A 115,669-nucleotide genomic window follows, 5' to 3' on the forward strand; every position below is an offset into this window, starting at 1 on the left:
GGGAGACCCGGAAGAAGCTCCTGGCTCCTGGCTTCAGATTGGCACAGCTCTGGCCATTGCGGCCATCTGGGGAGTGAACCAGTGGATGGAAGACCTCTCTCTCTTCTCTCTTCCTCTCCTCTCTCTGTATAACTGTGACTTTCAAGTAAAATAAGTAAATCTTTAACAAAAAAAATTTGACAATATTGCCTAAAAGGAAAAATTTTAATTTTCTGAAAGGTCATATCTAGTGTTGAGTGTATACTTTGGTTTGTGGTGTGCTGGTACTTTAAAAAAATATTTAATTTCTCTTATTAAAGACAAGGTGATGCTTGTGAGTTTTCTCTGGCCTGTGAGGGCCGAGCAACTGCAGATACATCTTCAGCAAAGGAGAGTGTCAGCAAAGAGCACAGCCCTGTACAGGTGCCTACAGCCACAAGGACCACACAGCTTGACAGAAAGGGTCAGAAACAGTTAATGACTGGAGTGCCTGGGTTCGAGTCTTGGCTCTGCTTCCAATGCCAGCTTCCTGATCACTCACCTGGGGCAGCAGCAGGGGATGGCTGAAGTGCTTGGGTCCCTGCCATCCCCATGGGATGAAAACCAGAGAGACAGACAGATAGACAGAAAGAAGTCTTCCATCTTCCCCAATGCCCACATCAGTTAAGCCTGAACCAAGCAGAAGCCAAGGGCCTGGGGCTCAATTTGGGTCTCCCATGGGGATGGCAGGGACCCAAGCACTTCAGCCATCCCCTGCTGCTGCCCCAGGTGAGTGATCAGGAAGCTGGCATTGTTCCTGTCCTTACTTAATGCATACTAAACTGATCCTCTGTAAAAAAAAAAAAAAAGAAAAGAAAAAAAAAAAAAAAAGAAATTATCAATTCCCAACTTGACTCTCACTGGGATTAAACATGACAATAGGTCTGCTCTGATTTCATCATCATTTAAAAAAATCATCTATTATTTTTCACTTTATGTTTCTGTGTGGGAGCAAACTGTTGAAAACCATACTTAATGTATACTAAGCTGATCTTCTGTATATTAAGATAATCGAAAATGAATCATGATGTGAATGGAAGGGGAGAGGGAGTGGGAAAGGGGAGGGTTGTGGGTGGGAGGGACGGTATGGGGGGGAAGCCATTTTAATCCATAAGTCGTACTTTGGAAAATTATATGCATTAAATAAAAGTTAAAAAAAAAACAAAAAAAAAATATTTAATTTCTCATGTTTTTGAAGACTGAATGCATACATGTGGCACTAGATTCAAAAGCTACAAAAGGATTTACAGGAAGAAGTCCCTATCCCTTTTCCAGTCTCCAGGGTAAACCACTGTTATCAGTTTCTTTGGTCATATTCCAGAAAAGTTTCAATGCCCATATTAGCAAATACATACTGCCCTGAAGCGTGTTTGCTTTTCTTTTCACTTATCCTTTTATCTCGACATGGTTCCATATCTGTACACAACAAAGGGACTTCAGTGTCTTTAACATAACATTCTGTTGAATAATATCCTACAGATGTGAATCGGTTTGATTTTTATCTGAAGGAAATCGAGGTTCTTTTTTCCTTTTAAACTTTACTGAGATGCCATTTAGAAACAGTAAAATTCACTCATTTTACCTCCACAATTAAATTCTTGTGGAAGACCCAGAGTGAGTTCCAGGCCCCTGGCTTCAGCCTGACCCAGACCTGGCTATTGTAGATGTTTGGGGAGTGAACCAGTAGATGGAAGATATTCTCTCTCTCTCTCTCTCTCTCTCTCTCTCTCTCTCTCACAAGTAAAATAAAGAACTTTTAAATACCTAGTAAATTTTCTGACTTGTGCAGTCAGCACCACAATGCAATCGATTCCCACTCCTACTCCCAGTCCCAAGCAACCACTAATCTACTTTCTGTCTGTGTAGGTTTGCCTCTCTTGGATATTTCATATGGTTCCTTTCATGTGAAATATCCAAGAGAGGCAAACCTATACAGACAGAATGTGGTCTTGGTAACCAGCTTCTTCCACTTGCGTAATGTGTTTGACATCCATCCACTTTGTAGCATGTATCAGTAGTTTGTTCTTTTTATGGCTGAATACTATTCTACTGTATAGATATGACACATACATATCATTTGTCCATTCACAGGTAGTAAACATTCAAGTCATTTCCATCTGGGGCTGTAATGAGTAATGCTGCCCTGAATGTGTGTGTGTGTGTGTGTGTGTGTGTGTGTGAGAGAGAGAGAGAGAGAGAGAGAGAGAGAGAGAGAGAGAGAATGAATCTTGCATGGACAAATGTTTTTGATTCTCCTGAGAAGATAGCTAGTAGTGGAGTGCCTGGGTCATATGGTAGGTTAATGCTCATCTTTTTAAGGAATTGCCAAAATGTATTCCAGAGTAACTGCACCATTTTATATTTTCCCCAGCAACAAATTGACCTCAAGTTGACTATTCAAAATAGACTTTGCCTTAAACTATGATTTGGTATTGGACCTTGTTATGGATTGAATTGTGTTCCCCTAAAAGATTTCAAGGGGCAGACATTGTAGTACCGCAGGGGTTTGAATCACCACTTGGGATGTGTGCATCTCATATCAGAGTGCCTGGGATCGAATCCTGCCTCTACTTCCCATTCAGCTTCCTGCTAATGTGTACCCCCGGAGGCAGCAGGTGGTAGCTCACATATTTGGGGTACCTACCACCCATGTAGGAGAACCAGATTGGATTTCAGGCTCTTGACTTTAACCTGATCTAGCCCTGGCTTTTGTGGTCATTTGGGGAGTGAACCAGCAGATGAGAGATCAGTCTCACTCTCTCTTCCTTTCAAATAAAAAGAAATAAGTAAATATTTTTAAAATGTTTCATTCCTACTGGAAATACCTATGGATATGACCTTATTTGGAAATAGAGTCTTGCAGGTGATGATTTAGCTTATGTTCTTAGAGTGGGCTCTTATCCAATGTGATGTGTCCTCGTAGAAAAACCCATTCTGCCAATGCCTTGATCTTGGATTTCCAGCTTCAAGAACTGTGATACAGTACATTTATGTTGTCTCAGCCACCCCGTTGATGGGACTCTGTTATGCAGCCTTGACAAACTAATACGGATCAACTGTATAGCTGTAAAATAAGATGCAGCACATTGAAACATATCCATTCTTGTCAGAGCATTGAATAAATTGTATCTCTTAAGAAATCACTAGGAAAAAATGACAGTAGGACTATTCTCTAGAGACCATCTCATTTGCCCAGTAACTAAAGCTGTGTGCTTTGTGATCAGCCCTATTACATGAAATGCCTCTTTCTAGACCTCAAAAAATGACGGGGCCCAAAATGTAATTATAGTACGGGCCTCTGGAGTAAAGCCAGTTGTGTAGAGATATGCTTTGATTAGCCTACTTATCAAAGGAAAAAGTCAAGATTTAAGTTAGCTTAGTTTGTAGGATAGCTTTACTTGCTAGTTCCACCAGGGAAACGAAAGCCTCAGCTATTCCTTGTTGTCCCTTTTGTCATCTGTTTCCATGGAGAACAATGTGAAGGACAGCTTTCTCTTGCAGCTTGCTGACAGGGAATATGACAGTGCTAGAGGCAGATTCCTCTTGCCCCTCTACAAAATCTGTCCTCCTTCTGCACTCTGCTATATGCCCCAAGAAGCTGACCCACAAGACTGTATCAGCTGCCCCTCCCCTCTGCCTTCAGCAGGGTTCACTAACTGCAATATTGCCCAGGGGGCCATGGGGCCAGAGGACAGGGCAGGCATGAGGTCAGAGCCCTCCCACCCCCATCCCCGTGGCCACCACAGGTTACTGCTCCCTCCTCTTCCTCTAGGCCACAGCTCTGGTCAGGCTGCCTTCCCTTGGGGCTTGGGAACTGCTACTTTCCTTTGCTTCCCCAGGATGTGGGGCCTAGGGGTATGTGATGGCTGCCCACTGCTGTGTGACACATTACCACAAACTCTGTGGCTTGCAGCAACACACACTGCTTATCTCACAGTGTCTGTGGGTCAGGAGCCTGGCCTGGCTTTGCCAGGAACTCTGCTTGGGTCTCCCACGGCTGTAACTGAGTGTTGGCTATGCCTGGGTTCAGGAGCCTGGGCTTCTCTACTAAGCTCACGTGGCTGTCGACAGAATTCGATTTCTCGTGGTGATGGAACTGAGCTCCCTGCTTTCTGTCAGCCAAGGGCTACTCTCAGCTCTCAAAAGTTGCTCCTGCGGGGCTGGCTCACTTGGTTAATCCTCTGCCTGCGGTGCTGGCATCCCATATGGGTGCTGGGTTCTAGTCCCAGTTGCTCCTCTTCCAGTCCAGCTCTCTGCTGTGGCCCGGGAGGGCAGTGGAGGATGGCCCAAGTGAATGGGCACCTGCACTTGCATGGGAGACCAGGAAGAAGGTCCTGGCTCCTGGCTTCGGATCAGTGCAGCGCCGGCCATAGCGGCCATTTGGGGAGTGAACCAGCAGAAGGAAGACCTTTCTCTCTGTCTCTTTCTCACTGTCTATAAACTTGTCAAAAAAAGAAGCAGCAGCAGCAGCAGCAGCAGCTCTCCAGGTGGTTCTTGCCTACTCTATAAAAGTGAGGACCGTGGTCTAAACACAGAGATTAAGGACTCTGTGACTTTGCCCTGTGTGTTTGAAGATACTGCTCTGTAAGAGCTAGAAAGAGGTAATGAGAGAGGCAGTATAGGAAGAGAGGAAGAACTGTTCCTCCACTGACTGAGAAACAGAAGTGAGCTGGTAATTTTTTTTCTTTAAAGATTTATCTATTTAAGGGGGCTGGAGCTGCGGCACAGTGGGTTAACACCCTGGCCTGAAGCGCTGGCATCCCATATGGGCGCTGGTTCTAGTCCCAGCTCCTCCTCTTCCAGTCTAGCTCTCTGCTGTAGCTTGGGAAATCAGTAGAAGATGGCCCAAGTCCTTGGGCCCCTGCACCCACATGGGAGACTCGGAAGAAGCTCCTGGCTCCTGGCTTTGGATCAGCTCAGCTCTGGCAATTGCAGCCACCTGAGGAGTGAACCAGCATATAGAAGACCTCTCTCTCTGTCTCTACCTCTCTCTAACTCTTTTTTTCAAATAAATTAAAAAAGATTTATCTATTTATTTGAAAGGCAGAGTTACAGAGAGAAAAGGAGAGAAAGAGGTATCTTCCATCTGCTGGTTCACTCCCCAAATGGCTGCAATAGCCAGTGGCGGGCCAGGTCAAAGACAGGAGCCTGAAACTCCATCCAGGTCCATCCATGGGTGGCAGGGGCCCAAGCACTTGGGCCATCTTCTGCTGCTTCCCAATGTGCATCACCAGGGAGATGGAACAAAAGTGGAGCAGCCAGGACTCAAACCCACACTCATATGATACGCTAACATTGCAGGCCATAGATTAACTCAGTGACCACAATGCCAGCCCGTATGAGTTGATAAATGTTTAGAGCTAGGACGTAGAGTCTCTAGGATGTAGAGTTTAGGGTAGCAAAGCTCTGATTTTTGGTACAAATATTTTCCATTTCAAAGCTGTCAATATCACCACCACCGCCTAATTCAAGTTAGAAATGTGAGACAACCGTCAGAATGGGAAAAAATATTTGCAAACTATGCAACAGATAAAGGGTTAATAACCAGAATCTACAAAGAGATCAAGAAACTCCACAAAAACAAAACCAACAACCCAATTAAGAGATGGGCCAAGGACCTCAATAGACATTTTTCAAAAGAGGAAATCCAAATGGCCAACAGGCACATGAAAAAATGTTCAAGGTCATTAGCAATCAGAGAAATGCAAATCAAAACCACAATGAGGTTCCACCTCACCCCGGTTAGAATGGCTCACATTCAGAAATCTACCAACAACAGATGCTGGCGAGGATGTGGGGAAAAAGGGACACTAACCCACTGTTGGTGGGAATGCAAACTGGTCAAGCCACTATGGAAATCAGTCTGGAGATTCCTCAGAAACCTGAAGATAACCCTACCGTTCGACCCAGCCATCCCACTCCTTGGAATTTACCCAAAGGAATTTAAATTGGCAAACAAAAAAGCGGTCTGCAGCCTAATGTTTATTGCAGCACAATTCACAATAGCTAAGACCTGGAACCAACCTAAATGCCCATCAACGGTAGACTGGATAAAGAAATTATGGGATATGTACTCTTTAGAATACTATACTGCAGTAAGAAACAACGAAATCCAGTCATTTGCAACAAAATGGAGGAATCTGGAACACATCATGCTGAGTGAAATAAGCCAGTCCCAAAGGGACAAATACAATATGTTCTCCCTGATCGGTGACAACTGACTGAACACCAAAAAGGAAACTTGTTGAAGTGAAAGGGACACTATGGGAAACGGTGACTTGATCAGCATAGCCCTGACTGTTAATGAACAACTTAATACATTATCCCTCTTAGTAGTTTTTTTGTCTGTTCTACTTAATATGACTGGTTTAATTCTGTAATTAATACACAGTTATTCTTAAGTGTTGAAATTTAACTGAAATGTGATCCCTGTTAAACATAAGAGTAGGAATAAGAGAGGGAAGAGATATATAATTTGGGACATGCTCAAGCTGACTTGCCCCAAATGGTAGAGTTAGAAACATACCAGGGGACTCCAATTTAATCCCATCAAGGTGGCATGTACCAATGCCATCTCACTAGTCCAAGTGATCAATTTCAGTTCGCAATTGATCATAATGAAAGGACTAAGAGTCAAAGGGAGCACATAAGCAAGTCTAGTACCTGCTAACACTAACCGATAGAATAAATAAAGGGGAGAGTGATCCAACATGGGAAGTGAGATACTCAGCAGACTCATAGAATGGCAGATGCCCTAAATAGCACTCTGGCCTCAGAATCAGCCCTAAAGGCATTCAGATCTGGCTGAAAAGCCCATGAGAGTATTTCAGGCATGGAAAGCCAAGACACTCTGGCAAAAGATCTCTGTGAGTGAGATCTCAATGGAAAGAACAGGTCTTCAAAGAAGGAGGTACCTTTCTCTGAAGGGAGGAGAGAACCTCCACTTTGACTATGACCTTGTCTAAACAAGATAAGAGTCGGAGAACTCAAGGGGCTTCCATAGCCTTGGAAACTCATGACTGGAGCATAGGGAGATTACTGATGCCATAGACAGGAGTGTCAATTGGTAAAGTCAACAACAGGAGTCACTGTGCACTTACTCCTCATGTAGGATCTCTGTCCTTAATGTGCTGTGCATTGAGATTTAATGCTATAACGAGTACTCAAATAATATATTTCACTTTGTGTTTCTATGGGGGTGCAAACTGTTGAAATCTTTACTTAATGCATACTAAACTGATCCTCTGTAAAATAAAAATAAAAAAAAAAAGAAAAGAAAAGAAACTACCAACTCCCAACTTGACTCTCACTGGGATTAAACATGACAATAGGTCTGATCTGATTTCATCATCATTAAAAAACATCATCTATTATTTTTCACTTTATGTTTCTGTGTGGGAGCAAACTGTTGAAATCCTTACTTACTGTATACTAAGCTGATCTTCTGTATATTAAGATAATCGAAAATGAATCTTGATGTGAATGGAAGGGGAGAGGGAGTGGGAAAGGGGAGGGTTGTGGGTGGGAGGGACGGTATGGGGGGGAAGCCATAGTAATCCATTATTCGTACTTTGGAAACGTATATTCATTAAATAAAAGTTAAAAAAAAAAAAAAAGAAATGTGAGGATGTTCAAGGTGGGCTTGGGAACTGTGAAGCTGCCACAAGCAGGCTCCAGCACAACCCTGCTTTTTCAGATTAAAGAGAGGAAATACGTCCTGGCAAATCCAGCCAGAACTCCCAAGATTTGTTATCAGGTTGACCAATTCCTTTAGATCAGGATCTCTCATCCTAGTATTATTGGCATGTGGACCACAACATCCTTGGCCCTGTGCTTTGGGTTGTGTTCCACAGCAGCCCTGGCCTCTACTCACTGGAGGCTAGTGACACTTCCCTCCTTGCCAGCTGTGACAACCAGAAATGTCTGTGGACATTGCCAAATGTTGCCTGGGGGCATGATCCCGCCTGGTTAAGAAACAGTGCTCGAGATGGACCTTTCAACCCCTGGCAGTTCTTCAGCTTGTCTATTCACATGGGATATTTCTGTCCTATCCTACAATTCCAACTCCGCAGAAGCTTCTTTGTCCTCTCTCCTTACTCTACCTGAACATGAAGATGACCTTCAGCCAGTGTGTGCCAGACTTCACTTGTAAATCATCATGATTAATGCTGTATTTTTCAGCTCAGTGGCCCAGATTCTGGTTTCAACACTGTACCTTCCAGATGATGCTATCTGCACATCTTTATATTTCATTCCCAGCTGCCATCAAATCATCTTTTCTTGCTACCTGTCTGTTTCCTTGTTCTTTCTTAGTCATCCCTGGAGGAGCAAATGCCACTCTCCCTTCACCTTTTTCCAGACTGATTTATTGGTCTCTAATCTCTCTCCTTCACCTTCCGCTTTAGCAAATCAATAAATGAGCTTTGCTTTCTTATATGGTGAAAACCCTTCCAATTAGTTAGACATTTAATTGTACTTGATAAGTATATCTGCCCTATGGAAGTGAATCTAAATTAACAAACTCAAGATGATTCTCTCAACCTCCACCACTGAAAAAATCATTACTAACCAATCTGTTAAACAACATGGGTGAAAAAGGCAAGTCAATTTGATGACAGAGGAATCAGTGCCTTGGAAAGTAAAGTTCCTTACTCCAGGCAACCTGGGACGTCAGGCAGAAGGAGCAAGCCTATTGCAGGTACTGCCTGTGGATTACCAGGCAATACCTCCCCCTCTCCACACCAAACATTTCATCTCCTTTCATTTGAGCTTATTTTAGTATTTGGGTTTAGCAGTTTTAGTTCAGCAGGTCCAGCTACTAGAAGGCTCATTGTCCAGGGATGGTTTAATATATATGAAACTATTTTTAAAAGTCCTCTTTAAAAATAGTCACTTAGTGTTTTTCCTTAATGTTCTTTAGAACTCTGAGTTTGAAACAGATGACTTTTTTCCTCGCAGTTTGGAATTCCATAAAGTTCAAATGCTACTCTTAAAAATGGAAGTACCATGACTTTAAAAAAAATCAGATTAACCAGCAGTGTAATGTCTTCTACTTGAAACATTTCTCATAGTCCTTTCTTTTGCCAGTCCTTTCCATTAGGAAGGAGGGAAATTTGCATATCATTTATTTACGTATTCATGCATTATCATGTTACCTTTGAGGATTAACAATGTGGCAAGAAAGGAAACAGGCAATGGATATACAAGGAACTTCCAACCCCATAAAAGAGAAAAGACATGGAGACAGATCACTACAGAATACTACAAATATATAACTACAAGAATAATCCCAGTGTGTCCCAGGTACACAGACTAGTGACCTTGAGGATTAAGCCAGGGAAGGCTATAAGGATGATGTGAGTAGGAGTTATGGAGTAGGAGAGGAAGGGAAGGCACAGAAGTAAGAAAAGGCATAGTGAATTTCAGAGGGGAATGACTGCAGTCTAAAACTGCTGTAACACAGTTAGAGGCAGGAGATGTCAACAGATGAGGTATATAGGGGCATGATCAATGAAGAAGTATAGGAAATGGGCAGTCACTGAAGAACCAAAATCAGGAAATAAATGATTACATTTGCATTTAAAGATGATCTTTTTGGCAGCTGAGGAAGGAACTAGGGGATATCACAGAGAAAGAGCCTGGTGATGATGTTGCCATATGGGTACCAGTTAATGTCCTGGCTACTCCTCTTATGATGCAGCTCTCTGCTTATGGCCTGGGAAAGCGGTGGAGGATGGCCCAAGTGTGTGAGTCCCTGCACCTGTGTGGGAGACCTGGAAGAAGCTCCTGGCTCCTGGCTTCGGATAGGCTCACCTCCCACCATTACGGCCACTTGGGGAGTGAACCAGTGGATGGAAGACCTTTCTCTCTGTCTCTCCCTCTCTCTGTCCGTAATGCTACCTCTCAAATAAATAAATAAAATATTTAAAAAAAAAACAGAATGAAACCAAGATGTCCAGTTTTCAACAAAAAATTCTAGGCATACAAAGAAACAGGAAAGTAAGAGGCATTCACAGAGGAAGTTCAGATGTGGGAATTACTAGAGAAAAGGGTTTAGATCAACCATCTAAAATTTTCTCAGAGACCTAAAGGAAACAAATGACTAAGAAGTAAAAGAAAAAAACAGTGTGCGAACACGAAAGGATATCAATAAAAAGAAATTATTAAAAACAAAGATGCACTGGAGCTGAAAGGTACCATAGCTGAAATGAAAAATTTACTAGAGGGGTTTAACAGCAAATCTGAACAGGCAGAAGAAAGAACCAAAGAACCTGAAGATAGGACAATTGAAATTGTCCAGTTTGATGAGAATAAAGAAAAAATGAAGGAAGAAGAATGAACAGAACCTGAGGAGTATGGCATACTGTCTAACATACTAATATATCAGAAAGAGGCCAGAAGATACTTGAATGACCAAAAATATAAAAACAAAATACTGTTTTGAGGAAAGACACAAATCTACAAATGAAGAAGCTCAATGAACTCCAAGTAAGTTACTTGCAAAGCAATCCATACCTTGATAATCGGAAACATTTATAATCAATCAAATTGTCAAAATCCAAAGACAGAGAATCATGGAAGCAGCAAGAGAAAAGAGACTGATCACATACATGGGGCCTTAATAAAGAAAAAATGGAGAACTGATCGCAATGCAATGACATATTCAAAGGGCTGAAAAATAATTAACCGGCAAGAGTTCTATTCGGGCAATACTGTTCTGTAAAAATAAGGAGGACCTGCATCCCATGTCAGAATGTCTGGGTTCAGGTCTTGCTCTGTTCCCAATTCCAACTTACTGTTAATGCATATCGTGGGAGACAGTAGGTGATAGTTCCATGGGTGGGTCACTGTCACCCATATGGGAGATCCTTTTGGCTCCTGACTTTGGCCTGGCCCAGCTCTGGCTGTTGCAGGTGTTTGGAGATTTAAGCAGTTGATGGGAGATTTCTGTCTACTTGTCTGTTTCTCTTTCTGTATCTCTGCCTTTCAAATAAATGAATAAATTTTAAAAAGGAAAAAAAATGAGGGACAAATGAAAACATTCCCAGATAAACAACATGCTGAGGTTGTTTGTTACCACCAGACCTTCTGTGTAAGAAATCCTAAAGGGAGCACTTCAGGCAAAGAAAAAATGGCACTAGATAGTAATTTGAAGTCATTTAAGGAATTAAAGAACTCTGACAGAGGTAACTACATAGTTACTACAGTTCCTGGAATTGAGTCCTGGCTCTGCTATCTACTCCAGTTTCCTACTAATGTGCATTCTGGGAGACAGCAGGTGATGACTTGAATACTTGGGTTCCTGCCACACACACATGGGAGACTTGGATCGAGTTCCCAGGTCCCAGCTTCAAACTGGCTCAGCCCTGGCTGTTGCAGGTATTTGAGGGGAATAAACAAGTGGATGGATCTCACTCTATCTCTTTCAAGTAAATAAAAATAAACAAATAATAGTATGTTGATCTTAAAAATTCAACTATATTTTGTCTGTAAGAGATTTACTTTAGATCTAAAGGCACAAATAGGCTGAAAGTGAAAGAATGTAAAAAGATATTCCACAAAAATGGTAACCAAAGAAAAGTTGGGGGTGGCTATAGTAACATGAAGCAAAAGAGACTTTATTTCAAAAACTATTATAAAAGACAAAAAAGATTATTATAATCATAAACTGATAAAAGGATCAATTCATTAAGAAGATATAACAACTATAAACATACACCCACCTAAAAATAGAGCTCTAACGCATGAAGCAAAAATATTGACAGAATTGGAGAGAGTGGATGGCTTTGCAGTAATAGTTGAATACTTCAGTCTTCAATGCCCCATCTTCAATAATGGATAGAGGATGGTGGAATAGGGAGGGTGCTTACTGCTCTAGTCTAGGGGAAGATAGTTTAAAAAAAAGTGGGGAGAGTGCAGTCTCAGGGAAGAATTAGGGAGAAAACAGCAGAGGAAACTCCACACAAACTAGAGGGACACTGTGGACCTATGTGGAGGGTGTAGATGTGCACAATTCAAGACTCCAGCAGCAGAGAGCCTCAGCACCAGCTTTGGAGTGAGATGAAATCAGACTGCAGCAGCCTAAGCCACTGGTAGTAAAGCTGCAGGAAGAACCTGGTGCCTTTTGGGGGACAGTGTACTTACCAACCTAGAGGAGAAAAAGAGAGGGCACATTTCTCTCTTCCCTACCACCTTGCACCGGTGTCCTGTAACAAACCGAGAGAGGGTGAGTACTATTTTGGACATATACAACAGCTTCGCCAGTTGGCTGCATGCCCAGCAACCAGCTGAGTGGAGACACTTGAATCTGGTGGGGAGAATTGACAGGGGACTAGGCGCTCATGACTGTGGGAAGCTTGTGTGCAGGGACTATGAAACTATTACTGTGTCTGCGTGGGAGGGTGCAGGGTGTGGCTGGGACTATGAGCAGTCACTGTGGGTAGTTCCACATGCTGAGGGCTCCCTGATTCCCTGGTGAGGGGCATTGCTGCAGGATCCATGCTTATACTGAGGACTTCACAAGTCCTTTGTGTGGTTCTTGTGGCAGCACGGACAAATATTGTACCCATTGGGGCTAGTGCCCTGGCATTGGTTTCATTGAAGGAAAGGAGATAAGTATGAGACTCTGCCAACAGAGCAAAACAAACCTCCCCTCTGATTAAAAAAAAAAGTAAATTTACCATGCCCAACCTGGATATCATCTTGGATACTTTCTTTACGTTGGAGCACTGAACAGAGCTCCCTGGCTACACCCAGCACACGCCTCTGGGTATTCACTGAAAAAGCAGACACTCCTCTAAGCCACAGAGGAATAAACTAAAGATAAAAGCCATCACAGGTAAAAAACAAAACACAAAAGAAACTAACAAGTATCTCCACAAATGCTTAATAATAAACGTGGTAATTCAAGAAGCAAGAATAAGAAAGATAACATAACATACCCAAAAGAACACAACACTTCAATACTAGAATGTGAAGATGAAGAGATTGATGAAATGCTGAAATTGGAATAAAAAAAGTTAATTATAGGATTACTTAAGACTAATCAGAAGCAGATCTGTGAACTAATGAAATATGTACATGACATGAAATAAAATTTCTCCAATGAAATTGAGTTCAAAAGAGAAATCAACATGAAATATTGGAAATTAAGAATTCAATAACAAATAATAAACTTGGTGGAAAGACTCGGTGAGGCAGAAGAAAGAATATCTGAGTTAGAAAACAAATCTCTGGACATTTTGGAGATAGACTGAAAAAAAAGGAAGAAATTAGAAAACTAACATACAATGTCAGAGAGCCATGGAATACTATCAAATGACCAAACATGATGGATCTTAGGAGTTCCTGAAGGTATTGGAAGAGAGAATGGATTATAAGGCTGTTTTAGTGAAATAATTAAAGAAAACTTCCCTAATTTGGAGAAATAAAGCTATGTCCAAGTACTGGAAGCACATAGAACTCCTAATAGACATGACCAGAAATGACCTTCACCACGACACATTGTAGTCAAGTTCTCCACAGTAAAACATAAAGGAAAGATTCTAAAATGTTCATGAGAGAAATTCCAGGTTACTTTTAGAGGATCTCCAATTAGACTCATAGCAGACTTCTCATCAGAAACCCTACAGGCTAGGTGAGATATGTTCTAAGTCTTGAGAGAAAAAATTGTCAACTCAGAATACTGTACCCTGCAAAGTTCTCACTTATGAATGCAGGTGAAATAAAGACCTTCCATAACAAGCAGAAATTGAAAGAATTTGTCACCACCATCCATCCAGCCTTACAAAAGATGGTTAAGGATGTACTACACGTAGAAATGCAGAAACATGGTTATAGCTACAAAAGAAGGTGAAGGCAGAAAATCTCACAGTAAAAGTACAAAGGAAATCCAAAGTAAAAAATAGGAATATTTCTGGGAAAATGTCATGGCAAAGTCATTACTTATCAATAGTCACCTTGAGTGTAATGGCCTCAACTCCCCAGTTAAAAGATACAGACTGGCAGAATGGACTAAAAAACAAAACCCATATATTTCCTGCCTACAAGAAACACATTTCACCAGCAAAGATACATGCAGACTGAAAGTGAAAAGATGGAAAATTATATTCCATACTAACAGAAACCAAAAAGGAGCTCATGTAGCCATCCTAATATCAAACAAAACAGACTTTAACACAACAACTGTTAAAAGAATCAAAGAAGGGTACAATGTAATGGTTAAGGGATCAATTCAACAGGAAGATGTGACTATTATAAATGTATATGCACCTAATTACAGGGCACCTGGCTATTTAAAAGAAATGTTAAGAAATCTAAAGGGAGACAGACTCCAATACATTAGTAGTGGGGGACTTCAATACCCCATTTTCAGCAATGGACAGATCAACCAGACAGAAAAACAGCAAGGAAACAACAGAGTTAAACGACACTATAGACCAAATGGACTAACAGATATCTACAGAACTTTCCATCTTACAGTTGCAGAATACACATTCTTCTCACCAGTGCATAGAACTTTCTCTAGGACTGACCACATGCTAGGCCATAAAGCAAGTCTTGGCAAATTAAAAAAAAAAAATAGAAATCACACCATGAATCTTAACTGACCACAATGGAATGAAGCTGGAAATCAACAACTCAGGAATCTCTAGAACATATGCAAACACATGAAGACTGAACAACATGCTCCTGAATGAACAGTGGGTCATGAAAAAAATCAAAATAGAAATGAAAACATTTCTGGAAACAAATGAAGATGACAATACAACATATCAAAACTTATGGGATACAGCAAAAGTAGTGTTAAGAGGAAAGTTTATAGCAATGTGCCTATAGCTCATTGATTTGGTGCCTACATCAGGAAATTGGAAAGGCACCAAATCAATGAGCTATCAATGCATCTTGAAACAACAGTAAACCAAACCCAAAACTAGTAGGAAAAAAGAAATAATTAAAATTGGAGAAGAAATAAACAAAATTGAAACCAAAAAATAATACAAAATATCATCAAAACAAAGAGCTGGTTTTTTTGAAAAAATAAACAAAATTGACACACCATTGGCCCAACTAATCAAAAAAGTAGAGAGAAAACCCAAATCAATAAAATTAGAGATCATCAGAAATCACTACAAAGAGCTGTGTGCCAACAAACTGAGAATCCTACAAGAAATGGATAGGTTCCTGGACACATTCAACCCACTTAAATTGAGCCATGAAAACATAGAATATGTAAACAGACCAATAACCAAGATGGAAAACTGAATCATAATAAAGACCCTGCCAACAAAGAAAAGCCCAGGATCAGATGGCTTCACTACTGAATTCTACCAGACATTTAAAGAAGAACTAACTACAATTCTCAAGCTATTTAAAATAACTGAAAGGCAGGGATCCTCCCAAACTCCTTTTATGAAGTAGCATCACCTTAGTTCCTAAACCTGGAAAAAGATACAACAGAGAAGAACTACAGACCAATTTCCCTGATGAACATAGATGTCAACAAAATACTAGCCAATCAAATCCAACAATACATCAGAATGATCATTCACCTGGACCAAGTGGGATTTATCCCTGGTGTGAAGACATGGTTCAACATTCCCAAATCAATCAATGTGATACATCATGTTAACAAACTGAAGCACAAAAGCCATATTATTATCTTAGTAGATGCAGAGAAAGCATTTGATAAAATGCAGTATCCTTTCGTGATGAAAACTCTGAGCAAATTGAATATAGAAGGAACATTTTTTCAGTATAATCAAGGCAATTTATGACAAACCCATATCCAGTGTACTATTGAATAGGGAAAAGTTGGAGGCATTCCCACTGAGATTCAGAACCAGACAAGGATGACCACTCTCACCATTGTTATTCAGTATAGTCCTGGAAGTTTTAGCCAGAGCTATTAAGCAAGAAAAATAAATCAAAGGAATACAAATTGGGAAGGACAAAGTCAAAAAATCCCTATTTGCAGATGACATTATTCTGTATATTAGGGATCTAAAAGACTCTCCTAAGAGATTATTGGAACTCATAGAGGAGTTTGGTAGAGTGGCAGGATATAAAGTCAACACACAAAAATCAATAATATTTGTATACACAAACAATGCCATGGCTGAGAAAGAACTTCTAAGATCAATGCCATTCACAATACCTACAAAAAAATCAAATACCTTGGAATAAATTTAACCAAGGATGTCAAAGTTCCCCAATGAGAACTAAAACATTGAAGAAAGAAATAGAAGAAGATACCAAAAAATGAAAAAATCTTCCATGTTCATGGATTGAAAGAATTAATATCATCAAAATGTCCATACTGGGGTTTTCGCTGTGGTGTAGCAGGTAAAGCTGCTGCTTGCAGTGCCATTATCCCAAATGGGTACCAGATTGAGACCCTGACTGCTACACATCTGATCCAGCTCTCTGCTGTATCCTGGAAAAGCAGTAGAAGGCCCACGTGCTTGGGCTCCTGCACCCGCATGGGAGACTCAGAAGAAGCTCCTGGTGCAACTCTGGCAGTTGCAGCAATTTGGAGAGTGAACCAGTGGATGGAAGACCTCTCTCTCTGCCTCTGCCTCCCTGTAACTCGGCCTTTCAAATAAATAAATACATATTTTAAAAAGTCCGTACTACCAAAAGCAATTTACAGATCCTATGTAATACTAATCAAAATACCCAGGACATTCTCAGCTATAGAAAAAATGATGGTGAAATTCACATAGAAACATAGGAGATCTCAAATAGCTAAAGCAATCTTATACAACAAAAACAAAGCTGGAGGCATCACAATACCAGATTTCAAGACATACTACAGGGCAGTTATAATAAAAACAGCCTGATACTGGTACAAAAACAGATAGATAGACCAATAAAACAGAATAGAAACTCCAGAAATCAATTCGTATAGCTACAATGAACTTATCTCTGAAAATAGCTAAAATCCATCCCTAGAACAAGGACAGTCTCTTCAATAAATAGTGCTTGGAAAACTGGATCTCCACATGCAGAAGTCTAAAACAAGACCCCTACCTGACACCTTACACAAAAATCCACTAAAAAATGGATTAAAGACCTAAATCTATGACCAAATACCATCAGATTATTAAAGAACATTGAGAAAACCCTGAAAGGCATTGGCATAGGGAAAGAATTCTTGGAAAAGACTCCAGAGGCACAGGCAATCAAAGCCAAAACTGACAAGTGGTATTACATCAAATTGAGAAGCTTCTGTACTGCAAACGAAACTCTTAGCACAGTGAAGAGGCAACTGACAGAATGGGAGAAATTATTTGCAAACTATGCAACCAATAAAGGATTAATAGCAATAATAGATAAAGAAATCAAGAAACTGAATAACTCAATAAGAACAAAACAAATAACCCAGTCAAGAAATGGACAGAGGACTTAAACAGGCATTTTTTTTTGACAGGCAGAGTGGACAGTGAGAGAGAGACAGAGAGAAAGGTCTTCCTTTGCTGTTGGTTCACTCTCCAATGGCTGCCGCAGCTGGCGCGCTGCAGCCGGCGCACCACGCTGATCCGAAGGCAGGAGCCAGGTGCTTCTCCTGGTCTCCCATGGGGTGCATGGCCCAAGCACTTGGACCATCCTCCACTGCCCTCCCGGGCCACAGCAGAGAGCTGGCCTGGAAGAGGAGCAACCGGGACGGAATCTGGTACCCCAACTGGGACTAGAACTGGATGTGCTGGCGCTGCAGGCAGAGGATTAGCCTATTGAGCTGTGGTGCCGGCCATAAGCAGGCAATTTTCAAAAGAGGAAATACAAAGGGCCAACAGACACATGAAAAAATGCTCAGGATCACTAGCTGTCAGGGAAATGCAAATTGGAATATAAACTGGTACAGCCACTGTGGAAGACAATATGGAAATACCTCAGAAATCTTAATATAGACCTGCCATGTGACCCAACCATTCCAACTCTTGGGAATTTACCCAAGGGAAATGAAATCAGCATATGAAAGAGTTATCTGCACCTTCATGTTTATTGCAGCTCAATTCACAATAGCTAAGATATGGAATCAGCCCAAATGCCTGGCAACTGAAGACTAGATAAAGAAATTATGGGAGGGACTGTTGCTGTGGAGTAGTGGGTGCAGCCACTGCCTACATTGCTGGCATCCCATATGGTTGCCGGTTTGAGTCCCTGCTGCCCCACTACTGATTCAGCTCTCTGCTATGGGCTGGGAAAGCAGTAGAAGATGACTGAAGTCTTTGGTCCCCTGCACCCATGGGGGAGATCTGGAGGAAGCTCCTGGCTCCTGGCAGAGTGAACTAGCAGATGGAAGATCTCTCTCTCTCTCGGCCTCGGCCTCTCTGTAACTCTACCTTTAAAATAAATAAATAAATATTTTAAAAAGAAGTTTCTGAGGGAAAAAGTAATGCATAAAACACCAATATAGAAGATCCATTAGGAAACAAAGGATTTATACTATAAACCAATTATAGCTAAGAGCATATGAAAGATCTTCATATTCGTGGAAAGTGCACTTGATGAAAAAACTATGCAAAGATTTCAACACTTTTGAAAATAAACTTAGCTTTTAATTCTATTTTTACATGAACTTTTTGAAGTTTTCTTCTTCATAGAAAACTCCACCAAATATAGAATGCACATTCTTTGCAAGGGCATATAGAAAATTATCTAAGATAGACCATATGTTAGTCCACAAAGACAATCTCAATACATTTTAAAATATTGAAATAATAAAAAGTAGGTTTTAAAAAAGAGGTATTTACTTTTTAAAGGCAGAATTACAAACAGAGTGGGAGATGTAGATATCAAAATCTTCTATCTGTTTTACTCACCAAATGATTGCAACACCTGGGCTTGGTCAACCCAAAGCCAGGAGCCAGGAGCTTTTCTGGATCTCCCACATGAGTGGCTGGGGCCCAAGTACTTGGGCCATCTTTTGCTGCTTTCCCAAATACACTAACAGGGAGCTTGATCAGAAGTGGAACAGCTGGTAAATCAATTGACGGCCATATTGGATGGTGGCATCACAGGTGGTGGCTTAACCCGCTAAGCCACAACACTAGCCCCTCAAAGTAGCTTCTTAAACCACAATGACATGTTGTTAGAAATCAAAGATACACAAGGAAAACTGCAAAACTCATAAATACATGAAAATTAAACAAGGTACTCAAACAACAAGGGATTAAAGAAGAAATCAGAAGGGAAATTAGAATGCCTTAAAATGAGTAGGAAAAAAAACACAGCATACCAAAATTCACAAGATACAACAAAATTAGTACACATAGGGAAATTGATAGCTATAAATGCCTTCATTAAAGAACAAGCTTGGGCTGATGTTGTAATGCAGTGGGTTGAGCTGCTGCTTGTGATACCTGCATTCCACATTAGCATGCTGGTTGGAGTTCTAGCTGCTCTGATTTGGAATCAGCTTTCTGCTAATGTGCCTGAGAAGGCAGCAGATCATGGCCCAAGTACTTAGGCCCCTGACAACCATGTGGGAGACCAGGATGGAGTTCCTGGCTCCTGGCTTCAGCCTGCCCTAGACCTGGCTATTGCGGATATTTGGGGTCATGCACCAGCTGATGGAAGAACTCTTTTCAACCCTCTCTCTTATCCCCTTCTTCCTCTCTTTCTCTTCCTCTCTCTTTCTCTCTCTCTCTTTCTCTCTCTCTTTCTTTCTCTCTCTCTCTTTCTCTCTCTGTCTCTCTGTTACTCTACCTTTTGAATAAATAAATCTTTAAAAAGGAAGAAAGATTTGAAATCAATAACCTAACTCTATATCCTAAGGATCTAGAAAAAAGAAGAACAAACTAAATCCAAAGGCAACAGAGGGAAGAAAATAAAGAGTACAGCAGGGACAGGTGTTTGGCCTAGTGGTTAAGACACTGATTACTATGCCTGAATTCTACATTGGAGTGCCTGGGTTCAATCTCCCATGTCTGGCTTCTGGTTCCAACTTGCTGCTAATATGGACCCTGAGAGGCAGTGGTGATGGCTCGAGTAATTGGTTTCTTTCCCCAATATGGGAGACCTGGATTAATTTCCCAGTTCTGGCTTTAGCCCAACCAGGCCGTTGTGCATACTTGGAAAGTGAATTATTATACGGGTGTGTGTGTGCTCACTCGCTTTCTCTTGCTCTCTCCCTGCCTCTCAAATAATTTTTTTTAAAAAAAGGTTAGAGCAGAGATCACTGAAACAGACAATAGGAAAATAATAGAGAGGATCAATGAAATAAAAAGTTGGTTCCCTAAAAAGATCAAGACTCACAAACTTTTAGTTAGGCTGATTAAAACAAAATAGAAGGTACAAATGACCAAAATCATATATACCAGTGTAGGGGATGGTTTGGAGAAACTGGAACTCTTATACATAGCTGGTGGGAATGTAAAGTGGTTCAGTTGCTATACAAAATATTTTGGTAGTTCCTCAATAAGGTGAATATACACTTACCATTTTACCCAAGTATGCTACTCATCAGAAAGGCTGACTGACTAGTTCAAGATAATCAAAGTCAGTGTTTAAACTTCTGCAGCCTGATTCCAGATCTGGCTCTCTAAATTTTGTTGCTTAACACCTTCATTCTTAACCCAAGTATTAAACTGAGGGCTTTAGCAAACCAAGATAGATTAGAAGTGGTAGAAAAGAATCAGAGAGGAAGCCACCATGGTCAAGTAAGAGGTGTGATGATGAAAACCGAGGACTCAGTTGATGTCTCAGAGTATCCATCAACAAAGGATTTTGTATGCCTACAAAGGTATGCATGAACTTACTTGGTTGTGCAATTTTTCTCCAGCAGAGAAAAGTCACTTCCTAAGAGAGGAGAAATCCATTGGAATCACTGACATGTGGCTTCAGAGAGTGCGGTAGAAGGTCAGAGAATGAAGAACTTGCCAGGAGGGAATCAATGAGATAGACTGTGGTTGATGGCCATGGTTGGAAGAAACAAAGGTAGAAGAAACATGGAAAGGAAGAGAATGTCCAGATAGCTGGACACTTGGGTTTATGACTGTGTAGGAAGACCAGGGCATGGCCTTGGGAATAGGTGACTGAAGGAGAAGAGATGTGGGAAGATTAAGACTGCTGAGGCTAGCACATTGGATTGGGCAGCCCTTTACCAACAAAGGTATTCAGTAAAAACACAGGGCTTGGGTGAAACCAGCTGCCACAGTCTTGATGACAGGAGGGGCCGGGTGATCAGTACAGGGCAGAGATGAGGAGGGTAAAAAGTAGGATAGCTAGAGGACATAATGGAACAGACTTTTCTAAGATGGTGGCAGTATATTTGCATTGGAAATTAAAAATAATGCCAGCCAGCCTACTTTCAACTTCCGGCAAAAGTAAGTAAAAACTGATTGACTTGCTGCAATAACAGTAATGATAGTAATATTAGAAACAATGAAACAGTTTTTATTTTGTATCTGATACTCCACTAGAACTTTATCTGCATTATCTCATTTAACTACTTTAATTATCTGATGAGGTAATAACTCTATTATCAGCTCTAATTTACAGATAAAGAAAATGAGACTTGGTGAAATTAAGAAACTTATATCAAGTTACAAAGTGACGGAGCCCAGATGCCAACCTATTTGGCTCTAATATCCATACTTGTAATGATTCTCTATTAAACATCAGGAAAGATTCTGGGTTTGTTTTCTCAAACTTAGAAAGTGCCCAAGTTGAGTAATCCTTAACTAATCCCATAGCAGACAGCTATTCCATTATGGTTTACAATTTCAGTCCCCTAGACAAGCTAAATCCAGGTTCTTCTATAGCATCTGCATTAGCTTGGCCTACCTTGCTTTACTGGAATCTTCTTAAAGTACAAATTTAATAAACATCTTTCCAATTTATTGTCAACAGAGCAGTAAGCCATGGTGTGGTTTGTCATGCTTAGTTTCTTTCTCTAGACAAGACATCCTTCTAATCCAGGCAGTGGAGTAGTTCCAAAATTCAGAAAAAGTGCCACAGAATGAGTTTTGTAAGAAACTGATTTTTAAGAAATTGAGTTCTCTCATCCAGGTAAATGAAAGCTGAAGAGCACTATCAGGATTTTTTTTAAAGATTTATCTTATTTATTTGAAAGACAGAGTTACAGAGAGAGAGGTAGAGCCGGAGAGAGAGGTCTTCAATCCACTGGTTCACTCCACAAATGGCTGCAACGGCCAGAGCTGAGCCAATCAGAAGCCAGGAGCCAAGAGCTTCTTTTGGGTCTCCCACATGGGTGCAGGGGCTCAGTACTTGGGCCATCTTCTACTGCTTTCCCAGGCCATAACAGAGAGCTGGAGCAGAAGTGGAGCAGCTGGGACTCAAACCGTTGCCCACATGGGATGCTGGCACAGCAAGCCAGGGCTTTAACCTGCTGTGTCGCAGTGCCGGTCCCATTGCTACCAGGATTGTAAAACATGAAGGACAGGGAACCCTGCAGTGGTTTGAATGTTGGCCCTAACAAAGCTGTGTCCAAATCCCAACTCATAGCGCCTGTGAATGTGACCTTACAGTGAGCCCTCTCTGTCCAGGGTTCTACAGCTACAGATTCAATCAACTAGGGATTAAAAATATTCAGAAAAAACTGTGTGCTGAACATGTACTGACTTTTTTTCTTGTTATTCCCTAAACAATGTAGCATAGCAACTACGTCCATAGCATTTACATTGTGTTAGTTATTGCAGGTAATAACCTACAGATGGTTGCAAGCACATGGGAGAATGTGCATAGGTTAGATGCAAAGCTTGCAACATTTTACTTGAGGGACATCAGCATCTGGGGACTTTAGCATCCACAGGGCTTCTAATGCCAATCTACCACTGATACTGAGGGAGGACCGTATTTGGAATTAAGATTCTTGTAGACACAATTAAGTTAAGGATCTGGAGATGAGATCATCCTAGATTTCAAATAATGGGCCCTAGATCCAATGACAGTGTCCTTACAACAGAAAGGAGAGGGGGATTTGAGACAGACACAGGGGAGAAGGCCGCATGAAGACAGAGGCAATGATTGGAGTGGTTGTCTGCAAGCCAGGGAACGTTAAGGGTTGGAGGAAGGCATGGAAGGGAGCTAACACTGCCTACACCTTGATTTCACACTTCTGCCCTTCAAAACAGGAAGAAAAATAAATTTCTGTTGTGTGAAGCCATCCGGTTTGTGGTACAGTAGTCTCTTCTCCCCCACATAAGCATGGTTTTCTTCCTGCAGTTTGTTTTGTCAACTGTGGTCCAAATATATTAAATGAAAAATTCCAGAAATGAACAGTTCCTAAGTTTTAAATTGCGTGAAAAGATTGTGTACCATAACACTCCATCCTGCCCTGGATGTGAATCATCCCTTTGTCCAGTATACACCGTATGCTCTCCCTGCCCACTAGTCACTTTGTCACTATCTTGGTTATCAGATTGACTGTCAGGTTAGCTCAGTGCTGTACATAGGGTTTGGTACTACCTGTGGTTTCAGGCATCTACTGAGGATCTTGGAACTCATCCCCTTAGGATGGGGGGCGGTGGCACTATAATTTGTTACAACAAACCAAGACACACACATTCCATAAACTCAGAATCCTAGAACTACTTTAAGCATACGTTGCTACCTAATGCTGAGGATGAAACATATACAGGATTTGTTTTAACCAGAGCTGGTTGCTACAAACAGAACAGCTGCAAGCAATCCTTAAATTAATTCATGAGTTATTAGAGGGAGAGGGAACGGTTATGACTGTGCTTAACTTAGATTTTTGTCTTGCAAAAAATTCTATAGTTGTTGCCCAGCAGAATGTCCCTTAATGTCACTGTGTTGTCTTTGGATTTTTTAATTTGGTCAGTTCTATACAGAAATGCAAGAAGACCTTTCTTTCACGAGGCTTCTTTTGTTGGTTGGTTGGTTGGTTGGTTGGTTGGTTTTGTACTTTATTTATTTATTTGAAAGGCAAATAAATGAAATGATATATAGAGAGACTGAGAGTGACAGAAAGACAAACAGAAATCCCATCTGCTGAATCACTCCCCAAATACTCCTAACAGCCAGGGCTGGGCCAGGTTGAAGCCAGGAGCCAGGAACTAAACTGAGGTCTTCCATGTGGGTGACAGGGACTAAGTACTTGAGCTGTTATCTACTGCTTTGCATTAGTAGGAAGCTGAAACTGGAAGCAGAGCCAGGACTCAAACCAAAGCCCCCTGATTTGGGATGTAGGTATAAAAAGTAGCATGCTAACTGCAAAATCAAAGGTCCACCTCCAATTTTTAAAAAAGATTTATTTATTTATTTGAGAGTGAGAGGTAGAGTTACAGAGAGAGATCTTCCATCTGCTGGTTTACTCCCCAAATGGCTGCAACAGCTGGAGCTGGGCCAACCCCAAGCCAGGAGCTTTTTCTAGGTCTCCCATTGTGAGTGTAGGGGCCTAAGGACTTGGGCCATCTTCTACTGCTTTCTCAAGCCATAGCAAAGAGTTGGATGGGAAGTGGAGCAGCCGGGACTTAAACCAGCGCCCATATGGGATACCAAAATGGCAGGTGGTGGCTTTATCCACTACGCCACAGTGCTGCCCCCCCCCCCAATTTGTTTTTAATCAATGAAAAGGAACTTCCAGTTTCTAAAATCTAGTACATGGCCTTGTTTCACATATTAGAACAGAATCTGTTCATTAACTGTATACACTTTAATATTTCTATATCCATTTCAATTACGTATCTTCTGGAACATCTGAGTTATGTGGGGCTTAAGACTAACTTCTCAAGGTCAGGTGTTTTATATATATATATATATATAAAATATGTAATATATATATATACACAAAAAACTAAATAATCTCCTGAGTTGCAGAGACCTCACTGGGTTGATGTTAGGCAACCTGATGAAAAATAATTGCTGTTGATAGGAAACTTAAGGGAGTGTAGAAAAAATTCCCAACTCAATGTCCTGATTTACTGCATTTCAAGAGTAGAGCGGTGCCGTGGCTCAATAGGCTAATCCTCCGCCTGCGGCACAAGTACACCCGGTTCTAGTCCTGGTCGGGGCGCCAGATTCCGTCCCCGTTGACCCTCTTCCAGGCCAGCTCTCTGCTGTGGCCCAGGAGTGCAGTGGAGGATGGCCCAAGTGCTTGGGCCCTGCACCCACATGGGAGACCAAGAGAAGCACCTGGCTTCTGGCTTCGGATCAGCGCGATGCACCGGCTGCAGCGCGCCAGCTGCGGCGGCCATTGGAGGGTGAGCCAACAGCAAAGGAAGACCTTTCTCTCTTTCTCTCTCTCTCACTGTCCACTCTGCCTGTCCAAAAAAAAAAAGAGTAGAACAATAGTAAAATAAACATTTAGATACAAAAATACTATGTTGGCCAATCTTGATAACGTAGACAAGTATTAGGGAAAAGAAACTGGAGTTGTGTAACATAAGAGGCCCAACCATATCCATGACTCAGTCCCTAGATTCTGTGACTAGTTTACCTAACATGGAAGCAGAGACTCTGCAGGTGCTTGTCAGGAGTTTGAGATGGCAAGAGTATCCTGGATTACCATGTGTGCCCTGCATATAATCACAAGGATTCTCACCAGAGAAGGAGGGAGCAGGAAAGCCAGAGAAGGAAACAGAACTGTAAATAGAGGTTGGAGTGACAAGAATGCTGGCTTGGAAGAGAGAGGGGCCGTAAGTGGAGGAATGCAGGTGGCTCCCAGAAGCCAGGAAAGGCAGGGAAGATTCCTCTCTAGCGCCTCCGGGAGGAGCACAACTCAGCCAACACCTTGATTTTAGGTTCATAACAGCCAGTTTGGACTTGTGACCACCAGATCTTTAGATAATAAATTTCTGTTGTTTTTGAATCACAAAGTTCATAGTAAATTGTTCCATCAGCAATAGGAACTAACCTGCTCTAATGAGCAGTGGAAAGAGAGAAGGGCCGTCATTGCCAGAAGGACACAGCCTTCAGTCTGACACAGCATGGCTGTCTTCTGGATGGCCAGTGGTCTGCGCCAGTTCACTCTCTGGGCAGTAAACAGCAAGCTTTCCTGTCCTTGAAAACACCCTGCGTCCCTCAACCTCCCACGCCTTGAGGGATTCCTGAGCAGTGCATGAGATCCCAGGAATCTGTATCCACCTGAGCAGCCACAAGCCTGTCACTGACAGTGTTGTGAGGATTAATGAATGTTCTGGACCGCTACATGACTCATTATTGAGTAACCTTATCCTGGGTCCTGTGGCAGCTCCATGGAGCCCTCAGTCTAACTGGCAAGAAGCAAGGAGCAAACATCTCAAATTGCAACTGTTGTTCTATGGTTTATTTTAAGCTCAAAATAAGAAAAATCCCTTGAGTGAGTTTTGCCTATTCAAGGACTTTCGAAGATACTGTTGTCTCCAATCGTTGCAGCTGCAGAGCCCCAAGCCCTGACCCAGCTTCCGGTCAGATCATCAAGAAGCTTCCAGAATTTAAGATGCCAGCTCTCTTATCAGATCCTCTCTGAGAGTGAACAAGAGGGATGCTCTGTGGCCAGGAGGCAGGTTGAGTTGTAAGATCTACTTAATTTCTCTCAGAAAAAAATTACAAAATAAAATCAAACAAGTTCTGAGCTCTAGCAACAAGAAAAAACAGCCCTCAGCATAGAAATTTTTACTCTTCTACAATTGGAGGATATTCAGGAAATTTATGAACTCAAATAAACCAACACATTTGGTCCCCTCACATCATTTTTACAATGAGTGAAAGATTAGTAAATGAATGAGTGATTAATATGGCTATGACTATTATCATTAATCAATTAAAATGTGATTATGCTCTTATCTTGGATCAAGATGGCAAGTGCTTTATCCCCAAAAGATCTCTATTTTGGAAGCATATAAAACTCAGACATCATCATTAAAAATGACTGTGCACTTTAGCTAAGAATAGGAGATTCCTCTAATGTCATCCCAGGACAAAAAAAATTAAGTATATACAAAGGGGTCTCCAAAAGTTCATGAAAAAGTAGAATTAAGAGATAATGAGCATTCCCATGAGCCTTTGAAGCCTCTCATAAAAGGTATATAAGTTAACAACAAAATGAGGGGCCTGGTAATTAGAGGGAAAGAAACAGGGTTCTTCTGGGAAGTCAGCCTTATTTGGACCCACTGTTCCCTCTGCAAATGGCTCTCAACTGGGCTCCAGCCTGTCATTCAATTCTCTCCACCTTTGGTAAGCAAAGGAGCTGAGGGTTCCATGTCCTATAGATGTGGAGTGTGTTGTTCTAGGAAATCTCTTGATTAAAAAGGCAAATCTTATTCCCTTGTATTTAAGTGGTATGCATTTTGTACAGAGAAAGCCATGTGTATTAACTGTGGCCAGCCAGCCCCACTTTACAAAGACTTGGCTTCTCACAGATTTCCCACTACTCCTATGCCTCCTGCCTCCAATGGAAGGTGACACTGCTGCCACCAGGCCCTCTGTCCTTGCCTGAACTCCTGCCCACCCAGGCCTTGGAGGGCTGTGGTTACTGTGGTAACAGTAAGTAACATTCATCTCTTGATTGCATGCCTGACCTATACCATCTAGGTTTGTGTCAGTGCACTTGGTGATATTTCTATAATGATGAAATCACCTAATAATGCACTTCTCAGAATGTATCCCTACTGTTAGTGACACATGACTACCCTGCAACCCTTAAAAACAATGGCTGTGTTACCACTAGATAAAATGTAAGGTAAACCACAGGTCCAGGCTAAGTCAAATGGGCTTCAGGTTTTTTTAATGGTAAAATGGGTGTGTGAGGATAAGATTGTGTGAAAATGTTTTTGAGGCTGTAGGGAGGTATAGAAATTCAAGTTTATAGATAGATAGATAGATATAGTGAATTCATAAGAGAAATAGTCTAAAGTGGGACTTCTTGGTTTACATCCTTGCTTTGAAGGTGGGCATTTAACCTTGTAGTTAAGATGTCTGTGTCCAATATAGTGACTAGGTTTGGTTCCTGGTTCCAGCTTCTGATTCTACTTTCATGTTAATGCACACAGTGGAAGGCAGGGGTGATGGGTTCCTGACACCCACATGGGACACTGGGATTGAGTTCCTGGCTATTGGCTTTGACCTGGCTTAGCCCTGGCTGTCATGAGCACTGGGGAGTAAACTAGTAAATAGGAGTTCGTTCTTTCTGTCTCTCAAGTGGATAAAATGTAAATAAATATTTTTTTAAAAGTCCTAGCTTTGAACCATTCTATTACATGGGAGCTATTAGCCATTCATTCTGGTTGAACTATTCTAACTGTGTGAACTTGTGCAAGTTATTTAACTGCTCTGTGGCATACTAGCCTCTGCAGGACAATAATGATATATGTAGGAAATGATGGTTGTGGGCATTAAAATGTTAAAATATGTAAAGTGCGTGGACACACTGAGTGCTATATAAGCATCACCCAACAGTGGCAGTTGGCAGCAGCAGCTGTGGACAGCTAGGGAACTCAAGGAAAAGCTGAAGGCCTGCAAAGACACTGGACTGGGAGTCTGAAAGTTCTAAGTGGCAAGGATGTTTCTCCTTGTTGTATTATGTGCAGCTGCTTTTTTGATCACTCAAGAGGAAACTTGATAGCTATTTTAGACATTTATTTCAACTTAGGTATCTCTGGATAAAACTGTGAAGTAGTTTAATGGTTTCTTGATAAGCTCCTGTTCTTTTTTAAGTCCACATGTCTCTGTGGCTCCCTACCTAAGCAGTCTCAGATAGATGCTGATAAGGACTCACCTAGGCTTGCCTTCTCACTGCAGTTAACTCTGCAGATTGAATACCTGTGTATGTCTCTCCTCCCTCTCCAAAGATAGCTCTAAAGGAATCAAAGAGGAAGAAATGAATGGCAGAAGAGCTATAAAAAATACCAACAAAATTTTGGAAGGTGTAAAGTGTTTGGACAAAGGGCATGTAGTCTAGTTTTCAACTTTTTCTATTCTGCCAAGTGTCTACACTTGCAGAGGCCAATGAAAACTAGACTGAATCAGTCACAAGTTCTCAAAATTCCTGGGAATTGGAAGCACCAGATGTCCCCTTTGAAAACAAGGGGATTCATTCAAATTCTGTATAAGGAGCTGGACCCCAGATCTTTCTCCCCATAACCAGGATCAACTGCTCTCTACCAGCAGATGACAGCAGATTTGCCATGCAGGAGATGGAAGCAGAAATGTTCTGATTCGGGAGACGCGAGGCATAGCAGAGGACAGGAGCATAAGACCTCACTGCCATGAGACAGACTGCCAGTCACATGTGACACTGTCTCCACCCCAGCCCTGAGATAGTATGCTAGCCCACTGCTTTTTCTGTGGAGGGTGACTGGGCCACAGAATCCTAAGGAACTATCTTCCCATAGACTACAGTGTGAATGGTGCTCCCGGGAGCACCTGGGGGAACTAGCTATCTCAAGAGAAAAAGGAAAATACCCCCCCCCCCATCTTACTGAACCAAAGAGAAAAGGAGTTCAAAGGAAACGGGGCAGGAAGATGACTTCAGACAAACAATGATTAACATCTTCAGAAAGGGAAGAGAATATATCAGTGACACAAGTACAGCAACCTATGGGAAGGTCCAAAAGTCAGAACATGAGAGAATTCTTAGAAAATAAGAACAGAATGTTTCTGTAGCAAGTTTTCATATTCTTTTCAAACAATAGTTTTTTCTGTGTTAATTGTTGAAGGGGAAAAAAAAGATGGGGTAAGAAAACAACTATCCTTACATGACGTAGAGAGCTGTTGAATTGTTTTGTTTTTTATAAAGGAAAAATTCTTTGTAAGATGTTTCACTAAAATGTTTTATATGCACTTCAGAGACCTGTAGTCAATTATGTTGAAAATACAGCTGTTTACATTTTAAAAAAAGAATAGGATGTAGTGTTACCCATACCATGGGATATTATTTAGCCATAAGAAGAATAAGGTACCATTTATGCTGCAACACAGACGACCCTTGGAAACAGACACAAAGGAAGACATATTGTGTGAATGTGCAGAATGGGCAAATCCATAGAGATAGAATGGAGGCTAGTGTTAATCAGGGCTGTAGGGGATAGGCAGATTGGAAGGTGAGAGATAAAGGATATGGAATTTCTTTTAGGGTGACAAAAATGTTTTAAAAAATTGAGTTTCATAACTCTAAAGATATTCAAAATCATTCATTGAATAATTTAAATGGGTGAATTATAGAGGTTGATCTTTGGCAAAGCGGTTAGCATGCTGGTTGGGATACTTGCATTCCATATAAGAGTGCCTGGGTTCAAGTCCTGCCTCTGCTTCCAATTACAGCTTCCTGTTAATGCACATCATGAGAGGCAGTGGGTGGTAGCTCAAGTCCTTGAATCACTGCCACCCATATGGGAGACCCAGATTGAGTTCTGGGTTTCTGGCTTTGGCCTGGCCCAATCTTGGCTATTGCAGGAATTTTGGGAGTGAACCAGCTGATTTGAAATCTCTCTCTGTATCTCTTTCTGTTTCTCTGACTTTCAAATAAATAAAAGTAAATTAGAAAGTAAAACAAATGGGTGAATTATATGGTAATTCAAAAAAATAATAAGGTCATAGAAATGAAAAATTTCAACAGTGGGTTAAAAGATAAAAAGGAGAAAGCTAGAATAAAAAGACAAAAGATGAAAACCAAAAGAAAAGTAGAAGGTCAATTCAGAATGTTTAACCTCTGATTAATGGGAGGCCCCTGAATGAGAAAACAAAGACAATTAAGGGGAAATATTATCAAATAAGTTGTGTTAGCTGGAACTTGAGTTTGATTGTATAGAACCCCAAACCCAAATAATAGTGGCTTAAACAAATTGTTGATTTCATTTTTTTTAATTTTATTTATTTATTTATTTATTTTAATTTTTTTTGACAGGCAGAGTGGACAGTGAGAGAGAGACAGAGAGAAAGGTCTTCCTTTGCCGTTGGTTCACCCTCCAATGGCTGCCGCAGCTGGCGCGCTGCGGCCAGTGCACCGTGCCGATCCGATGGCAGGAGCCAGGTACTTCTCCTGGTCTCCCATGGGGTGCAGAGCCCAAGCACTTGGGCCATCCTCCACTGCACTCCCTGGCCACAGCAGAGAGCTGGCCTGAAAGAGGGCAACCAGGACAGAATCCGGCGCCCCGACAGGGACTAAAACCTGGTGTGCCGGCGACAAAGGCAGAGGATTAGCCTAGTGAGCCACAGCGCTGGCCTGTTGATTTCATTTTTAATGGATATGGGTAGTTAGCAGATAGAGGGCTTCTATGTTGTCAACAGGGACTCAAGTTCCTTCATTTGAATCTTTGACTTAGACATTATTAGTATTGTTCTCAACCTCACACAAAATGACCTCTACCAGAATTCAGCTTACATCTCATTGGACAGAACCACATCACATGACTCTATCTACCAACAAACATGGTTAGGAAACTTTAGCTGGGCATGTTGTCATCCTGTGTAGATATTCTGCTAGCAGGAAGGAGGAAAGGTGTACTTGGTAGGCAACAAGCAGTCTTACCTACAGAAATAAACAGTTTCCCTAGAAGAGTACCCAGATTTAAAGGGCCTACTGAGCACCTAGAACAACAAATGGAAAAAGATACATAACACGTCTTAACGTGTCAAGCACTTTTAAGACTTTTTAAAAACTCATAAGAGCTTTTAGAGAGAACACGCAGATCACTTACAAGGAATCACAATCAATAGGCATCAATTCAAAAGCAACACTAGAAGCTTTGAACAATGGAGCAATTCCTTCAAAACCTGAAGAAACTTCATCTCATCCAAAAATCCTACAGCCAGCCAAGCAATGGAAAAGGAAGATTAAAAACATTCCTGGGTGCCCCTCTTATAGTGTAGCAGATAAAGCTGCCACCTGTGACACTGGCATCCCGTATGAGCACAGGTTCAAGTGCTGCTCCATTTCCAATCGAGCTCCCTGCTAATGGCCTGGGAAAAGCAGCAGAAGATGGCCCAAGAACCTGGGCCTATGCCACCTACATGAGAGACCTGGATAAAGCTCCTGGCTTCAGCCCGACTGACACCTGGCCATCGCGGCCATCTGGGGAGTGAACCAGCAGATGGAAGACCTCTCTCTCTCTCTCTCTCTCTCTCTCCTCTCTGTAACTCTCTCCCTCTCTGTAACTCTGACATTCAGATAAATAAAGCTTTAAAAATGAAAACATTTCCAGATACTCAAGATGGTTTCATAAATTTTACATCCCATTTACCCTTTGTGAGGGCCTTAAGGTACTGGAAGTAGTGCTCCACTAAAATGAGGATGTAAATGAAAAAAAAAAAGAGAGGCATGCATACAAAACCAGGATCCAACACTAATGAGAGACAGAGATTTTCAGAAAGTTCTAGGACAAAGCAATGTAGCTGACCTAGAGATACAGTGAGCACAATCTGGTTTGCCAAGGGAGGTCTGTTTCATGACTGGTGTCCTACTGCCCTTTTTCAGTTTAGTGTTTGTCCTGCACCTCTCATTTTCGAAGAATATTTTTTTTTTGACAGGCAGAGTGGACAGTGAGAGAGAGAGACAGAGAGAAAAGTCTTCCTTTTGCCGTTGGTTCACCCTCCAATGGCCGCCGTGGCTGGCGCGCTGCGGCCGGCGCACTGCGCTGATCCGATGGCAGGAGCCAGGAGCCAGGTGCTTTTCCTGGTCTCCCATGGGGTGCAGGGCCCAAGCACCTGGGCCATCCTCCACTGCACTCCCTGGCCACAGCAGAGGGCTGGCCTGGAAGAGGGGCAACCGGGACAGAATCCGGCGCCCCGACCGGGACTAGAACCCGGTGTGCCGGCGCCGCTAGGCGGAGGATTACCCTAGTGAGCCGCGGCGCCGGCCCTCAAAGAATATTATTAATAATCGCTGTAAAACAAGCTTGAATGGACTGACAAGACTCCTAGTTTACTTCCAGCTTCTGGGGCCAGCATTGTGTCACAGTGGGGTAAACTGCCAGCTGCAATGCCGGCATCTCATATGGTTACTGGTTCAGATTCTGGCTGCTCCGTTTCCCACCCAGCTCCCTGCTAATGCACCAGAGAAAGCAGCAGAGAATCACACAAGTGCTTGGGCCCCTAACACCTATGTGGGAGACCAGGATGGAGTTCCTGGCTACTGCCTTCAGCCTGGTCCAATCTCTCTCTCTCCCTTTCAACTAAATAAATAAATCTTAAAAAAAGACTGCTTCCAGCTTTTGCCGTCATCAAGGCAGGCAGTACATGAGAGGTGCAGTGACCACAGTTCTTGCCTTCACATGTGCCTGAATCTGAAAGTTGGTTGGTGATAATCATTTATTTTCCCCCCGATCATTCCCAGATCTGTGTTCCATGCAAAATGATAATAAAATGAGGTGCACTTACACATGAGTAATTTGAGACAGCAACTCTCTCTGGGTTCAGGGGATAGCAGGAGAAAAACTGTCCTGGCTGCTGGTGCATACATCAGTCCTTCATGCTATGGTCCTTGCTAAGGCTGAGGAAGAAACAGACCACGAGTCCAGGAGGCCAGTGGGAAATGTATGAAGTTTAAGGTTGGTTTACCTGAGCATAAACTAGAGGAAATGCCTTTTTATTTTGCAATAACATTTTACCAACAATGAGCTAAAAAAACTAAGTAAATGCATGTTGCATAAAAAACCTGAGAACTAGATTTCTCAATATTATGAAAGTTCCTGATGAATGTGTAGCTTGGTCAAATGTTCATTGACCTCTGGCACCCACCATGGGAGCTGTGGTTCTATCACTGGCCACAGGAAAGCCAGGGGACACAGGAAAAACAGCATCTCTTTCAAAAGTTGGTGTTTAGTTTAGGAAGTTATTTTAAGTAGTTATTCCCAAAAATAACAATTTGACACATGCAGCTGTCATTTACATCTCATTCTGTGAGTTTTGACTTTCTGTTTATATTGAGTAACTGGCATCCTACTTAATTTTGCTTTTATCATTTCAACTCTTCTTCAAGACGTGAGAAATGAGGCAGTAACTATTTTTAGGATTTTATTTGAAAGGCAGAGTTATAGAGAGAGGGAGAGATATCCCATTTGCTGGTTCACTCCCCCAAATAGCCACAACAGCCAAGGCAAGGCCAGACCAAAGCCAGGAGCCAGGAACTTCCTCCCTATCTCCCATGTGGGTGCAGGGGCCCAAGCACTTGGGCCATTTTCTGCTGTTTTCCCACGTGAATTAGCAGGAAGTGAGATTGGAAGTAGAGCAGCTAGGACTCAAACCAGTTCCCATATGGGATGATGGCATTGCAGACTGTGGCCCCAGGTAATAACTGTTTATGTTGGCTCCATTAGCAGCAGCAGAACTTTTCAAATGGTTAGTGATGATGGTTAGATAATGTCATCCTATGTTTTAAAAAGAAAGGCAGTTTAGTCCAACAGTGACTCTATTTTTTTTCTTCATTTAATTCATGGAATCAATGTAAAGAACTTTTTCTTGTTACAGGTAAAATGTCTGACATTATTCCTTATTATAAATTTAGTTTAAGAAGTCATCATTGGGGGCCGGTGCTGTGGCTCACTTGGTTAATCCTCCCCATGCGGCGCCGGCATCCCATATGGGCACCAGATTCTAGTCCCAGTTGCTCCTCTTCCAGTCCAGCTCTCTGCTGTGGCCCGGGAAGGCAGTGGAAGATGGCCCAAGTGCTTGGGCCCTGCACCCGCATAGGAGACCAGGAGGAAGCATCTGGCTCTTGGCTTTGGATCGGCGTAGTGCCGGCCATAGTGGCCATTTGTGGGGTGAACCAACGGAAGGAAGACCTTTCTTTCTGTCTCTCTCTCTCACTGTCTAACTCTGCCTGTCAAAATAAAAATAAAAAGTCATCATTGAAAATAAAATTGTTTTTTTGCAAGAATAATATAATTTTTGGAGGAGCACTGCACCATAGGAAAAATAACATTTACTCTTAATACTGCTAAGAAACCAAATGATCTTGGCAATGATTTCTTGGATATAACATCAAAAGCTCAGGCAACAAAGTAAAAATAGACATGTAGGACTACATCAAATAAAAAAAGCTTCAGCACAGTAAATGAAATCAACAACAAAGTAGAAAGACAATCTAAAGGATTGGAGAAAATATTTTAAAACCATGTATCTGATAGATGGTTAATATTTAAAATATATATAGTCAAAGGGATCACATAAATAAGACAAAGTGTCTGCTAATAATAATAGAATTAAAAAGGAGAGAACGATCTAACATGGGAAGCAGGCCACACAGCAGACTCATAGAACAGCAAATGCCCTAAATAGCACTCTGGCCTCAGAATCAGCCCTTAAGGCCTTCAGATCTGGCTAAAAAGCCCATGAGAACATTTCAGGCATGGAAAGCCATGACACTGGCAAAAAATGACCTACATGAAAGATCTCTGTGAGATCCTGGTGGAAAGAAGGGGACATCAAAGAAGGAGGTACCTTTTTCTGAAGGGAGGAGAGAACTTCCACTTTGACTATGCCTTGTCTAAATAAGATCGGAGTTTATGAACTCAAGCGGCTTCCATAGCCTTGGCAGCTCATGAAAAGAGCCTCAGGTGATTACTGACATCATAAATAAGAGTGTCAATTGTTAAATCAACAACAAGAGTCACTGTGCACTTGCTCTCCATGTAGGACCTCTGTCCTTAATGTGTTAAACTATGAGAATTAACAGTAAAACTAGTCTTCAAGCAGTACTTTATACTTTGTGTGTCTGTGTGGGTGCAAACTGTTGAAATCTTAGTATAGGTTTGATCTTCTGTATATAAAGATAATTGAAATGAATCTTAATGAAGAATGGGATAGAAGAGGGAGTAGGAGGTGGAACGGTTTGGGGATGGGAGGGTATGGTGGGAAGAACTGCTACAATCCAAAAGTTGTACCTATGAAATTTATATTTATTAAATAAAAGCATTCTATTAAAAAAAGAAAAAGATTGCAACTACTGATCAAATAAAGCTCCATTGTTTAGTTAAAAAATAAAATAAATATATATATATATATGGAATTCAAACAACTCAGTAGCAAAAAAATCAAATAACCCAATTAAAAAATGGGCAAAGGACTTGAATAGAGATTTTTCCAAAAAAGACATAAATGTCCAACAGGTATATGAAAAGGTGCTCACCATCACTAATAACCAGGAAAATGCCAATCAAAACCACAAAACATCACTTTATATCTCTTAGGAAGGCCATTATGAAAAAATATAAAATAGTAAGTATTGGTAAGGATGTGGAGAAATTGGATGTCTTGTGAACTATTGGTGGGAACATAAAATGATGTAGCCAGTGTGAAAACAAAATGGAGTTTCCTTTAAAAATGAATAATAGAACTACCATATGAGCCAGTAAGTTATGGACATTTATCCAAAATGATTGAAAGTAGGATACCAAAGAGATATTTGTACTCCCATGTTCATTTCTGCATTATTCATACTAGCCAAGAGGTCAAAACAACTAAATGCTCAATGATATGTAAATGAATACAAAAAATGTGATGTATACATACAATGGAATATTATTCAGCCTTTAAAAAGAAGGAAATCCCTGGGGGGGGGGGGGGAGCCATTGTAATCCATAAGCTATACTTTGGAAATGTATATTCATTAAATAAAAGTTAAAAAAAAGAGATAAACCATCAGATGTTCAACCAGCATTTACACTAAGGCTGGGAACAATATTCAATAAGGAAAAATATTGTCCATTGCTTTGGGACAGCCCATGGAGGTTCGTGATGACTTCTGCTCTTTCTCTAAACACTGATGGGCTAGCTCTTCAAGAGAAAATTGAGGGATTTTCCCTTGGATTTGGCATTTTGAGCTGTATATGGCTCACTGCTGGTTATCAGGAAAGGTCCAGATTTTTTTTTTTAACAGGCAGAGTTAGACAGTGAGAGAGAGAGAGGTCTTCCTTTTCTGTTGGTTCACCCCTGAAATGGTCGCTACGGCTGGCACGCTGCACCGATCCAAAGCCAGGAGCCAGGTGCCCCAATCGGGACTAGAACCCCAGGTGCCGGTGCCGCAGGCAGAGGATTAGCCAAGTGAGCTGTAGTGCTGGCCTGGGGTTCTTTTTTCTGTCTTTCTTCATGAACATCATTATGTTACGTCTTCCTCATGACCCATTTTTTTCTTTGTTCAAAGATTTCATTTACTTATTTAAAAGTCAGAGTTACACATAGAGAGGAGAGGAAGAGAGAGAGAGAGAGAGAGAGGTCTTTCATCCAATGGTTCACTCTCCAATTGGCTGCAATGGCTGGAGCTATGCCGATCCAAAGTCAGGAGCCAGGAGCTTCTTCTGGGTCTCCCATGCGGGTGCAGGGGCCCAAGGACTTGGGCCATTTTCTGCTGCTTTCTCGGGCCATAGCAGAGAGCTGAATTGGAAGTGGTGCAGCCGGGTCTCGAACCAGCGCCCCATATAGGATGCCAGTGCTTCAGGCCAGGGCATTGACCTGCTGCACCACAGTGCCAGCCCCCATCACCCATATCTGTTCCCTCTGGAATTTTCTTTTGTATTTCTTGCATATATTATGAATTTGCATTTTGTTTTATTTCTTCAGTTTTTGTCTGTAATTTGAATTTTTTGAGTTTATGATGGTCACTTTAAATTATTTTATCATACTTACCCAAGCTAATTTACTAGTTTGGTGAAGCATTTTCTTTCTTACTTGTGAATCTTATCAATCAACTTTGTCTTTCCAATTATAGTGGAACAAGAATTTCCTTGACATCCTATTTTGTTCCTGATATTTAACTAGAATGTTACTTCAATATTATGGAATTGATGTAAAGTAGTAGAACAGCAAATGAATAAAAGAAATATGTATGATGCAAAGATTTCATCCAGAAAATAATAAAAATAATTATCTACTTAAAAAATAAATAAAAAGAAGGAAATCCCATAATATGCAACAACATCGAAGAACCTTGAGGATATTAAGGTAAGAGAAATAAGGTAAACACAGAAGCACAAATACTACATGATCCCATTTATACTCATATTGATCTAGAGTAGATAAACTCATAAAAGTAGTAGAATGGTGTTTTCCACCAATTTGATCATCATACTCTGAATACATGTTTTTAATTGCCACACTGTAACCCATAAAAGAGTACAGTTAAAATAATAATTTAAAAACTTTTGAATAAATACTAAAAAAAGTGGTTGGCAGGGGCTAGGGGTTTGGGGCTGGGGGGAAATGGGAATCTGGTATTTAATTAGCATAGAGTTTCAGTCATTAAAGTTGAAAATTTCCCACCACCTGTTCCCTCTCCCATCCCACTCTTCATTAAGATTCATTTTTAATTATCTTTATATACAGAAGATCAACTCTATACTAAGTAAAGATTTCAACAGTTTGCACCCACACAGACACACAAAGTATAAGTAACTCCGTCAGTATATAGACAGGGCCATAAGTAAAGTAGTTCTCTCCTCCCTTCAGAGGAAGGTACCTCCTTCTTTGATAGTCCCTTCTTTCCACCAGGATCTCACTCACAGAGATCCTTCATGTAGATCATTTTTAGTCACAGTGTCTTGGCTTTCCAGGCCTGAAATGTTCTCATGAGCTTTTTAGCCAGATCCGAAGGCCTTAAAGGCTGATTCTGAGGTCAGAGTGCTGTTTAGGGTGTTATTCTATGAGTCTGCTGTGTGGCCTGTAGCACAATTTTTTTAAAAACATCAATGGAGAGGCCGGCGTTGTGGCACAGTGGGTTAATGCCCTGGCCTGAAGCTCCAGCATCCCATATGGGCACTGCTCCTCTTCCAATCCAGCTCTCTGCTATGGCTTGGGAAAGCAGTAGAAGATGGCTCAATGGGACCGGTGCTGTGGTGCAGCAGGTTAACTCCCTGGCCTGAAGCACTGGCATCCCATATGGGCACTGGTTCTAGTCCCAGCTGCTCCTCTTCCAATCTCTGCTGTGGCCTGGGAAAGCAGTAGAAAATGACCCAATTCCTTGGGCCCCTGCACTCATGTTAGGGACTTGGAAGAAGCTCCTGGCTCCTGGCTTCAGATCAGCGCAGCTTTGGCTGTTGCAGCCAACTGGAGAGTGAACCATCAGATGGAAGACCTCTCTCTCTCTCTCTCTCTCTCTGCCTCTCCTCTCTCTGTGTAACTGTGACTTTCAAATAAAATAAATAAATCTTAAAAAAAAAAAAAAAAAGAAGATGGCTCAAGTTCTTGGGCCCCTGCACCTACATGGGAGACCTGGAAGGAGCTCTTGGCTCCTGGCTTCAGATCAACTTAGCTCTGGCTATTGCAGTCATTTGGGGAGTGAACCAGTGGATGAAAGGCCTCTCTCTCTGTCTCTACCTCTCTGGAACTCTGTCTTTCAAATAAATAAAATAAATCTTTAAAAAAAATCAATGGAGGGCCGGCACTGCAGCTCACTAGGCTAATCCTCCGCCTTGCGGCGCCGGCACACCGGGTTCTAGTCCCAGTCGGGGCGCCGGATTCTGTCCCGGTTGCCCCTCTTCCAGGCCAGCTCTCTGCTGTGGCCAGGGAGTGCAGTGGAGGATGGCCCAGGTGCTTGGGCCCTGCACCCCATGGGAGACCAGGAGAAGTACCTGGCTCCTGCCATTGGATCAGCGCGGTGCACTGGCTGCAATGCACCGGCCGCGGTGGCCATTGGAGGGTGAACCAATGGCAAAGGAAGACCTTTCTCTCTGTCTCTCTCTCTCTCACTGTAAAAAACTCTGCCTGTAAAAAATAAAAAAATTAAAAAATCAATGGAGCAGAAACATATTTGGAATTGTTCATGGCATATACATAATTTTTAATTGCATCCAATCAAGCTATAGTGGTCTTCAATTTAAATATTATTGGTAGTTGACATACTTTACAAACACATATACACAGAACTACACTACTATACGCACATAAAAAACATTGTGATCAAGGTGATGTTGAATAAAAAAACACTTCTTCTTGGAACTTTCCCACTGTGTCCTTGCCAACCTTTCCTGTATTTTTATCCATGCCTTCTTATTATAATGAATAAGCTGTCTTTATTCCCATCAAAGGGATTTCATATCCCCCTGATGCTGGTACTCTTATCCTCTCTTGTTCTTTTTGTAGGAAAATTCACTCCTACGCCTTCCTTCTTCTTTTTTAAAATTCTATTTTTTGAAAGGCAGAATGATAGAGAGAGCAAAATACAGAGAGAAAAAGAGATCGTTCATCTACTGATTCACTCTTCAAGCGGCCAGGATGGAAGCAGGAGCCTGAACTCCCTCCTAGCCTCCCGAGTGGGTGGCAGGGGTTCAAGCACTTGGGCCATCTTTTAATGCCTTCCCAGATACATTAGCAGGGAGGTAGATTGGAAACAGTCAGCCGGGACTTATCAAGTGTATGCTCTGGTAGTCAAACTCCTCCCCAAAGTCTATCCAAAATTGGCCCATTTCTTCCCATATCCTAGCCTACTGCAGACATTCATTATCATTTCCTGCCTGGACCTTAATCACCCTTTCTAACTTGCCTCTTCTCACTCTTCCTTCTCCTACCAATCATTCTGCTCACAGGAGCTGAGACATCACCCTCCTGACACACTCCCCTCTGCCTCTCCTCCCTCTGAATCTGTCACTCTCCGTGTTCACCCATGATGTCTTTCGGTCAGTCATGGCACTAATGCGCCTTTTCTCTGGGAAGTTCTTCCCTCAGCAATCTACTTAGCCAGCTCTTAACTCCTCAGGAAGACATTCCCTAGCTAACCTATTTGATGCCACATTCTTCTGTGTTACTCCTTTGCTTTCTTATTGCAAATATAACCACTGGACAACATTGCTACTTTATATTAGTGTGCATTCTTATTGTCTGTGTTCCCCACTACAATCTAAGTGCCACCAAAGTAGGATTGCCAGACTTAGCAAATAAAAATATACAACACCCAGGTAATTTTAAATTGTGGATAAACAGAGAATGCTTTTTAATATAAGTATATCGCATGCAATACTTGGGATATACTTATATGAAAAATTATTTTCATTACTTATCTGAGACTCATAACTGGGTGCTTTGTATTTTACACAGGAACCTGTGCAAGAGCAGAAGGCTCTGTGCTTCACTCATCACCCCAGTCTGAGGGTGAATGGGGGTGAATGTGGTCTCGCACACGTCTCAGGTCTCTGACTTACCTTTGGCCTTTACCTAAAGAAGAAAATATTGAAGTGGGTATTCTAGCCCACCACAAAACAAAAATTGGATTGATTCTCACCCTGTAAAACAGGTTCACCTCTGCCCCATAGCTTGCCTTTAACTTTGAACAGCTGGACAAGTGTTTCAAAAAGTACACCCCCTTGACCAGGATCTCTCTAGACACGAGAGAAAGTGTATGTCAGACATGGATACACAGCTTTAGAGGAAATTCATACAACAATCAGAGTAGCTCATCAAGGCACAAAGCAAGGAATCACATGACCGTCACAAAAGCTCAGCCAAACAGAAAGAAATCCCATAAGACTCCATTGATGTTTTCCAAATTAATTAAATTTAATTTTTTGTTTCAGAGCTAGTTTTCCCTTCAGGATTGGTAGCCCGTGACAACAGACAGATGGGACAAAATAGCATCTCTACTAGGAGACAGCATGAATTGTGTCTCCATACACTTGGTGGATATTTAAGAACCCCCTCATTTTTATAAAATATGATTCCTCACCCCTATTCCTGAGCAATTCTGGTACTTTATTTTTGAGATACTTTTTCCTGTCTTCTCATTTTCTCTTGGTCCCACATGGCCAATATAGGGTCTTGTAATACATTTTTGTATGTTTACACTTTTCACTTCATTTTATTTAAGAGATTGAATTGAGAGGTTGACTATGCTTCAGTGATGGGAGAACCATGGATGACTGCTTCTTGGGTGATTTCAGCCACAGTTGGATTTTCCCAAGCTTTCAGTCCCAAAACCATGTTGCCACTCTCATGTCCATTCTGTCAATTCTACTACTGCATACCTTTGGCTTTCCTTTCTTCTTTCATTTCTACCCCTGGTCCTTGCCACTCTTCCCCGGGTTCTTCCACTCTCTTACCAGTCATCCTGTGTGTATTTCTGCAATTATTTCTTCACTCTGTAGATTATTGAGTGCTTATTTGGTGTCAGACTGTATTCAGCACAATGGGGAACAAAACAACATTTTCCCCTTCTTTTCATAGCAGCAATCTGATTGTCTCCTCCCTATGACCCAGTCATGCCTGGGATGTGCCTGGGGTTCCTCTATGGAGCACAGATCTTGCCTGAGTTTTCTCCTCCTCCTGGAATGTTTTCTGCATCTCTGTTTGCTGAAATTCCTCAGTTATCATTCCTCACACTCTGGCCTTTTCCTCTTTTCTACTGCATGGCATTGTCCCTTTCATGTAAAACACATCCTAGCAGTCCATACATTGTATCATCTGCATGATCTGCTTCCTGGCCAGATCTGAGTCCTGAGTTTAGCATGGAATTTCTCGTGATTATTCCTCCAGGATCCATTTATAGTTTCAGGTATTTAAAAAGGGTACAATAGTACTATGATTATTTCAAGGCAGCATAAAGGTGAACAGCATGTAATTTGTGCTTATGAGAGAAAAATCTGATGGCATATTTCTTATTGAGACACTGGATGCTGATATGTGCTCCCTTGCCCCGACATCACTAAACAATTAGCTATGTCCTCTGTCTCCTCTAGCTTCCCACCTTGGAGAACCAGACAAATGGTACTTAAACAGCCCTACAGTCAATCATGTCACAAAATCAACTCGAGTCAAAAAATGCTGAGACAATCTGTCTTGTTATTTTGACTCTCCCCATGGCAGTTCCAATTTATCTTTGTATTTTCACTTAATATAAAACCTCTATTAAATAACATGAAAGGGAATTTTGAAACAAAACCCTCTGCCTCAGCTCCAGCATCTGATTACATGTTTTGATGTTCTGTTTCCTTCCAGGCTCTATTCCCTTCCAGACTCCATTCAACTTTTGCATTTGCATTCTGTACATATTCTTGACCATAGGATAGATACAATTTTGTGTTCTGCTGTTTCTATTTAATATTATATCATGAACATTCTCCTATGTTGTTACATAATAACAACTTCTGATTGCAGCATACAATTTTACTGGGTAATACACTATCTCTGTTGTACTAGTAATGGATCATTTATGTATCCCTTTTTGTAAACCCATCCTTCCTTGCAGACTTCACTGCAATAAACATCTTTAAGTATACTGGTTAACAAAAAATTTTTCTTAGTATCAGTTTCCAGGAGTGAGTGAGATTATTGTGTAAAGGGGATAAACACTTTGATTGTTCTTTTTTTTTTAAAGATCTATTTATTTTATTTGAAAGGTAGAGTTGCAGAGAGAGAGAGAGAGAAAGAGGGGTGTCTTCCATCTGCTGGTTCACTCCCCAAATGGCCACAATGGCCAGAGCTGGGCCAATCCAAAGCCAGGAGCTTCTTCCGAGTCTTCCATGTGGGTGCAGGGGCTCAAGGACTTGGGCCATCTTCTACTGCTTTCCCAGACCATATCAGAGAGCTGGATCAGAAGTGGAGCAGCTGAGACTTGACGCCTACATGGGATGCCGGCACTGCAGGCGGTGGCGTTACCTGTTACGCCATAGTGCTGGCCCCTTGATTGTTCTTGATACAACAGCTATACTGAGGTCCTCAGAGAAATCACCGCTTTGAGTGGGACATTTGTACAATCCATTGTCAGGATGCCACACCACAACAGAGCAAATGGTCTGTGAAGCTGGTGTGCTCTAGGACTTTCTGAGGGCTACATCTCATGCACGAATGGAGGAGTGTCACATATCTGTTTCTGATCTGCCAAAAATACAGGCACAATGCATGCAAGCCTATGACAAGTGAGCTCTGTTCCTAGGCAATTTTCAAAACTGACTATATGGTGATTTTTTTCTTATAGGCTGACTTTTCTGGATTTGTATAGCCATTGAAATTGGCCTAGTCCTGAGACGTCGGAAGGGAGGCACACGGAAGAAGGGGAGGAATGCATGCGCTAAGTCCGCAGAAACTCGGAAGCAGGGAACTTTCCAAGATTTGCTGAGAAATCATGGGGGCTCAGGAGATGGCAAAGCATTCACCTTTGTGTTGAGGTTGTTCCATCTCTTCAGCACTTTCTTTACAACTCACAGTTGGCTCAGAAAGCAAATGGATATGTGATGGGGAACAACATGGTACCCACCCAGTTCTCACTCCAGCTGTACATTTCTCAACCCATTCTCCATGCTCCACCCCAAATTAGATCTCTTGGAAGAACTGCTTGTGACCTTTGCTATCTTCTTTGTGACAAAAAGCTCTTTATCTCTCTTGGTTTTACATGAATATGTGTAAAGATGAAATCAATAAAATACGTGAAGAATTTTTAAAACTAAACACATTAGAGGGGGCCAGCACTGTGGTGCAGTGGGTTAAAGCCCTGGCCTGCTGCACCAGCATCCCATATGGGCACTGGTTCAAGTCCTGGCTACTCTACTTCCGATCCAGCTCTCTGCTGTGGCCTGAGTAAGCAGTAGAAGATGGCCCAAGTCCTTGGGTCCCTGTACCTGCGTGGGAGACCCAGAAGAAGCTCCTGGCTCCTGGCTTTGGATCACCTCAGCTCTGGCCGTTGCGGCCATCTGGGGAGTGAACCAGCGGATGGAAGGCTGACCTCTCTCTCTGGCTCCACCTCTCTCTGTAACTCTGTCTTTCAAATAAATAAAATAAATATTTAAAAAAATACATTAGAGTTGAAACTGTAAATATTTATTCGTGCTTTTGTTTCTTTATTTGAAAGGCATAGAGACACAGAGGAGATGTTCCACCACTGACACTGATGAGTCCCTGCATCAGCCGGGGGTTGCCCGAGCTGAAGCCAGGAGACAGGAACTCCAGCTGCATCTCCCATGTGGGTGACAGGGACCCAGGTGCTTGAGCCATCACCTGCTGCCTCCCAGGGTGCACATTAGCAGGAAGCTGAAGTAGGAAGTAGACCCAGCTTGAAGCCGGGCACTTTGGTGTGGGCGTTACAGACAGCGGCTTAACTGGTGCACCAAGTGCTGGCTCCTACAAGTGTTATCACTGCCAGCATTTTCAAAACAACAGAAAAAGAGAGATAATATTGCTAAAAATAAAGAACTGGAAAAAATTGCTGGTATAGGGGTTAATTTATGAACATGGTTTTGGAAGACTGGTTATAAATACATCAAGTAGGAGTCACAAATGTTGAATGTTAGGTCATTCATATAAATAGCATTATTTTGATTTCTTAAGAAAATACTCAAAATTTTAGAAAAAAGTGACAAATATTTTCTGTGTGAAACATTCCTTTCTCTCTTAAGTATGCAGATAAAACTGCATGAATTTCCACTGATTTATGTTACACCCTGTTGAGGCAGGCATCAGGGCTAGAACCGGGAATCCATGAGTAAGTAACATTCTGATATTTATCCAATAAAGTTGTCAAGTGCTTATAGCATTCAGCTCTCTGATAGATATTTCAGAGGACTGAATAAGAAAAAACTATCGTCTCCATTTATAAACAAAACTTTTTCTCATAAGGAAGAATTCAGTGTTTGAGAAATGTACTGTTTAAATTGCTGGTTGTTTTATCAAGGGTTGGGGAAGTACTAACTATGTTTAGAATTATAGGTTCTGGAATTGAATCAGCTAAGGGATCAATGGTCATTATCGTTTTAAATCCCTCTTGCTAATCCTGAGATATTAAAATAGGGATGCAGGGAATATTACAAACTGTCACACGATTATTTAACATGATTTATAGGGAACCAAGAAAGCTTCTTTGAGCATCAAACTCTTTCCTGTGTACTGTTCCTGAAAAGCTCCAGTTCAGGTGCATTGTTTTTTCAATTTCAGACCCTGACCCCTTTCAAAGTGGTAGAGGCAACCATGTGAATTGAGAACGGCCTACCATCATTTATACTTGACGTGACTTGGCTTCACGTTTTGTCTTGAGAGGGGTTTTATTTGGGAAAGAGCTGAGAGCCCAGTGAGAGAATGGGAAACCTTGGAGAGAGCCTTGGCTTCGCTGCACTTTGGTGTTGGATCAGCACTATAGAAAGCACAACACATCTTGAGAAGTAAATCTGAAGTTTTTCTATTAAAACATGGAACAACATGACATTCTACGAGATGACTACACAGATAAGGAAAAAGTTGAACAACTTTGTGAGAGAAACAGCTGGACCAGTCTTTAGAAAACACTGCACTGGCCTGAGCCACAGCTCAATAGGCTAATCCTCCGCCTGCGGCGCCAGCACACCGGGTTCTAGTCCCGGTCACCCCTCTTCCAGTCCAGTGCTCTGCTGTGGCCCAGGAGCGCATGGGAAACCAGGAGGAAGCATCCGGCTCCTGGCTTTGGATCAGCGCAATGCGCCAGCCGCAGCAGCCATTGGAGGGTGAACCAACAGTAAAGGAAGACCTTTCTCTTTCTCTCTCTCACTGTCCCCTCTGCCTGTAAAAAAAAGAAAAGAAAAGAAAAGACAAGACAAGACAAGACAAGACAAGACTGCACTAAGATGGAGCTTGAATCACCTAGAATAAATCAGGCCTGGGAGACACAGCAGGGTTGCAGAGGAGAGCGCCCCTTGACAAAAGCATGTAGTGGCCTCCCACACACCACAGGCAACACTGAGTGAGGCTGCCTGGGGGGAAGCCGCTCCCCGCAGCAGGTAAGTACTTGGGTGATACTAGACTTGGCTACGTCTGTGTTGACAGAGCTGAGTAAACCTACCTTGCCCGGGGACTTTCATTCTCCAAATCTGCTTTTCTGTAAAACGCGTGGGACTGAATAATCAGCTTCATGGCCCTGTTCCCGGCAGTGTGGGGACTCAGGTGGAATCACCCCATCAGGTGGTGCTAGGTAGTCGTAGGTGGTAGGCTGGCCTACGCCAGGTCAGGAGCAGCAGCACCTGCAGTGTCCCTGAGAGAGGATCCACCCGTCCCCTCAGCTTGCCCAGCTCTCGTTACAGCAGACTAGGGAAGAGTTCTTAAAATTCAGTCTTGTAAAACACTCAAAACCCCCCTAATTTCTTTCCTGAAAGTGGCCCTACTGTGCGGGGGAGTCCAGCTCCACCCCCTGGCCTGTTTCCTGCTTGGCAATTTAAAGAGCAGAGCACCGAGCTTTCCCAGCCCATGACTCACCCCTGAGAGGTCATTGGAGGGAATGGCTCGCCTTCTGCTACCCTACCGCTGGGTTTCACTGAGGTGGCCTCCAAAGCAGAGGCGGTCAAGAGAGGCCAAGAACCTAAGGTAAACACGCACTTCCAAGTAGCGTTTGTTGCGGCTGTCTCATTCCTGTGACCAGCATGGCCACATAGCTGAAGGCAGTAGCCTTCACAAGGGAGCCCTCCCAGGACTCAGTGCACTTGCATAGCTGAGCATCTTCCCACTCTGGGGACAGGACACAGGCTGCTCCATTTCATATAGAGGGAATAACCTTGTGTGCCCTCCTCAGCATCTAGCTTCTCTGCTCATGTTTGTGGAAATTCATCCTGTGGTGGTGTGAAGTTATAGTTGTCCACTTAAGTGCTATGTAGCTTGCCATTACCACTGTCTGTCCATCCATTCTGCACACAATGGATATTTGGGCAGTTTCAGCATGTTTTTATTTCTCATTGGTGCTGTAACAAATTAGCACAAATTTAGTGGCTTGAAATAACACACATACATTATCTTACAGTCCTGGAAGTCAGAAGATTAAAACAGGTCTGCAGGGCTGTTTTACTTTCAGAGGCTTTAGACAAGAATCCATTTCCAAGTCCATGTAACTTTCCAGGGGCCACATGTATTCTTTGCTTGTGGTTTCTTTCTTTTTTTTCCCCCCCTCTTTTTGACAGGCAGAGTGGACAGTGAGAGAGACAGAGAGAAAGGTCTTCCTTTACCGTTGGTTCACCCTCCAATGGCTGCCGCGGCCAGCGCGCTGCGACCGGCGCACCGCGCTGATCCGATGGCAGGAGCCAGGAGCCAGGTGCTTTTCCTGGTCTCCCATGGGGTGCAGGGCCCAAGCACCTGGGCCATCCTCCACTGCACTCCCGGGCCACAGCAGAGGGCTGGCCTGGAAGAGGGGCAACCGGGACAGAATCCGGCGCCCCGACCGGGACTAGAACCCGGTGTGCCGGCGCCACAAGGCGAGGATTAGCCTAGTGAGCCGCGGCTCCGGCCTGTTTGCTCGTGGTTTCTTTGTCTGCCTTCAAAGCGAAGAGCACAGCATCTCTTCTCTCTGGACTCTGCTTCTGAGCTGCTGCTTCTAACTTTGGCCCTAAGGAGGGATACTCGTGATTACACTGGGCACACCTGGATGACCCAGAACACTCTCCTCCTCTCAAAGCCTTTCTTGGTCACATCTGTAAAGCCCCTTTTGCTAGGTAAGGCAACAAATCCACAGTTTCAGGCATTAGGCCACAGATATCTCTGTGGGGAATTATTCAGCCCACCACAGAGCATTATGAATCATGTCTTTTAAAAGAGATCTATTTATTTGAAAGGCAAAGTGACAGAAAGAGATGATTTGTCATTTCATTCTTTTAATGGAATCCTTTCATGCATAAAGTCCTGATTTTAAATTAGTCCAATGTGTGCAAAGCAATCTCAAGAAAAATGTAGAAGTATTTTTTTTTTATTTGACAGGTAGAGTTAGACAGCGAGAGAGACAGCGAGAAAGGTCTTCCTTCCGTTGGTTCACCCCCCAAAATGGCCGCCACGGCTGGCGCTGATCCGAAGACAGGAGCCAGGTGCCTCCTCCTGGTCTCCACGGGTGCAGGCACCCAAGCACTTGGACCATCCACCACTGTCTTCCTGGGCCACAGCAGAGAGCTGGACTGGAAGAGGAGCAACTGAGACTAGAACCCAGCACCCATATGGGATGCTGGCACTGCAAGCCGAGGATTAACCAAGTAAGCCACAGCACCGGTCCCAAGAAAAATGTAGAAGTATTTTAAAACTGAGTGGAAATGAAAACAACATATCAAAATTTATAGCAAGGCCAATGCAGTGCATAAAGGAAATTTTATAGCTTTGAATACTTATATTAGAAAAGAAGGGGTAGACATTTGGCATACTGGTTAAGATGTTGCTCTGACACCTGCATCTCCTGTTGGAGTGCCTGGGTTGGAGTCCCAACTATGCTCCTGGTTCCAGATTCTTACTAATGCATATACTGGGAGGCAGCAGGCAATGGTGAAGTAGTAGGGTCCCTGCCACTCACGTGGGATGTTCAGGTTCAGTTGCAGGCTCCTGGTTTCTGCCTGGCCCAGCCCCAGCTGTTACAAGCATTTGAGGAGTGAACCAGCAGATGGGAGACCACTTCTCTGTCTCTCTCTTTGCCTTTCAAATAAATAAAAATTTTAAAAAGAAAAAAGATCTGAAATTATTAACCCAGGTTTCCATCTTGAAGCTAAAATAAGAGGAATGAAATTAAAAGTATAAAAAAGCATAAAAATGGGGGCCCACATTGTGGGGTAGCCAATAAATCTGCTGCCTGCAGTGCCACATCCCATACAGGCACCGGCTGGAGTCCTGGCTGTTCCACTTCTGATCCAGCTCTCTGCTGTGGCCTGGGAAAGCAGTGGAGACGGCCCAAGTCCTTGGGCCCCTGCATCTGCATGGGAGACCCAGAAGAAGCTCCTGGCTTTCGGCTTCACATTGGTGCAGCTCCAGCCATTGTGGCCAAATGGGGAGTGAACCAGCAAATGAAAGACCCCTCTCTCTCTCTCTCCCCTTCTCTTCTCTCCTCTCCTTCTCTCCTTCTCTCTCTGTGTAACTCTGACTTTCAAATAAATAAATAATCTTTTTTAAAAAATGCCTTTTCCCCCATTGTGGGGAGCAACTGGGAGCAACTTGGACTAGACTAAGTTACTGGAATTAAGACTTATTCTATGCATCTGCTCTCCCACAATATGGCGCTGAGAAGGGAGCAAACAGCTTCTACCCAGCTGCCTCTCACCAACTTGACAAGCTGCAGGAGCTGCTCCTGATTGGAGGAGAGCAGCGTACTCGGCGTGTGGGTAGCAGAGTTGGGATTGGTGGAAGAGGACTATAAAGGAGGAGAGAGACAACATGCACCAGGAACATCTATCTGAAGGAACACCTGTGCAGCCCCCGAGAGAGCCGGCCGGCGGTGTGCCGCTCCCCCGCGGAAGTGGGGAAAGTGGCAGGGGGAACCGCCCTTCCACGGAGGTGGAAGGGATGGTAGCCAACCCGGGAAGAACCAGCAGCAAACCCGGGGAGGGCCGAGCAGACAAAAGAACAGCGCAGGGTCCTGTGTCGTTCCTCCACGAAGAGGGGGAACAACATAATGGTGCCATGACTCGGATAGGAAGCCTAGGCAGGGTTTAGTGTCGTTCCTCCACGAAGAGGGGGAGCGACACCCCATTCTTTGGAAGAGCTTTTTAACATATTGGTAGAATTTACTGTGAAGTAATCTAAAGCATCTGTGTTTAGTCACAGTATTTTTTTAATTTATGGACTTAAATTCTTCATTAGGTACAGCTTTGTTTGAGCTATTTAAGAAAAAAGTTTATTTTTTTGTTTGAAAGGCAGAGAAAGAGAGGAAGCGGGGAGAGCGAGACCGAGAGCGAGAGAGCAGGCATGCTCTTCCACTTACTGGTTTACTCCTCAAATGGCCCGCAACAGCTAGGTCTGGGCCGCGCCAAAGCCAGGAGCCAGGAACTCCATTCTGGTTTCTCCCATGAGTGGCAGAGTCTGCTGCCTTCCCAGACACATTAGCAGGAAGCTGAATCAGAAGCAGAATAGCCAGTCACTGTAATATGGGATGTTGGCTTAACTCATTACACTGCAATGCCGGCCCCTGGGTTATTTCATTCTTTTGCCAATCAAGAAATTTATGGGCATGAAAATTTCTACTATACCCTCATGTTTGCAGTGTAGGTTCAATAGTGATCTTATTTTTAGTTTCTTATATTATTTGTGTCCTCTCTGTTAATTTGTCTTTTGGGCAGTGTTGATTTTATCAGCTGTATCTTTATTTTCTATCTTTGCTAATTGCTGTTTTTTCATTATTCTGCTATTTTTAGAGTTAGATTTGATGTTCTGATTGTTTTGTAATTCCTTAGATAGATTCTTAGACCACTGGTTTTTCTCAGCCTTTCCTTCCTTTCCTAATATGAGCATTTTGAAGTTATAAATTTCCTTCTAAGCCTGGCTTCTGCAGCACCCCACATGGAGATGTAGAGATTTAATTAGGGCTTAATTCAAAAACATTTTCCAATTTCCATTGTGATTTCTTCTTTGACCTATGGGCATCATAAGTGTGTTGCTTAATTTCCAAACATATGGGGATTTTTCTCCTGAACTTTTCGTTGTTTATTTTTAGCTTGATTTCACTGTGCTCAGAGAAAATAATCTTGGTATTGCAAATTCTCAGTGCTTTGGTAGCACTCCAGTGTGTTAAAAAAAAGATGTTTTTATATTTAGTCCAACTTTCTAGTTGTTTTCAGAAACAAGTTTGATACAAAGTAACCTATTCAGCTATTGCCCAAATGCATAACCACCACCAGTTGGTAATTTAGTTTTGATGCCACTGCAACCTATGGATCACCAGTACCCCATTTTCCAGTGGTGGTGGTGGTGGGGAAGCCATCATTGCATTCATGGCCAGAGAGTTAAGCAACTTCATGTCAGAATTCCATCTTATTGTCTCCAATGCCCATGTTAATTCTATTACTAATGTGCCATTAATTACATGTATTACTGCTTTTTAAAAAAATATATATATGTATATTTATGTGAGAAGCTGAGAGAGCAAGCGAGCAAGCAAGCACACTTCTGTCTGCTGTTTCATTCCCTCAAATGCCCACAACAGCAGGGGCTGGCCTGGGTGGCAGTGAAGTGGGGGAAGTGGGGTTTAATTATCCCAGACCCTTGTCGTCTACCTGGAGAAGCATTCTTAGTACAGGCACATGTACAGTGCACAAAGTGATAACGGTTACTTGAAAGCTTAGGAAACACACACAGACATATGGGCATAGCTGAGGGGTGGAGTGGGCTAGAAGGAAAACAGGTGGGGGAGGGGAAGTAGAGAAAGGGCACCTTCAGCTCCTCCTCTTGCCCAGGTCTCAGAGGAGAGAAGGGCCCCTCCCAACTGCCAGCCTCTTTTATGAGGTTGGAAGGGGAGTGGTGCAGATTGGTGCATTTCCTGCCCAGTTATAGGAGACTTACTGGGCTTGGGGGCAGTTCTGATGAATAAGTAGGAGGAGATTATTACACATGGGGCGGGGGCTTGTGGCCTACAGACACCTCCATCTCTATAATCCTAACCTAGTTACCTGTTCATCCCATATCAGCAGGAACCCATGATGAGCCATGACCTGCTTGCCTCCCAGGGTCAGCACCGGTAGGAAGCTGGAATCAGGAGCCGGAGCCACGAATTGAGCCCAGACACTTCCATGTGGGCCTGGGTGTCTTAATTGTTAGGCTCAATGTCTGCCCCACAGGCCCTCCCTGCCACACTCACATTTTCTGTGTAAATATATTTCTCCTGGATTGTAACTCGGTCCCCATCATACTCTGCTGTGTTCCTCTGCTCACGTTATTCTCAGCCTCTCCTCCGTTCTCTCTGAAATATCCACCCTTTGAGTATTTTTGTCCAATGTGTAAGAAAAGAAATACGTACGTATTAAAGAAAAAAGAGATCATCTGTGTGTCATGAAAATTGTCGCTAACAGCAACAGTGGCACATGTCGCATTTTTGGAAACTCTGAGCTGGTGTGAGAAGCGGGGGCTCTGCTCAGCGTGGGGAGGGTGGAGTGGGTGATGTTAAAAGGACTCACTTGTCTGGGTAGGGAATATGTCACACGACCTTTTGAGATTCCCATTCCGGTTTCAAAATCTCAAAGCATATAATCCTAGAAAAATGTTTTATTTTGTATACTTTAAAAAATAAACATATGCTTTTCAGCCCTCCCCCTGGGCTGGCAGCTGTGGGTCTCTTGCTGGGCACATGAAGATCCAGTGGTCACCCGGCAAGTATTTGAGGGGATCCCAGGGAGGGGACAGTGTATGGCAATCAGTGGGTTCCCCACAGCAAAACAAAAGCAAACAGAAGAGCTTTCGGTGTGAGTAGAGTTGGTAAAAACGCTTTAGTGACAGATGTATTGCTTCTTTCTGAGCCGTATTTTAAGAGTAACGCCAACCATTGTGGGCAGACCGAAATGTATTCTGCTTGTCAAGCTCTTTAAGAAGAGTCACTCCCACCAAGTCCCCGTATCACCCAGTCCGAGATGCAACCCCTCGGCCGCAGCCAGCGGTGCTCCCGGCAGCCCCCCTCAGTAGGCGTGGCCTGAGGGCCCCTGCCTCTGTGAAACACCACTGAGCTCCTGCATGCCCCAGCCATCAACCTCAGCCTCTTCTCCCCAGAACTGCCCTTGTCCCCTCAGCCTGTCCTCACTGGCCCTGCGTGTGAGTCCAGCCTGAACCCTCCTCTCCGACCCCAGAGAAGGCAGCGCTCAGTGCCACCGTGGGACGGAGCAAGAGGCCGTTCTGCACCAGCCTGGTGTGCACGGCTGAGAACCACGTATCTGCAGTGTCCTATTACGATGAATGAAATGCGGCTCCTGCCGAGGGGATGCCAGCCGAAGTGTGGCCAACACCGTGATGTCACACCCAGGGGAGGAAAACCAATCTCCCTGCTTTGAAACCTGCTCCCCAGCCAGATGGAGTCGCAGAGTGTGAGCGCCTTGCCAGCAAAACCGGCTGTAAACAAACAGTCAGTGTGAATGCAGCCTTTTGTTCAACGAGGCTCCAAGTACTGGGAAAGCTGAGAAGTGTCCTAGATGTCTTTGAGGCCTGCACATCAAGAGTAGGGAGTAAACAGTCGGACAGAGTTTCCTCAGCCTCTAAGGCTCCTGGGTAGGCAGAGAAGAGGCACTTTACCCAAGTCCAGCTCCTGCTAGGATCTTTGCGAGGTCCTAAAGCACAGCACTCCCTATCCCTGAGCCCACTGAGCAAGAAAGACCACAGATGGAGGCTATGCTACCATCGGTAGCACAGTGGAGCAAATAAACTTCCCAGTACCCAGCTCCCATCACCTCAGCCCTGCCCTGCCCACCCCCCCAGCCTGTGCCGCCTGAGGGTTGTTAGCTCCCAGAGGAAAACAGAGCCTGAGCCATCACACCACTTGGGTCTCTGTACATTTCCTATCAGCCAATTCTTTCCATACCCGAGCAATGACTGACAGGCCAGGATGTTACCAATATAGAGCTCCTTCCTCCTGAAAGAACCATTGGATGTGCAGAGTAAGTGTATCCCCAGATTCAGTCATGATGACTCACCTCCCTCAGGGACCACAGCCTCTAGTTCTTCACCGTTCTTCACCGTGCCCTTAGCAAAAATCATCTTTCTAAAAAATGATAAGGCATGTATATATGTGTGAACCTGTGGATAAGCGCGCATATATATGAAGATGCAGTATATACATCTGAGGTTCCTCCAAAAGCTTGTGGAAGTGTCCTCAATTCCATTTTTCCACAAGCTTTTTCAAGTACCCTTGTATGTGTGTGTGTGTGTGTATACATGTGTGTGGGGAGCAATCCGGACTGGACTGAGTTACTGGAATTAAGACTTATTCTATGCATCTGCTCTCCCACAATATGGCGCTGGGAGAGAAGTAAACAGCTTCCGCACAGCTGCCTCCAGTTCAACTAATAAACTGTAGGACTTGCTCCTGATTGGAGGAGAGCAGCGTACTCGGCGTGTGGGCAGCCGAGTTGGGATTGGCGGAGGAGGACTATAAAGGAGGAGAGAGACGGCATGCACCAGGAACATCTATGGGGAACATCTAAGGGAACCCGTGCAGCCCCCGAGAAAGCCGGCCGGCGGTGTGCCACTCCCCTGCGGAAGTGGGGAATGTGGCCAGGGGGAACTGCCCTTCCACGGAGGTGGAAGGGATAGTAGCCAACCCGGGAAGAACCAGCAGCAAACCCGGGGAGGGCCGAGCAGACGAAAGAACAGCGCAGGGTCCTGTGTCGTTCCTCCATGAAGAGGGGGAGCGACATAATGGTGCCGTGACTCGGATAGGAAACCTGACTCGGATAGGAAACCTAGCTCGGATAGGAAACCTAGGACGGATAAAAAACTTAGGAGGGAAGAAACGGGAAGAACTAGGGAAAATATCGGAGAGAGAAACTAGCAAACAGCCTAGGGAAAATATCGGAGAGAGAGACTAGCAAACAGCCTAGGGAAAAGCCGGACGAAAAAGGAGCCGGAAGAAGCTATTGAAAGCCTAGGCATAGACTCGGATGCGGACTACGGGGGGAAGCTGGGAGAAATCTCTAAGGTCGAAAGCGAAAGTGAAAGCTAGAACAAACAGACTCGGACGCGGACTGTGGGGAGAGGCCAGGAGAAATGAGGGAGGAATATTGTTGGAAGAAAACTTAGGGAAACATACCGGGTAGAGAAAAGTGTTAGGGAAATTGAAGCCGCGGGGGGCAGGCCGAGGTGGATACAAAAGCCACTTTGGGATTCTCAAGTTAGCCCGGGAATAGGGGGCGAAAAGTTGAAACCAGAAGCTGAAACGTGAGCCAGATTGGGGTCCGTCTGATTAGCCCGGGGAGCAAAGGACGGGAAGCCAAACCGTGGGGCGGAGACGTATGCTGGGTTGAATTCGCCAGGCTAGCCCGGGGAACTTAGATTGAATGCTAGTGGCGGACACGTAAGCTACGCTGTGTTACTCCCGGAAGCCGCCGTGTGCAGAGAGCACGGGGCGTGAATAGATAGGGAACGGGGCTGGCGTAGGCCGTGGTGCAGACGCGAAGGGCGTGGAGACCGCGGAGCGCGCGAAGCCAAGCCGCGCAAAGCCGGGAAGCTGCGCAGATGAGAGAGGCGCGGGCTGAAGCGGCTCAGCCGGGAAGCCGCCGAGAAGTAGCCTCGGGGCGGGCAGCGGGAAGCTGCGGGGATAAGAGAAACAGAAGTTTAGAAGTAAGATGAGAAAAATAGGAATGCTGGAAGATAGAAGTAAAATGGGAGAAATAGGAATGCCCGGAGATAGAGAAATAGAGAAAAATAAGGCCTCCCCTCAACATGGCAATGAGAAAGCTTGGATTCGGTCTGCCTGATTAAGTGAGGCGATGAGCACCTGGGCGGCTAGCAGCTTATGCGCCGCAGGTCACCGAAGACAGGCACGAATTAACATCAGTAAGGCTTCCCCACAATGCAACAATTAGGAGGCTTGGATTCGGTCTGCCTGATTTAAGGCGGTAAGCACCAGCAAGCAGCTCGACCAAAGCATGAGCTGCAGGTCACCGAAGATAGGCACAAACCAACACTAATAAGTCTCCCCCACAATACGGCAATGAGAAGGCTTGGATTCGGTTTGCCTGATAGGTTTTGTAAGCACCTGCAGGCAGTTCTAGCAGAGCAGAGCATGCGCTGCAGGGCACCGAACACAGGCACGCATCAGCGCCTAAAAACCTCCTCACATGGCGAAGAGAGGACCCGGATTCGGTTTGCCTGATAGGACTTGTAAGAGCCTGTGGCAACTCTAGCAAGTAGAGCAGAGTGTGTGCCGCGGGACACCGAAGACAGGCGCGTATCAACGCTAAAAAATAAAAAGAAAGGGGGATCTGTGGGGAGCAATCCGGACTGGACTGAGTTACTGGAATTAAGACTTATTCTATGCATCTGCTCTCCCACAATATGGCGCTGGGAGAGAAGTAAACAGCTTCCGCACAGCTGCCTCCAGTTCAACTAATAAACTGTAGGACTTGCTCCTGATTGGAGGAGAGCAGCGTACTCGGCATGTGGGCAGCCAAGTTGGGATTGGCGGAGGAGGACTATAAAGGAGGAGAGAGACGGCATGCACCAGGAACATCTATGGGGAACATCTAAGGGAACCCGTGCAGCCCCCGAGAAAGCCGGCCGGCGGTGTGCCACTCCCCTGCGGAAGTGGGGAATGTGGCCAGGGGGAACTGCCCTTCCACGGAGGTGGAAGGGATAGTAGCCAACCCGGGAAGAACCAGCAGCAAACCCGGGGAGGGCCGAGCAGACGAAAGAACAGCGCAGGGTCCTGTGTCATTCCTCCACGAAGAGGGGGAGCAACACATGTGTGTGAACATGTATGCAGGCTTGCCTATGACTCAAGTGTGTTTGCCTGTGCATACACGTGTGTATTATGAGTCTGGATGTGGCCTCTGTGTGAGCATGCAATCATGCGTGAACATCTGTGCAAGTGTGTGCCTGAACATCTGTTCTTAGGTGTGCCTGTAACACAAATACATACACCAAGCTTTAGAACCAGGCTTTCAGGTACAGATTTGGACAGATTCATTTCAACAAACATTCCTTGAGCATCTATGGTGACCCATGACTGTGGTAACCATAAGGAGAACACACAGAGCTTGTCATCAAGCAGGAAAGAGGTGCATATGCAACCATGAGCAGCACAAGGTCAAAGTTGCTAAATGCCGTAGTAGCCCAAAGCCAAGGAGAACTGTACTAATTTATAAAGATTTTTTATAAAGGCGGAGCAATCTGTGAGGCCTGCCTGAGAAGAGAGGAGAGGTGATAGGAGGACCATCCAGCCAGGAGTAAGATGAGGTCAGGCCAGAGGTCAAAAGGTAGGGCATGTTTAAGCAGTGGCCATTTGTTGTGTCAGACACAGAGATGAGTCTGCGATCACAACATCGGATCGGATCAGGATAACACCTGCCTTTCTTCACCAGATTTCAGAAGGAACATAGGAATGAGTGATGGGCAATGGCTAATTTGTGGAAACTCTGGGTCCCATACTAAGAAATGGAACCTCCCTTCTCCAGCTATTTCCTTATAGTAGAGAAGGGATGGCAAACATGGGGGTGAACACTTCGGGGGTGAACATTTCAGGGCTAAGACATTATGCATTGGTCTAGATGCGAGGCAACAAGTGTGAACAAGGTGGCAGAAGAGAGGGGCGAGAAGGTGACATACATTACAGATACACCTGACAGTTTCCATCAGGGTGAGGAGCGGATTTTCCAGGCTGTATAATAATGCCACCAACAGAGATAAGGACGAAAGGATGATGGGGTAAGGAAGATGAACTTAACCTTGAACTACTGCATCTGCCTTGACAATCTGTCAGACTGTGGTTTGTAACCCCAGTGCCCACAGAGATGTGGACTTTTAAGGACCGTGTCCTCCTCTCGCTGGCAAGGTGTCCAAGGGGGAGTGTTCTCTTCACTGTGCCTCCTCTTCCAGAGAAAATGGCTCATTCTGGAGGAAGCCAATTATTCTTCCATCTAGAAGAATAATTTTTTAACTTATTTTTACTTATTTCGTTCTTAAATGCAGAGACAGACAGAAATCTGCCATCCACTGATTCACTCACCAAATAACCTCAACAACCAGGGCTGTACCAGGCCAAAGCCAGGAACTGAGGGCTCCATTCGGTGGCAGGGACTTAAGTCCTCGAGCCATCACCTGCTGCCTAGCACTCTGCAAAGGGATGTGGCTGTCCCAGAAGTGTAATAACTACTGAACCAGACACCTGCCCCATGGAATCTTTTACCTCTAGGGACTGTATAGCGCTAACTCAAGAAAAGTGGCAGTTGGAATCTTCTGGGGGAACCCTGAAGAGAGCAGCATTCCTAGGACAAAGGAGAGGTTGCGTTTACTCTTATTGCCTCTGTTCAGACCATAGCAAGCCCCATTCTGGACCTGCCAGTAATGAGGTCCAGTGGTGGATGAGCAGACAGAGCGAGGAAGGGACTCGGCACCACGTTTGTCTTGTCAGGGCCCAATCTATGGGTCCAAAGGTCACATTTGGGAGAGGACAGGCTGAAGGGTAGCTTCCAGGCAACAGAGAGGCTCTGCTGGGGCAACTACTGCCTTAACGTAAGTGGAGTCCCCAGTGTGCCACACCAGCCTGGAAGGCCTTGGGTTACAGAATCCAGCAGAGGCAGGAGCTAAATACAGGCTGGAGTTGGAAAGGCTAACACAATAGCAGCTGAAGCGGATTCCAAGATTGAAGAATGGCTTAGCCAGAGTGTGCCAGGACCCAGGCAGCTAAAAGCCAAGGGTGGGTAGATTCCTAAGAAGAGAACCTGTGAACTAGAAGAGATTAAAAAAATCCAACATCAAAGGATGTAAGACACGCAGACTAGGGTTCCTAAGGGGTGTGGTGCAATCTCAGAAGGAGTTGCCGATACTCGGCTTCCTTATTCTGGAGAAGAGAGGGTAGTTGTTAACTAAGTCATAGGTTCTGGAAGGTGGAGATATTGATCAGTAATCAATCAGCACTATTGGTTGATTGATTGCTTACTTAAGACTTTAGAGACGGGAGACCAGTCTCTTACTTGCCACCTACACCTTGGGAATGACTTCGGTTTTCTGGTTTCTCTGCCTGTTTTTGCCCCCCGGCAGCGGGGACTGTCTCAGCGAACTGAAGCCGTTGCTATGTCAGCATCGCTAAGATGGGCATGGAGCATCTCTCTGGCGGGCTGAGCTCACTCATCCAGATTCATTTCTTAGATGTTCAGCATAATTTCTGGTAAAGTCACCTTTTGGTCTGAGCAAAAAAAGCAGATCCCTCACTTATCTGTGAGCCTTTTATTATGTTGCAAACCAATTCCATTCATGCCAATTTTCATGGCAACCCGAGAAATCGCTGGAGAGGAAACGTGGACGCACATTAAGTCTGCCCTCTGCCCCTCACTAACACGAGAGTGCCTCAGCATGCAGGCAATTTCTGATTCAGTTTCTTGGGGATCACAGACGGCTTCTGATTACTCACCCAGCTTCTCACTGGTGTTAAGGAGGTGGGCAGTTTCCACTTCCATTTACAGAAGCTTCAAGAAGGATCTTCTGAAGTTGGAGAGGTCTTTTGGGATCATCTAAACCTCACCCGTGGCAGAGTAACTGAGGCTCAGAGAAGAGTGGCCTGCTTGAAGTCCATCAATCAAGTGAAACGTTGGTGCTGTCAACAGAGCAACCCAAGTTCCACTACATTACACCTGCTCATTGGCAGAAATGCTTGCAGGGGGCCGGCGCCGCGGCTCACTAGGCTAATCCTCCGCCTTGCGGCGCCGGCACCCCGGGTTCTAGTCCCGGTCGGGGCGCCGGATTCTGTCCCGGTTGCCCCTCTTCCAGGCCAGCTCTCTGCTGTGGCCAGGGAGTGCAGTGGAGGATGGCCCAAGTGCTTGGGCCCTGCACCCCATGGGAGACCAGGAGAAGTACCTGGCTCCTGCCATCGGATCAGCGCAGTGCACCAGCCGCCGCGGCCAGCGCGCTGCGGTGGCCATTGGAGGGTGAACCAACGGCAAAGGAAGACCTTCCTGGAGAGAGAGCAGGAAAGGGGAGGGTTGCGGGTGGGAGGGAAATCATTGGGGGGGGGGGAGCCAATGTAATCCATAAGCTGTACTTTGGAAATCTATATTCATTAAATAAAAGTTAAAAAAAAAAAAAAAGGAAAGAAATGCTTGTAGGGGATTGAGATGTTGAAAATGAATGCAAAACAGGGAGCAAATAAAGTTACAATAAAAGCAATCAAAAATGCAAAAAGAAGGGGGAAGTCTTAGACAAAAAATAATGTGGGGGTTGGCGCTGTGGTATAGTGGGATAAGCCTCCACCTGTAGTGCCAACATCCCATACGGGTGCTGGTTCTAGTCCTGGCTGCTCCTCTTCTGATCCAGCTCTCCACTATGGCCTGGGAAAGCAGAAGAGGATGGCCTAAGTGCTTGAGGCCTTGCGCCTGCATGGGAGACCCGAAAGAAGCTCCTGGCTCCTGGCTTCAGATCGGCTCAGCTCTGGACATTGTGGCCATTTGGGGAGTGAACCAGCAGAGGGAAGATTTTTCCTCTGTCTCTCTCTCTGTAACTCTACCTCTCAAGTAAACAAATAAAATCTTAAGGAAAAAAAATAGTGCTTCTGTGAACACTGTAGTTTTAAAAATAATAAAGCATGTGGTATTTTCTCCTTAAACCAGGTTCTGCTGAACACAGCCAGGCATCCATGAGACAAAGCACTTTCAAAGTGTCTAAACGTGTTTCCTGAAAGGCTTGTGCCATTCTTTTTTTCTGTTGAAAAATGACAAGCAGTTATAATGTTTTTCAGAACAACCTCTAGCACCCAGTATCATGAACACTCAGGTATATCAGTTTAGCCCTGCATCTCGCTCTGTTTGTATCTTCCAGAACAAAGGGAAATGAGAGGCATTGTGCTGACAATGGAAGTGGACGCTTTTTTCTTCCCTCTGGGTTTTCGTTGCTAGGGTATAATACCACGTGTGTCACAAAACTCTCTCCCATCTGGCTGCTTTTTGAAACTTCTCTGGTACCCAGTTTTTACAGTTGAGCAATTAATTCTCTCTAACACTTGGGAGCTGTTGAAATAAAGGAGATTTCAGAGAGAATAGGTCATGACCTTTTATGCCTTTGTGTGTTTTGCTGAGAACTGACCTGCTGCATTACTGGGAGAGAAAAATCTATTAAAATCTCCTGGGTGAATACTTCAACAGGCTGATTTCATTTTGAAGCTAATCATTTGGCGCACTTTAGAAGGCATGATAAATGATTTCATCTCAAATACGAATATTGCTATAACCCTGGTAGCATGCCGCTGACCCAGAGTCAAAGTTTTATTTACAACTGCTCAACAGTTCCATTAGGCTTCATCTACAACGCTTGAAGTATGGTAAAATCAAGGGGGAGAAAGCAATGTTGTTGGAAAGTTGAACAAATATCACCGAAACTGGGGCCCTGCTGCTCCGCTTCTGATCCAGGTCCCTGCAAATGGCCTGGGAAGAGCAGTGGAAAATGGCCCAAGTACTTGAGACCCAATCACCCATGCAAGGGACCCAGAAAAAGCTCCTGGCTCCTGGTTTTGGCCTGGTCCAGTCTTGGCTGTTGCAGCTATCTGGGGAGTGAACTAGCTCCCTCTCTCTGACTTTAAAATTGATTAATCTTTAAAAAATATATCACTGAAACTATAAAGTATCTATGCTTAACCTGGTCCCCCCCAAAATCACGTGGTATTATAGAAAAGAAAAACTCTAATAAATGACAAAAGACCAAGTAAACAGAGATATCTATACCATGTTTATTAATGGCCAAATTCAGCATAGAATACACTAAATTCTGAATCAGTATAATTGTAATCAAAATCTCAAGTGATTTTTGACATTAGAAAATTAAATTATAAAATTAGAAAAAAGATCCCACAAATCACCAAGCAATTCTGAGAAAGCAAGCAGGGAAGGACTAGCTGTGTCAGTCTGCAACCCCTGTCACAAAGCACAGACAGAAGGAGACCCAGACCGATGGACAGAGTAGGGTGTGAAGGAACAGAACCACGCATCTGGGGCAGGCACTGTGCCACAGCAGGGTAAGCTGCAGTTTGGGATGACTGCATCCCATATTGCAGGACCTGGGATTGCGTTCTGCCTCTACTTCCGATTTAGCTTCCTGCTAATGCACCTGGCAGGCAAAGGATGATGGCCCAAGTACTTGGGTTCCTGTCTACTCGTGTGGGAGATTCAGATGGAGTTCCCGGTTCCTGGCTTGAGCATGGCCCAATCCCAGGTGTTGTAGGCTTTTGGAGGAGTGAACCAGCAAATAGAAGTTGTCTATATGTCTATCTCTCTTTTTGCCTTTCAAATCAATAAGTAATAAATTTTTTGTGTTTTTGTTTTGTTTTGTTTTGTTTTTAAAAAGAAGCACATATCTATAGGAAATTGGTATATGGTAGAGTTGACATAATGGATCAAAGGGAAAAGATTATTTAAAGAACAAACCTTGGAAGCTGTGGCCCACTGTATGGAAAAAGTGGATTTAAATATTTTAATTTATTTTCATAGTGATATAACAAAATATAATTATATTAGATGATACAGTCACATATTATTAAAAAAAAAACCTACAAAACTACTACAAGGAAATACAGGAAAAATATCTTTATGCATTTGGAGTGTCACTGTAGACCAGAGAGCTACCTGGAGGCCCAGGGACTACGTGGAGGAACAGGTCCAGCCATCCCAGCCGAGGTCCCTGCAGGGAGTGAGGTCACCTGAGATTGTCCAGCCCCTACCCAAAAGAAGCACCCTGCCAATCCATGGCAACAAATCATGGCTGGTCGAAGCCACACGTTTAGGAGTGGTTTGTTGTACAGCAAACCCTATGTGATTCACATAGGGCACAAAAAGTACAAGTCTCAAAGGAGAGATGGATGGATAGAATGTATCAAAGGGAAAGCTTTCTCTTGAAAACAAACAGGATGAGATGAGATGTGCAGCAGCATGTCAGCCATGTAAAGCAGAGTCCACTTCATGTTTGTGATGGAATGGAGGGGAGTTCTACACAGGGCCTCCTCCCGCACAGCACTCGTGAGCATCTAGCGTACATCCAAAAGTGAAAACAAACAACATACTATATTCTTACCTGAAAAAGCCATTCACGCAAGAATCAAGGTGGTATTTATTTTTTGAGTAATTTTCCTGGCTCCAGTCTGATTACTTGGTTACAGCTGGTGAAGGTTTTCATAGCCACTGGGTCTGTGAACATGGACCACAGGCCTGATGAGGTGACAGGTGTGGAGGTGGTCATCCAGGGAGAGCACAGTGTCAGGCTGTGGGGCTATGCGAAGCACTGGGCCGACAGCATCCAGGGAGCCCTGTAGAGGGCGGATTGGAAGCAGTCAGCCAGAGGGCACGTAGGCCACCAGCCTCAGAACTTGGGGTTGGAAGCCTGGGCCAGCGATGAATACAGCAACTTCTTCAGAAGTAGCGTGGCGGGAGAGATGCTCGGATTTCGTGCAGATGTGCTCAATTTCCAATAAATATTGGAAACTGTTTACACGAAGGAGGAACTTCCCAAAACAGTAAGAACCCACCATCAGCCCCAAAGCCTAACAATTTTAACCACAACCGATGACTCAGCTTTATTTCCCAGAATGTGAGGCAATCCCATCAAGGAAAAGCTGATTTTTAAAATGAGAAATAACTCATTTTTCCCCCCAGTTTGACTTTTTTTATTGTGTATATTTTTATTTCTTCAAATTATTTATCAGGAGTGACTGAAATAAAAAATGTAATTGAGTCCCATCATCATCATCATCATGGAAATGGCTTTAAGAGAAAACTGGTCAGAATAATATTATTGCTTCCCATTTTCAACCAGCACATAGCTGCTTTTGATAAGACAGACAAGAGCCTGTCAAGAATGCTCAAGATTATAATACAACATGCCTGTTTACAGGGGAACAAACCTAGGGAATAACTTATGTGAACTTCTTGATTTCATCATACAAGACAAGCACAAAAGCACCACCCATGCCTCTGAGGACGTTGGACCATGCACCCTTGAAAAACGCTTTGCCTCCTTCATCACGAGCAATCTTCCTCCAGCAGTCAAGTGTGCCTGTGTACATGATATCAGTTCCTTTACGCCCCGACTGCATCATCATGCACCGACGAACAGTGTCAAATGGATAGGAAGTCAACCCAGCAACAGCAGTGACAGACTGCGCGATCACCCAGCTGGTGAAGATGTGCGTGTTCCGGGACCTGGAAGCATTCCTTCTGCGGTGTCATAGATACCGAGGTAGGCAGCCCGGTAGATGATAATGCCCTGTACAGACACATTAAAGCCTTGGTACAGGCCCCTAATCCCATCAGATTTGTAGATCTTAACCAGGCAGTCACCAAGGCCTCTGAATTCCCTTTCAGCTCCAGCTTTGCCCACGTCAGCTGCTAGACAGGTACGGGCAAAATCAAGAGGGTACACAAAACACAAGGATGTGGCTCCAGCAGCACCACCTGATGCCAGATTTCCTGCAAAGTAGCGCCAACACTGGGTCCTCTTGTCCATGCCACCCAGAAGGATCTGCTTGTATTTATCTTTGAAGGCAAAGTTGAGAGCCTGGGTGGGGAAGTATCTGATGACATTGGCCAGGTTACCACGCCAGAAGGACAGGACTCCCTGCTCCTTGGGGATACGAACCACGCAGTCTATAATGCCCTTTATTGCTTATCGGCAGTGATTTGCTTGCTGGCGTGCTGCACCTGCAGCAGCAGCTTGACCCTCTCGATGGGTGCTACCGCGGTCTTGGAGATGGCCGCAGCCACTCCACCTGCCAGAAAGTCCTTGGCGAAGGACACAGCGGCATCTATCATGTTGGAAGGAAAGAGGAGCCAGGCGACTGCGGGACAGGACTGGGCTGGGAACCGGCTTTGACTCCGGGACTCTGGGGCCCCCCAATTTGACTTTAAACACTCAATAAGACCCAAGTGCCATAACGTAAGACTCTGCTCCGGGTAATGTCAGAGGCTGGGTTCGATGTTAATGAAGTCCCGGGGAACTCTCAGGGCAGTGAGCGGAGCCAGTCGGGCCGCTCCGCTTCTTGGAGCAGCAGGATCATAGGGAACCTTTTCCCGTTTTAAAATTCTAGTATTACTGTCAGGACGTTGAGAACAAATACGCTTTTCTATAATAAAGCCCTGTTGAGGGAAAACAAGCCAACACGCTAATCCTCCCTCTCCACCCTGCTGGGGAGAAGCTCGGCCACTTCCCTGGGCTGTTCCCCATTCATCCTCAGGTTTCTCTGCATGCCAGCGAGGGCCAGAAAAATCACCAGGCCCATAATACATGGGTAGATAGAAACAGAATCGCGGGACTGGACGGAGTCCTGGAACTGTGTTTTGTGTGTCTCTCCAGTTCTTGGGCCACACCTAAACCCCCAGAACTGAAGACCTCCCAGGACAATGCCTAATCTGTCTCCACAACTCATTCTGGTGTCTAAGAATACTTACTGTCAGGAAACTCGGCTTTGTGAGTAAACTCGGGCTCCTCTCACACCCATTTCCTCTGGCTCTGATCTCAGGCGGAGGTGGACCACAGCCGGGCGCACATTCCAGCACACCCGGCCAACACACGTGAAGATTGTTACCAAAATAGCCTCCTCCCAGCCCTGCCCCCAGCCCTGGCTGCTCTGGGTTAAAGCAGACCAGCTCTTTCATCTCTCCTCACGGGTTTCATTCTCTGAACTTAGACCTAGTGGTGCCGAATCTGTGACCCACAGTCCAGTGAAAGGGTGATCACGGCTGGCTCCTAGGGCAACCAACAAAGCAGGTTTTCCAGAGGCTTCCCAGGAAGTGGGAGTTTCAATGCTAGAACCAGAAAAGTCCCTAGCAAATAGGAAGGAATTGGCCTCACCGGCTCTCTCTGGGGAAGGAAGGCTCCCACTGGAGGAAGAATGCTCCGTGCTGGGAGGAAACGTATCTGTGACGTCACAAACATGAAGACAGGCAGGTCAGTTCTTCTGTTCTCAGCACAGACCTCCATCGGGAGGAGACACAGTGGGCCCCCGGCCCACCTCCTGTAGCACCTGTGTGTCCTCCGTTGTCCGCACCTGGTGAGCAGGCACACCTGGAGACACAGACCTGTGGCTAAATAAAAGAATCAGAGCAGAACAAAGAGCGGATATGCAGTGTGGGAGGAGGAGGAGGAGAAACGGGACACAGAGAGGGGAGAATGCTACAAGGAAGAGAGAAAATAGCCCATTGAGCTGGAGCAAAAGCAAGGGAGAGAACAAGGTTGGAAACTCACTCAAAAAGAGAAAGCCATTGGCTAGGAAACAAGTGAGAAGAAACAGGAGAAGCATGGAGAGGCTCATGGAGGGAAGAGAAGAACATGGTCCTGCCAGATTCATGCCCTTGGCACCTCAGGCAGAGCCACTGGTGACTGCCCTGCTCACTCCTCCTTGTCCTCTCTTATACCCTTTGTTGTTGTTTTTTAAAGATTTATTTATTTACTTGAGGCAGAGTTACAGACAGACAGAGGGAGAGACAGAAAAGTCTTCCATCCACTGGTTCACTCCCCAAAAGGCTGCACCTGTCAGAGCTGGGCCAATCTGAAGCCAAGAGCTTCCTCCAGGTCTCCGACGTGGGTGCAGGGGCAGGAGCACTTGGGCCGTCTTTCACTGCTTTCCCAGGCCATCAGCAGGGAGCTGGATTGGAAGAGGAGCAGCTGGGACTTGAACTGGCGCCCCTATGGGATGCCAGTGCTGCAGGCAGAGGCTCAACCTACTACACCACAGTGCCGCCCATCTCATACCCTTTAGAAGAGTAGTTCCCATACTCCTGGATTTCCTGGACCGGAAGACTGAAAAAGAAATCAAGGGCTAACTTAACGCCGTAACAGCACATAAAACTGAAAGCACCTTCTTCTCTGATCGGTATTTCCAAAAGCAAAGGGCATTGCTTCTCAAGAAAGAAAATGGTCGTCAGCCACTGAGCGCCCCCACCCTCGCACCCACAACATTCTCCTTACCCCACGCATTATACCGAGGAGTGCTGCACACCTTGTCCCAGACAGGTGCCTTGTTTCATCCTGGCACTTGGGAAACATGGTTTTAGTGAACCTAGTTCAGCCTTGCCTCTGTAGAAAAATGGTGAAAGGCTGATATGTATCAAGCCTGTCGCTCCCCGTCTTCGTGGAGGAACGACACAGGACCCTGCGCTGTTCTTTTGTCTGCTCGGCCCTCCCTGGGTTTGCTGCTGGTTCTTCCCGGGTTGGCTACCGACCCTTCCACCTCCGTGGAAGGGCAGTTCCCCCTGCCACATTCCCCACTTCCGCGGGGGAGCGGCACACCGCCGGCCGGCTCTCTCGGGGGCTGCACAGGTGTTCCCTCAGATGTTCCTGGTGCATGTTGTCTCTCTCCTCCTTTATAGTCCTCTTCCACCAATCCCAACTCTGCTACCCACACGCCGAGTACGCTGCTCTCCTGCAATCAGGAGCAGGTCCTGCTGTTTATTGGTTGAACTGGAGGCAGCTGTGTAGAAGCTGTTTCTCCCTTCTCAGCGCCATATTGTGGGAGAGCAGATGCATAGAATAAGTCTTAATTCCAGTAACTCAGTCTAGTCCGGGTTGCTCCCCACAAAGCCCTGACCATGTGCCAACCCATATACTCAATTAGTATCCCATGCAACACTCGATAACACCTTCTAGTTACTGTCCTGCTTCAAGTGACGGGCGGGGAAATGTTAGCAACTTGCCAGTGGCCAAGCAGTGGAGGAAGGTTTTAACTTGAGTCACTTGGCTGCAGGGCAACATCGTGAAACCCTAGCTCCTTGCCAGAGGGCTTTTCTGGGCAGCTGGGGAAGGTCTTCATGAGCCCTCCTGTTGTGCCTGTGCCTCCGACTCAGAAAACACAAGGCTCCCCCTACAAAGTCGTCTCCAGTGCAGAAACGAGAGATTTAAACCCAGCACAGCTCGCTCTCCTGGCCGGTCCCCAGCTGGGTCACCCGGCCCTCGCCTCTGCCCTGGCTCGCCGGCCGCTCCTTCCCATCCAGGGTAGAGGCCCCTCTCCAGGGCTGCTCTTCCTATCTCTATTTGTTCAGAGGCTTCCTTCCTGGCCCCCTTTTCACTCGGAGATCTTCCCTCTTCAGCAGCTGTTGCCTTGATGTCTGACTTCTCCCTGCCTGCGAATCAGAACCATAGAAGGACTGCCAGGTAGAAGCTTTATTATTCGTTAGTAGGGATTTGGTCCCTGTAGGACTAAGACTCCAACAAAAGCTGATGCCTTCAAGTGTCCCAGAGGATTTAGTGGCAGGTAAACAAGAAACTGGGCTTCCCTCCTGGTCAAACCAAGTCCTATTAATGTATTTATATTTATCTACTTGCCACTGGCTGGGTCTGTTTTCCTAGCTGTGTAGTAACGAGGGAGTCATCCATTCTGGCTCCTTTATAAGCTGGAGGGACAGAATCTACATTGGTTTAATAAACTGTTGTGTAGACATGAGCATCAGAATCATGACTGGAAGGGGATTTAAAATGATTCCCCATCATCACTGCAGACAGATGCAAAGTCATCCTGTTTCCAAGAATCTCCCAAAAAAAAAAAAAAAAAAACTCCAGAGAATAGTCTACCACCATCAACTGCTTTGGCTCACTCCAATGTTGAATAACACTGACTGCCAAACATTTTTCTTCTTTTAATGGAACCCTTTCACCATGGTCTATGTGAGTGCCCTGGTGCAGCTGAAGACACCATCACCCATGAGACTTTTTTTTTTTTTTTTTGACAGGCAGAGTGGACAGTGAGAGACAGGGACAGAGAGAAAGGTCTTCCTTTGCCGTTGGTTCACCCTCCAATGGCCGCCGTGGCCAGCACACCATGCTGATCCGAAGGCAGGAGCCAGGTACTTATCCTGGTCTCCCATGAGGTACAGGGCCCAAGCACTTGGGCCATTCTCCACTGCCTTCCTGGGCCACAGCAGAGATCTCGCTGGCCTGGAAGAGGGGCAACCGGGACAGAATCCGGCTCCCTGACCGGGACTAGAACCCGGTGTGCTGGCGCCGCAAGGCAGAGGATTAACCTAGTGAGCCGCGGCGCCGGCCACCCATGAGACTTTTTAACACCAGCCTCTCATCTGAAGGCAAAAGCAAGTCACTTCTCGTTTCCCAATCCTTGGAAACTCACTGTTCCAGCATCTTTAGTATAGTCCTAAATTTGGGGAAGGACCTCAAACTCCGCTGGCTTAGTAATTCTCGGGTCTGTCCCTCTGAAAAATCACCCGAGGACCCGTGCCGCAAGCAAGTCCCACCCAGTACGCCGCAGCAGAGCCTGTGCGGGGCCTCCAGAAGGCTTGCAGCAATCGCAGGGGATTCCGATGCTGACAGTGTGCAGATAGGCACCGGGGAACCTGGGAACACTTGACCCACTAGTTCGTTCTCAGATTTCCTTGTGACGCGCACCTGGAGCGCCTCTAACAGCACCTCTGATTGCTCCCAGGAAGATACTTCATGGCTGGAGGCCTCTGAGTATGAGACAGTCACTCCTTTTACTAAGCCAAAACTGGCCTCTTTGATGCTTCTATCAACTGCGCTAAGTGTGGCCTCTGGTGCCAGGGTATCCCTTGTTCTCTTCATAACTTGTCCAATCTCAGTAATCCACAAACCACATTTCCAAAGCAACGTAGAGACAGTAAATGGTTCCTCTCCCCAGTCATTCATCATGTGTGTGGTGAAACTACTCATCTGATTGTCCAAAAACTCGGCTGTAACCATCAGCACGTCGTGAAACAAGAATGGTCAAATGCGGGCTCAATGGTTCTCACACCGTAGTGTGTGAACCACCCAGAGGCCCTGTTAAAACTCAGATTGCGGCTCCGGGCCTCCTGCACAGGATCTGATTCAGGAGGGCGGTGGGGCCTGGGAATTTGGTTTCCTAGTTAGCACACAGGTGATGTTTCCGCTGGGGGTCCACACTTTGAGAACCACTGGGCCAATTAGTGCATGCTCAAGGTGGCGCTTACTAACCAGTGGAATGAGAACCTGCTGCCTCGGAACCAGCTGGGCCGGCTTTACAGAGTGTGCGTTTTTACAGGGCTTAGGAATCTGGAATAGCAGTGAGCATTGGCCAGTGGGTCTCAAAGTGTAGTGCCCAAGCCAGCAGCATCGGCATCATCTGCAAACGTGTTAGGCCCACAAGCACAGCCCATGTTTTAACTCGCTCTCCAGCAGAGTCTGACACACGCCCGCCCCTGTTCCGGATCCAGCAGCACAGGCAAAGCTCATACAGATGCCAGTCTCTCTGCCTCCTAGCTCTGGGTTTTGTTGTTGTTGTTGTTGTTGTTTTGCTGTTTTTTTTTTTTGTTGTTGTTGTTGTTTTGCTGTTTTTTTTTTTTTTCGTAAGAGAACATGTTTGTTTCTTCTTTGCACTTCCTGAGCTTCAAGGAGTTGACAGCCAAGTGGAAAAGCTGGCCCAGCAAAAGCTGCTGAGTTTGAAGGGGAGTTACCGGCTCTGGGATGTGGTGAGAGATGGCTTCATCGTGGGAATGCACATGACACAGAAGTTACCACTCTGACCAGTGCTTGGTGCAATTCAGTGTCATTAAATACATTCGCACCATTGTGCAGCCATCACCGGCATTTGTTGTTAACTCCCCAAACTGGAGCCTAGTGCCCACTGTTGGGTGACTGCTCTGCAGGACTCTCCCTCCTGCGAATCAGAAATTCAGCTCCCAACAGCCAGCTGCCCACACCTGGCAACCCCCATGCTACTTCCTGCCTCGTTGAAATTGACTTCTTTAAATACCTCGTGTAAGTGAACTCATTTTCTCCTTTTGTGACTGCTTATTTCACGTAACTATTGCCTTTTTTCTTAAGTAGGACATTTTATTTTAAAGAATCCACCTCAGGATAGAAACATGGACTAAATACATCTGAACAGAGTAACTTTTCCTGGATCCACTTTAAGGTTGTGAAAGATTGAAACACCTTGAAAATCTAAACATCATTGTAATGCCTATAAAGAAACTGTCTTACTGGTTTGTCTTGGGTGGAAATCATAACTTTTAAGATATTCTGATTTATGCCCAAGCATGTGCAAAAAATAGACTAAGCATGGGCCGGCGCAGGGATAATTTCCACAGGAACAAAAGTGTTCAAATGCATGCCACTTAGAAAGTTCCCACTGAGAGGCGAGGGTCGGCGAGACCTCTGCTCAAGGCCAGTAAGACTTTTCTGGAAGCTTGACTCGAATGCCAAGAATGCCTGGCTGAAATAATGGAGAAAGAGCATCCGCTGATCTTTCTTATCCTGGTAGACTAAAGCTTAGTTCATGGAATAAGGACGGGCAAAGCATCTTCAAGCTTCATGTGCACTATAGCATGTGTCGAAACGCGTTTCCTTCCTGTTTGAGTTTTAATTTTTAGGATTTCCTTCTCTCTCGAGGCTGCATGCGTGTGCACATGTGTGTCATGCTTTCTGTTCCCCATCGATGGACATTTGCGTGTTTCCACCTTCTGACTGCTGTGGCTAGAGCTGCCATGAACAGGTGTGTACAAACAGCGTGAGGGTACATGAGAACTCATTGTGTTACTGCCTCATTGTTTTATAAATTTAAATACTAAAAATAAGTAAAATAAATAAAAATCCATTTGAGGGCTTCTTCCCGGTTCTCCCAGTGGACTCCACTGATGTTCTTTAGATGCAGCGTCGTCTTGGTCTTGAGCCGAATATGGGGACGGCAGAGGTTGATGAATAACCTGGCAGAGGTTAGGGTTAAGTCACTGGCTCAGGTGTTGAGTTCTGGATCTGGGTACAACTGCTAAGTGTTGCTCTAATACCCAACCCTTCCTCCTGAAAGCCTCTCCCTCCAGAATGTCCCCTAAGGGCAGGAATGTGTTTGTCTCTCTTCCTGCTGGGTCCCAGCTCCCAGAGTCCTGCCCAGCTATGAGAAGAACTCACTCTATGTGCCTAGTGAGTACACCATATCTGAGGCCCTGGGTCTCCCAGGGGAGGTAGTTGGGTCGCAGAATATCTCTCCCCTTCACTTGTGTTCAGAACCAGGCTCCTCAGTCAGCTCTGCTACTCACGGATGGGCTGCCCAGCCTGTGCTGGAAGCTGCCTCTGCTAGTTGGAGTCCTCCTTGCTGTCCTAGGCCAGGCCTTTTCTTGGTCATGCCAGACCTCTTTCCTGAGCCAGATGCCCTGTTGTTCTGATTTCGATGGCCAGCCATACACAGACATCCCGCCATATACAGACAGCTTCCTGATGGACACTCTTTGGGCTTCTATATTCGTGTTCTCCCCTTCATTCTCCACCACCAGTGGAGCTCCTGTCTTGCCATGGTCTTGGGCTCCGGGAGTGGCGGTGGCTCAGAGTCGGCCCCGGGTGAGTTCTGGCTTGCTCCATCCCGCCGTGCATCAGGTCTGAAGCTCGTGTTATGCAGAGTCGGGACAGAGCAGGTATTGCCGATCTGCAGCTCGGTGGCCCTCGTGCCGGCAAGCGCGACTAGTGAGCAGCAGAAGGTTGTGAAATGTCAGTCTTCAGAGTTGGGAGGCTCTGGGCTGACGCCAGGTGTGGAAGAGTCAGAGGTGGGGAAGAGGTTTCCTGAGAGCCTGGATTCACACCAGCTGTCTGGAAACCTACAAACGGGACTAACAATGGGTGCTCACCACCCAGAGGATGTCTCCTTGCAGACCTTGAATTTGGGGTTCATGTTCTTTGGTGGAGAAATAAAAACCCTAGTGAATAACGAAAGATAATTCTCAATGAATGAGATTTACTGTTCTACAAGTGATGATGACGTCACTTCACTCCACACTCACCCCACCTGTCTAGACGCTTCGGTCTAGCAGCAAAGCTCGAGTCTGAGCTCTAGTTGAGGTGGTTGTGGTTTTCTGGCCTTTTGAATGCTGTGCCAGTTTAACAAGACTGGCTCCTGGAGAGTTACACTAGGAGGAGAGAGCTGAGGCAAAATGTTAAGTGATTGGATTTGTGCTAAAGTCAGGAAAAGGCAGTGTTTAGAAGCAACGCACTTGCCAGATTGTTCTTCTGAAATCCTAAGGGTTTGCTGTGTGGACATGCTGAGTTACTGTATCACTTCTGAAAGGGTCATCTTCGTCTCTATGACGTGTATTGAACGCTGTGCTTTCGCAGCACTGTAAACCTTCTGTGAGTGACACCTGTAACTAACACTTGCCTCTTGCATTGGCCACGCCAACTTTACTTTATGCACCCAAAGTTGTGGCTTTGAAATACAACCCTCTTGAGCTGTCAGTAGGAAAATGAAGTATTCAGAAGAATGAATTTGATAGGCTATGAAACTGGATAGAGTCTTGCCTTCAGCATCCATCTTGCCACATATAAAACATTAAGGGAGGTGATGTTTCTGGAATCCATTTCCACACACAAACACAAAACTTGGAAGAGAGAAAAGAGATGGGCATTTGCAGGGACAGTGCATGATGCTGCCCTCCCCCCACGAGAAAGAGCCCTCCACGCCCTGGGGCAGGTCCTGGGAGAGGCCCGGCCCTGCCCCTCACGGTAAACAACTTACAGAATCAGGTTGGGAGGCCAGCGTGGGCCCAATGCAGCTGCAGCTTGCAGAACCCGGGACCACGTGCGGCTGTCTTGAGGACGAGCCAGTTGTGCTGGTTGACTCCTGCACAATTTAACGCTGGGCTCGCCACTGGGGCGCCGCGTTCTGCTGTGGGCCGCCAGTCCCCGCCAGTCCCCGCCAGTCCCCGCCAGTCCCCGTCAGTCCCCGCCAGTCCCCGCCAGTCCCTTTCATGCGTGAAGGTGAGCGCCTCTCCCAACCCTACTTTTAGGTGGCCTTCTGTGGAACTAACGAACTTGCGTGTGAGTCCTCTTGGATTTCGGGCTCCTGTGGTGTGCCAGTGCTATTCTAGGATCTCTTTTGAAAGAAGAGCGGTTATCTAAGTGGCGAGAGAGCAAGTAGAACTGTTTTATAATTAAAGGACGGTGTAGGTAGTAGGAAAAGGATGATACAGGCTTGACATGATGACTAAGGCACAGTTCTTGCTGTTAATAAGCTTACATTCTGGTGGAGTGTGTGAGGCCAACGTACCAAAATAGTAGTGACCATATTTTTCAAATCCAAATTTGGAACACATGGTTTCAAAAGAATGGGCGCACTTTATGGGGACAACTGGGCCAAGTGTTTGGAATGCTGGTGGATTTCGGACATGAAGCTGCCTTGCTTAGGACAGAAGATAAAAGGGCAAGTTCTATAGGAGGTATGTGTGGTTGCTATGTCACTTCCAGGGAGGAGGGACCTTCAACATGACGCTCCTTAACACGCCCCCGTCCAGGTGGGCACCTGCTTACGCCGTATCCCCTCCACCAGGGACTGAGGTATCGGCTGCTGTGACCTCTCCAGGCCAGCTACCCTGCCCCTCTCACCAGTCACATGTGCTTGCAAGCTGGCTGTCTGGTCTTAGGTGTTGAACAAACTCCCTTTGAATTCAAACGCGTGCCAGGAACTGTCAGGCAAAAAGGCTCTGATACTTTGAGTTGGCATCAGGTGCTACCCTAATGTCAACTTCAGAAGTACCACTTGAAAATAATTCTTCTAAATTAGATATGCATATTACACTAAAAAAAAAAAAAAAAAAAAAGGCGGGCCAGTGCTGTGGTTAGGTTAATCCGCCGCCTGTGGCGCCAGCATCCTATATTGGTGCCAAGTTCTAGTCCCGGCTGCTCCTCTTCCAGTCCAGCTCTCTGCTGTGGCCTGGGAAAGTAGTAGAAGACCCTGCACCCACATGGGAGACCAGGAAGAAGCTCCTGGCTTCGGGTCGGCAGAGCTCCGACCGTTACAGCCATTTGGGGATTGAACCAACGGAAAGAAGATCTTTCTCTCTGTCTCTCCCTCTCACTGTCTGTAACTCTCTCAAATAAAAAAAAAAAAAAAAAAAAAAAAAAAAAAAACCTTAAAAGGCAAGGGAGGAGGAGGTGGAGGAAGAAAGAAAAAAATGAATCTGGCAACACAGACTGAGGTAGCAAACCTTTATACCCTCTGGCCTTGTACTTCACCTTGGGAGACTGCCCCTGAAAATAGTCCAGCGGCCTTGCTATTTATAGAGTGAACTATGAGAGCTGACCAATACTTCACAATAGGAGATCATTGACTAACATGATACTCTGAGCTACTAGATGTCCTGGAATAGAGCAGTAAGTGGGAATGTGTACATGAAAAACATAATGAAAAGTAGAATGTGAAAACATGCGCACGTTGATTACAGCCTTGTAAACTGAATGTACATACCGGTGTAAATCCAAAAGAACTCCTATGAAAGAAATACCTGGTGTTTTCCAGATTTTCCTGTAAGTTGCTCTCATTAATATTTTTGAAAAAGGGAAGTGTGAGGACACAGGAGTGTTACTTGAATTACCACAGTTTGCAATCTCATGGAAGTTTTTAATTTACGGTATTGAGGCACGTTGCAAGTAATCTGAATGGTTAAGGTAACACTCTATGTCTTAGCGAACAGACGACTTCTGTGTTCTCTGTGTTGTGAAGTGGCTACCATGTGCTTGTACTTGGAGATGCTCTCCTTAGTGGAGGGAGAAGGGGTCACTTGTCACTCCCAGCTGGGAGGCCGGAACCGATGAACTGTCATGATGTGAATGCCAGGCACCCGATTTCTTCATTTGAAGAAAAAAAAGCTGCGTGTCCTCCTTCCTCCCCATTTCTAGGCCCTCATCCGGGTCCTCCTACTCTTACCCTTGCCTATCCAGTGACCTGGCTGGGTTGAGTTGGGGACAGCGACTGGAAAGAATGCCTCCCAGCCTGGAAGAGGGCTGCAAGGAGCCACCAGTTGGGCTCAGCTGCTCAGACTGGAAAGGAGAGTGCAGCTGACCCCGAGGCACATTCTGGCCCCTCCAGCAACAGCCCTGGGGTGTGGTCTTGCCCAGCCCGGGGCCAGAGGCTGCTCCACACATGCCCTGATTGGGCGTGACCATCTAGGTTTGAAGAGGCAAGCCCAGGAGCTGTGTGGGCAGGGGCCAGGGAGTACCTGTCTGTCCTTCCCAGTCCTGATGGCTAACAGTGGCAGAGGCCACTGGTCCACACCAGTCCCCAGTCACAGAGCCTGGAGGACTTTCCACACCTGCTCCTGAGGCCATCCCTGACACGAGGCAGGGAAGCATGGGTGAGAGGAGGGGCTCCTTAGCCTGCAGGATTAGCACTGCTCAGGTTCCCCCATGAAGCCTGGGTCTCTCTGGGCTGTGGACTTGTGCTTCCTGGTGGTGGTGACAGGAAATGGCGAGTGAAAGGACAGTGGGGCGCTGTGGGTAGGATGTGGCCAGCACAGATGTCACCAGGGGGGCAGGGGTGCAGCCAGGGCAGCTGCAGGCACTGTAGCCTTGTGGGCCACGCACTGGCTGCCACAGAACCCTGAAAAAGGAGAAGGCTGCTTCTCCCGTGGTGGGTGTTCATGGACAGGCAGCAGCGGAACAGACCAGGGCTGGTGGATTGCTCACCTCACCTCCACCTGCTGAAGAAGCCGTGCCCTGCTGCACTGAGCTGGGGAGGGGCTATCCGCTGTGGGGAGCCCTGTCTGCAGCCTGCAGGGGAAGCGGGTGAGCTCCGGCCTCCCTGCACTCAGGCTCCTGGTAAGCAGTCTCTGGATAGCGGAAGAAAGCTGGGCTTGTGAAATTGGCCCACCCACTGTGATGGCCACCTGCTCCCCAGTGTGTCTCCCCCACGTTCAGGGGGTGTCCACTGCACTCCTCTGCCGCTTCCTGTGGTCCCCTCCTGCTTGCTCCCTTTCCTTTCTGTGTCCTTTCCCTCTTGCCACCGCCCCCTCTTCTCTGATGCTAGGAACTCCTGGTTCTGTGGTGCCTGCCGCCTCCTGACATCCAGCCCAGGACAAGGGAAAACACAAAGCAGAAATGAATGCGATGCCCAGCCAGCGCACACCCCAGACCCCAGCTGCGCTCGCCGGCTGCTGCCACCCCCTCCTCCCAGCGACATCCTCCAATATCCAGAACACTGCCAGCTGTCACATAAGGTTTCCTGTCTTCACATATAGGACATCTACTGTGGAAAACGGATTATGCAAACGCACCAGCCAGGCGGGGGGTGGGGGGTGGGGGATGCTGGGATGCTGCCCCCGAATCCATCCTTTCCACAAAGGCGGGGACTGAGGTGACCTCCAGTCCTTGGAACCCAGCTGACTACATCTCCCCGTCACAAAGCTCACTTCAAAGGGAAGCAGAGAAAGGGATAAAAGGGTTTGATCGCTGGAGGAGAAAGACTGTGTGTGTGTGTGCGCACGCGTGCGCACGAAGTGCCAGGGACAAAGGGATGGCAAAGGCTGCAGTGGATTATCCCCCCTCCCCCCCCGCCTTAAGGAAGCCTAATGAGTGCAGAAAAAAGTGAGGTGCATTTCTAACAAAGATGTGAGGAAGCAGACAGGAGCCCCAGGGCGTGGTAGGGTGACCTTGCACATTCACTAACATGGGCCTCCCGCCCTCGAGAAATGCCACTCGGGCGTACATCGCCCTGCTAACCTGTAAAGAGCTATTAACATCAAACTAAAGGCCCAGAACAGCGCCGGAAGTAGGGTACAAAGGTTCTTACTGTTCCCTGGAACCTGGAACCAATCGCCTGAGCTGTTGGGCCTCAGTTTTGAACTGGAGGCCCTTAAGAGCAGCCAGGAGGGTCGTTCTGAGGATGCAGTGAGGTCACAGCAGGGAAGCAGGGTGTGCGCCTCTGGGGTGTGGGAGAGCCGGCCCACGGGCAGGCTGCCCCTGCACTGGGTTTATTTTTAAATGCCATTGAATTTCACAGAGCATAATGACAGCCTGCAGGGTGTGCTCACTGTGCCTGCCCCACCCACAGCTTCTACAAGGAAGCCATGCAGGCCACAGTCACGCCACAGGTCCGCATCAGAGTGAGGAGGAAGAGTGTTGGGTGCCGGGGTGACCACAGCTGGAGGGGGAGGCCCTGGCGCTCAGTGGTCGGGATTCCACTGTTGTCGATGAGAACTGCCCTCTGAGGGCTGCGGCTGTCCAGGTGACTGAGGCAGAGCTCTCCACCTGGAAGCCAGAGACCGTGGCGTGGGCGCCGAGGGCAGCCCTGGGAGGAGCTGTCGTCTCAGACACGGCAGCCTGGCACGGAGGGCTAGGTCATGTCAGCAAAGGCTGCAGGGAGCTTGAGCCCTCGCTGAACCCTGAGCCCCTGGAACGTGTGGGAAACCAGGTAGTGCGCTCTGCGGTTCGGGCCCTGGCAGAGGTGCGGCGTGGCCTCCTAGCAGGCAGAAGCTCAAGAATTCGGGTATGGCGGCCACACACCCACTTCACCACGAAGATGTGAGGGCACATGGGGACCCCAGGCTCTCCCAGCACCCATAGGTGGCCAGGAAATGGTGGAGGCTGAGGACAAGGCACCCACGTCGGTGCTGTCTCTGCCATCAAGGGAGTTCGTGGGTCCAGGAACCGAATGAACAGATCCCATCTTGTCTCGCTGTCACACAGACTCCATCTGCTGTGGTCGGACTAACCACTCGGGGCCCACACGGTACAAGGAGCAGGTGCATCTAGGGGTATCTCTGAGCAGCAGACAGGAGAACAGGAGGATCAGTGGGTTCTCTCTGCCTCTCGGGCTCCTGGCCTCTCTGTCCCCCTCTGCCATTGTCTGCCCCAAATCTGTCGTTCAGTCTCCTACTTCATCTGTCACTTTCTCTGTTGTCCTCAGTTGCTCTCTTTCTCCCTCTCTGGGTCTCCCTGTGTCTTTTTTTCCCCAAAGAAACCCTGTGTGTGTGTGTGTGTGTGTGTGTGTGTGTGTGTGTGTGTGGTTTAAAAGATTTATTTATTTGAAAGGCAAAGTTAGAGAGGCAGAGAGAGGTTTTCCATCTGCTGGTTCACTCTGCAGATGGCTGCAACAGCCAGAGCTGCGCTGTTCAGGGGCCCAAGGACTTGGGCCATCTTCCACTGCTTTCCCAGGCCATAGCAGAAGCAGAGAGCTGGATTGGAAGTGGAGCAGTCAGGATGCAAACTGGCACCCACATGGGATGCTAACATTGCAAGCAGTGGCTTTACCCTCCAAGCCACAGTGTCAGCCCTGCAGAGAAAGCTTTTGTTTAAGGAATACAAACTTCATATATTTCATGGGTACAACTTTAGGAATATAGTGATTCGTCTCACCAAACCCACCTCCCACCCATATTCCCACCCCTCCTCCTGCTCCCTCTCCCTTTCCCAGTCTCATGCTCCACTAAGGTCCATTTTCAATTAACTTTACACACAGAAGACCAACTCTATGCTGAGTTCAACAATTTGCATGAAAGAAAAAAACTGCTCAACAGTTGAGACCAGGGCTGTTCAAAGTCCTTGCATCTCGAAGTTCACTTTTTTTTTTTTTTTAAGAAATTTAAAGCACCTAAAAAGGATGCATTTTTTTGACAGGTAGAATTATAGACAGTGAGAGAGAGAAAGGTCTTCCATTGGTTCACTCCCCAAATGGCCACCATGGCTGGCACTGCACCGATCTGAAGCCAGGAGCCAAGTGCTTCCTCCTGGTCTCCCATGTGGGTGCGGGGGCCCAAGCACTTGGGCCATCCTCCACTGCCCTCCTGGACCACAGCAGAGAGCTGGACTGGAAGAGGAACAACCAGAACTAGAACTCGGTGCCCATATGGGATGCCAGTGCCACAGGCAGAGGATTAACCAAGTGAGCCCCGGTGCCAGCCCCTAAAAATGATACATCTTTTGAAAGCACTTAGACATAACTATGAGACATAAGACTATCCTCCATTCCTCCATTTAAGATATTAAAAGAACGTCCTTGTAAATGAGCTTTATCATTAAGGAAGCACCTAGGAAAACAAGCAATGGAGTTGGACACTTAGGCATAACTAAAACTTATGAGATGTAAAAATATCCTCCACTTAATACACTAAAATGAAATAAATCTTTGAGAATGTTTTACTTGTTAACTCTCATAGTACAATTCTTTGAAGATAGAGGTCCTCCATGGGAAATTAATGCATGATGACTCCTATTGTTAACAATTAATACTCTTATGACATCAGTGATCACCTGAGGCTCTTGATGAGCTGCCTAGGCTATGGAAAACTTTTGAATCCACAACTTTGTCAGTATTTAGATAATGCTATAAAGAAAAGTTGAAGTTCTCTCCTCCTTTCAGAGAAATGTACATCCTTCTTTGACCACTTCTTTCCACTGGGGTCTCACCCACTGAAGTCCTTCATGTAGGACATTTTCTTGCATAGTGTCTTGTCTTTCCATTACTGAAATGTTCTCGTGGGCTTTTCAGCCAGACCAGAATGCCTTAAGGGCTGATTGAGATCAGATTGCCACTTAAAGCAATTGTCATTCTATGAGTCTGCTGTGTGGACTGCTTCCCATATTGTAGCATTCGCTCCTTTTAATTCTATTATTATTACCAGACACTTAATCCTACTTATATGGATAACATTAAGATGGTATTTTTATGACCCAACTTAACGGGATTTAAGGTCCCATGGCAAGTTTTCAAACTGTACTCTTATAAGTAAGTTCGTAATGATGTATGCAGAACTATACAGCTTTATAGTTATAAAATTCATATACTTCCTAACTACAACATGGTGATTCTTCCAACTGTGTGCACCTTCCCAGCCATACTCCCACACTTATTCCTCCTCCATCTCTTATTCTCTTATTTTTTTTACTAAAATCTATTTTCAATTGACTCTATACACATCTGATTAATTCTATGTTAAATAAAGAGTTCAACAAATAGTGTGGAAAAAATAAAACTGTTCCTCAACAGTCAAGACAAGGTCTGTTCAAGTCTTTGCTACTCAAAGTGTCAATTTCACTCCTACAGATTGCCTTTTAGGTACTCTATTTATCACAGGTCAGGGAGAACATATTGTGTTTTCCCTTTAAGACTGGCTTATTTCACTGAGTATGATGTTTTGTAGATTCATCCATTTTGTTGCAAATGACCAGATTTCACTTTTTTTAACCACTGGGTAGTATTTCATAGCATACATATCCCATATTTTCTTTATCTAGTCTTCAGCTGCCAGGCATTTGGGTTAATTCCTTGTCCCAGCTATTGTGGATTAAGCTGCAATAAACGTGGGGATACAGATAACTATTTCATATGCCAATTTCATTTCCCTTGAGTAAATGCCCAGGAGTGGGATGGTTGGTTATATGGTAGGTCTATATTCAGATTTCTGAGGTATCTCCATATTGTCTTCCACAGTGGTTTTACCAGTTTACATTCTCACCAACAGTGGATTAGGATACCTTTATCCCCCACATCCTTGCCAGCATTTGTTGTTTATTGATTTCTGTATGAAGCATTCTAACTGGGGTGAGGTGCAACCTCATTGTGGTTTTGATTTGCATTTCCCTGATGGCTAGTGATCCCGAACACTTTTTTATGTGTCTTTTGGCCATTTGGATTTCTTTTATTGAAAAATGTCTAAGACCTTTGCTCATTTCTTAACTAGGTGGTTTTGTTATTGTTGAGTTTCCTGACTCTTTATATATTCTGGTAATTAATCCTCTATCAGTTGTATAGTTTGCAAATGAATTTTCCCATGCTGTCAGTTGCCTATTCACTTTCCTATTTCTTTTGCAGTATAGAAGCTTCTTGTTTTGATATAATCCCATTTGTGAATTTTGGCTTTGAATGCCTGTGCCTCTGGGGTCTTTTCCAAGAACTCTTTGCCTGTGCCAATGTCACAGGGTTCCACCAATGTTCTCTGATAATTTGATGATAATGGGTCATAACTTTAGGTCTTTAATCCAGTTTGAGTGGATTTTTGTGTAAGGTCTAAGTTAGGGGTCTTTCTTCATACTTCTGCATGTGGAAATGCAGTTTTTCTGGGATCATTTATTGAAGAGACTACCTTTGCCCCAGGGATCGGTTTTAGCTCCTTTGTCAAATATAAGTTGGTTGTAGATGCTTGGATTGATTTGTGGTGTTTCTATTCTGTTCCATTGGTCTCTCCATCTGTTTTTGTGCCAGTACCAGGCTGTTTTGATTGTAACAGCCCTGTAGTATGTCTTGAAATCTGGTATTGTGATGTCTCCAGCTTTGTTTTTGTTGTCCAAGATGGCTTTAGCTATTCAAGGTCTCCTGTGTTTCCATATGAATTTCAGCATTTTTTATGAGGAGAATGTCCTTGGAATTTTGATTGCTATTATATTGAATCTGTAAATTGCTTTTGATAGAATGGACATTCTGATGATATTGATTCTTCCAATCCATGAACATGGAAGATTTTCCCTTTTTTTTTTTTTTTTTGTATCTTCTATTTCTTTAATGTTTGTAGTTCTCATCATCGAGATCCTTGACATCTGTGGTTAAATTTATTCTAAAGTATTTGTTTTTTTTTTTGTAGCTATTGTGAATATTATTGTTCTTAAAAGTTCATTCTCAGCCATGACATTGTCTGTGTATACAAAGGCTGCTGATTTTTGTGTACTGATTTTATATATTGCTACTTTACCAAACTCTTCTATGAGTTCCAATAGTCTCTTAGTGGAGTCTTTTGGATGTCCTATATATAGAATCATGTCATCTGCAAATAGGGATAGTTCAACTTTGTCCTTCCCAGTTTGTATCCCTTTGATTTCTTTTTCTTGCCTGATAGCTCTGGCTAAAACTTCCCGAACTATATTGAATAGCAATGGTGAGAGTGGGCATCCTTGTCTGGTACCAGATCCCAGTGGGAATGCTTCCAACTTTTACCCATCCAATAGGGCACTGGCCATGTGTTTGTCATAGATTGCATTGATTGTGTTGAAGAATGTTCCTCTATACCTAATTTGCTTAGAGCTTTCATCATGAAAGGGTATTATATTTTATTAAATGCTTTCTCCGCCTCTATTGAGATAACCATACGGTTTCTGTTCTTCAGTTTGTTAATGTGGTGTATCACATTGGTTTGTGACTGTTGATCCATCCCTGCATACCAGGGATAAATCCCACTTGGTCTGGGTGGATGATCTTTCTGATGGGTTATTGGATTCAATTAGCTAATATTTTGTTGAGGATTTTTGCATCTGTGTTCATTGGGGAAACTGGTCTGTAATTCTCTTGGTTCCATCTTTTTCTGGCTTAGGAATTAAGGTGATATTTGCTTCATAGAATTTGGGAGAATTTCCTTCCTTTCAATTGTTTTGAGTAACTTGAAGAATTGGAGTTCTTTAAATGTATGGTAGAATTCAGCAGTGAAGCCATCTGGTTCTGGGCTTTTCTTTGGGAGGGTCTTTATTACTGATTCAGTTTCCATCTTGGTTATGGGTCTATTTAGGTTTTCTATGTATTCATGGCTCTATTTAGGTAGGTTGTATGTGTCCAGGAATCTATCATTTCTTCTAGGTTTCCCAGTTTGTTGGCATATGCTCTTTGTAGTGATTTCTGATGATTCTTTTTATTTCTGTGGTGTCTATTGTTACATTTCCTTTTTTATCTTTAATTTTATTGATTTGAATCTTCCTCCTTTTTTTTGGTTAGTTGGGCCAATGTTGTGTCAATTTTTTCAAGAAAACCCTTCATTTTGATGATCTTGGGTGGTTTTTTTTTGGGGGGGGTTTCAATTTTCTTCTCTAATTTTAATTATTTCTTTTCTCCTAGTTTTGGGTTTGGGTTCCTGTTTTTCTAGATCCTTGAGATGCATTGATAGCTATTTGTTGCCTTTCTAATTTCTTGATGTAGGCACTTATTGCTATAAACTTTTCTCTTAACACTGCTTTTACTGTATCCCATAAGTCTTGATATGTTGTATTTTAATTTACATTTGTTTCCAAAATTTTTTAATTAACTTTTGATTTCTTCCATGAACCGCTGTTCATTCAGGAACATGTTGTTCAATCTCCATGTGTTTGCATATGGTCTAGAGGTTCCTGAGTTGCTGATTTCCAGCTTTACTCCATTGTGATCAGAGAAGATGCATGGTATGATTTTTTTTTAATTTGCTGAGCTTGCCTCATGGCCTAACTGGTGGTCAATCCTAGAGAAAGCTCATGCACTGGTGAGAAGAATATGTATTCTGTGACTATAGGATGGAGAGTTCTGTAGAAATGTTAGGTCCATTTGGTATACAGTGTCAGTCAACTCTGTTTCCTTGCTGATTTTCTGTCTGGTTGATCTGTCCATTGCTAAAAGTGGGGTATGGAAGTCCCCCACTACTACTGTATTGGAGTCTGTCTCCCTTTAGATTTCTTAACATTTCTTTTAAATAGCCAGGTGCCCTGTAATTAGGTGCATATTCATTTATAATAGTCACAGCTTCCTGTTGAATTGATCCCTTAACCATTACATTGTACCCTTCTTTGATTCTTTTAATGGTTGTTGTATTAAAGTCCATTTTTTTCTGATATTAGGATAGCTACACGAGCTCTTTTTTGGTTTCTGTTAGCATGGAATATAATTTTACATCTTTTTCACTTTTAGTATGCATGTATCTTTGTTGGTGAAATGTATTTCTTAAAGGCAGGAAATAGATGGGTTTTTTTTTTAATCCATTCAGCCAGTCTGTATCTTTTAACTGGAGAGTTGAGGCCATTTACATTCAAGGTGACTATTGATAAGTAATGACTTTGCCATGACATTTTCCTAGAAATATTCCTATTTTTTACTTTGGATTTCCTTTGTACTTTTACTGTGAGATTTTCTGCCTTTACTTTCTTTGGTATTGATGACCATGTTTCTGTGTTTTTGTGTAGCACATCCCTAAGCATCTTTTGGACAGTGGTGACAAATTCTTTCAATTTCTGTTTGTTATGAAAGATCTTTATTTCACCTGCATTCATAAATGAGAGCTTTGCAGGGTACGGTATTTTGGGTTGACAATTTTTGCCTCTTAAGACTTGGATTATGTGGGGAGCAATCCGGACTGGACTAAGTTACTGGAATTAAGACTTATTCTATGCATCTGCTCTCCCACAATATGGCGCTGGGAGAGAAGAAAACAGCTTCTACACAGCTGCCTCCAGTTCAGCCAATAAACTGTAGGACTTGTTCCTGATTGGAGGAGAGCAGCGTACTCGGCGTGTGGGCAGCCGAGTTAGGATTGGTGGAGGAGGACTATAAAGGAGGAGAGAGACGGCATGCACCAGGAACATCTAAGAGGAACATCTAAGGGGAACACCGGTGCAGCCCCCAAGAGAGCCGGCCGGCGGTGTGCCGCTCCCCTGCGGAAGTGGGGAATGTGGCCAGGGGGAACTGCCCTTCCACGGAGGTGGAAGGGACAGTAGCCAACCCGGGAAGAACCAGCAGCAAACCCGGGGAGGGCCGAGCAGACGAAAGAACAGCGCAGGGTCCTGTGTCGTTCCTCCACGAAGAGGGGGAGCGACAGGATTATATCTCTGCATTCTCTCCTAGCCTATAGGGTCTCTGAGGAGAAGTCCATTGTGAGTCTAATCGGAGATCCTCTGAAAGTAATCTGGCGTTTTTCTCTTGCACATTTTAGAATCATTTCTTTATTTTCCTGTGGAGAGTTTGACTACAATATGTTATGATGAAGATCTTTTCTGTTCATGTCTATTAGGAGTTCTATGTGCTTCCTATGCTTGGATGGCCCTTTCTTTCTCCAAATTAGGAAGTTTTCTGTTATTTCACTAAAAAGGCCTTTTAATCCTTTTTCTTTCCAAGCCTTCAGGAACTCCTAGAACCTGCATGTTTGATCATTTGATAGCATCCTGTAGATTCCCAACAGTGTTTTTTAGTTTTCTAATTTCTTCTTGTTTTTGGCATTATATAGTTCCTGAAATTTGTCTTCCAAGTCAGATTTTTTTTTGACAGGCAGAGTGGACAGTGAGAGAGAGAGACAGAGAAAGGTCTTCCTTATTGCTGTTGGTTCACCCTCCAATGGCCACCGCAGCCGGTGCACTGCAGCCGGTGCACCATGCTGATCTGATGGCAGGAGCCAGGTACTTATCCTGGTCTCCCATGGGGTGCAGGGTCCAAGGACCTGGGCCATCCTCTACTGCACTCCCTGGCCACAGCAGAGAGCTGGCCTGGAAGAGGGGCAACCAGGACAGAATCCAGCACCCCGACCAGGACTAGAACCTGGTGTGCCAGCGCCGCAAGGCGGAGGATTAGCCCAGTGAGCCGCAGTGCCGGCCCTAAGTCAGATATTCTTCTGCCTCGCCAATTCTGTTAAGACTTTGCACTGCATTTTTTTATTCTATTGAATCCTTCATTTCTAAGATTTCATTTTGATTTATCTTAAGATCTCAATTTCATGGAAAATTTCTTTCAAGTGATGTACGGATTACATTAGTTTGTGTTTTTGCTTCTTGTTTTCCTAAGCAATCCTACGATCAATCTTTTGAATTCCATTAGCCACATTTCTTCAATATGTTCATATTCACAATCTAGAAGTGTTTTTTGGGGGTGTCATGTTGTGTTCCTTATTGTTTCTTGAATTGATGCATTTATTTGGCATTTGTGGAGATATTCTTGATATTCTTTTTCTTTTTTCTTTCTTTCTTTCTTTTTTTTTTTTTTTTTTTTTTTTTGCTGTGGCAGCTTTTATCTTTGGACTATGCCTCTGGATTAGTTGAATGTCTACTTTTTCAGTGAATATATCGAGGTATGTCATGGGTGTGGCCAGGGAGCTTGTTCAGTGCTCCAGGGTGAAGGGAGTATCCAACGTAACACCCACATTAGTTGTGGTAAATCTTCTGTGTGGGTTTTTTTTTTAATCGGAGGGGGGTTTGTTCTGTTCTGTTGGCATAGACTCAGCTCACCTCCTCTCCTCAAAGGAGAGTGTGCCTGGGTGCTAGCCCCAATACGTACAACGTTCATCCACACTACACAAGAACCACATAAAGGATCTGTGCAGTCCTCGGTGTAAGCACAGATTCCACAGCAGTGTCCATCACGAGGAGAGTCCTGAGCATGTGGAGCCTCCCATGGTGATTGCCTGAAGTCCCAGCCACACCCTTAGCCCTCCCACGCAGCTTCAGGGTTTTCAGTCCTGGCACACAAGCCTCCCACAGTCACAAGCACCCAGCCCCCTTTTAGTTCTCTCTGCCAGACTTGGGTGTCTCGTCTTGGCTGGTTGCCAGGTACAGACATGAGCTGGTACAGCTGTTATGTATGTCCAAAATGGTGCCCACTCTCTATATGCTTATTACAGGACACCATTGCAGGATGATCGGGGGAGAGAAATGAGCACCCCCATTTTCTCCTCTGGTTTGGCAGATACACTATTCCCCACAGGGCTCCAAGCTGGATTTTCTCCAGGCTTTTCCTGCACCTTTATCGCCAGTGATTTGGGCTGCTGCAGGCTGGTCTTGCCTCACTCTCCAAAGCTGATTTGAAGGCTCTCAGCTGCTGGAGTCCTGAGTTGTGTGCGTCTACACCCTCCACGTAGGTCCACAGTGTCCCTCTAATTTGTGTGGCGTTTCCTCTATCATTTTCTTTAACTTTTCCTTGAGACTGCATACTCTCCTTCTTTTTTTTTTTTTTTTTTTTTTTTTACAGGCAGAGTGGACAGTGAGAGAGAAAGACAGAGAGAAAGGTCTTCCTTTGCCATTGGTTCACCCCCCAATGGCCGCCGTGGCCAGTGCGCTGCAGCCGGCACACCACGCTGATCCAAAGGCAGGAGCCAGGTGCTTATCCTGGTCTCCCATGAGGTACAGGGCCCAAGCACTTGGGCCATCCTCCACTGCACTCCCAGGCCATAGCAGAGAGCTGGCCTGGAAGAGGGGCAACCAAGACAGAATTCGGCGCCCCGACCGGGACTAGAACCCTGTGTGCCGGCGCCGCTAGGTGGAGGATTAGCCTATTGAGCCGTGGCGCCGGCCCATACTCTGTCATCTTAATCGAATCCAGTCCTCTATGGTTTTTGGTCTTTTTTCCTCTCTTTGTCTCTCCACCAATGGTGTCTATTTCTGTGGCCCTATCTGTCAGTATGCCCATTTGTCTGTCTCTCTGCCTCTCCATGTCTCTTCTTCCCACCTCAATGTCTCTCTCTCTCCTCACCATGTCTGTCTTCTTTCCCCCTCCATGTCTTTTTCTGTGGCCCCATCTGTCAGCATGCCTATTTGCCTCTCTCCATTATCTCCCGACTCTGCTTCATCACATCTCTTCCCACCCTCCTGGGTCTTTCTTCTTGCCCCACCCTGCCCCAGTCTCTCTCTTCATCCCCCATGGGGTCTGTCTGTCTCTCTACCTTCCCTGAGTCTCTCTCTCTGTCCTTTTCTCTCTCCCTCTTCCAGGTTTCTCTCTCCCTCCTTCCTTCCCCCCCCCCAGTCTTTCTCCATCTTCCCCCTCTGTCTCTCTTGGTTCCCCCAACAGGAGTTTCTCTCCCCACCCCCATGTCTGTCTCTCCATCCCCCTTGCCCCTGCTGTCTCTCTCACCTCTCACTCCATGATTCTACCCCCTGCTTCCCTCTCCCCCTCTTTTTCTGAGAGTTAAACAGAGTGATCTTCCTCTGCTGGTTCACACCCCTAATGGCCTCAATGGATGGGGCTGGGTCAGGCAGAAGCCATGTGCCTCAGACTCCATCTGGGTATCCTGTCTAGGTGGCTGGAGTCCCAGTCCTTTGGCAATCTTCCACTGCCTCCCCGGGAGTATTAGCAGGAAGCTGGGTCAGCAGAGCAGCCAGGACTGGAACCTGCCCTCTGCTGTGGGATACTGGTGTCGCAGGTGGCAGCTGAGCTGCTGCACCACAACAGTGGCTGAAACAGTGGTTTCCAGAGTGGCCTTGCTCGGCCGTTGCTGGCTCTGGGTGAACTGAGTGCTTCTGGCCCTGTGTCTGGCTGGCCAGGTCTTGCTCTGCAGGAGCACGGTTGAAGTCATGTGCCGGAAAATGTGCTTGTGGGTCTGTTGGACCCATGCGTTTGCCACATGGTGCGAGCTGTCCCCACTTCTGGCTGCATCGAGTCACACATGACTCGGCTTCCTCATGCTCATGCTCATGGCCACAGCTGTGACTTGGCCCAAGGAGCGGCTGTTGCACGATGGTCACTGTGGTGGGTTGTTGTGTCCCCCAAGAGGATCTGTTGACGTCCTGGCTCCTAAAACATGCAAACTGTCCTTATCCAGGGATATAGGAGAGATTTCCTGATAGCTTTCAGTGGGAACCTTGCTTTTAGGCTTCAGCCACCAGCACTGTGTGGATGTATGACTGTGTTGCCCAAGCCACCCAGCCTATGGTAATTTGTCTCCTAGGAAATGGAGACAGCCACACACCTCTGGTTCCAAAAGCTACATCGGACCTGTTGTGGGTTAAATTATATCCAAACTCACAGGTCACTGTCCCCTCCTCCAGTCCTTCAAATACAACCGTATTTGCAAAGATCACTGGACCTGTGATGAAGTAGAGGATGGACTCGAGCCCTTTCAGCAGGGGAAATCTGGCCAGGGCCAGACACTCAGGGAGGGTGCGTGTGGAGAAATCTGAGACCATGCTGTGCATTCATAGGAGGGTCAGGACGAGGCAAGGGAGAGGCTGGGCACCCTTATCTCCCTCACAGCCCTCAGGGACAACCAGCCAGACCAACACCCTGCCCCGACGGCAAGATCGTGTCTGCGGTATTGTAGCCATCCCGTTGGTGGAGCTGTGTCACGGCAGCCATGGAAAATGGAATCCTGGGCCAGTGCCTTTGGCTATCTTGGGATCTAATCTGAGAAATCTGAAAAGAATGAAGCAGTTGGTGGTGGAGGGGGAACCTGAGAAATCGCACTGTGCAGAGGTCTGAGAGAACAAGTGCACACCGATGGAGGATGTGCCAGGAGGGGCAGAGACCTGCAGAGGCATGGGCTGTGGCCACCCTGGCTGGGTCCTGCTCCAGTCATCCTCTGTCCTGGGGTCCTTTGTCCTAACCTAAGACTGTCAGAGCCTAATGACAGCATGTGACATGGGCCCTGGTGGTCCAGGAAATGGTCATGTGCTGTGAGTGACAGGGGTCTGCTGATGGAGCCACTGCTGGACGCTGAGCTTCCTGGCAGGGTCCTGACCCACCGGGCTCTCGGCCTGGTTCTGCAGCAACACCCCCGGGGCCAAGATGCCTGCTCTACTCTGCTGCTCCCTAGCCTGCTTGTCATGAGTGCTCTCACTGTTTGGGGGAATTTCGTGTCTTATGGGGTGAAGAGGGGGAGGGAGAAGATAAATGGATTATTTTCTTGAGCTTGAAATGATGGCTGGGTCTCCCTGGCATCTAAAGAAGAACCGGAAAAAGACACTGGGGCAGGAGAACCAGCCTCTTTGCAGGCGGGCCGGTTCCAGGATGCGCTCGTTCCCCACGGGTGTCCGTGGCAAGCTCTTTCCAGGTCCTCCTCCATTGGGATGTCATACACCAACCACTGAGCCCCTGGAATGCTGCGCGTTCCCTGTGGCCGAAGCCTGTGGTGTGCAGGAGCACTCGTGGGAGGAGGGAGGCGTGGCTTCTGAACTCGGGTGTTCTTGCACAGGTCGCTCCTTTGCTCTGTTCACAGGCACAGGCAAGGGCTCCCACTCAGACTGAGGACAGGCCGTGAGCACCTCTTCCCGGGACTTTGCCCTGAGGCTAGGCTGGGGTTTTGCAGTTGTGTTAGGAGTCTGCAAGGGAGGAGCTTCCCAGTTGGGGCTACACAGCTGTACTGAGGACACAGTTCTGCAGGGCTCTGTAGCAGGCCAGGCGTGCAGTAGCAGACTGGACTGCTAAGTGGGGACTGAGGGCGGGGGGCTGTCTCCATGTTCTCTAGCACCTGGCGACTGCTGGCTGAGCAGGGAGATGCTCTGGCAGGGGTTAGTCCTTGGGAACTGGTGTGATTGGGCCACCCACGCTGCTCCTTCTTTGGGCCCCCGCTTCCAGTTTGACTCAGCACCACCTCTAGCGAAAGTGATTCAGTGAGGTGTGGGCCCTAGAGCATGGAGGGACACCTGCGGGCTTTGGGTGGGCCTTGTGGTCTGTGACCCTGGGGATGCGCGTGGCACCTCGTGGCCAGGGGTATCTGCCTGGGAAGGTCCACAGACCTGCCGGCACCTTGGCAGGGACTCTGGGACGGAGAGACGAGCAAGCCTGAGCAGCTGGGCGGCAGAGGGCAGAGGTGACGTTGGTGTTGGTATTGCACCTCTGTCACCCGAGCCAGTTTGTGGCGCTGACTGAGCTTCCGATATGCTCTGAGGGAGGACAGCTATGTGCATGGGATGGCCGTGGTCCCCTCGCCCCCTGCCCAGCCCCCGCTGCCATCCGCTGTACGACTTCAGTATCCACAAGCACCATTCTTCCAGTGACCAGCTGCTCGGACCCTTCCCCCAATGACCTTATGACCCACCAATGGGCCCACGCCGTCAGGGCTGACCTGGACCCAGACGTCACCCATACCCGCTTGCCCACCTGTCCATCCCACCCTGACCGCGCCGCTCACGTCTCCTGCTCATGTTCTCGCTCGCTCTGACCTTGGCAGTCTCCTAAGAGCCTGGGGACCTCCCAGCCATGGATCCGACCACCCTGTCCTTGTCCCTTGCCCCTCCAGGCCTGTCTGTCTCCTGGTCCAGCATGCCGTGAACTCCTTCCCTAGGCCCTCATTTCCCCTCTCTATCATGCCTTCGTGGCAAGACCCCAGGCTTGGTTCAGTGTGACTGGCTCCTGCCCTGGGCCCATGCCCACAGAGCTGCACTCTGCTGAAGAGACTCTCACAGCCGTGGTGGGTGGTCTCGCACCAAACGATTGGCCGCCCGGGGTTGCTCCTGCTGCCCAGAGATCCCGCCTTCCCTCGCCCTGACCACACCTGCATACACTTCCCTCCCTGCTCAAACTTCAGCTGCAGCCTTGGGTTGAATTTCCCTCAGCAAATTTCACTTCTGCTAGCTCTTGCCGTCCCATGCCACAACACCTGTGGCTGTGCCTTGCCTGCTCTCGTGCCCTGTGGCTGACCCATCCCTGCTCTGCCCCCTCCGCTCACACTGGAAGCCACTGCTCCTCCTCCCCTTTGTGCACTGAACCCCCCAGCCAGACCTTCCCTCCGCTGCTCCAGTGAAGCTGCCCTTGACCCTGATCCCCTCCACTGCCATGCTCGGGCCTCACCGGACGGCCCTGCCAGCACATTTAAGCCAGTTGTGCCTTACTCCCCTGGACACATTCTTTGTCTTCAAGATGCTACACTCTTCTGGATTTTCACTGCCTCCCAGCCTCCTCCCCTCTCCTGGCAGGAGCCTCTCTGGTAACTGGAGGGCCCCCTGGCTCCGTCTCTGGACCTCTTCTCTGACTGCGAGTGGCCGGTGCTGTCTTCACACTGGCGTTCCCAAGCGCAGCTCTCCAGCCTGGCGGCTCCCCACGTGTAGACCCCCTAGTGTGCGTCTCTGCTTGGGTCTCTGGCTCCCTTTCCCAGGCGGGCCCCGCCTACAGCCTCTCTCTCTCTGCAGAGCAGCTCTGTTCTCTCGGGTCTTCTCCCTCCTCTCACACCGCAGCCAGCCCATTAGCCAGTCATGGTGACTTTATCTGAGGCTACACTTGACATTCTCAGTTGAGCTCCGAGTGTGGTGAATGGAGGTGGCTGAGTCTCGCCATGACCCCTCTGGCTCTGACCTTCCACTCTGAGCTCTGCATGGCACCCATAGGCGTGTGTCTCAAGCTGAAGTTAGGTCGCAACTCTGTCCTGGCCAGGGGCCTCCAGTGGCCTCACTCGGGGTGGGAACCAGGGCCTGGCACTCATGCCCCACCTCATCTGCTGTTCCCTCGCCCCCACCACTATATTGTAGCCACACCTGACCCCTCCCACCTCAGGCACCTTCCAGTTCTGTTTTCTCTGGCCAGGCCTTGGCTTGGATGCCACCTTCTTAAGGAGGCACTCCCTGTGGGTCCCCACTAGCCACGCGTGGTCATCGGACATCGGAGGTGGTTTATATGTGTATCTCGTGGTCCATCTCCCCCAGCAGAGCTGTGGGCATCTGTTTTGCCTGGTAGTGTCTCCCCAGCTCTGGGCAGTATGCAGCGGTACTCGCCACCTGCCCCTGTGGCCTGCCAAGCTCTGCGCGCTCGGCCTAGTGGTCCGGCAGCAGTGGATCAGGGGCCAGAGTGATGGTGATCCCTTGATGAAATACCTGCCCGTGGTAACCTGTGGGCAGAGCAGGTGCCTAGGGAGCCATCGGGCAGGAGGTGACCGGTGTGGGCTTGTTGTCCTCACTGGCCAGGGGCCACAAGAAAGGGCAGTGGGTGGCAGGGCTGGCTGTTCACAAGTGGAAGTGAGAAGCAGTGTAGGGGAGCAGCAGGGTGGGAGAACAAAGGTAGAGAAGAACTTGGAACAACCCAGACCCGGGAAAGCATTTTAGTTGAAGGCCTTTGGGAGCCCCCATGGCCACAGGTGGTGGCCATCTTGGTAGAGACACGAGGCTGTGTGAGGAGGGAGTAAAGCCACCGTATCCAGGGAGGGAAGTGACTGCGGTTACTAGCCCGAGGGATTGACCGTGTCAGGTAGGAAGTTAGCACGTAGCCTGTGCGTATGAAAGGGGCCTAAAGACAACAGCATCTGCAGAGGCCCACCTAGAAGCAACTGAAGTCCTGCCCAGGGCGTGGCAACTTTCCAGGTGGTCTCGGCCCTGCCCCCAAGAGAAGCTCCCTGGGACCATTCTCTCCTCGGCACCACGTGGGTTCCCTGGCCTGCCAGCATGGAGCAATGAAACCGTCACAGCCTTCCGCCAAGGCGGGCACCCTGGAGAGGCTGCTCTGCCCTGCGCCGGGTGGGCTCCCCGTCTGATGGCTCTGAGAAGTAGACCCCGGGGAGGAATTCTCCTTGTCCTCGAAAAGGAGGGAAAGGAAAAACGGCGGAAAACTAGAGAAACAGCAGCGAGAGGAATCGTACCCTTTCTCTTACGAGCCACAATCCGAATGCAGGCTGCGGGCTCGGCACTCGGCTCTCCGCTGAGCCACCTGCCAGGTGGATTCTCTCCATTTAACCACGTAACTCTGCTTCCCCCAGTCTGAGTGACTGCGCACTGTCCCTTCCATTCCAATGGATGCCTTGTCCCCAGTAAACCTTGCTACTATGCTCTGTCTCACGCCTGAATTCTTTCTTGCGTGAAGACAAGAACCCCACACTACTGATCTGCTAACAACCAGAGCAAAGAGATGGAGGCCTTCTGAACTGTTGAGGAGGCAATAGGCAGAGACATCATGAAGTTGCCCAGAAACGTCTTGGGGGTGGCAGCCTTCAAACCACGCTTTGGGTCCCCAGAGCAGGAGCAAAGCTCCGCAAACTGGGTGGTGCCAAGGAGAAGGGTTTACACTGCCTGGGACGCTTCTGGTACAGTCAGGGGAGGGAAGGAAAAAGGAAAACCCCTGGAGCGATGGGTGTGATGAGAAGTGGACAGATTGTCCCTTAGAGCACTGGGCTTGCACCCTCTCCAGGGCCTCCCACACTGGGAGGAGCTTGTGACGGCCAGGGATGGGGCTCGTGTGGCTTCCTCCCTGTTCTCACTGGAACCTCGCCTCCGAATGCTGGGGGTGCAGGTGGGGGCAGAACGCACATCCTTCTGTGGCCTGGGTCACGGGACAGTGGCATGGTGATGGTCCTGAGGGAGGGGAATGAGCGGGAGGCTGAGGTGCTGCGTATTTCACTGAGCAAGACTTGTGTCTCCAGGTCGGGAAGTGTGTGTGTGTGTGTGTGTGTGAATGAAAAGGTTTGGTGCCCAAAGACACGCTGTGGCTTCCTCTGGTACACACGAAGAGGATGCTTCCACTCTGTTGTTGTAGCTGTGTGGGGCTGCGTTACCAGTCTAGGCTGATGCAATGCAGGCAGAGACTGGTCTGTTAAAGTTACTCCAGTGGAATCTTTCCTGTTTATGCCCCCATGGTGACCTTGGAGGCCACAAGTGAGGGAGGTCCCAGCCCTGACGCAGGGCTGTTGTCCCTCCCTAACCCCTGCCCACCCCTACTTCTACCTTCGGATACGCTGGACCTGAAGTGAGGGAGCCACGTATGTATCGTCAAGTCAGTGAGCTTTGGGGTGGGTGGGTATTAGAGTAGTGGTTAGCCTGCCCTAACTTATACAGTAGGCGCCCAATAATTATGGTGACTGATTGTTCTAATTTCAACAACCAAGCCTTAATGACCCTCTTGGCTTTCTGTATGCCTTTTACCCACTCTCCATAAAGTAGACCTCTTCTCTGATTTTAAGAGTAACATGTAGTCTGAACCCAACAGCCCAGCAAGTGGCTGGCAAAGACTTGAATAGATGTTTCTCTAAAGATCTGCAAATGGCCAATAAACACAAGAAAAGAAGCTCAACATCATTAGTCACCGGGGCAATGTCAAGTGAAGCCACCATAAGGTACTGCATCACAGCCATCAGGATGCCACGAGAGCCAAGTTCTGGCAAGGGTGTGAAGAGATTGGAACCCTGTGTACTATTGGTGGCGATATAAGATGATGCAGTTGCTATGGAAAACAGAGTGGCAGTTCCTCAAAAACAGAAATACCATATGACCCAGCAATCCCACTTCTGAAAACGAGCTTGTACCCACGAGAAATGAAAGCAGGGTCTTAACAAGGCATTTGCGGCTTCGCAACGTTTTTCCTCACAGCTAAAAGCTGGAAGTGACTCAAGTGTCCACAGACACATGAACAGATGGACAAGGTGTGGGATATGCATAGAATGGAATACGATCCAGGCTTAACAAGGGAGTAGATTTGGACATATGCTGCAACACGGATGAAACTTAAGGATATTACGGTATGTGAAATAAGCCAATCACAAAAAAATACTGCCTGATTCCACTTACATGATGTCCCTTTCACAGTCTAACAGAGGCAGAAAATCAAATGGTGGTGGCCAGGGGCTGGAGGGAGAGGTAATAGTGTGGGGAGCAACTTGGACTAGACTAAGTTACTGGAATTAAGACTTATTCTATGCATCTGCTCTCCCACAATATGGCGCTGGGAGAGGAGGAAACAGCTTCTACACAGCTGCCTCTCACCAACTTGACAAGCTGCAGGAGCTGCTCCTGATTGGAGGAGAGCAGCGTACTCGGCGTGTGGGTAGCAGAGTTGGGATTGGTGGAAGAGGACTATAAAGGAGGAGAGAGACAACATGCACCAGGAACATCTATCTGAAAGAACACCTGAGCAGCCCCCGAGAGAGCTGGCCGGCGGTGTGCCGCTCCCCCGCGGAAGTGGGGAAAGTGGCAGGGGGGCCCGCCCCTCCACGGAGGTGGAGGGACGGCAGCCAACCCGGGAAGAACCAGCAGCAAACCCGGGAAGGGCCAAGCAGACAAAAGAACAGCGCAGGGTCCTGTGTCGTTCCTCCGTGAAGAGGGGGAGCGACATAATGGGACATTGCTTAGCAGGTGTAGGGTTTCAGATTGGCCAGAAGAGAAGAGACTGGGGGATAGATTGACCCACATGGGAATGGATTTAACACCACTGAACTGTACATGTAAAAATTTACCTTGATTAAGATGGTAAAGTTTATGTGTCTCCTACCAATATTCTGAAACTTACAGAATATTTTAAAGTAATGTATGCCCATTGTTAAAACACGACAAAGTACAAAGTGGGGGAGGGATCTTCCTTCATTTCCCCAGCAGCTTACCATGGCTGAGAGTCTTAAGTAGCCAAAGTAGAATCCTTCTAGAAAACATTGATTCCACTGTCAAAGCCACAAAGGCCAGTCTGGGTGGAAAAGGTAATCCTGTTAAACAGGGTGAGTGAGAACTGGCCCACATCATGGCTCCAGGAACACTGGAGTAACTCCAGTACATATTGATCTAAGTCTTCCGTTTGAACTTGGTGAATATTGTCTTTGTAACAAGCACAGAGACCTCTGGCATAGCCTAGTGCTTGGACAACTATAATTAGCTTTAGATTCAGGACTAGAGTGTTTCTTCCTTTCACTCACACCGAGATTCCTTCACTGAATAGGTATTTGTTGGACATCTCCATGTGCCAAACACTGTACAAGGGCTTCTGGAGATAGCACTAAGTAGGAGAGGATGCTCTCCTCCCAGATGGGGAAACCAACCGTTCACAAGGGAAGGAGCCAACGTAGACATGGAAAACTGAGGTGCCCTGAAGGAATAGCCCAGAGCTGTTGGAGCACCTGAGCAGAGCCCGGAAGGCAGGGTGCGCTCCCACAGAAAGCACAGGAGACAAGCACACAAGATCGTTCGTGTGTGCAGCAGAACGAGCCTGTGCTAACAGATCAAGAAGGGTGCTTACCTCTGGGAGGGGGCTTGAGGAAGCTTCTGGTGTGTGGGGGACGTTCCAAAGCTTCACTGGGTGAACATGCATGCAAATGCTTATAAGGCATGTGAACCTTACCACATAAATGTTGTACCTCAGCAGAAACAAAACAAAGTCCTTCCCTAAGTCAAGGAGGTTGGCCTTCTAGGTGGAAGGGATAACAGCACCATGACCTGCAGGTGGGATGGTCTGGAATAGCAGGAGACTGCATTGCTGTGCAGAGGGCATAAGAGGGGTGAGACGGGATGGGCTATTTGGCAGTTAATGGTTCCCCCTGTGGAGAGAATTAAGAGTAGGGGATGGCGACAAGAGATTTTTAACTTTTGACTCTATTTCTAAAAATATTGCTTGTGAGCAGGACCTCATGTCTTCTATGGATCATTTAAAAATAAACAAATGCACTCGTTTGCTCTTGTGTTCAGAATGGAGCTAACTGCCTCCCTGTCTGCTCCTCATAAGGAAGTTAGTGATTTGGAAGGTCTCGGCCCAAGGGGGAAGCTTCCAGGGGCTGCGGAGCCCCTGTCTCCTCTCGTCAGGGCTGTGGTCCTGGAATGTCCACTAGGAGCATGGATCCCTTCTTAATGAGTGGAAGAACAAAGGGAACCTGGGGGCAGCGTGGTTCCTCCGTTCATTCACTTACCCATGAGTGCTCCTTGGCAACAGGTACGCTTGCTCCACAGGCAGTTCTCAGGTTCAGATCTCTCCTTTCTCATAATGAGACAAATTCCTGAGAATCCAACGTTGAGGCAAATGCAATCAGGATCCTGGGAGGGCATGGGAAGGGGGTTTTCCTGGCTCCCCGGGGCTGCACCCTCTGAAGGGTTTAGGATGGATGGGAAGATTTCTTTTCTAAGATTTGAGAGCAGAGTTAGAGAGAGAGGGAAAGAGAGAGGTCTTCCATCTGCTGGTTCACTGCCCAGATGACCACAATGGCTGGAGCTGGACCAATTAGAAGCCAGGAGCATCTTCCAGGTCTCCCACCTGGGTACAGGGGCCCAAGGACTTGGGCCATCTTCTGCTTTGACAGGCATGTTAGCTGGGAGCAGAATCGGAAGTGGAGCACCCAGGATGTGAACCAGCAACCATATGGGATGCTAGCACTGCAGGCAGAGGCTTAATCTACTACACCGCGGCGCCGGCCCTGGAAGCTCTGTCTTGACTCTTGGGAATGAACCATTTGTTGCCATCTTCCAGACGCCAGTGTGTCTGACCCAGTAAAGGGTGGTGTTTTAATGTTGCCTTCCTCTCCCCTACCGTACATTTCCAAGTACACTCGGGGGCAAGTCAGACAGGCCCCAACCCAGCACCTGTGCCATCATGGAGGAACGCGGCTTCTGGGGGAAGGGGTTAGGGATATCCTGGGCACTTGGGCAGAGATGTTTTCTCTATTCCCATTGCCCCACATCCGAGCCAGTGCTGGTATGGTCAGTTTTTGTCATTTTAGCTATTCTCTTTTCCTTTTTCTATGATTTTTAAATTTTAGTATGATCAAACTTCATGTATTTCATATATACAAATTGAGGAGCATAGTGCCACTTCCCACCCTAACCTTCCTCCTGCCCATGCTCCTACCCTCCTCCTTTTAACTTTTACTGGGGCCAGCACTGTGGTGTAGCAAGAAAAGCCGCCACCTGCAGTGCCAGCATCCCATATGGGTGCTGGTTCAAGTCCTAGCTGCTCCACTTCGATCCAGCACTCTGCTATGACTTTGGAAAGTAGTAGAAGATGGTCCAAGTCCTTGGACCCCTGTACCACATGGGAGACCTGGAGGAGACTCCTGACTCCTGGCTTTGGAACGGCACAGCTCTGGCCATTGAGGCCAATCCGGGAGTGAACCAGCAGATGGAAGACCTCTCTCTCTGCCTCTCCTCTCTGTGTAACTCTGACTTTCAAATAAATCTTTTTAAAAATTTTACAATGATCTACTTTTAGTGTAGGGTAAATCTTATGAGTATAAAATAAACTAAGTAAAGAATTCAAATAGAAGAAAAAATACTGTTTCTCAACAATAGAGACAAGTGCTCTACACAATCAAATCTAAAACTCAATTTTGCTCATATAAAATACATCTTTGTACTGTATTAGTTATCATGGATCAGGGAAACCAATATGGTATTTCTTTTGGGACTGGCTTATTTTACTAAGTATAACAGTTTCTAGTTGCATTTACTTTGTTGCAAATGACATGATTTCATTCTTTATGGCTGAGTAGTAATCTACAGTGTATATGTACCACATTTCCTTTAGCCATTGGTTAATGGACAGCTGGGTCGATTCCATAGCTTAGTAATTGTGAATTGAGCTGCAATGAGCGTGGGGTACAGATAACTTGTTCATATGTTGATTCATTTCATTTGGGTAAATTCCCAGGAGGGGGATTGCTGGATCATATGGTAGTTCTATACTCAGATTTCTGAGGTATTTCCATACTGTCTTCCACAATGGCTATACCAGTTTATATTCCCACCAGGAGTGGATTAGGGTACCTTTTCCCCCACATTCTTGCCACCATTTATTGTTGATTTCTGGCTGGGGTGAGGTGAAACCTCATTTTTTAAAAAGATTTATTTATTTCAAAGAGATTTATTTATTCCAACAGAGAGAATTGGAGAGATCGATAGATCTTCCATCCACTGGTTCATTCCCCAAATGGCTGTGATGGCCAGAGCTGAACTGATCTGAAGCCAGAAACCAGGAGCTTCTTCTGGGTCTCCCACATGGGTGCAGGGGCCCAAGCACTTGGGCCATCTTCCACTGTTTTCCCAGGCCATAGCAGAGAGCTGGATTGGAAGAGGAGCAGCCAGGACTCGAATTGGCACCCATATAGGATGCCAGCACTGCAGGCAGTGGCTTTAACCTACTGTGCCACAGTACTGGCCCCTCTCATTGTGGTTTTGATTTGCGTTTCCCTGATGGCTAGTGATCCTGACCATTTTTTCATGTGTCTTCAGGCCATTTGAATTTCCTCTTTTGAAAAATGCCTATACAAGCCCTTTGTCCATTTCTTTTCTAAATTTTTAAAAATTTATTTATTTGAAAGACAGTGGCAGAGGGAGAGAGACCTTCCCTCTACTGGTTCACTCCCTAAGTGGCCACAATGTCGGGAGCTGGGCCTGTCTGAAACCAGGAGCTTCTTCCTGGTTTCCTACAAGGGTGCAGGGGCCCAAGAGGTCGAACCATCTTCTGCTGCTTTCCCAGGCACATTATCAAGGAGCTGGATCAGAAGTGGAACAGCTTGGACTTGAGTTGGTTCCCACATGGGATAACTGACACTGCAGGCAGTGGCTATACCTGCTCTAGCGCATCACTGGCCGCTGTTTGACCATTTTATGATTGGATTGTTGAGTTTCTTGAGCTCATCATAAACTCTAGACATTAATCCTTTATCGGTTGCATGGTTTGCCAATATTTTCTCCCACTGTCAGTTTCTCTTCACTTTACTGTTTTTTTTTTTTTGTTTTTGTTTTTTTTGTTTTTTTTTTTTTGCAGTGCAGAAGTTTCTTAGCTTGATGTAATCCCATTTGTCTATTTTTGCTTTGATTGCCTGTGCTTCTGAGGTCTTTCCCAAGAAGTGTTTGCCTAAGGCAATGTCTTAGTTTCCTCAGTGTTTTCATAAGGTATCAGGTAGGGGTCCTTTCTTCTTGCTGTTATTGTCTTCATTTTCTCCCTTTAATTTTTATTTATTCGAGAGGTAGAGTTACAGAGAGGGAGAGACAGAAAGGCCTTCCATCCACTGGCTCACTCCCCAAATGGCTGCAATGGCTGGAGCTTGGCTGATCTGAAACCAGGAGCCTGGAGCATCTTCCGGGTCTCCAAGTGGATGCAGGAGCCCAAGGATGTGAGCTATCTTCCACTGCTTTCCCAGACCATAAGCAGAGAGCTGGGTCAGAAGTGGAGCAGCCAGGATGTGAACCAGTTCCATCTGGGAAGGCAGCACTGCAGGCAGTGGCTTTATCCACTACACTACAATGCCAGCACCAGGTAGGGGTCTTTCATACTTCTGCACATGGAGATGCAGTTTCCCTAGCACTATTTGAAGAGATTGTCCTTTCTCCAGGGATTGATCTTGGTTCCTCTGTCAAAGATCAGTTGGTTGTAGATACGTGGATTGATTTCTGGAGTTTCTATTCTGTTCCATTGGTCTACATGTCTATTTTTGTGCCAGGACCAGGCTTTTTGATTATAACTGCCCTAAATATGTCTTGAAATCTGATGTTGTGATGCCTCCAGCTTTGTTTTTGTTTGATTGTTTTAGCTTTAGGAGTCTCTTGTGTTTCCATATGAATTTTAGCATTGTTTTCTCTAGATCTGAGAAGAATGTCCTTGGTATTTTGATTGGTATCATGTTGAATCTGTAAACTGCTTTTGCTAGTGTAGCCATTTTGATGATATTAATTCTTCCAATCCATGAACATGTAAGGTTTTCAATTTTTTGTGTCTATTACTTTCTTTTAATGTTTTATAATTTTCATTGTAGAGATCTTTCATGTCCTTAGTTAAATTTATTCCAAGATATTTAATTTTTTGGTAGCTATTGTAAATGGACTGATCTTACAGGTTCTTTTTCAGTCATATCATTATCTGTGTATACAAAGGCTATTGATTGTTAAATTTTAGATCCTGCAATCTGCTAAGCTCTCTTGTGAGCTCCAGTAGTCTCTTAGTGGAGTCTTTTGGTTCCCCAAAACAGAATCATGTCATTTGCAAGCAGGGATAATTTGACTTCCTCCTTTCCAATTTGTATCCCTCTGATTTCTTTTTCTTACTTAATGGCTCTGGATAAAACTTCCAGGACTGTATTGAATAGCAATGGTGAAAGGTGGGCATCCTTGCCTGGTTCTGGATCTTAGAGGGGATTCTTCCAACTTTTCTCCATTCAATGTGATGCTGACTTTGGATTTGTCGTATATTGTTTGATTATGTTGAGAAATGTTTCTTCTATACCCAGTTTGCTTAAGATTTAATCATGAATGAATATTTCATTTTATCAAACGCTTTCTCTGCATCTATTGAAATAATCATGGTTTTTATTCTTCAATTTCTTAATGTGATATATCACATTTATTGATTTTCATGTGTTGAACCATTCCTACAAACCAGGGATAAATCCCACTTTGTCCCAGTGAATGACCTTTCTGATGTGGTGTTGGATTCAATTGGCTAGTATGTGTTGGGGATTTTTACATCTATATTGATCAGGATTGGTCTTTAGTTTTCTTTCTCTTTTGTATCTTTTTCTGGTTTTGGAATTAAGGTGATAAATGCCTCATAGAAGGAGTTTAGGAGGATCCCCTCCCTTTCAATTGTTTTTAATAGGTTGAGAAGAATTGAAATTAGTCCTTTTTTCCCCCAGAGAAACATTTTATTTAAGGAATACAAACTTCATGTAGTTCGTAAGTACAACTTTAGGAATATAGTGATTTTTCCCACTGTGCCCACCCTCTAACCCACACTCCCACCCTTCTTCTTCCTCCCTCTCTTATTTCCAGTCCTATTTTATACTAAGATCTAGTTTCAATTAACTTTATACACAGAAGATTAAGGCTATGGTAAGTAAAGAGTTCATCAACATATGTATGAAAAGAAGAAAGAAAAAAAGCTGTTTTCTCAACAGTTGAGACAAGGGCTGTTCAAAGTCATTGCATCCCAAACCTAATTTCACTTCACTTTTTGTTTTTAGAAACTTAATTAGCTTTAAAGAATAACCCAAGGATGATACATTGTTAGAGTCGACCACCCGAAAAACGTCACCAAGAGACAGGTCTCTTATGCAAACAGCACGGGGAAGTTTTATTGATTATCCAGCATGCTGGGGCTGTCTGATCATCATGAGCAGAGCAGCCCCGAATAACCAAAGGTTAGGGTTTATAAAGGCAAAAACCGCAAAACCGGGAAGGGGAAGAGAATACACGGTTGTTAAGCAGTTGCTAAAGTCTTACAATCAGCAATTATGATCTTAAGACATAGACAAATCACATCTTCATTATTAGCCCAGGTAACCCAGGTGCAACCTTTCTACTTTTAAGCTTGAGCAATCATGCTAGGGGGTTTTTGTGCATTGCCAAGGGTGATGTAGTGCACTGCTATTGTCTGACTATTTGAGATCATAGTTTCGGACCAGAGTCTCACGGTGGGGGGGTTGCTTTCCCAGAATGCAGTCTCAAGTGCTCCAAAATGGAGTCCCTACTGTCAAGGTGCTACTTCACTCTGTTTTATTTTCACAGCTGCACCAGGAAGGTTTAAACCTGTAAGCTTAAGCTTAACTTTTTACACCCGCACATATACAATTTTAACTCTTTAACATCTTTTCAAGCACTTAGACATAACTGTAGCTTATGAGACATAAGAATATCCTCCACTTAATACATTAAATGAAAGTAAGTCTTTGAGAACAGGTTTTATTGCTAACTTTCTTAATACAACTCTTTGAGGGCAGAGGTCCTGCATGGGAAGTTAGTTGTACATGACTCCTGTTGTTAATTTAACAATTAACACTCTTATGTATGATGCCAGTGATCATCTGAGGCTCTTAACATGAACTGCCTAGGCTATAGAAGACTTTTGAATCCACAAACTCTGTCAATATTTGGACAAGGTCATGAGCAAAGTTGAGGTTCTCTCCTCCCTTCAGAGAAAATTACCTCCTTCTTTGACCCCTTCTTTCCACTGGGGTCTCGCCCATTGAGGTCCTTCATGTAGGACATTTTTGCCACTATGTCTTGGCTTTCCATGCCTGAAAAACTCTTGTGGGCTTTTCAGCCAAACCAGAATGCCTTAGGGGCCATTTCTAAGGTCAGAGAGCTATTTAAAGTGAATGTCATTCTAGGAGTCTGCTGTGTGGACTGCTTCCCATATTGGAGCATTAGCTCCTTTTTAATTCTATGATTATTACCAAACATTTAATCCTATTATATGATCACGTTAATACTTAATCCTATCCATATGATCATTTTAACCCTTAATCCTATCCATATGTTCACTTTAACACTTAAAATGCTGTTTGACTTCTGATTAAGAGGATTTGGGGTCCATGGCAAGTTTTTGTTTATTTGACAGAGTTATAGACAGTGAGAGAGAGAGAGAGAGAAAGGTCTTCCTTTTTCCATTGTTTCACTCCCCAAATGGCCACCACAGCCAGCACTGTGCTGATCCAAAGCCAGGAGCCAGGTGCTTCTTCCTGGTCTCCCACGTGGGTGCAGGGGCCCAAGCACTTGGGCCATCCTCCACTGCCCCCACCCCCGGCCACAGCAGAGAGCTGGACTGGAAGAGGAGCAACCAGGACTAGAACCTGTGCCATTTTGGGATGCTGGTGCCGCAGGCAGAGGATTAACCAAGTGAGCCATGGCGCTGGCCCCCCATGGCAAGTTTTTAAACTGTACCCTTAAAAATAAGTCCATAGGAATGTATATAGAATTATACAGCTTTGTAGTTACAAACTTCATATATGTCCTAATTACAGCTTCAGAAAATGGTGATTCTTCCCAGCATGCTTGCCTTCTTACTTATACTCCTACCCCTCTTCATCCTCCTTTTCCTATTCCCACTCTTATTTTTTTTTTTAACTAGGATCTATTTCAGTTAACTGTGTACACCTATGATTAACTCTAGGTTAAGTAAAGAGTTCAACAAATAGAGAAAGATAAAACTGTTCCTCAACAGTCAAGACAAGGGCTATTCAAATCATTGCTTCTCAAAGTGTCATTTTCACTTCTATAGATTGCCTTTCAGGTGCTCTATTTAGTTATCACAAGTCAAGCAGAACATATGGTATTTGTCCCTTTGAGACTGGCTTATTTCACTAAGTATGATGTTTTCCACACTCATCCATTTTGATGCAAATGACAGGATTTCGGTTTTTTACTGCTGTGTAGTATTCCACAGTGTACATATACCCTAATGTCTTTATCCAGTCTTCAGTTGACAAGCATTGCATTGATTCCATGTCTTAGCTATTGTGAATTGAGCTACAATAAACATGGGAGTGTAGATAACTTTCATATGCTGATTTCATTTCCCTTGGGTAAATTCCCAGGAGTGGGATGGCTGTGTCATATGGCAGGTTTATATTCAGATTTCTGAGGGATCTCCATACTGTCGTTCATAGTGGCTTTACCAGTTTACATTCCCACCAACAGTGGATAAGGGTACGTTTTTCCCCACATCCTTGCCAGCATCTGTTGTTAGTTGATTTCTGTATGAAAGCCATTCTAACTGAGGTGAGGTAAAATCACATTGTGGTTTTGATTTAGCATTTCCCTGACGGGTAGTAATCTTAAGAATTTTTTCTTGCATCTGTTGGCCATTTGGATTTCCTCTTTTGAAAAAGATTTGTTTAATTCCTTTGACCATTTCTTTTTTTAAGAAAGCTTTTATTTAATAAATATAAATTTCATAGGTACAGCTTTTGGATTATAGCGGTTCTTCCCCCTATACCCACCCTCCCACTCCCATTTCCATCTTACCTCCTACTCCCTTTCCCATCCAATTCTTCATTAAGATTCATCTTTAATTATCTTTATATACAGAGATCAACTCTATACTAAGTAAAGATTTCAACAGTTTGTACCCACATAGACACACAAAGTATAAAGTACTGTTTGAAGACTAGTTTTACCATTAGTTCTCATAGTAAAACTCATTAAGGACAGAGGTCCTACATGGGGAGTAAGTGCTCAGTGACTCCTGTTGATTTCACAATTGACACTCTTATTTATGCTGTCAGTGATCACCTGAGGTTCTTGTCATGAGCTGCCAAGGCTATATGGAAGCCTCTTGAGTCCACAAACTCCAACATTGTTCAGACAGAGCTGTAAGCCAAGTTGAAGTTCTCTCCTCCCTTCAGAGCAATGTACTTCCTTCTTTGATGTTCCCTTCTTTCCACTGGGATCTCACCAACATAGATCTTTCATGTAGGTCATTTTTAGTCACAGTGCCTTGGCTTTCCATGCCTGAAATGCTCCCATGGGCTTTTTAGCCAGATCCGAAAGCCCTAAGGGCTGATTCTGAGGTCAGAGAGCTATTTAGGGCATTTGCCATTCTATGAGTCTGCTGTGTGGCCTGCTTCTCATGTTGGATCATTCTCTCCTTTTTAATTCTATCTATTGTTATTAGCAGACACTTCATCTTATTTATATGATCTCTTTGACACTTATTCCCATATATATGATCAGTTATGCACTTAAAATGATTACCTTAACTAGTAAGATGGCATTGGTACCTACCAACCTAATGGGATTTGGAGTCCGATGGCAAGTTTTTAGCTTTACCTTTAAGGGTAAGTCCGAGAGAACATCTGCCAAATTGTACATCACCTCCCTCTCTTATTCCAACTCTTATTTTTTTTATAAGGATCAATTTTCAATTGGATATAAACACCTAAGAATAATTCTGTGTTAAGAGTTCAACCAATAGTAAGTAGAACAAGAAAATAGTAAGAGGAATAAAATTGTAAGCTGTTTCTCGACAGTCAGTACAAGGGCTGATCCAGTCATTGCTTCTCATAGTGTCAATTTCACTTATACAGGTTTCCTTTTAGGTGCTCAGTTAGTTGTCACCAGTCAGGAAGAACATATGATCATTCAGCATGATGTTTTCCAGATTCCTCCATTCTGTTGCAAATGACCAGATTTCATTTTTTTTTTTTTACTGCTGTGTAGTATCCCATAGAGTATGTACCCCATAATTTCTTTATTCAATCTTCAGTTGACAGGCATTTAAGTTTATTCCATGTCTTACAAAAAATCAAAAACCTTGGAATAAATAAACCAACCAATAAGTTGGCTATAGATACTTGGATTGATTTCTGGCATTTCTATTTTGTTCCATTGGCCTATCCATCTGTGTTTGTACCGGTACCAAGCTGTTTTGATTATCACTACCCTGTAGCATGTCTTGATCTGGTATTGTGAGGCCTCTGGCTTTGTTTTTGCTATATAAGATTGCTTTATCTATTTGAGGTCTCCTGTGTTTCCATATGAATTTTAGCATCATTGTATCTGAGAAGAATGTCCTTGGTATTTTGATTGGTATTGTGTTTAATCTGTAAACTTCTTTCAGAAGTATGGACATTCTGATGATACTGATTATTCCAATCCATGAACATGGTATATCTTTTTTTTTTTTTTTTTTTTGGTGTCTACTATTTCTTTCCTTAATGTTTTTTAATTCTCATCATAAAGATCTTTGGCATCTTTGGTTAAATTTATTCCAAGGTTTCTGATTTTTTCGTAGCTCTCGTGAATGAAATTTATCTTACAAGTTCATTCTTGGCCATGGCGTTGTCTGTGTAAACAAAGGCTTTTGATTTTTGTGTATTGATTTTCATATCCTGCTTACTTTACCAAACTCCTTTAAGTTCCAATAGTCTCTTAGTGCAGTCTTTTTGGATCCCCAATATACAGAATCGAGTCATCTGCAAAAAGAGATAGTTTAACTTCTTCCTTCCCAATTTGTATCCCTTCAATTTCTTTTTCTTGCCTAATGGCTTTGGTTAAAACTTCCAGGACTATATTGAATAGCAATGGTGAGTGGGCATCCTGTTCTTGTTCTGGATCTCAGTGTGAATGCCTCCAACTTTTTCCCATTTGATAGGACACTGGCTATTGGTTTGTCATAGATTGTGTTGTTTGTATTGAGGAATATTCCTTCTATGCCCAATTTTCTTAGAGTTTTTATCATGAAAGGTGTTGTGTTTTATCAAATGCTGTCTTTGCATCTAGTGATAATCATATGTTTTTTTCTTCAATTTCTTAATTTGATGTATCACATTGAATGATTTGGGAATGTTGAACCATGCCTGCACACCAGGGATAAATCCCACTTGGTTCAGGAGAATGATCTTTCTGATGTGTTGTTGGATTTGATTGGCTAGAATTTTATTGAGAGTTTTACATCTACATTCATCACGGAGATTGATCTGTAGTTCTCTTTGTCAGTTACATCTTTTTCAGGTTTAGGAATTAAGGTGATGCTGGCTTCATAGAAAGAATTTGGTAGTATTCCTTTCCTTTAATTTGGTTTGAATAGCTTGAGAAGAATTGGAGTCAGTTCTTTAAATGTCGTGTAGAAAACAGTAGTGAAGACACCCAATTCTTGACTCTTCTTTTTGTGAGGGTTTTTATTATTGATTCAACTTCCATCTTGGTTATGGGCTTGTTTAGGTCTTTCTATGTCTTCATGGCTCAATTTAGGTAGGTTGTATGTGTCCAGGAATCTATACATTTCTTCTAGTTTCCTGGTTTGATGGCATACAGCTCTTCGTAGTAATTTCTGATGATTTGTTTTATTTCTGTGGTATCTATTGTTACATTTCCTTTTCATCTCTAATTTTATTGATTTGGGTCTTTTTTTGTTTGTTTTGGCTGGGCCAATGTTGTGTCAATTTCTTTTTTTTTTTTTTTTTTCAAAAAACCTGCTCTTAGGCTGGTGCCACAGTTCACTAGGCTAATCCTCCACCTGTGGCGCCAGCACCCCGGGTTCTAGTCCCAGTTAGGGCGCCAGATTCTGTCCCGGTTGCTCCTCTTCCAGTACAGCTCTCTGCTGTGGCCCGGGAAGGCAGTGCTTGGGCCCTGCACCCACATGGGAGACCAGGAGGAAGCACCCGGCTTCTGCCTTCGGATCGGCACAGCACGCCGGCCGTCACGGCCATTTGAGGGGTGAACCAATGGAAAAGGAAGACTTTTCACTCAGTCTCTCTCTCTCTCACTGTCTAACTATGCCTGTCAAAAAAGAAAAAAAAAACACCTCTTTTGCTGATATGTTATATTTTTGTTTCAATTTTCTTTTCTTTTTATTATTATTATTATTATTTTTGACAGGCAGAGTGGACAGTGAGAGAGACAGAGAGAAAGGTCTTCCTTTGCCATTGGTTCACCCTCCAATGGCCACCGCGGCCAGTGCATCGTGCTGATCCGATGGCAGGAGCCAGGTACTTATCCTGGTCTCCCATGGGGTGCAGGGCCCAAGTACTTGGGCCATCCTCCACTGTACTCCCTGGCCACAGCAGAGAGCTGGCCTGGAAGAGGGACAACTGGGACAGAATCCTGCGCCCCGACTGGGACTAGAACCCGGTGTGCCGGCGCCGCAAGGCAGAGGATTAGCCTATTGAGCCGTGGCGCCGGCCTCAATTTTATTTTCTAATTTTAATTATTTCTTTTCTACTAATTTTTTGTTTGGGTTTCTGTTTTTCTAGATCCTTGAGATGCATTGATACATTATTTATTTGATGCCTTTCCAATTTCTTAATGTAGTCACCAATTGCTATAAACTTTCCTCTTAACACTGCTTTTGCTGTATCCCATAACTTTTGATATGTTGTATTGTTGTCTTCATTTGTTTTTGAAATCTTTTTATTTCACTTTTGACTTCTTCCATGACACTGTTAATGCAGGAGCATGTTGTTCAGTCTCCATAAGTTTGCATATGGTCTAGAGATTCCTGAGTTGCTGATTTCTAGCTTCATTGTTTCGTGGTCCAAGAAGATGCATGGTATGATTTTGATTTTTTTAATTTTCTGAGACTTGGTTTATGGCTAGCATGTGGTCAATGCTAGAGAAAGTTCATGCACTGGTGAGAAGAATATGTATTCTGCAACTGTAGGATGGAAATTTCTGTAGATATCAGTTAGGTCCATTTGGTCCATAGTGTCGATTAACTCTGTTTGCTTGCTGATTTTTCTGTCTGGTTAATCTGTCCATTGCTGAAAGTGGCAAATTGTAGTCCTCCACTACTACTGTATTGGAGTCTATGTCTCTTTTTGTATCCTTTTAACATTTATTTTAAATAGCCATGTACCCTGTGATTAGGTACATATATGTTTATAATAGTTATATCTCCCTGTTGAATTGATTGCTTAATTATTATACAATGCCCCCTTCTTTGTCTCTCTTAACAGTTGTTGTGTTAAAATCTAATTTGTCTGATATTAGTATGGCTACACCAGCTATTTTTTGGTTTCTGTTAGCATGCAATATCTTTTTCCATCCTTTAATTTCAGTCTGCATGCATCTTCATTGGTGAGATATGTTCTTGTAGGCAGTAAATAGATGGGTTTTGTTTAAGCTATTCAGCCAGTCAGTGTCTTAACTGGAGATTTGAGATCATTTATATTCAAGGTGACTATTGATAAGTAATGACTTGGCCCTTCTATTTTTCCCTAAATATTCCTATTTTTTTACTTTGGATTTCCTTTGTTCTTTTACTGGGAGATTTTCTTCCTTTACCGTCTTTCATAGTGATGACTGTTTCTGTGTGCAGCACACCCTTGAGCATCTTTTGTGAAGCTGGACAAATGGTGACAAATTCCTTTAGCTTGTTTGTTATGGAAGGTCTTTATTTCACCTGCATTCATAAATGAGAGCTTTGCAGGGTATAGTATTCTAGTTGACCGTCTTTTTTTTTTTTTTTTTTTTTTTCTGTTAAGGCTTCTCTCCTAGCCTGTAGGGTTTTGATGAGAAGTCCACTGTGACTTTATTTGGAGATCCTCTGATAGAGAGTTTGATTACAATGCGTGTGGTGAAGATCTTTTCTGGCCATGTCTACTAGGATTTCTATATGCTTCCTGTGCTTGGATGGCCCTTTCTCCAAATTAGGGAAGTTTTTGTTATTTCACTAAAAAGGCATTCTAATCCTTCCTCTCTTTCCATGCCTCCAGGAACTCCAAAAACCTGTATGTTGGGTTGTTTGATGGTGTCCTGTAGATTTCCAACAGTGTGGTTCAGTTTTCTAATTTCTTCTTGTTTTTGGTCTGGCTGTGTAATTTCTTGCAATTTGTCTTCTAAGTCAGAAATTCTTCTTCACTGATTCTGTTGTTAAGGCTTTCCACTGCATTTTTTATTCTATTGAATTGTTCATTTCTAAGATTTCATTTTGCTTTCTCTTTAAGATCTCAATTTTGTGGGAAAAATTTTCTTTCACATCATGTATGAATTTCATTAGTTCATGCATTTGCTTCTGGTTACTGGTAAGTGGTCCTTTGATCAATTTTTTTATTCCATTTCTGGCATTTCTTCAAACTCTTCACCTCCACAATCTAGTATTGAAGGGTTGTATACTTTTGAGGGCATCATGTTGTGTTCCTTATTCTTGTTTCTTGATTGTTGCCTTTATTATTCGGCATTTGTGGGGATACTCTTTGTGTGTGTGTGTGTGTGTGTGTGTGTGGTTGGTTTTTGCTGTGGTAGTTTTTATCTTTGGCTTTTGTGTGAGTTAGTGGAGTGTCTGATTTCTTCATATACCTAGAGGCATATGGTGGGTATGGCCAGGGAGCTCTGTTCAGTGCTCCAGGGTGAAGGGAGTGTTAAGGTGACACCCAGGTTGGGTGTGATAAATCTTCCCCCCCCCCAGCTTCTTTTTTTCCCCAATCAGAGGGGAGGTTTGTTCTGCTCTGCTTGTATAGACTCAGGTGAAATCCTCTCCTCAAAGGAGACCAGTGCCTCGGTGCTAGTCCCAGTGGTATAATATTCATCCGCTCTGCCACAAGGACCACACAAAGGATCTTTGCAGTCCTCGGTGTAAGATTCCCTAGCAATGTCCCTCACCAGGGAACCAAGGAGCCCTGATCATGTGGAGTCTCCCACAGTGACTGCCCAAAGTCCCAGCCACACCCTGAGCCTTCCCAAGCAGCCTCAGTGTTTTCACAGTCCTGGCACACAAGCCTCCCACAGTCCCGAACACCCAGCCGCCTCTCAGTTCTTCCCACCAGACTGAGATGTCTTTTCAGTTGGTTGCAGGGCACAGACACGAGTTAGTGCATCTGTTACATATGTCCAAAATGTGTCTGCTTTCCATTAGCTTGTTACAAGATCCCTTTGCAGGGTAACCAGGTAGAGAAAACCGAGCCCGCTCTTTTTCTCTTCTAGTTTGTCAGGTACACTATCTCCCACAGGACCCCAAGACAGAGTCCCTGTAGGCTTTTCCTGCAGCTTTATCGCCAGTGGCTTGGGCTGCTGCAGACTGGTCTCAGCTCACTCGGCAACGCTGGTGTGGAGGCTCTCAGCTACTGGAGCCCTCCGTGTAGGTATGTTGTGTCCCTCTAATGTGCATGGAGTTTCTTCTGCTGTTTCCTTCTAACTCTTCTCTGAGACTGCACTTTCTCCACTTTTTTTAAACCATCTTCTTGGGGCTGGCGCCGTGGCTCACTAGGTTAATCCTCTGCGGTGCCGGCGTCCCATATGGGTGCTGGGTTCTAGTCCTGGTTGCTCCTCTTCCAGTCCAGCTCTCTGCTGTGGCCGGGGGTGGGGGCAGTGGAGGATTGTCCAGGTGCTTGGGCCCCTGCACCCACGTGGGAGACCAGGAAGGGGCACCTGGCTCCTGGCTTTGGATGGGCACAGATGCCAGCCGTAGTGGCCATTTAGGGAGTGAATCAACAGACGGAAGACCTTTCTCTCTGTCTCTCTGTCTATAACTCTACCTGTCAAATAAAAAATCTTCTCCTAGACTAGAGCAGTAAGCTCCCTCCCTACTCTGCCATCTTTTCATTCTTTTATTGTGGAAAGTTTAACTACAATGTGTCATGGTGAGGGTCTTTTTTGGTCATTTCTGTTAAGAGTTCTGTGTGCTTCCTCTACTTGAACATCTCTTTCTCCAAAATGGAGAAATTTTCTGTAATTATTTCACTAGACTTCCCCCCCCCTTTTTTTTTTTGACTAAGATTTCCAAAGATTTGTCTTCCAGTTTGGATATTCTTTCTTGTGCCTCATCAAGTCTGTTAAGGCTTTACACTACATTTTTTGATTCATTGAATTCTTCATTTCTAAAATTCTGTCTTGATTTCTCTTTATGAATGAAAAATTTGCATTCATGTCATGTATGGTTTTCTTTAGATTGTGGATTTGCTTCTGATTTTTCTTGGCTAATCCAATGATTAATCTTCTAAATTCCATTTCTGCATTTCCCCGATCTCTTCATCTTCGCATTCTAATGTTGAAATGTTGCTGTCTTCCTCTGGGGATGTCATGTTATCTTCCTTATTCTTGTTTCTTGAATTTCCACTCTTTAATTTTTTTTTTCTGTTGGTTTTATCTTTGGGATTATGCCTTTGTGGCTTCATGGAATCCTTTCCGTGAATGCCAGGAGGTGGTGGTGGGTATGGCTGGGCTCTGGTTAATGCTGCAGGCAGGGGCTAGTTTCCAGCCTGACACCCGTGTTGGGCGTGGTAAACTCCAAAGCCCTCAGTGCCCTACGCCTTTTCATGTAGCTGCAGAGGCCCCAGGCTCTTGGCATCTAGGGTTCCCATAGACCCCGACACCAGAGGGCACTGTTGGGGCGGGTGCTCCTCTGTCATTGTCGCCTGGCCACCTTCCCGCTCAGCTCTGATGCGGTGTGGGGGCGGTTTCCTCCATTGGTAGCTCTGGATCACGTGTGCATTCCAGAGTCCCTGGTCTAATGCCTGCCTATTGCTGCTGGCAGCGCTGTGTTCAGGTGTTCTCGGCTCAGAGATCTGTTATGTAGATACCTGTAGGCTTCTGAGTTGTAGCACTGATTTAAAATGGTGCCTGCCCCTCTCTCAGCTGGGTCACGGGTTTTGTTTTGGAAAGATTGGTTTGAAGAGGCTGCCCCCCTACACTTTAACTAGGACCCCAGACGATCACCAGCAACTGTCAGCTCCCTGGGCTCCAATCCAGATCCATGCTCTCTTTGGCTCTGTCCCCATGGATCATGCCACTGGCTCAGGCTGTCCGCGACTGTGGCTCTGTGTGTTGGCACTCACCACACAAATTCAAGCCATGTCCCCTGCTCCCATGGGGCTTCCCAGGCAGTTTCTTCCTCTTATCCATATCTCCTACTCCATTCTCTGCACTGTTCCTTCCTAGCCCTGTGTAGCATGTTGCTAATCCACCATTTTTTGGAATCAGTTCTTTAAGAGTCTGGTAGAATTCGGCTGTGAAGCCATCAGGTCCCAGGCTTTTCTTTGTTGGGAGGGTTTGTGTTACTGATTCGATCTCTATCTTGGTTATTGATCTATCTAGGTTTTCTGTGTCTTTATGACTCAATTTTGGTAGATTGTGTGTACAGGAGTCTATCCACTTCTTCCAGATTTTCCATTTGTTGGCATTTAGCTGTTTGTAGAAATTCATGGCTGGCACTGTGGCTCAATAGGCTAATCCTCCGCCTTGCGGCGCCAGCACACCGGGTTCTAGTCCCGGTCGGGGCGCCGGATTCTGTCCCGGTTGCCCCTCTTCCAGGCCAGCTCTCTGCTGTGGCCAGGGAGTACAGTGGAGGATGGCCCAAGTGCTTGGGCCCTGCACCCCCATGGGAGACCAGGAAAAGCACCTGGCTCCTGCCATCGGATCAGTGCGGCATGCCAGCTGCAGCGCGCCAGCCGCAGCAGCCATTGGAGGGTGAACCAACAGCAAAAGAAGACCTTTTTCTCTGTCTCTCTCTCTCACTGTCCACTCTGCCTGTCAAAAAAAAAAAAATTCATGATAATTCTTACTTCTGAGGTATCTGTTATATTTCCTTTTTCATCTCTGATTTTATTGATTAGGGTTTTCTCACTTTTTTTGTTAGTTGGGCCAATAGTGTATTAATTTTATTTTCTCAAAATAAGCTCTTCATTTCACTAATTTTTAAAAAAGATTTATTTATTTGAAAGTCAGAGTTAACAAAGAGAAGGAAAAGGGTGCTTTTCTCCCGCTCGATTAGATGGGTCCCCTGCCCCTGACTAGGGCTCCAGGCTGGACTCAAAGTCCGTATGGTCCACACGGCGCTCCCTCAGCGGCATGGCTGCTGCAGTCCGCTCTTGCGTGTGTCGGATGCGGGCAGCTCAGTCCCCAGCTGCGGGAGCTGTGTGTGCTGTGCCCACCTGCTGCTCAGCACCCTGCACCTCCCACATTGCCCCACGACATCCCTCCTCCTCCTGTAGGATTTCCACTGCAGGCTTCGCTCCAACGCTCCCCTGGGAATGCACACTCTGCTTTTCTGCTGTTTCCCCCTGGTCAGGAGCAGCACCTCTTTTCCTTATTCAGCCGTCTTCAAATACCCAAAGATTGTCTCTTCTTCTAACTTTTTCAAAATAAAGAGAATCAACCATCTACCGGCTCACTCCCTGGATGGCTGCAATGGCCAGGGCTGGGGCGGGCCAAAGCCAGGAGCCTGGAGCTTCATCTGGCTCTCCCACATGGGTGGCAGAGACACAAACACTTGGGCCATCTTCTGCTGCTTTTCCCAGGCCATTAGCAAGGGTGCTGGATCAGAAGTAGAGCAGTCAGGATTCGAACTGCCGTCCACGTGACATGCTGATATCACAGGTGGTGCCTTTACCCATTACGCTATAATGCCAGCCCCTTACTTTAGCCATTCTTTCACAGGTGTGCAGTAGTGTCACTCTGTGGTTTTAAGTTGCATTACTAATTATATTGAGCATCTCCCCATGGA

General features: G+C 45.3%; 1 long non-coding RNA gene and 1 pseudogene across 2 annotated transcripts; both read right to left on the reverse strand.

Moving 5' to 3' along the window:
• Window positions 1-2,952: 2,952 nt before the first annotated feature.
• Window positions 2,953-65,776, reverse strand: LOC108177154 (uncharacterized). 2 transcript variants are annotated; one of them, XR_007921783.2, is made up of 4 exons: window positions 65,646-65,776; window positions 63,277-63,508; window positions 28,703-28,779; window positions 2,953-3,082 (listed from the first exon to the last, which is right to left on the reverse strand). It is a non-coding gene; the product is annotated as an uncharacterized lncRNA (long non-coding RNA). The 2 variants fall into 2 exon arrangements; XR_007921781.2 differs by lacking the exon at window positions 2,953-3,082 and adding an exon at window positions 26,322-26,451.
• Window positions 63,878-65,093, reverse strand: LOC100352409 (ADP/ATP translocase 2 pseudogene; annotated as a pseudogene).
• Window positions 65,777-115,669: the final 49,893 nt, after the last annotated feature.

The sequence above is a fragment of the Oryctolagus cuniculus genome, chromosome 10 (assembly GCF_964237555.1).
Source record: "Oryctolagus cuniculus chromosome 10, mOryCun1.1, whole genome shotgun sequence".
NCBI lineage: Eukaryota > Metazoa > Chordata > Mammalia > Lagomorpha > Leporidae > Oryctolagus > Oryctolagus cuniculus.